The sequence below is a fragment of the Ammospiza caudacuta genome, chromosome 1 (assembly GCF_027887145.1).
Source record: "Ammospiza caudacuta isolate bAmmCau1 chromosome 1, bAmmCau1.pri, whole genome shotgun sequence".
NCBI lineage: Eukaryota > Metazoa > Chordata > Aves > Passeriformes > Passerellidae > Ammospiza > Ammospiza caudacuta.
In genome coordinates, this window is record NC_080593.1 from 142,806,213 (window position 1) to 142,948,603 (window position 142,391).

Genomic DNA, 142,391 nt, shown 5'->3' on the forward strand with positions numbered 1-142,391 from the left:
CTTGAACTGTCACAAAGGATGTGCGCTGTGATTTCACAGCAGATGGGCTGTGAGGGAGGAAGCCCTCATTTAAATTTTAAAAATTGCTTTAGTAATTAGCAAGAGCAATAGAAAAAAATTAAAAAACATTGAAAAGAGAAGAAAAATCCCCGAACTGTCACTCTCAGCTAAGGTTATAGCACTCACGTGAGATCTGCAAGCCATCCACAAGAAAGGCCAAGCTGCTGCTCCAAGTTCACTGAGCTTGTCAGGTCACTGATAAGTCCAAAAAAGTCTAGAGCCTGCTTGGCTACAGGAGGCCCAGAGCAGCGGTGGCTGAGCAAAGCCCCCCTGGTGCATCAGTGCATTTCAAAGCCAGCCACCCCTCACAGGGACCTGACAGGAATGGCAGAGGGCAGGCAGAGGCTGCCAAAGGCTCCATTAAAACACTGACTGCCCAACACAAGTCAGTGCAGTGACAGCCTGACTTCAGAAGTTTTTAGCAAGGAGCTGCCTCTGTTATTTCTATGGACTTTCTTATTGAAGCACAAAGAGCACACAGATGTGCTTGCATCCTTTCAGGGACAAGGTGGAGTTTTACTCCTCAAAGATAAGAGTGAAACACCTTGGCTCCCTAGGTTTCACAGCCCAGCAGCACTGACCCTCAGCAGCCTATGCTGGCCTGGTCCTGCATCCTCACAACTGTCCCAGAACAATAACCCATCCCCACTCTTGCCCTGGCACTTGGGAACTGAGATCAACAGTGAGCACGGGAGGCAGAGCAGACGGTGTCAAGCTTTCCAGACAGCCATGGTGCAGCCCTGCTCCCTCCTCGGGCTTCTCCATCCCTGGCAGAGGTGACCTTGAGGCAGCAAGGCCTCGGGTCCCATCCTCGTGGCCACCACAGCTCACTGCAGAGACGCCGACATCCCCAGCTCCCCACAGAAGCTCTCTAACACATGACAGCAGCCCAGCAACCTCAAGGCAGAATTAAATCTCTCTCCCTTCTGCCTGCAGCAGGCAAAGCACGTGGTGCTTCAGAGACCTTGGGCTGAGTCCTCATATTTAATGGGGAGAGCAGACTTCAATGCAGCTTGTTCCTTGTTCATTCAGTGACTAACTGTTGATCTCTGTAAGAATAAGCCAGATGGTTCCCGTGATAAGTGATCAGCTCTCCTGGAGTTTTTGAAACAGAAAAAGACAGATGCCTGCGTGCCTCTTGCCAGGACCCATCTTAAGCTCAGGCGATGAGTGCAAATGCTTGGGGAGGTTGTGTTCAGGGGATTCTCTCCATCCACGCTTAGCAACTAATCCTCCCCATCGGCCCTTCTTCCGAGAGGAGGTATCTTGCCTTGTGACAGCTTCCCCCAGCTTAAGGTCACTACAAATCATAGTATCAGCCCTTATAATTGGATCAGACCTTGATATTGTTTTCCTTTTCTGTGCATTCATATTAACATCTCATTTTGCAGACAGCACATCTGATCGGTGCTTACTACTTCAGCTTGCATTTGCACACGCCGGTGATTGAGAACACTGATAGGAGCGACAAAGCCTTTTAGCAAAGGAGAAAGCTTGCTTTGGGAAGCTGTTTTGCTGGGCTGGTGAAAAAACCCCATCAGGCTAAAGAGCTTTGTTTCTCAGCCATTGATGTGCACACCACCAGTCAAGCACCACTTCCTGCCCTCAGCAGGATCAACGTCTCCGCAAGAGAGGGAAAAACGGTAGCAGTGTTCGTCTGCTGACTTCTTTTTTGTTTTTACCTTAATTTCTCCTTCTGATTGTATAATAAGCCTGATTCCATTACTGAGATGGCATTAAAAACAGAGAGCCAGTAAATGTCTATGCCCATGCAGGGTTAGGAGAACTGGGTGGAAGAGGAGATGGGAGCAAGCTGTAAAATTAACAACAGAAGCTGAGTTTGGTTCTTCCCAAAACCAGCTCTAAGGCAGTAACTTGGTCCAGCAGCCAAGGGCTGGTTCACTGCCCTGGGAGAAGCAAACACATCCATTCCAAAGCTCACAGCCTCCCTGTTTGCTGCTACGTCCTGTAGGCAAAACTCCACTTATCTCAGAGAGTTAGGCCAGCATAAAAATGCATGTAGCCATGCACTCAACAGAAAAGACTTCTTTTATTTGCATGCCCGTTGTAGTGCTTAGAGGATGTACATTCCCTTTTATGATATGTATGCAGTACCTTCAGAGCAAAAGTCAGAGCTGTACCTCCAAGACAAGGAATTAGATCTGTAATGCTGACTCAGCCTGCAATTTCACAGGATTAAACAGTCAGAAAAAGAACATTAAACTGAAAAAGACTGAAATGTATGTGACAATACATATGTCAGACACTCATATCCACACTGTAAGAAAACTACCCATCAGTACGCAGTTCATTATGTCTGACCAAGGCATTATTTCACAGACAAGACTGCAACTTCATCTGAGGACTTTGTGGAGCAGATGTCACCTTAAACCCAGAGATGGTGCACGAAGGAACAGAGAGGGCACTAGATTTAAAGCAAGCAAGTACTCTGCCCTCACTTTGCTGGGAAATTGTGCATGCATGTTCACTGCGCTTTGTAATCAGTGTGGCTTTCATTGTGCTATTAATTAAAAGGAGAAGCCTTATGCAAAAGAAATTTAAAATTGCAAATTTCCTTTTGCATATTCTGCAAAAGCAATTTCCATTTTGCTATGTTACCCCGCGTCATGTTAATGTTAGGTTTTTATAAATGAATACTGAGACTTTGTAAGAGTATTCCAATTGCATTCATCACTGATACGTTTTGAATTGCATGACTTCCCAAGGAATCGAGGCTTTTGTAATTATAAACTCTAATCTTAAACACCGTTCTGCCATCTCTCAGTAAATCTTCGATCATTTCACTTAACTCCAAATAAATTTGACAGAATCAGAGCTAACCAACCAACTACAAGTCTCCTGAACGACAGCATCCAGGTAGAGATGCCACACAGCCTGCTTGTCCCACTGCCCAAGATTCAGAGGAGGAATGTGATGACCAGGTCAAAAAACATTCACAAAACCTATCTCTGTGCACTGTATTTTGTGCCTCCGTGTGGGAAATGCCAAGTCAGACACAAGCAGGTATTCTTGGAGTTAGATGACACCGTGTGAGCAGCTTGTCTACCAGAAACATCGAACACACACCTGCTCAAATAGTTGTCAGTAGTTTATTCATATAGGATAGTAATAACAATTGCTCCAATTTTAAACCCACATCCTCTTCATCTTAAATACAGTGAATTATGCCTCATTTTTAATGACCTTCCAGATCGTAATTTGTGTGGCACCATCCACAATTCTGGGGAAGGTGGGCTAAGCCTCACTGTGGGCCTTACTTGGTGCAGAGATCTCTTTGGCACAGGTTAAAACTGCCTTTGTTACAACCCGGGCTTAAGGTCTGAAATCCCACACCTGGCTCCCACCGACAGCCCTTTTTTGCACTTGAATCGCCTAATCAGTCAAAGAACCTTCTGCATTTGGAAATGCAAGAAAATCTAAACAGGCCTCAAAGTACGTGTCACTTAGGACAACAGCAAACAGATGATTTTTCACCTGCTTTTCTATTGATCTACCCTTTCAAGAACATTTTATACTCAAAAGTATAGTAGTCTTACTAAAACACTTAGGCTTGTCTCTTTTCTAGATTGTAGAAAAGGAATTTAAGACAGTAAAAAAAAATGTGTATCCTGGAAGAAAATCTTTGTGCTCTAAAATAACTTTTCTTTTTTTTGCACCCGAGTATTCAAAATTCAGAAACATTTTCAGGGGTGGACAGCTACTGAAGAGTTAAACACAATATATCCATAAATATTTAAAAGACAAAGAAATTTCCATTAAAAAATATCAAAACCACCAACAGCTTTCGGGACGAACACCAGAGTTTGATGAGTATCAGCAAGATTTAAGGGGCACCTTCCATGCCCCAAGTGCAGAGATTATACCCAAGCTTGTCCCTGCCTAACAGCCTCCCTCTGGAAAGCGAAGTTAACAGGAATCTCGGGGCTGGTGGCAGCAAGGAAGGAATCCATCCTGTTATCAAGTACTTACAGAGAGAGACTATACTCAGGCAGTCAGAAACACGCCTACTCAGATAAGGGTATCCCTGCAAAGAAATCTCTTGACACTGCTTTGACATATTTACGTTCTTCTGCGATTATTCAGTTGCAATAACTTAGAGTTCCTCGTCTGACACTCCAACACAAGCCAGTCCCCAGCCCGACACGGGGAAGGGAAACAAAACCATGCCCAGTGAAGTCCCTCAGCCGGGCTAAGGGCTGCAGCCCGGCCGAGCTGCTGGGTCATGGGGCAGGGTGACAGCCGAAGCAAGCCGAGAATTAAAGCCTGTAGAGCACAAAGACTAGAATTAAAAGATTAATCTAATGAGATCTAATCAAAGATACCACGTCTAGATAGCACATTCCTGAAGTTACAGTGAGATTATGCTACTCTAAAGTCTTATTAGCCACGACTTGTTGGAAGGTGTGCTATCTAGTAGCAAGATACAATCGGTAAATTATTTCTTTTAATTAATTCATTTAAGTAAACAGAAAATAGCCTGGATCCTATCTGTCTGCATCTCTTTGGAAGAAAGGCAAAGAGTTCAACTGCAGTTTTAAATTGGGGAAAGGATTCCTGCGTTGCAGCAGAGGAGCAGAGATTGCGGTAGCATCCCTTGGAAATACACACCACCTTCTTCAAAGCAACACAAAAAAAAACCACCGCCTGAAGCCCACCCGAAAGACTGTGGCTTGGAAAGCCTGTATCGCAAGCCGAAGATGAAGAAGTGCGTCCCACCTCCCCAGGTAACCTGTCCCGCTTCCGAGGGGCAGTCCCACGGCAATGGCACAGCCTCATCAGACCCTGGGGCTGCCGTCGCCGTGCCCACCGCGGGGTCAGCCCCCGCCGCCTCTACAGCAGGGATGCGATGCAGAGATGCTGGTCCCGTCCCCACGTCCTGGCACGAGGGTCCAGCCGCTGCCCTCCCTACACGGGGAGCTCCAGCCCACGGGATGCTGGTCCGAGGCTCCTCACTCCCTGCCCCTCTACCATGGGTCCATATCCCCCTCGGCGCCGCCACCGCTCGAACCGCCCGGGGCCAGGGTCCCCCGCTGCGCCCCCGGCTCCACCTGAACGATCGGGAGGGTCCGCGCGGTTGCGTCCGCGGAGCGGGCAGGGGAGCGCGGCGGGGACCGGCGATGTCACGGGCCGGGCCGGGCACGGGCCGGCGGTGTCACCGCAGGGAGCGGAGCGCCCGGCGGAGCCCCCGCTCGGGGCAGGGGGTGCGTGCCGGGAGGGTTTGAGGGGCTGAGCCGCGGGAGGCGCGCCCGGACCGGGCGGGCCATGGGGGGGCGCGGCCCCGCGCGCAACTTTCCGCCGCGCCGAGGGACCCCGGCGGCCGCGCCGGCGGTGGTATCGTATGCAAATACGCAGGCTGACGTCAGAGATCATGTGGGGTTTGGCGTAGATCCCCGCCGATCGAGGGCTCTTTTTTTTTTTTCTCCTTTTTTTTTCCTTTTTTTTTTTTCTCCCCCTCTTTTTTTTTTTTTTTTTTTTTTTCCGCGGCGGGGCAGAGCCGGTGCGTGCGCGCGTGGTGGGGCGCGCGTGTTCCCCGCGGGCCGGCGCGGCGGGGGCGGGGGGCGCGGGGTCCCGCGGCCGCGGGCGGCGCACGGAGCGGAGCGGCGCGGAGCGGAGCCCCGGTGCCGCTCCGCCCGGGACAGTCGGTGCCGCCGCCCTGGGCGCAGGTAGGAAACTTCCCAGGCGGGGCCCCCTCCCCCGGTGCGCGGCGCTCCCCAGCCGCCCCCTCCCTGCGCACGGACGCTCGCCGGCGCTCCCGCCCCGACCGCTCGCACCCAACTTTTCCTCCTGCAGAAACTGTCCGGTTCCCTGGACTTCGGCGGGGGCCGGGAGGTGGGGGGGGAGGGCGGGGGAGACCGCCGGGGGTGGAAGCCGGGAGGGCTGTTCGGGTGGGCTGGTAATTATTTTGGCTACGTTTTTCATTTTTGGCCGTGCAGCCTCCCTCCCCTCGCCCTTTTTCCGCTCCCCGCCGCCTCCCGATCGCAAGTTTGGGCGAAGGGGGAAAAGCAGGAGTGGGGGGGAAACATGTCTACGTTTGTCTATGTCGACATCAGCAACACAAAATATGGCGTCCGCTTTCGACAGGGCGTTACGTAGAGGCGAGCAGGGGATTTTGTCAGCGCAGTCCCTGACGAGGAGCCGCGGGCTCCCGGGCCGGGGGGGCAGAGCCGCCCCGGGGCGCGGGAGGGGCCCGGCGCCGCCGCCGCGCGTGGCTCCGCGCCCGCGGCCGCACTTGGCAGCGGTTTCTTCTGGTTTAATTTTTGATGTTTTTTCCTTCTTCCTGCCCTCCCTCCCCTCTTTGGCAGCCCCCCTCCCACCCGTGACGCCGCGGTCGTGGCGCGGGTCTCGCTGCCGGTAACTGCGGGGAGCGGCGGCACCGAGCCGGGACCGCGGCGGGGCAGAGCCGGGCGCCCCGCTCCATCCCTCCTCCACCCAGCGAAAGGCTCTGCCTTCCCGTGGCATTTTATTTTCTCCGGAATGGGGAGGTTTGGGGAAATGCAGGCTTTGGCACCTTATATCCACTCTTTTTTTTTTTTTTTTTTTTTTTTTTTTTTTTTTTTTTTTTTTTTTTTTTTTTTTTTTTTTTAATGAGAGGTGACTTTCCCGTTTGTTTTAGCCGGTTTCCAAAGACATCATAGACCCGTCTTCTTTTTTTTTTTTTTTTTCCCTTCTCTCCTTCTGCGATGAAGGCGACAGGAAAGGATACTGATTTCCCCCCCCTCTTTGCTAGGACTATAACTTGGAAATGACGCAGGGAAGTATCTGTCTGACTTTGGGGGATCCCTGTACCCAGCTCTTCCCTCAGCACTCCGGTTAGTTCTGAGCCTGGGAATCCCTCCGGAGGGAGACGGCCGGGAGGCGGGGCATGGCTCTGATTTCCTCCCCCTTGGCTGCCCGAGCACCTCTCTCCGCTGGCGGCTCCCCATCCTTTCTTGGGGCAGGTGCTCCTTGGAAACCCTGCGAACTTGCGAACGTCCTGCCGCGCAGGGGGAACACAGCAAAAGTTTTGGATTGGAAGGTGGAGAGCACAAGGGGAGAAAACATCCGCAGAAGTAGGAATGGGAGGGAAGAATAGGACTCCTGGCTGGGTGGGAAGGGTGATGAGGATCGCTGGGCATCGGCCGCTCCTGCCTGCCGGGTCCCGCAGCGCGGGGAGCAGCTGTGCCACAGTGTGCATTGCCTTGGGAAGCTGCACGTCTGACAGCTCAGGGTCACCGCACAAGGCTTGCAGCGAGGTGCCTTTTATTTTTAAACTACTGGTGAAACTTTGTGAGCGGTGTTTCCCTCCTGGCCGCGGCTGGTTCGTGGAGGCACAGATGTAACTAGAGGAGGTCTGATGTCTCTAGCAGAAAGCTCATTCAGGCAGCCTTACTGGGAAATGGCGTGTGTGTTAGAAGTGGTGTGTGCTGCCGTGGTTTTATTAGAGCAGTAGATGAGCAATATTATTGTTTAAGAGGTATCTGTGTCCAGAGTGCTTTGCCAGGGTAATACATTTCTGTAGCGGTGAAGCCTTTCTAATGTAGATGTGGCTTCAGTATGTTGTATGAACTCAGCAGCTCTTTGAAACAGAATTGCAGATTGATTTCTGGATGAGGAAAAGCAAGGTACTGGCCAGCAATTGGGAAGAATATAAATGCTAAGAATTGGCTGGTCATTATTTTACTTTTCTCTCATATGCATGTTTATCCCCCCAGGCTTCTACAGAAAGCAATGGCCAAGAGCTGTCCCATGTTTGTCCTCTCTTCTTGTATCCGTGATAAACTCAGTGCCAAAAAGTGGATAGGTGTTTATAGCTCAGTCATCAGCCCAAAGACCTTGTGATTGCTCACCTCTGTAAAATGACATTTTTCCTGCCTGTCCACCCAAGAGTTCAGCTGTCAGAGTTTTGTCACACAGGACATCTCCCGCTGTCAGTGTCTGAAAGTAGCACGCTCCTTCCAGTCACTTTCTCTCAAAATTCCACTTGCTCTTTCCTTTTTATTCTAGTTACAATCAGAAATTTCTTGTCAATATCTGTAAAATGAGTAACCCATTATATGAATTAGCCCAAGTTTGTAGTGTTTTTTCTTGTGGGGAGGGGAAAGTTTTATTGTGTTTTTATTAAAAGTCGAAAAAAGCCAACATTACATACTGTAAAGTTACTGGCTTCTTTTTGCATTTTCAAACCAGTTTCAAACTGCTCCAGGCTGGAATGAGAACACAGCAGGTTTTGCTGATCCTCATAAAAGACAAAGATTTTAATGCCAGACGTGACATCACTGTATTTGCATGTGTGACATCTTCAGGTTTTGTTTCTTTTTGTTTTACCCTAACTTGGATGGTTCTCAGAAATGCTATTTGGAGTGTCTTCTGGTTGGGATGTTTTGATCTATGTCTAAATTAGTTTTCTTTGTGTCCCCTTAAGGAATGGAAACATCCTCTGAAAAGAATAGAAAAAGTATTTTAATTAGAATTTGTTCAGAAACATGCAGTGTCACAGCTGAATTCCCTGAGATTTCAGAATGGCTGTCAGGTAAATCTGCATTTACATTTTGCATGGAGTGTAATTGTAGTTTGACTTTCTTTCAGGTGTGAGGGTAATTCAGCAAGTATGTTCTTTCCCTAAAGGTTACTGCACATCTACATGATGCTATTTGTTCATACTGAAAGTAAGTAATAAACTTTGGCATTAAAATAATCTATAAAGCTTTAAGTTAAAGCCATTGTGATTATTGCTGGTCTTCTGTCAGGGTGTGTTTACATGTGTCACATCAGCTAGAACTAATATTTGTGGTTAGTTTATTTTATCAACCCTTCAAAAATGGATCTGAAGTTTACGCGATGTAATGATACAGTTCAGTCCCAGGGTAGCAGTAAGTTGTTTTTTTTTCTGAAAAGCTGAAAGATCTGTTGATTTCCAGAATGATTCAAATACTTTTCATATGGAGTAATATTTGAGAGTTTGGTTTGTGAAGGTGTAGAAAAATGGAAATAAAATTAGTTGGGTGCTTGGAAGATGAAGGGAGCAGTGTTCAATTCCAGCTTTGCCTTCCAGAAACAGTTCAGAAATCACCAAGCCAGCCCTCTCCCCAAAACCACCATGCCTTGAGCAAGGCAGAAGGGTTGTTTGGTTGGTTGTTTTGGTTTTAAAAAGTAGCACTGGGGGTTGTCGTAGAAATGTTGTGAGTTGGAAAATAAGACAGTGCATTTGGCAAGATCTTTTCGGAATCGTGGGACCCCAGACCAGTTCCTACAGTGAAAACTGAATGTCCATAAGCTCAGTTTATGTAGAATGACTGGTATTGTGAGTCTGCTGGTGAAACTGAGGGAGAGGTGTGAAATGATTTTTGTATTTAGCACTGCAGAAGGCTCAGATGGCCTGGTTTTGTTAGTGAGCAGAGAGAGAACACACAGGCAAGGAGGGAAGGTTTAGGTGTTGGCAGCGAGGAGGGGACTTCAAAAAAGTCATCCTGGGAGATTCTGCTAGCTGAGGAGGTGGATTATGGTGCAACATCTCCTTGAATTCTTGGATGAGACTGCAGGTGGCCTGCAGTGGGCAGTGCCCCAGTGGGGCTCTGGTGGGAAGGCTCTGTCAGTGCTGGACAGAGGGGAGCATTTGCCATCCCGAGGGGAGACAGGGGAGGAAGGGTTGGGAAGCAAATGGGGAAGAAGGGGATCTAGAACACCTGAATGGTTAGAAGTCACACGTCAGGAGTGGAGGGGGTGAGCTTGCAGTGAGTTTTGACAACCTTTGGCAAATTGGCTGGAGGCAAGGGCACATGCTGGGTGCTGAAAGCAGGGCAGGGGTAGGGAATTAAGCTTTGTTCTGAGAACAAGCCTCCCCAGCACCAGCTGCAGTTTGTGTCTTCTCCACACTGTTGTCCAGTGGGGACCTGATGCAGCAAACTGGAGCGTGCTCACCACTTGCCTACCTCTCAAACTATTACAGGTTTATTGGGAGGAATTTACAGATCTCCACAGCTCCCACCCACACAGACTGCAGGGTGAACAGTACCATGCAGTCCAGGCTCAGCCTTGGATGCAGTTTCCATCTGCATGGTTCAAAAGCTCTGAAAGCCTGTAGGCCTCTGCCTTTGTCTGGGATTGCCCAGCCTGAGGGTTGAGAGGGATCTTTAAATTGTTTCCTGATGTCAAATCTAGGCCTACACTCTTGCAGTTTAAAACCATTGCCCCTTGTCCCATCTCTACAGGCTTTGGTACAAAGTGAGGCTGTATATGTTTAATACCTCATTAGGCAGGGTACTAGGTGCTTGGGTCTGGTCAGCATCCCACAAGCACATCAAGGACTTGCTCCTTGTGTGAGTGTGCTGATAATGGGTTTATCATCCCAGTCCTGTGTCAGTAGGTGACACTGGCAGTAATGTCCCTTTGCTGGTGTAACAGCCCTTTCACGCCTGGGTTTGCCAGCACAGCTGCTTCAGTGCATGTCCCGCCCTGGGCTGGTGCAATGCATGGCAAGTGTTGGTGGTCCAGGCCTGGTGTGAGATGTGCCCATGCAGACATGCCTGCTCTCATGGGCTTGTTCAGCTCTTGTGTCTGCACATCCACCCTGTGCTCTGGGAAACCTCCAGCCTCACTGCTGGAGTGCAGCCCCTGTTCAGTGCAACCCCTCTGCAGCTGCAGGCAGGGGAGGCTCTCGATCACAGGGATGGGCACATCCTGGCAAATGCAAATTGTTCTGTGCAAGTCACAGAGTTTCCTCAAGAGCAATATTACCTGCCCACCGTGGCTTTCAGTTCACTTGGTAAATTCTTCCACATCTTGAAATTCATCTTCTTTCCTGGATAAATGTTGCAAGATGAAAAGCAAAGCTGCTTGCCTTGCCACTTAGAAAACTCGTAACTTTGGCTTTGCAGAGAAACAGCCCTCTACTTCTCTCCCTCCTTTATGAAGTGACATTTAGAGACATAAATCTTCAGTGTTAGCTTTTAATCTGTAGCATTTTGATGCTGTGATTTGCAGTGTGGTCTCAGTTGGCACTGATGGAGGGGACAATTAATTTGGTGTGAGCAGTGGGTTGGGTAGGATGGGAATGTCTTGCACTGCTTTTCATTTATTTATTGAGCCTATGAGAAGTCTGAAATCTTGGATTTTCCTTCTTTCCCCCCCCTTCTTCCTGTCCTGACCTTATTTCCCCTCCTAAATACTAAATATTTTTTTTAACTTGCAACCTCAAATTACCTGTTTATTTTGGCTTCTCTTTTGTAGTTGATTGTATGTTGTTCCCACAATTTTTAATAAGTGTTAAAACTGCTTATATCATTCACTGGAACGTAAAACAAACAAAAAACCCTCCATCAACAAACAAATAGAGAGAGATTTTCTTGCTCCTTTTGAGTCAGTGGCCATAACTAAGAAAGCTTCAGATTCAGTGTTACTTAACCTCTTGTCCAGTTTGATGGAGGAAGTGGAGGAAGAAGCCCTTTGAGCAAAACTGTATAGGGAAGAATGTGATTCCTTTCATTTTAAGCAGAATCTTGTTATTTGTGGTTTGTTTGGGTTGTTTTTTTTTTTGAATACCACCCAAAAAAAGCAGGTTATGAGATGCTGTTGAAGGCACTCTCAGAGAAATTTAATAAAATATCAGTATGTCTCAAGATCTCTGTATCCCTCCTGCTGCCTTTCTTGTGTGTGTTCACTTTTCTCACTCTAAGTTTTGGACATTTATTTTTTACATTTCTCAACCTAATTTCATGCTTATTAGTTTCAGTTACTTTATGTTGCACTTTACTTAGATAGCAGAAGTGGGAAAATACTTGTTCTTCTTCTTAAATCCTACTAGCAGGACAAAAATCCAAGAGGATACACCAGTTGGAAGCCATTAAGTTTTGTAGGGTTTCGGAGTGTGCTGGGTGGTGGCCTGGGAATTGGTGCAGGGAGGTTTTTGCCTCCTCTCATGCCAGTGAGAGCCAGTATGAAGCAGACAGCAGCAGCATCTCCAGGCTTTGCTGCCGGGCTGGCAGAGCACTGCTGATTGACTTTCACACAAAATGAAGGAAAGTCCTGATGGTTCTGGCCTGGAGTGTTTCTGGGGATATTCCTTCCCCTCCCCTCCTCCTACCACCCACCTCAAAAGCAAATATGTCTTGTTGTGGGGTTTTTTTTTTCAGCATCCTCTTGAGCACAAACTGTCAGGCACCACAGGGAGTTTTTCCTTGTCTTTTGTCTCTCCAGAAACTGATTTATTTAAATGATATGCTGGGAGCACACTGCTGTTAAAGGCTTTGGTGCTTGTTGTCTTCCAGGCTTTGGTACAGCTTTCTTGAAAATTGTGGAAGATGGGGTTATCCCAAACAATCCTAGTTTCCCCTGAAGCTGTTTTTTTCTGCATTTTTCCAAATAGATTCCCCTTCCTGGCCTTCTGTGAGGAGTGTTGTTCATTTCCATGTGATTGAAAGGCGAGGAAGTTGTTTGAGTGCTCAGCTCCCTCCCAGGGAGAGCACTTGGCTGCCTGGCTGGGAGTCCACATGACTGTCACTGCTCCCACCCCTGGGACCAGTACACCAGTGCCCTCCTTTTGCTCAGCCAAAGGTGGTTACAGAGTCCTTTATCACTCATGTATTTACTATCTATTTACTATCTGGCATCCCTACATCATGTCTTGCAGCCTGTCACCATTATGATGCTGCTTTTCATAACCATCAAGTAATATTCAGTACCAGCAGTCATGACCTTGCAGTTGCAGATTTTTGGGATCTGTTTTTCTTGTCTTAGGGCTTTACATCCTTTTTTTTTCTTTTTTTTTTTTTTTTTTTTTTTTTTTTTTTTTTTTTGAGAGACAGTAGCCCTTTTACCTGAGCTTTAACCTAAGGCACAGGTCCTTCCAACCTGTGCTCAGGTAAAGTATTTTGCCAGGAAGCTGCCAGCTCCACTGTGGGACTTTTTTGAGAGCTAGGTTTAGTTTTCTTTGAGAAACCAGCTGAAAAAGCTGGCTGATGATGTTGAAAATCTTCACGTGGGGTTTTCAAACCAGAGAAAGTGCCAGGGGTTGGAGGAGAAAGTGCCAGTGCTGTGTGGAAGAGTTGGCAAATGCATTGTGCCCATGCCAGGGTGCCAAGGACAGGGGCTGGTGGCCTCTAAGGACCTGCAGGATTTTGCCCAACTACAGCAGGTAGGAAGCTTCCAGGTGTACATGGTGATGAAAAATTCAAAGTGCTGTCTAAAGAAGCCTCTACTTCTCTCTGCCTGTCTAGGATTCTTCAGCATAAGAGAGGAGTTGGCTCTACACGTGTTTTAAAACAATTGGAGTGACAAGAAAGAATGATGTGTTTGGAGTGAACTGTTTTCTTTACTACTTTTAAATTGGCATCTCTTGAGAGCATCCTTACAATTTCACTATTGCTAAAATAGTTTTCTCAGGATATCCCTCCTCTGTGTATCTGTTGGCATCTTGTCTGTGTGCCTTGGTGATGTCGAGGGGGTGATGTGGTTTGGGAAATGCTGCTCAAGGCAAACACAAGTTTCAAGATCCACACTTAATCAGATAAAGGAAAAAAAATCTTAGCTCTCCGAAGGATTTTGCTTTCAACCATAAATATACTTGAGTGCCTTAGATTCTGTTTGTTTGTCCTGTTATCCTGGATCTTAGCCTTATCAACTTATTTTTATGTGTTTACCCTCTGTGTGATGGTCCAGGAGAGCGTGCGAACACTCCATACATGTCCAAGTCAGGAGAGGTGTGTCACAATATATTATTTATACTGAAAAGAGCTTGTACATAGGAATGATCTTAGCTCCAGCCCCATCTCTTCTCCAGCAGCAAATCAGAGCACTGAGTTGGTGGATTTAGTTAATCTCCTGAAACCTGAACTGCTTTTTCCTTGCTCTGTTCTTGCCTCTTGGTGAGTAGTGAATGGTCTTGTTCTCACCACAAAGTGCTCAAGGGTGTGTGCTTTCAACTTCATAGTTTACTGCCCTAGGGTGCAAGAGGTGAGCAGGCACCAGACAGCCTTTACCAGCTGGCTCCAGTTCTGTGCTGAGCCCTCTGCTGCTTACTCTCCCACAAAAATTCTGGGGGACTTAAATATAAGGTTCTTCTAAATTAAAGAAAGTGTACACACACAAAAAAAATGTACAAATCCCTGTCTGTGCCCCATGCTCAGTTCAGAAGGAAGATCATTGTTGAGCACATGATTTGTATTTTTAATTTCTTTGTGGTACTCTCTTCCTTCACCTCTCCCCCTACCAGTCTATTCCCACCGTGACATTTTTTTGGGGGGCTCAATTTGCATCCCAACAAGGAGCTTGCTGGGGCAGGGTGCTCACAGGACAAGGAGAGCACCTTTCCATCTGTGGGCAAAGCCTATTGTGGTGCTTGATGGAGACAGGGATCTGCTTTGAACTGTGCTCTTGAATGGGAAAAGTGTGTGAGGAGATTCTGGGTATTTAACACAAGCTGCATCCCAAAAGTTGTGGTGGTGTAAATGGTATGCAGTACTGTGTGGCAAAGGATTTGTGGCTGCTTTACTTACAGATGGTAGCAGACAGCAAGAGGGATGGGAATTATCACCTGGGCTCTGCCACAATTTTGGCTTTGAGGTATGTTGTGTGGAGTGGTGTGAGTTGTAGCTTGATGCATTTTGAATGGTGTATTTGCACAGGAAACCTGAATTCATACCTGAGTTTCCTCTCTGTGTTGGTTTCTGTGGCCAAGGTGGGAATTTGATTGTATTTTTCAGTTATCTGCCTTGCAGTCAAGGCATCCTTTCCTATTTGCCTTTCCCTGGCACAAGCAGTAGGACCGCTTAGACTGGTTCATGTTTTCATCTAACATGCTTTAGTTATTTTTTTTTTAATCTGCCTGTATTTTGTTCATTCATGTGTAGATAGGGGTTTTATTTGTTGCTTCTCTCTTGTCCTGATCCTTTTACTGAGTCTCAGGGTGGAGGCTGCTCTGTGTGTTGCAAGGTCACTGCTTGGTTTGTGCATCTGGGCCCTGCTTCAGCATCTCCCAAATGTGTTCCATGCTGAGCTTCTGGCACAGGTTGGCTGAGACACCCTTCTCCTGCTCAAATTCCTGACTGCTGCTCTGCACAGCAGTGGAAAAGGACTGTGATTTGCAACCCTTTAGTATTGTTCTTTGCAGCTGACAGATACTCATTGTGGAACATTCAGCTTCTTCTGTGGCCCCTTGGCTTGTTTGGGGTTGCAGCTTGATAATTTTTGGCTAGTGCATGAATGGCTCATGTCCCTTTGCTGTCTTGTAAAATCAGTAAAAAATAAGTTCTCAAAGGGTTGGAAACAAAAATGTAACACACACTTAGCATCACAGTTTTGCTGGAGGAGAAGATAAAATGTCAACTTTTTTTTCCTTCTTTTTTAAATGAAACAGGCAGATAATAGGAAGTTGATTAAGAAACGTGTGAGGTTGGGTAGGTTGTTCTGATCATTAAAGATTTTTTTTCACTTGTCTGCTGTTTTAAAATATTTGTTCTTAAATTATGCAAAATAGAGTGTGTGAGTGAGGAACAGCCCAACACACATCTGAATCTGGCAGGGTTCTTCCTATGTAACATTTCATCCTTAGTGTGATTTAAATTAGTTTAAGGTATTAAAGTCTTTAAACCAATGTTTATGATCACTTTAAAACACCCCCCACTCAAAGCATGAAGGAACATTACATACTATGGATTTTTAAAAGAGGCAGTATACATTCATTGCTAATTATGTACTTTATTATTAAGTCTGAGTAGTAATTATTTTCCAGAGCATGTTTGGCAAATGATAGCTTTTAATAAAATTACAGAATAACATAATTACTTGAAATTTAACTTAATAAATTTATGTCTTAGCACAGTAAGGATCGACTAAGGTCACCTTTGATCTGCATTGAGAGCAGCAGGCAGAATCATGTTTGAAGGTGAGAAAAGTCAAGGAGCAGTTTTGTTAAAAACTAGAGGATTATCGAGGAGGTGCTGTAGGAAGCTCATTGCTTGGGTGAGAGTGGGGTGTTGATGGGGATGGTTTTTGTCTCTTCAGTGAGAACCTGGGATGGATGGATTAGGCAAATCGTAGTTAATTATTTAACAAAGGGCCCAGTGCTGCCGTTGTCTTTGACTCCTGCACTACTAAAACATCTCTGGTTTGCAGGGTGGAATTAAGACTGTAACTTTGAGATTAAGCTTTTCTTTTCCTTTTTCTATTCCCTTTGAATGCAAAGCTCTTGACTGCCAGTCCTGAACGGCTGGAACAGATGAACTTTTGCACTCTGTGCTAAGGACACTTACATAAAAGGGAGATACTCAGATTGCATCCAAGCCCAGCTTAGCTTGCTGTTGAAGGAGGTGGGTCTGGCTGTCCCTATCCATCTGGGGGTCTTCAGGGAGCCTCTCTGCTATCAATCCTTGCTTTCTCTGCAGACCCCTAGTAGAAAACCACAGAAAAGGCTTAAACTGACAAACCATATGTGATGTGAGCTGAAATCCAGGAGGCTGATTATTCCCGGGGCCAAGGACTGACGCAAACCGCTTTTAGTGTGTTTGATTTGTGGTGCTGAATTCCTGCATGCACTGGGTCACACTGGCCACCCTCCAGAGCACAGGTGGTGGAGGGTCTCTCCACAACTTCCCTGTTTTCATTAGACCAGTAGGAAGTTACTGTGCTGGGATTGATGGACCCACATACACATGAATGTGGAGGAAGATGGAAACAAACCTCACGAATCCTTTAAAAATCAGTGATACTGGCAGTGATAAAATGAAGGAAATTTGAGTTTGGCATTGTCCAAACTTTTACCCAATTCTCAAAACAAAGGGGCTGCAGGACTGCAGTTGCGCCAACAGCCTGGCCAGTGATGCCCTTCCTTGGTAAAGCTCCTGGCAAGCAGAGTTGCCAGAAGGTGACTTCTTGTCTGCAAGGTGCTTTCCTGTCTGCAGAGATACAGCCAGGGGATGTCAGTTCAGATATACAAAAAGAGTAAGTACAGCAAGAATACCTTTTCACCAAAGTCCTCGCTGCATCTGAGGCTGAAATCACAGAAGTTGTTCTTTGAAATTGGCTGCCCAGTTGTATTGTGAGTTTGGTTTTCAAAGTGCAGCTTTGAACAAACAGTTGAGACTTTTAAAAGGCGTAAACACCCACTCTTTTTATTGGCATTTTTACATATGTGTGGCTATGGGGTGCACACACACCTGCACATAGGCATTGCATGGTCCTGCCTGATTGTTTGGAGCATTAGTCTTGTGTTTAAGACACAGCACTGAAGCCTTTGCAGTCCCTCAGATGTGCACAGAGCATCAGGGCACTTGGTTCAGACCACTTCCAGCAGCCTCCATCCGTGCTGGGTGACAGCAGTGGGGCAAGGGGTTGTGTGGTTCTGCTGGAAGTCCTGTGATCAGCTTCTGGGTCTTGCTGTGATGGGGAGAATTTGATAGAAGGATCAAGCCATTCCTTCACATTATCACATTGTAGTAATGGGCAAATGCTACTGTTCTCATCTTGCCTTTACCTCTGAGATCACCAGCAGCTGCTTCATTAACTATTAATGGTCTGCTCATTAATGCTGTAAAAGGCTAGGACCAGTCTTGCAAATTTTCTGGACTCTTCCCCTGAAATATTTATGACTTGCTCGCTGTGCAAAAGGGCAAGAGCAACAGCAGAGAACATGCCTCCAAGTTTTGTGGAGCTTTATTAAAAAGCTCATGAATAGGAAGAACCTGGCAACTTCTTACTGTGTTTTGGCTTTCTGAGCTAGTGCTGCACATCTGGCTGTACTGCTCACATCTGGCCCACTCCTAGAGGTCGAGTGGGCTGGTGGTTTGCTGAAGCATCAGTGGCAGTGTTGGATGCTTTATTGATGATCTCGGGTTCTTGTAGTGCTTTCCTTTGCATCCTCCTCCTATACAAGCACCAAGGTGGAATTGATACCTCCAGGAGGTTTTATTACTCTTGTTTAAGTGGTGGGGAAACTGAGGCACAAAAGTTGAACATTTTGCCAGGAGCCAAGCAATAGAAAGCCAGCAGAGGATGGAAATGTTTTGCCCAAAACTATAATGATACTTTTAATTGAAGTCTGGTTAGTGTGAAAGAAGGGGACACTCACTGAGCCTCATCTGAAGCCACTGCTACAAGTAATTCCTGTCCCTTCCAGACAGAGCTCCTGCATCATCACAGAGATGAGCAGTGAGTAGTGAATTCCCTGGGAAGGAGCCAGTTGTTTTAGTTCTCTCTGGTACCAAGAAACAGCAGGGAAGCTATTTTACCCCTCCATCCAGATTTTGGAGATAAAACTGTGTTCATCTCATCGTTTAAGTCTACCAGCAATAAGGAGTCTGTCCACTGAATCCCAACTGCAGCTCAGCTGGTGGTGCACCAGGCAGGTTAAAATCTCTGTTTCTTTCCCACAGCCATCTGCAGAGTGAGCAGTGGTGTAAATACATGTGGGAGGCATTTTTTGGTAAAGCAGGCAGATATGCTTTAAAGAGAGCAGGTATGACTCCAGGAATGAGGACCAGTTTGTACAGTGTTTAAGATCTTTCCCACATCCAGCTGGCCTTCAGAGTGAAAAAGGTCCTCTGTGTCTGGAAGATGCAGGGTGTGTCAGGAATGGCCAGCCTTCAATACTCTTTGACCTTCTGGGGTTGCAGGTAGTGCAGAAGTGGAACCGGGTGGCAAAATAAATCCATATCAGAAACATTCTCTGGTACAACTTTCTTGTTATTTTTTACAGTGAATATTTAATCCCACATCATATTAAGTTGCAACAGATGCTTGGTATGTCTCCTGGAGCCATTCCTTTCAATTGCTGGAGCAAAGTTAAGGCAGACCCAGGGTGGAGATTCAAAGCTCTTCACTGAAACAATGTTTAAGTTAATGTTTATTTCACACAGCTCTGGCAAGGTGAATGTGGTGACACAACTCGGTGGTCCTGCTGCATCCTGTATGATTTCAGTAGGTGCTGGTGGGACTCCCTTGTCATGCTGATCTCCTGGAATATTCCAGCAGCATACTGAATGCCATCTGCTTTTGCCCCCAAAAGTAGCATAAGTGTCTTTGGGGAAGATTTCTGGGATTCTCCTGCTACAAGAATAACACCCAGATCTTAAGCTTCTTTTGTGACTCTTTACTGAGGTAATTCCTCCAAAATCTGGAAAATGGGTAGATGCAAGAATTGAGTCTCTGGCTGTTGGCTGGTGCAGCTTTTCTGGAAAAAGCTGCAGTGGAGACTGCAGAGCAGATCATTGTTGGTTTTTAGTTACCATTGAGTGCCATTACCTCTCCTTTTGTAGAGCTGCTCCCTTCCTCAACAAAGGTATGCCTCTCAGCGTGGGCACAAGGGTTAAAGGTTTTATTAAAACCTGAGCTTTGGGAGCCTTTTCCTCACCTTTTCCTTGGTAATTAGGAGGAGTCTGCCATCCAAAACAGGCATGATTCCTTCAGCTCTGAGGCTGAAGCACAGGTGAGAGATGTAAAATCTCTTTTCTTGAGGAGAGAAAAGATCAGTGTAATTCAGAATGTTAGGGGCCATGTCTTACCACTGCCAAAGGGATTGGTTATCAGGTATCAATTATGTGGGAAAACACAGTGATAATTAACACTTCCATTAACATAGGAACTCACTCTATCCTATGAAACAATTGGAAGAAGGAGGGGTTCTCAGCAGAAACAACTTTCAGTTCTTGGTATCATAACATGAACTAAACCAGTGGCTGGCAGCAGAGGAATTCCAGATGTATCCTCTGCCTGTGAGCTATGTCTCCAAGGAGAAAGCATGTATTTGTAGAGTTGGTCAAATTCCTCATTTCAGCACTTTCAGACTGAGAACTGGACTGTGCTTTAGAAAATGCTACAAATCATAATTCCTATTCTGCTTCTGGCAATGTAGTCATGTCAAGATAAAAATGATTGTACAGATTTATGAAAAGTGGTTTCTAAAGTCTAGCCTTTGAAGTGATATCTTGGCATCTAAGTGGTCCATGGGGTACTGGGAGTTCATTGGGACTTGCAGGTCTCTAGCATTTTTAGCAGAAACCAGCTGTTGATTAGCTATAACTGTGTTTGCCTGTGTCCTCAGGGGTGATACTCAGGGTTGGAAGTGTTACTTCAAGTTTTCATGTGTGTTTAGATTGGTGCCTACTCCAGCCACTAGCTGCTTTGGGTCACAGTAAATTCTGACACAAGAAAATGTTATCCAGGCCTAAAATAAAGAGACAAAAGGGCAGAACCAGAACCTGGGCAGAAATAGGGGAACAGGTCAACCAGCCAAATAAAATGGCTCTGGTTGAGTCTGCTATCAGGCTGTCATGGGACACCTGCTGCACCTGGCCTTTTCAGAAGAGTTTAATCTCCTTGGAGATGTTTTAGTTCCACATTTTTTCTAGTGATGCAGTTTATGCATTGTGCTTGCCTGGGCTTAAGAACTCTAAATTGGCCTTTTGAGTGCCCTGCTTGTACAGGTGTGTCCTTCTGCACTGACCTGATGTGATGGAGCTTACAACAGTGCTCATCTACAGTTTGTGTATCAATGAAAACTGTCCTGTTGGGGGTTTTATAAAACCATTTACTTCATGGCATCAGCATCTTGGCTCTTACTTGACAGCAACTGATGGTCCCCACCTGCAGTGCACGGAGCAGCTCTGTGTGGCAAGCACAGAGGCTGGATTTTGTATTGTGACACAGGCTGTGCTGTATACTGGGAAGTTAGCTTGCATCCCATCCCACCTCCTGCTGAAAATAGCTCGGGGTTAAGCCGTGCCTACACTACAGACTCCTGCCAGCAGAGCTGTCCTGGCCAAGCCTGCAGAGGTGTGATTCCTGAGCGAGGCAGGCGTGCCTGTGCTGGGGAAGCCGCCCTCTCTGCAGCCAGCCAGGGACTGGTGCTGGGCTCTGCACCACTGCCCTGCCCATTGCACAGCCTCTGGGTCACACAGGGGCTCCTCTGCTACTGCAGCACTTCTGGGAAGTCAGTTCCTGTAAGTTCCTAAAGGTGTGTTTTCAAATCCTCCTAAGTAAAACAGAGGTGAGAGATGCATTTGAATGTTCCATGTTCTCTCTTACCTTCCTTCTTTGCAGGGTGGTCCCAGTGTTGCTGCTGTGCTCTGGAGCAGGGCACCGTGGCTGTTATTCCAGCTATGTGCCATCTAGTGCTGGATAGTGTTGCGAGATCCAAAAATAAAAGGTGGAAAAATATGCAGACAGAGGAAACAAGGCACAACTTCACCTCTTGGGCAGAGCAACTCCCTTCCCGCTTCCTGGCACCCTCTTTCAAGACCCCTTGAGTTTTGAAAGATGGATACTGTTGTATTTTTACTATCTACTGTGTCTTTCCACACCAACTTTTAATCCTTGGCTCCCTTCAAGAGATTATGTTGCTAGACTGCTACTGTTAGTACAGGTCCTTTGATGAAATACTGCTCTTCCTCCCCAGCATTTTAGTTACACATTTCTTTGCTCAAGAAGAACAGGGTTATTCAGGCCTTCAGGGTTATTCCAAGCCTCACTGGAGAAGCAGATGAGTGAGTGGCTTATTGGTGCTTATTTGATCTCATATTTTTAAAATACAAGCACCTTGTATCCTCTTGGGTATTTACCATACCAGTATTTGTGATACAGAAAAGTTTTGTTGCAAGAATTAAGTGAAGAAGCTCTGGAGAGTAAAAATGGTTTATACAAGGTCAGGCAGGGAATTAAAATCTCTCCCGCAGCCTGGCTGGAGTTATACCCTCCTGCCCTCTCCTTTTCCTTTGGTGCACCCATGTCCCTGGGTAATGAGTTGCTGCCTGAGTGGCTCAGCTTCTCAGTACAGTATGGGACCACTGATTTCCAAACAATTCCCTAAGGATGTGCCAGCTGGGGCCACATCAGACCTGCAAGTCTCTTATTTATCTGTTTGCTTGTATGTTGCAAGTCACTTAGTGCTTTTGACAGAACTAGTGCAATCATTCAATCTGTTGAAATTGCCTGATTAAGTCATTAGATAAGGAAAAAGTCTACTGAGATTATCAACAAGAAATTGTCAAGATGGCAAACTTGGTCTCTTTTAGGTATTTGGGCTCTGTCTTAGAACCAGTACATGGTAAGGCTGTGGTTTTGGCTTGGTTTTCTCCCAAAATAAGTCGGGGGGTGTCTCATCCTTTGTAACAGTCTTGACCCCTCCTCCCTCTTCAGTGAAACTTGCCACTTTTTCTTCTTGAAAAGGAGACCCAGAAAATTATTTTGCTGAAGCAGGTACTCCATTAAAGATGGAGATGTGCTGTGGAGAAGCAGAACTTGCAGTGTTAACTGCTCTCCAGCAAGTTTCATATACGTATACACACACACACACACACACACACATATGTGTATATATATGTGTGCACCAGTTCTCTTAATAGCCATGGAAAGCAGGGATGTCCAATTTCCAGGAGCATAAAGCTCTCATATTTAGACTGTTCCAACAGATAACAGGAGGTGCAACCTCAGTACCATTTCCTTAATTACAGCAGCATTTCTTGTTCTCCTCTTCCACACACTCCCTGCAGCCATGAAATCACAGTTACTGTAGGAATTCACACTGGTGTCCCAATGTTCAAAACCAACACTTGCTATTTCTATATGTTTCTTGGAGGTTTTTTGGGTTTTTTGGAAGCAAGATGCTAAAGACAAATAAACACATCTATAAGCAAAGTATTCGAATGACTGTACAGTCATTATAACTGATATCAGGACATAGGAATGCAAACTGGCCAGTCTGTGGCTTCATGCCTTTAGCTCCTGTCCTTCTGTTTTGCTTTTCATTTTGAGCACAGGAAGGGGCCAGTATGTGACCATATGCTTACAAAATGCTGGTTACACATCTTCCAAACACTGTTGTCATAGTAATGCTATGACATGGATATGTCACATTTTGTCACGCTGTGAATGTACCTGTGTAACTCCAAACCTTACTGTGCTTCCTTCTCCTTCTTCATCACCAGTAATAACAATTGTTTCCAAGGAACTTGATGCATCTGTTCCAAATAAATTGGAAATGTGATTTCATTTCTGTCAGTGCCAGTGGGAATTTCATACCCTGGGAAATGTGTGAGGCTATTGCAGACAAAATGTTAAGCATGTACTTAAACATCATTGATGTTAATCAAGTTAAGTCTGCTTTAAAACCTTAGGAGCTATTGCCTCTTTCCAAGCATTGTATTGCTGGGTGGTTCTGAATGAAGCAGAATTGCTCTTCCCTTGCAAGGCCCTAAAGATGGAAATTGAACCTGGAGGGAAGAAGTAGCAGAAGTTGCAGCTGATACTGCTGTGAAGATTACCTTGGTCATACCTTTACATTTTACAAAGATAAGATTCTTTCAGTATGATCTAAAGATTGCTTCGATTTTCAAATGTTGGGAGTGGGTGTTTTTTCTCTTGTGATTTGTTTTCCTTTATTTTTCTTGGCTTGTAATCATCTTTGCAAGTTAAACAAGGTTTTGAAGTTAACACTACTTTGAGGCAGTGATATCTAGGCCAGAGAGGTTCACACCTCTCTGGTGTGAGTTCTTGTGATTTTTGTGAAGGGGAAGTCTTGTGATGAGAATGTGGAGGAGCACAGCCAAGGTCCAGATTTGATCTCTGTGGCTTTTCCCCTGGGAGACTTTGGCAAATGAGAGATGAATGCAGGCTCCATATAACCATCTTTAAAATAGATATCCCTTGAGGAGAGTATGGATTAATTAACATTTCAGAGATGCTTTGAGTTTCTTTGGTAGGTGTTGCAGAAAGGGTTTTTTCTGGCTAGACACAGGCTGTCTAAAGGACAAATTATAAGGTTGTTGGTTTACCTCCTCAGTGCTCTTTTTTCAAATTGAAGACTATTTAACTTCTTTCGTATGCATCAGTATGGTGTTTTACTGTCAGTTTAGGCCAAATAAAATATACAGTGTCTGGACCAAGATTGGATTTCATACCTTCACATCATGAGAGCTCATGCTGATAATTTGCCAGTAGCCTCAGGTCTTTGATAGTAATTTGTCAGATGCTATGCTGAACCTGATTTGCATCTGTATTTACATAAATGCTTTAATTAAAATTATATGCACCAACCTGAGATATATGAACAGCACTGCCTGTTACTTGTTTACATTCCCTGACAATAAAACCCTGCCCTGGCTGCTTTTTGCTGACTGTGTGACTTGACAAGGCTCTTTGAGGTGGGGACTAGAAACTTGACAGGTCTCTAGTTAAACTGTGCTGCAAACTGAGGAGCACCAGGAATCTTTCAGGACAAAATTCTGCCTTTATTTTAGCAGCAGAGAAGATCTGAGCAATTTGATTCAAGGGGTCAAATTCAGTCTGTATCCAATGCTGAAGTTCTAGCTTTAGGGTAGTTTTGTGCAGTCAGAATTTATATTTCTTTGCACACTATGTCTGCTTTGTCACACATCCAAAATGTGTAACTCCAGTGAGGACAGTAGAAAATCTTTTTAAATGCAGCCTCCATGAAGTATAAAATTTTTGAGTACTGTTCATCTTTCAACAGAGCACTACAGAGCTTCCTGAAGGGCAGAGTGCTCTAAGGGATTTTGGGGTACCAGGTGGGGCCCTGGGTGTTTCAGTGGGACATGTGAGAGCGCGTGGCTGAGTTTGGATGAAGGCAGTGAAGACTCTGGGTGTGTTTTTTGCTCAGACCACACATTTCATCTGGAAAACACAGCCATATAAATAGAAATTAAATCAAAACAGTGCAGTTTGCCTTGGGACAGTGGAGGATGTTCCAGTTGAGGAAGCTGTGATGCTTCGCAGTTATTCAGAAGTTGTCATAATGTTGCAAAGGACAAATGGGAAAATTATGACTGATTCCACAGACTGCTGTGAAGATCCATGAAGTACAGGCTAAAGAGCTGTAACTACCTTGCCTGGATTTGGAGGGTTGTTGAGGTTGTTTAAAGGTGTTTACTTAATTTGCTTTATAGGAGATCCTTTAGAGCCAATGTTTCCTTCACTGAGAGGTGTATATGCAGAGGACTGGAATAAAATCTATTTTAATTGTAATGAATACATAATTAAAGGTCCTTTTCAACCCAAACTATTCTATGATTCTGTATAAATTTGAATTTGCATTACCAGTAGGTTTCTCTGGTGACCTCTGACCATATTTTCTGTAGTTATTTCTGAATCTCATTTGAGAGAGTCCATTTAGGTTCAGCATATTTGTACATTAACATTCATCCATTAACCTGTGTGCCTGATAGCTCTGTTCAAGATGCTGAACTGTCCCCTGTGACAGTTCACAGGTGGCCAAAAGCTGTTTAGTGAAGTCCACGTGAAAGAGCAGAGGAACAAAAGCACCTGCATTTGTGGCAAAGTGCCCTAAATATTTAAATGACAAGGTGTTAGTAAGCTGAGCTGGCTGGATTGCAGGGTTGAGGTTGTGGGGTGAGTGTCAGTGCAGGGTGATGGTGCTGAGGGAAGCTGGAGCCCTCCTCCTCCCATGGCATTGGAGTGCCACAGCCTGAGCCTGGCACAGAAAGGGCAGCCAGCAGTGATGGCCAGGGTGACACCTGCCAGGGCACCTTCTGCCACTGCTGGGGTCTGCACTTGGCGCTGCTGGGGTGTGCTGGGCTCAGACTTGCAACCTTGCCTGAATTCAAACTGACATAAGTAAATCCAAACTATTAGTATTGCTTTGCTTCATCCATAGAGGCAGGATGACAGCACCATATTAAATTCATTTTGGCATGGGGGTGCTCTGATACGTGAGAGGAAGGTGGGGCAGGCAGTGGAAGGGCAGCAGTCCTTGTTCCCCTGTTGTGAGGGGATGGGATGTTGCTGTTGCTCAGTCTGGATTTCTCCATCCCTGAGGCGAGCACAGGGCAGGGCCCGGCAGCGCTCGGCCCCTCTCCGCTCATGAAGCCTTTGCAGTGTGAGGCCCTCACATGAATGAGAGGGCCTGGGGTGTGACACACAGGGGAAAACCTTTCCCCCAGGGAAAGGGGCCTGTTGGGAAGGGATATTTGATTTAAAGTCTGCTCTGCAGCTGTCTCCTGTGACATTTTGGAGATCCATTGGCCCGCTGTCCCAGCTCAGCCCTCTGCTTTCCCCTCAGACATCTGCACTGCATCTTCCAGCAAGGGATGGAGCAGGATGGAGGCTGGTTGTCAGGAGCCCTGGAAAAGTGTGGATTACAACCCAACTTTAACACTGAAGCAGCTGCTGGTTTGAATGTGGACTGACATCTGAGGTGTGGGTACCTCTGCTCATGCCCACTTCGGTACCTCAGGCTTTCCCAAGGGGAGCTTTAGGTGTGTTGTGAGGTGGGAGAGCAAGTAAGGAGGTCCAGGAAACAGTCCTGCATTTGGAGAAGGTTTCTTTCATAAATTGTCCTGTCTATTTGATTTTAAAAGTCTGCACTAATGCTGCAGGTCTGGTGAGTGCTGCAAGCCAGCCTTTAATCAGCCTGTGCGTATTTTAAGAATTGTGCCGACTGTTGCTGCCTCAGAGATACCTGGAGATTTGGTGGAGAGAAGCCTGTCCTAGTTTCTCAGGGTAGCCAGCAAGGCGTGCTCATTTCCCAATTTAACGTGAGCCTCCTCAGTCTTATTTTTCAAAGCATTTTCTTTGAAGGATTGCAAAGCTCCAAGCAACCAGTTAATGCATGGGGGAAGAGAGAAGACATAGTGTAACAGAGCAATAATTCCTGCAATTAGAAGTATATTAATAACTGCACTTGGGCCATGGATGGAGTACAGCAGGGTGGGGTTCTGGAAGCAGGGCCATCCTTGGGCAAAGGCACCTCCAGCCCTGCTGCAGAGAGGGCAGCTCACTGGTCTGCAGCTCTTTGATTATTGGTGTGCAATGCTGGAGGCAGCATCCAGCAGCCTCATGCAGGACTGGCAAGGTTTCTAATGAGGACAAGGCTTAATGGGGTAAAATCATGGCTACAAAGTGTTGGAGTTTCATAATTTGTGTGTCAGAAATCAGTTAGGCTGGGGGTTTTGTATGGGTCACACAGTGGGTGTGATGGAAATGATTACTCATCTTTCCATCTGAACTCTCCAGACTGGGAAAAGTGAGTATAAATGGTTGATGGGTCTGTGCAGACAATCCTCTGGATCTTGAGCATGCCAGCCAAGTGTCTCAGAGCCAGGGAATAAATGCTTATCTTAGTTAGACCCCTCTAGAGCTCTGACTTGGAAGTGCACAGGCTCTCTTCCCATGTGCCCAGATCCCTGTGAAACAAGATTTTGTCAAAGCAGGCACTCAGCTTCCAGCAGAAGCGTATTTGATAATGAGGCTCTTGGACAATGTGGTGGAGTTCCCAGCATCACACCACCATGGAAATATGCAAAAAGTATCTTAGAAGTAAAAACATTCCATTCTGGAAAAGCACTCGAGAGACAGTTCATTAGCTCTTTATTTTCACCAACCTAATTGAAATTCCCCACTACTTTATTTATTATATTCTGCTGTCATCTGAAATTGTAAGCAAATTTTCTGAGTTATCCATACTAGGAACTGTCACCCATTGGTAGGAGTCCTCTGGGAGGGGTCGTTCCTCCATCTGCCATGTGTGTGTACAGATGAAGTTTATTCAGATCTTCAGGATATCTGCAATAAGTCATCTCTTCCTAATACAGAATATCACCTGAGGCCAATTCTTACTTATTATTTCTATTTCAGAGCACCTCAAGACACACATTGGTTGATGAAACAACACAAAGCAAAGCTGGAGGCTGTGCCAAATAGTTCATAACCATGGAGGAAAACTTGGCAGAGGAGCAGAGAAAGGAAGGGAGGAATTAATGCTAAAACATGTGTCTGAGTGGTTTTGATGTGTTTGTTTCATGTTAGCTTTCTTAGATGTTGTCAGCTGTTGCTAAGTTTTGTACACCTAACAGCAAAGATGGTATTAGTGGTATTAATGAAAATAGACCCAGTATGGGAAGAGGGCATTTACTGAATTTAGAAATCAATCCAGATCCCTTTCACCGTTAGATGGATTTTATTATTAAAAAATGATTTGGAGTCACCCAACAAAACCAGTCCTTGGCTGAGATGGATGTTTGACTTGAGTTCTGATGTTCTCTTTTTCTTCTTTTTAAACTAAAAAATCCCTTAACTTTAAAAAATGATACAGTATTTGCAGAATCAATAGAAAAGCTGACCCAGATAAAAGTGTGCAAAAATTGGTTTCATGCCCTAGAACTTTTCCTGCATGCTTTTTGATGCAATGTATCTGATCCTTCAAAAAGGAGGTAACATACAGTGATCTCAGTACCTTTGAAGAATTGTTCTGGAAGAATAACAAGGAGTACTGGAGAAGGGGGAGTGCACTTGTCTGGTTTTCTCCCCCTCATTAAATATATCATGAGACAGAAGAAATTTAATGTCATGTTGCTGGTTATGTGGAAGGATAAGATACATTTTGTATTAAATCTGATTTTGTCTGATTTTTAAAAGATGAAAGTGCATTTTTCCTGAACAGCAGGATGTGAATTGCACTTTACCTTCTTGATTCATACCTGCTTCTGCTGGAGTGGGAAAATTGTATCCAAGTAGTAGCAGGGTTCTCTCTCAGAAATGTGAATATATCCTCAATCCTGAGTGGGGTAGAAAGCTGTAAGAAATATCTGGTGCTCCAGATGTATTTCAGTAGAATCACAGAAGGGTTTGGGTTGGAAAGGACCTTAAAGATTGTCTCATTCCAGCTCCTCTGCCATGGGCAGGGTCAGCTCCCATTAGAGCAGGGTGCTCACAGCCCTGTGCAGCCTGACCTTGAATGCTTCCCAGACAAGGCAACCACAGCTTCTCTGAGCAACCTGTGGCAGTATCTCACCACCCTCACAGTAAAGAATTTCTTCATAATATACCTATTCTCCTTCAATTTGAACCCATTATCCCTTGTCGTGGCATTGCATGCCCTTGTAAATATTCTTGACCCATCTTTCCTGTAAGTTCTCTTCAGGCACTGGAAGGCTGCAATTAGGCCACCCTGAAGCCTTCTCTTCTCCAGGCTGAACAATCCCAATTCGCTCATCCTTTCCTCATAGAGGAGGTGCTCCATCCTTCTAATCATCCTTGTGGCATCCTCTGGACTTGCTCCAACAGGTTAATGTCCTTCCTATGTTGAGGGCCCCAGAGCTGGGCACAGCCCTGCAGGTCAGGTCTCACCAGAGCAGAGCAGAGAGGCAGAATCCCTCCCCTCAACCTGCTGCCCACGAGGTTTTGATGCAACCCAGCGTGTTTGTCTTTCTGGGCTGCATTGCTGGGTCATGCCCAGCTCTCATCCACAGCAGCCCCAGGTCTCAGCGCGGCTGCTCTGGGTCTGGTCCTCCCCAGCCTGGATTGGTACCAGGGGTCACCCTGACCCAGATGCAGCATCTTGCACTTGGTCTGGTTAAACCTCATGAGATTCCCATGGGCCCACTTCTCAAACTAAGGCAGATCCAAACCTTCATTTTATTCCAATTCAGCACAGATCTGGAGGAATCACACATTCAGTGAACCTCTTGCTTTGGTTTCCAGAAACATCCCAGGCTGTTCAGGGCTGTGTACCCAGACACAAAACAAATTTATGTTCAATACAGTCATCAGAGCAGTGAAGGTGATAAATTGATAGGATAAATTTGTGGGACAGCAAGACTGACAGGCTGTAGGAGACTTTCATTCCATCCCTTTGTATTCTTAGCCTTAAAAGTTAAAGTCTAGCTGGAGGGGAAGGATGGGCCTAGAGTTACTGATTCTTAACAGAATAAGCAGACACATTGCCCGGGCTGTGTTGCCTATCCCCAGGATAGGGAGAAAAGGCCACAAAGGCAGCTGCTTTGTGGGGATTTCCACAAGATCAGTCACTTTTTTTAACGTGTCAGTGTCTGCAGACTTTCCCCTTGTGGCTCCGTTTACTGGAGCATGGGGATACTGAAGAGACAGGGCTGGGGCTGAGCAGCTGGGAGAAGTGCAGCGGGCAGGAATATGCCCTGGGAGATGCTCCCATCAAACAGGACCTCCAGGAGTTTGCAGTGAGGAGAGCAGCTGAAGCTCAGGACCTAGCAGGAACCTATATTCCTAGAAGGAGTATAAGGGACCCTGGGCAACCTTTCCTGTGGTCTGTTTGTGGCTCTGTGATTACTTGTAGCTGACCCAGGTACCTCTCGCTGAACTTTGCAGGTAGAGAGACATGGACGCTCTTACTGAAAACAAGAGACTCAATAACACCTAACAGTGCTGGTCTTCATGAGCAAATGAAGCCCAAACACAATTATTTGAGAGGAGCAAAGTGATCTTTTGCTTTATGCTTATATCCTGTGCTCATGTCATTTCTTGCGCCACTTTTGCACCAATGGCTGCTGTGTTTGGCAGGAATTTACAAATACATTGGTGCTTTACAGCCAAAAGTAGGAATGGTCTAAACAGCTGGAAAAAGGAAACCCCTTCCTCTTGTATTTATTTTTATGGCAACAAAATCTAGTCACTGTCTGGTCTTGATCAGTCTTGGTTTTTTCCCTTTTTTTTTCTTTTCAGCTGGAGGGTTGAGGGAAACAAAAGAGGGAATGAATAAAGAGCAAGGGAAAAGAGTGATTGCTGCTGGGCTCTGTCATGTGGTGAGGAAATCAGGCTGAAACTGGAGAGACCGGGCCAGACCTGACAGTCATACTGGGAGGCCTTGAATTGTGTCGCTGTGACAGTGGATCTGAGCAGTGACAATAGCTGGTGAAGTTTCTGGCTGCAGTCTGGCATTATCCACATGGGAAGTTGTGCTGATGGGTTGCTGCTCACAACACTTTCCCCACCTGTCTGCTCTTCCAGGCAACCTCAAATGATGACCCCTGTCCTTCCCAAGTTGGCACATGCATTTAGACCATGGGGACTGATGTGGGGTAGCATGTTTTCTGTTGTGTTTGCTTCAGTTCTCTCTTTCAGAGAGGGCTTCAGGGCAGGTTTTTCCTGCTCTGAACACTGCTGTTGTTATGAGCTTGGGTATTTGGTGGGTAGTGGAAGGAGTCAGTGATTTTTGGCTCTGTCCCCAGTATACAACTTACACCATGTATCTCCATCAAATGGAAATATCTCCATGTGTGGCACCTGGATGGATCTGAACACAGGGACTGCAACACTGCAAGAAGAGTGGCTGGAAGGTTGCCCAGAGGAAAAGGACCTGGAGGTGCTGATAGACAGTGGCTGAACATGAGCCAGTGTGTGCCCAGGTGGCCAAAAAGGCCAGTGGCATCCTGGCCTGGATCACAAACAGTGTGGCCAGCAGGGCCAGGGCAGGGATTGTCCCCTGTACTCAGCACTGGTGAGGCCACACCTTGAGTGCTGTGTCCAGTTCTGTGCCCCTCAGTTTGACAGACAGTGAGGTGCTGGAGATTGTCCAGAGAAGGGCAATGGAGCTGAGGAAGGGTCTGAAGTACACATCAGATGAGGAGCAGCTGAGGGAGCTGGGGGTGTTCAGCCTGGAGAAAAGGAGGCTCAGGGGAGACCTTGTCATTCCCTACAGCTCCCTGAAAGGAGGCTGCAGCCAGGTGGGGTTGGTCTCTTCTCCCAGGGAACAGCGACAGGATGAGAGGAAGTGGCCTCAAGTTGCACCAGGGGAGATTTGGATTGGATATTAGCAAACCGTTTTTGCACAGAAAGGGTGATCAGGCACTGGTTCAGGTTGTCCAGGGAAGTCACCATGCCTGGAGGTATTTAAAAGACATGCAGATGTGGTACTTAGGGAAATGGATTAGTGGTTGACTTGGTATAAAGGTTCTTTCCAACATAAATTATTCTGTGACTGTATAAGGGGACATCCCATAGTGTTGAAAATTAATTAGCAGGTTAACAGCCCACAGATTTGTTGTTTAAAAGTAAAAAGTTACTGCTGTACATATGTTGGGCAGAAAAAGTGTCCGACAGCAGAGCAGCAACCACTGTGTTGGAAAACAGTTCTCAGTCATGGCCCTGGCAGAAGAGGAGTCTGAGAGTGTTTTCCAACACCTTCATTACTATGGGCCTGCAGGTAACTAACCAGAGGGTGACAGTCTGAAATGCAAGGTTAAGAGGAATAATGTGAAATAGTTTAATCTCACTAAAAGCCAAATGTAGTAATAATTAACTTTTTTGTAGCCAGAACCCTACAGGACATCACTTTCTCTATCTGGCTGAATTGTCTTATGCAATCAAACATTCTTCTCCTTGCTCTAAACCCCTTGCTGCCAATTTAAAATAGTATGAGACTGTGATTTCTCACCCTTCAAGAAAACACTTTGATTTGTTGAAGGAAGTTAGGAACAGTTAAGGAGAGAGGAAAGAAAGCCTTTCTATCTACCTTTCTCTGTGCTGACATCTGCAACTGGGGGATGTGTTGAAAAGCAAATACAATCTGCTTTGAGCAGTGCTTCCCCATTCTCTTTCATTCTGGTTCAGGGCTCTGGTTCTCCATGAACCAGACTTAGCATTGGACAGGGAGGTACAGAAAGGCTGTAGGAGCTCAGGGACAAAATGGGTGGTCACCTCCCCATGCTGGGCTGTGGGGTTAATGTTCTTGTTCATGTGCATATTTTTCAGGGTGCTGAGATGAGAAGTGGCAGGATCACTGTCTATCTGTCTGTCTGTCTGTCCATTCAGTGCCAGGGAAGCCAGGCCAGGACCCTTGCCAGCCCCTGTCTCACCTTGTAGCCAAGGCCAGCTGCAGCTGGTGCCAGCAGCCACAGCACTTCCCACCGGCTTCAGCAGAACTGGGGATGGGCACAGCCTGGCCCTGAGCAGTCCCTGGGGTGGCAGCCAGGCAAAGGTGGCCTCCATGGCTGCCCAGGCTGCCTGGCTCGGCCATCTGCTTCTCCCCAGAGGAATGTGAGATCAGTTTCAAGCTGGCAGAGAAGAACATGTTTTCTGAAATCTACTAAATCTGTCAGAGGGGAGGAATAGTTTCTGGGACAGTGCTGCACAGTGGAAATGTGCCTAAAACGATGAAATTTTTTCTTCTTTTTTTTTTTTTTTAAGACAGCTAATTTGGGTTTTGATCTTATTTACTCTTTATTTTGCTGTTGTTTTCTCTTTCCTTATTTTTATGCTTTCTAATATTTTCAAAAGCAGCTGATAATATCAGAAGGCATTGCAAAGAGGGGTTTGGTCTATTCCTGTAGTTTATAGAAATTGTCCTGGAGGAAGCTAAGGCTGGAGAGCTGCAGCGTGGTGCAGCCTTGGATTGACTGGCTGGGAGAGCTTCTGCTCACAGATCCCTGAAAATTGTGCAGTGTGGATAAGGACCTTGTGTGAGTGGTCATCACACTGATGAGGTGGAGAAGATGACTCTTGGGAGGGGCCTCCTGCTCTGTGTGTTCCAGGTCAGCACTGGTGGTTTTCCAGGGGAGCTCAGGGGCTGCCAGCAGCAGCTGATGTGGGTTGGAAATACTCCCCTCTTCTTAAACTTTGTTCAAAAGGCTGGAGAAGGACAGCTGAGTGCCAAGTAGGACAGGAACAAGACCTCTGGGGATGGAGTGCTGTGGGAGGTACTCTGTGGTTTGTCCAAGCATCACTGTCTGCACTGTGTGTGCACTTACTCAGAGACCTCAGAGCACTTTGGGGCTTTTTTAGTGGCTTTTTCACTGCATATTTAGGGTTTTGATGTAGACTTTCAGTTGTATTTTGTCTGTTGTAGGGATGGGGGCAGGGATGGGTTAATTTTAATAGCTTTAGGAAGAGGTTTTGAAGGCAAGGAGGCTCATGAGCATGTTAGTCCATGGTGCTGTGCTCTGCCAGGTTTGGTGAATGCTTAACAAGGACTGAACCAGCAGCCAGGAGCTGTTGGGGCTCTTGGGATCTGCTGGGATAACTGTGATTTTCAGTGTGTGAGAGAGATGACTTTCAGGAACATTTGTATCTGCTAATCATGCTGTAATAACAGTCTGCTGTCGAGAGGCTGCAAACCCCCCATTTCCAGCACAGCTGTGCATGTTTAATTCCATAGCAGCATTGCTAGGCTGCTGTTAGGAGTAATTCACATTGCTAAGGTGGTAATTTTGATCATGGTGTTTTTTAGGGAAATAGAGGTGTAAGCTACGCTAAAAAGTTAATAAATGCCTAGTGTGGTGCAAACACCAGGGATGAGGAGCAGGGACATGGTGGGTGGCTGCCAGTGCCCCACCCTGCATCCTGGGAATGCATCCTTGCTGTATTCCTGCCTGGCTGAGCCAGCAGCAAAGGAAAGCAGCATCCTGGGCACATTAGCTTAGTGAAGGAGGTTTTTCCTGACCTATTGCCTGTACCACCAGTTGGGGGCTTTGAGGCAGTCAGGCCATTTGATGGATCAGCAGTGCTGTGGGGAGAACACCAGAGCTGGTGGACCTGTGCAGAGTTGGCACGCCTGCTCCATGGGCATGCTTTGGGCTGACCCCAGGATTTAAACCACCCAACTGCATCTTCAGGAAGAGAAACTGAGAGGAGTGTGGGGTTTATTTCCCTTCATCTCAAGCTTGGGAAAGCAAGTGCTTACAGGGCTTCCAATTCAGTTTCTCTCTGTAAAATACGCTTTTGCAAAATTGATAATTTCTGTAGGCTGAGAGAGTCTCAAAGGAACTTTTCTGTCAAGCATCTAAAAAGTACCATTATGTCTCTTCCCTGTCTAACAGCAGCTCAAGATTTGCCTTTTAGCTCTCTGAAGATATCTCGACAATCTCTTTTTTATAAAAAACTCCATGGTGAATAAAGCAAAATAATCCCATTTTCAGGTGGTTTGTGCTCTAGTGTTTGGGTTGCAGAAACCATGTGGAGTGCTGCTGTTTATAAAGTATGTAAAAGCTGTTTTGTTTATTTTCTTTTGTTTTGCCATGAGGTGTTTTTTTGGAAAGAATGTAGAATGATGAAGCAGCTGGTGGCTGAGTCTCCTGCTCAGTGTGCAGAGAATGAAGATTGGCTGGGATAGCTGGAGTTACTCACTGCATGCTGTGGGCCACGTAAACACACAAACAGGCAATTCCTGTCAACCAGGAGTGTGTGGTAACTCAGAAAGCACCATTTACTGTTCTGTACATGTACTCACCATGACAACACAGGGAGCCAGCAGATACAGATCTCCCCAGCTCTTGTCCATTGCTCTGTGGGTGTTGGTGTGGCACAGTTCATGTGGGTGAAATGGTGATGGCTGTGTGAATGCCTCCTGTGCAGAGGGGAGGTCTGGTCTGAATCTGCCTGATCCCAGCATTGTGATGCATTCCAGGAAAGTGGTGTTTTCATGGCAAGGAAAGCTGCTTCTCCTGCCTTGTGCTGCCTTGGAGTAAGCACATCCCCAAGGGAGGCTGCTCAAGAGCTGCCCACAGCAGGGATGCTCAAGACAAGCAAACTCAGGCAAGAGTTTTCAATAGTAATTACCTACCTGTTGAAAAAGTTGGTGTTTCTATATCAAACATGTTTGTGACTCCTTCATTTCACTGTTGCCTGACTCCAAGCGTTCAAAAGCAGTAGCAGATCTTCCAGAAGTGTGAAATACTTTGAAAGATCTGAAATATGTATGTGTGTATATATATACACACATATATTACCAACTTGTTTCTGGGCTGTTACATTAAACCCAAATCATATTCTCATAGCCATGAGGGGCAGAAACTTTTTGTATACTTTCTGAAGAGGATTGTGCAGGATGATTACAACAGCAAGGGATTGGATGGAATAACCCTGAAGATTTCTTTCTGCTTTATTTTTCCAAAAGTGAAGAAGATCCTTGGAGAAGCTTCACTAGCTGGGTCTTTAGGAGCAGTACCAAAAATTGTGAGGGTCAATATACAGTCCCAACAAGCAACAGCACCATACACATACATATTTATTTTATTTAACATTCTAAGCAGAGGTTTGAGATCAAGGAAAGACAGGACTGTGTTGGACTGTAGGTGTTTTCCTTGTTATTTAGAAGTGTTTTATTCATGGGTTTGGATTTAGTTCTGTTGGCAAGCTGTAGGGTCACTTTTGTGTGTTGGACACAGCACTGAAAAAGCAGGATTTCAGATAGCAGTTTTAGTAAAATATGACTGGACTAAACCCATTAAATACAGAAACAGCTTCATCCTAAGCTTACCATGTGAGAATGGAGAATTTGACCCAAAAGAGGGAGGAAGAGCAGCAGAAGGTGGCCTGCTGGGTCCCAAAGTGTTGGAGGTATAAATAGCACAAAATCTGCAGCTATCCCATGTGTTTTATTTCTCTTTTACAATTCAGTGAAACTAGCAGGTTTTGCCTTACTCTTAGATGGAGCAGAGCGGGAAGCAGTTTCCCTTTTATCTGTGAATAAACATGCAGCTTTTTCTAGCCTAAGCTCCTAAAATATGGTGATGGTTGTGTAATAGCTTCTGGCTCCCCAGCTCCTCCAGTAGCCAGTGTGCTCTTTCAGGAAATCAAAAGATCCAAAAAATACCAAACTAACCTGCTGGGAAGCAGCAAAGGACTCCAAGTGGTTTCTTTTGGGTTTGTCAGCCAAGCTTCCTCAGGCCAGATAACAGGAGGCTGGAGTTTCAAACCCAAATATTTCAGCTTGAGCTGAAAGTGCAGCTTGTGCTCACAGTCCTACTGAGGCAATCAATAAGCTGCTGCCTCTTTTCCCAGGGGGCTTGTGAGGTGGTTTTCTGTTTGTATTTCTTTTACTCAGAGCAGTCCCTTGGCTGTTTATTATGTCTTTAGCCATTCTTGCAGACCTGCAGGCACTGTGTTTCTTAGGTATGTATACAAGGCACTGCCAAAGGGGAATATTTTTCTGTTCAGTTCTGCTCTTGCAGCTGCTGAAGCAAAACCTTCCTGTCCTGTTTTCTTAGGGGTAAAAAAAATAAAGCAAAAATGAGGAAAGCCTACTTTAGCTTTGGGATTCAGCAGGTTCAGCAGATTCTCCCTTTAATGAGGAGAAGGACAATTTTGATGGCATTTTGTAGAAGTTCCCAATAGCCAAAGAGTTTGTTCTGGAGCATGGCAGCTGCAGCAGATGTTTTGTGGGTATTTCCAGTGCAAACCACAGTGGTGGCATCCCAGGATATCAGTGTGAGCGCTCTGCACTGTCTGCTTGGCCTAAGAAATGTGGATTTTTTTCCTCCTGACAGGGTCCCAAGGTTCATTATGTTACTGTAGAAGGGCTGGAGAACCAAATCTTTCAAATTGCTTGTCAGTGGTGGTCAGTGGAAAAGGGAATTGCTGGAATTCCTGGTGCTGGTGAAAAAACTAAATCACCAGTTGTAAAGGAGAGGGGATGGCTGCTATGCTCTTTTATTTTTCTTCATGACTTACATGATTTTTTCCACTTTTGTAAATATCAGAAGTACTGTTCATCTTCAGAGAGAGTCCCAGGATGTAAGAAATCAAGTGCTGTGAGTGAGTAGCTTTTTCTTTCCATTTTCCTTTACATGAGAAATCCAAACTTGCCCAAACAGAAGGAGAATCTTCTACTTTTTTTTCTTTTAAGGACATTTCAAGAAATGTTTACAGCAAGCAAATCCAGTCTGTTGGAACTAGTTGAGTGCCTTTGGCACCTCTTTGCAGCCCACAAAATAAAGTCAGCATTGTATTACCACATAGGCTGAATAATTATCTCACTACAGATACAAACCACATGAATGCATTTAACTCAGAATATGGTTAGCAGAATGAACCATTAGCACCATCTGAAGCTTGTTTGTTCTTTTCAAGCTTTAGCAGCTATGGAAAGACAGAATCTTGCTGAAGAGTTGAGGCATTCCTTGGGAAGTGAGCTTGCATCTTTTGCAATGGAAAAAGAGCCCAGATTGGCTGTGATGTTGTTTTTGTGTGTATGGACAGCACCACAGCCTTGTCATCACAATAGGAAACTTATTTGTGTCTTCCCTTGTGTGATAAAATAGCTTTGAAGGAAATTCTATATCACAAGAGACACCTGCACACTTGCTTCAAAGCACCTTAGCCAGGAGCTTCTGTATATATTTAAAAAAAACCAAAAAAAACCTGAAAATATGTATTTGAAGAGCAGCTGCCCTACAGCCTTTCCCTGTGCATTGCTGGAGGGTGTGGGTTGGGATTTCCCAGCAGCTGTGGCTCCTCTGCAGCTCTCCAGGTGGGCCAGCCCATGCTGGTCTAAAGGAACCTCAGGAAATCCTGGTTGGAGCCTTTGGCTGTGTGCCTGGCACAGTGTGGGCTCCTGGGGCAGCTACTCTGAGCTTTGATAGCAGGGCTGAAATTTGGATGCTGTTGTTCTGGGCTTCATTGCTTTCTGTAAGTAAATTTTATTAGCATAGGGGGAGAATAAGGGGGTTTTTGAGGCTTTTATAATCAGCTCAACTCCTGTTTTTAGCCTGTTCTATGATGATGGCAATCTGTGGTTACTTGGACATCAGCAGACTTTTGATTTTATTTTCATTTCAGTGGCTTAAGCCTGTTTTCTGTTACAACAACAAAAATCTATTTGGGCTAGAGCAGAATAAAACCCCAAATTCAGATCAGTTTGAAAAAGAAAGGGCTGGTTTGGTTAAAGGAGAAAAACTGAGTCCATCCATGTTTGGTAAAGGTTTGGTGAAAATTCCCTAATAAACACCTATCAGGCATTCAGAAACTGGTAAGCAAAAAAAATTGAATCCTTCTTTCAGCCCTTTATGAAGGTTACTGGCAATGAGTGCAGTAACTGGAGAAAAAAGGGATGTGAAATGATGACAGTGTTTTGTATTGATCTCCCTCAGGAAGGTTCATGGTTCATATTCTTCCTTTGAATCACAAATGTTTTCTTCTAACTCCTTGGTGTTTAGACTGCCACACAAAACCTGCTAATTGAGCTGTGGGGCTTATTTTTTGTGAGTCACTTACAAAGCATTGCACAGGGTGGGCTCTGGCCTCTGTTTTTTACAGCTGTGTTGGCTTCAGAGTGATGAATAGATACCAATCTAAGTGAAAAAAAATCGGAAGTGTGCATTGTATATATATACTCTCAAAGTATATCCACATCTTAGAAAAGCTCTTTGCTCATCTCAGAACCAAAACTTTAGGTAGGCAGTGTTGAAATCTGGGAATCATTTTCTCAGTTCCTAATGAATCTACATCCCAATGCACCCCTGTGGTGGTTGGTTCCACAAAGGGGTTGAGCATGGGGACCTGCTTCTGCTCCTGAAAAAAGGACTTGCTGGTCCCACATAGATGCTGTCTGTGTCATTAAATCAAAGCAAAACAGTAGTGCTGATACAGGCATGTAATCCACAGGTGCCTCTGATACATTATAGCTGTGTTAAGAGGAAGAGAGAGAAAGCCAAGAGTGGCCTCCTTGGAAGCTCCCCAGGCAGCTGGTGTAGGGTCTCAGATGGCTCTGAAGTTACTGCAGCAAGGCACAGTCACAGCTCAGCAGTGAAAGGAGACTGGAAGTTCCCACTTGCCTGTCTTCTGTTCTGGCTGCATGACAGGACCTGGGGAGCCTGAGGTGGCTGCAGTGGCACAATGCTGACTGAGAAACTTCCCTCTTGCTTAGAAGCTCAGGAAACCCAGAGCTAGAAGAACTTGGCTCCTCTGTGTCTGCTCTCTCTGTCCTCTTGCAGTATTGCCCTGCAAAATGTTTCAGTTGCTCTATGAGGGAACTGATGGAGAGAAGGAAAAAGAGGCTTTCTTGTCATTTCCCTTTCTCTGTTTTGCTGCCAGCAGCTGGAGGTGGATCTTGCCAGAGGCTGCTCCCAGAGGTGCCTGTCCCCTGTGAGGGGTGGCAGTGTGGGTGTCAACAGAGGTTTGGGGTGGCTCTGACTGACATCCTTGCAGAGAGGCCTTGACCTAGAGCTGTGTTATGAGCTGTTAGGGAAGGTTTGGGAAGCTCCTGCCACTTCCAGTGGGTCTGGGGACAGTTATGAACAAGCTGTGAGTGGTGGTTGCTTCACCCATGAGGTTTTAATTCACCATCCCTTTGTGAGGCAGCATCTCTGTCCTGCTGTTTAAAAGCAATACCCACTTTATTATGGGCAGAATTCAGCTGATGGAGTTTGGTTCTCTGCAGAGATGGCAGAGTCATCCCTTGGTGGAGAGCCAAGCCCTGGGAGGATGCAGCGGAGGGTTCCTCCAGGCTGTGGGTGCTTGGGGGAAGCATCCTCAGGTGGTTGTGTGGCTGCTCTCCCTCCCCAGGATGCCCTGTGTCAGGACAGGTTGGTGAGGTGGCTGCAGATCACAGAATGCCCAGGGCAGGCTGCAGTATTGGACTACAAAGGCACAGCAGGTCTGGTGGGGGAGCAGGAGGACAGAGAAAGTGTCCTTTGGGCAGTAGTAGCTTGGAGAAATTAAGTCACTTATGTTGAGACTTCTGGATGTATAACTTCGAAAAAATACATACTTGTTGCAGTAAACTGTTCTCGTATCAGATGAGGTTTAGATGAATTTGGGGTTATTTTTGTTTCTTGGAGCTTGAGCAGTGAATTTGGAAGTATTTTCTGCAGATAAAATGACAACAGTGTGTTAGAGGTGCCAGAATTGTGTACAGAAACTGCTTTGCCAAATGCAACAGTGGTGTTACCTCTTTGCTCTTACATGGGGCAAGAGATGGGGCTCTAGCTGTGGCAGCCCTGAAATTGTCACTTGTACTTGTCACCAGCAAAGCCACCTCTCCAAGCAGTGCCCTCCTCACAAAACCAGCCCTCATTCTCCAGTGCTTGATCAGGCAACTGTCTGGAAATTTTGGACAGACTGTTTTATTTTTTAAAAGGAAGGGAATACTGTTGTAACTGAAGGATAAAGACTTGGGGGAGAAGTTGGTTGGAGAGCAGGAGAAATTTAGTCAGGGGAGATGAGGCTTAGCCAAAAGCCTCCATTACAGCTCCAAGATGAGAAGGGGTGAGAGGATTTCATTCAAGTAACTGCAAATCGGCAGTTCCTATCACAGCCCAGGGCAGGTTTTCCCCAGAGCTGAGTGCTGCCTGGGCTTTGGTAAGGTTGGCATTGCTTCTCCCCGGCTCTCCAAGCAGCCCCAGTGTGGTGGTCCTTTGGGATCTTGCTCCATTCTTCTTATTTTTGATACTGTCTCTTCTTCCTTTTCTTTTCCATTAAGTATGATGTCACAAATGACATCAGTCCAATAACGGCTTGTGGTTGTCATAGCCACAGTCTGTGACACCCAAACAAAGCAGCAGGAAACCAAAGCTGGCATACAGATGCTGTAATATTCATTACATTCCCTTTGGTTAATAACTGCGTGGTTAGGTATTTCTTTTCCATTGGAAAGAAAGGAGGAAGGGGGCTTAAAAGCAAAAACTTGAGTCACTGAGGAGGAGGAACGTGGTTTCCAACTCCATCTGACCAGTGTAGCTGCACTCCTCCATCCCAGTACCTCTTATATTACCTCTTCTATTACCTCTTCCCCTGAGGTAATATTGCTCTGGCCTCAACTGCTCAACTCCCTTTGCAGTTGTTGCCATCCCTTCAGACCATGAGGTGATGCTCCTATGGACAAGGCAATGGGAGACTCTGCACTGCTCTAACACAAGCTGTGTCCTGGGGCAAAGCCTCCCAAAGGCTGGCAGGGAGGGAGGGCCAGGTCAGGCAGCTTTGCCTGCTGGATGGCTGAGGCTGCCATTGTTGTGCTGCATGCATAGAGTACAGAAGGGTTTTTTCATCTTTTGGGGGCATCAGATGTGAGGGGGGAGTGGTTGTTTGCTGTTCTTTGTTTTGTTTTGTTTCTTGAATCTGTGAAATAAGCTTTTCTGGTTGAGCAGCAGAGCTTGCTTGTCCCTGCAAGATTTAATCACTTACTCAGTTTTGCACAGTTGGCCTAATAGTAGGAAGGTGTTTGCTACAAAAAATAATGCAAATAATGTAAAAAACATTTAAATAAATGACAGAAATAGATGTGGTATGAGCACTGCATTTGCAAGACAAGCACTGGAGGTGGGTGGTTGGGGCTTGCTGGGGAGGAGCCCCCTCAGCCCCTCACTGCTGCAGGCCTGTGGGGAGCCACTGTCTGTGTGACCATCACCAGAGCTTCCCCTTGCCCAGTGCCACCCCCTGTGTGCCCCACAGGAACATACTGACCCTGGGGACTCCAGCATGGCTTCCCCAGAATGTCTGGGTATGTGATTGCTGGGCTGAGCCCAGGTAACCCCCAGGTCTGTGCTGGGAGCAGGCAGCAAACACAGAACAGAGTCCGGCTCTGCATTCAGGCACTCGCTGCCGTGGCTCCTGCTGGTGCTTGCAGGGAGGTGCTCATTATATAATAGCTGCTGGTTGATTAATATGCTGTGAGTCAGAAGCACCAGGGTATTTTAGCTTTCTCTAGTTGCTATGGAAACGTTATTTTAACAAATAGCTTTTTAATATTTAATTAAAACAGCTTTTGGCAAGCTGGAGTAAGAACTATTACAATTACTACTACAAAGGGTTAGCAGAGAAGTGTATTTCAGAGCCATGGGGTTTTTTTGGTTGAGCCTGTGTCATGTGTCCCCCACCCTGATCTGTCAGCTTCAAAAAATTAAAAAAATAAAAACACCCAAGTAAAAAATCACTAATTTATTGGTTGTGAGAGATGTATTCTTGTTCCTAAGACACAAAGCAAATGTAATGCAAATCTGCAGTTACTCTTCACAATTGAAGGTTGTCACTTCTTTCAATGTGCAGTGCCAAGGCAGCTCTGTAAGGACGAAGCAGTGTGATAGCATTTATTAATCACTGCTGTATCACTGGTGTTCCTTCTTCTACCTCTGCCTCCCCAATGAGCTCATTCCTGTTTTGTTTGCTTCGTGTTCCCTCTGTGTCAGGTTGGATGCTTTTCCTTGCCAGCTTGTGGAGGAGGCTGGTGCTGTGTCCGGATCAGGCTCTGGACAGATTCCTAGTCTTTTTTTAGGTGAGCTCCTCTGCTCCCTGATACCAAATGATTCTGCAGCAGAGACAAATGAACAGAGAACTCAGTCTCCAGAGAAAAATAAATATTTAACAGCTCTTTGTAAATAACCTTTATTTATAGAACAGTTACAGGTTCTATCATACTTGGTAAATGGGGATGCTTTTTATGCAAGAATTCTGCCTTGAGGGACTCAGTGGATGCTTTGTCGTCTGTGATATAATAATGAAATAAATGTGTCGCTCTCGTGGGATTCCCTTCCAGCCCCTATTTCCTGTGATTAACTTCAGTATTGCATTGCACACTTAGTCTCTATTCACATCACATTCCTTAATATTGTACTGAAACCTTATTTGGAAGGTAACACCTCTATTTCCTGAGGGCAGGGGAGGGTGTTGAGGGTTGTGACTTGTGCAGGTGGGTGAGGCTATGTGTACCTCCATCATGTACCATTTGTGGTGGCTGGCCCAGGCCTGGGCATCCATGAGCTCAGCCTCTCACTCTGAGAGTCTGGGATGGTGCTGTTACCCCATTTTATAAATGAGTGAAAGTAAACCTGGAGAGATGGATTAGGATGTGTTTCACCCCAGCTGCCTACAAGTTAAGCAGTTATTCTATAGTAGCTGTCTAACCACTTCCAGCATCAGTTGGAAGACTGCACCATTTGCAGAGATGTTTCACCTGCTTTAGGACAGATGTTTGAGGCAGGTCACAGGCATAGCCCTCACACTTGTCTATCTCTCCCCATTCAACTCTGAGCCATAAACTAGATGGGGAAAAAGAAACCAAGAGGAATGCCACCCTGACCAAAGCAATGCCACCCTGACCAAAGATGACCTATCCAGTTTCTGTAGTGGTCCATAACAGTGTTCCAGGCTGCAGGATGTCTTTGCTCTTCACTCTGCTCTGGTCACACGGTGTCAGGTGGCCTTTCCAAGGCAGCACAGCTGATCTCTGCTACTCATTGCTCACAGCTGGGCATCTGGGATTTAACAGCTCAGAAGGATATGCAAAACCAGTCCCCAGGCATGTAAACTAAGGTGCTAAAGATTTGTCTAAACTGTTCCAGCAAGTCAGGAAGAGAATTAAGCTTTCCTTCCTGTTTACACTGGAGGTGTGTTGTCATGACCAAAACAAGAGTGAGAATATTACTGCTGCAGTAATACAGCAAGTACTATGGGTATGTTAGGCAGTTCTTTAAAAAAAACCTTCTGAGTTGCATCCCATACTTCTTGCTAAGTTCTTTGATGTCTTTTTAAATCCCTCTACTAGCTGATAGCAAACTCATCTAATCCAAAGGTGATCCCAGGATATGGCCGGAGCTGTGATGGAGGCAGGGTCTCTGGATGGTGACAGCCACAGAGCAGCACATGCTTGCAGCCACCTGTCTCAGCTGCTGCTTCCTGAGAGGTCTGGGAAGGAATCCTTTTCATTTTCTACCACCAAGCACCTGACACACTGCAAAACCCAAATTTTCATGCTTTCAGAGCAAATGTCGGTCTCCATTGGGCTTGCAAGGCAGCAGCCAGGACAGGCTTTGCAGTGGGAAGGTGGGAGCTCCTGCCATGCTGGAGGGGCAGCATGGGGTGGGGACAGTCAGGGGCTGTTGTGGGGGAAGCTGACAAGCAGATGGATGAAGCTGGCATTGCCAGGGGAGTGGAGGAGGTGAGTACTGCTCTGTTAGCAGATGTGATCAGGCTGCCTCAGGGGACAAGGGGGACTGAGAGCTTTGAACCAAATGCCCTGACCAAAGGGAACTTGTGGAACTGTTCCTTGGGGGGAGCTGGGAAGGCTTTGGTTGAGGGTGACTGGCAAGGGTAGAGGTCTGAGCAGTGATGCTTTTGAGTATTAAAAGGCAGTGGGTTAAGTACCTGAAATAGGACTTGTTGCAAGAAGGTACAGAAATAACATTTCTACCTGAAATTTTCATCAAATGGCCCAATTTTGCAAAGGATACAGAGACAAGTGCTCCAGAATAGCAGTCCTGCTTGAGCTCCATGCTAAGAGAAATGGTTATGGGTGGCTGATAGTGAAAATACTGACAGGGCAGCAGATGGGGGAGCCAGGAAGGTCAGGCCGGCTCTGCTGTCCCTGTCCCTGAGCAGAGGGGACCAGTGGGCTGTTGGGGAGGGATGGCTCTGCCAGGAGTCAGTGTGGTGGAGCAGGCCTGGTGCTGAGAGATTTGGGGGAGTCCTTGATGGTCAATGCTCCTGGGTGCTGGGATGGGTGGCAGGTCTGGAAAGATGTTCCCCAGGAGGGAAATCAGGATTGTTCATCAGGAGGGGGAAAAAGAAGGTGGGAGCCTGTATTTCTGTTTGGGTAGATGTGCAAAGGAATTGTATGGAAAAGCTGAAATGTGATTTATGAGGGGAAATAAATGCTCTGCAGTGAACACAGACTGCTGTGAGAGAGTTTGCCTGTCAGGTCCTCAGCTCAGCATCAACTACTCAGCCTTCCTGTATGGGTGCAATGTGCTGCACAGATTTTCAATTTACAGTAATTTGGGACTTGCATGTAGTCTGGAGAGGTGTGACAGGCACTCAGGCAGGTCTGACTTTCCCTCCCCTGAGGATAAGGGTGGATCCAAGGTGCAGAAAGCCCTGTGTGGGAGCAAAGGGCACGTCTTGCCCAAGTGAGTGCTCATAGATACAGCAGTAAAAAGGACTCCACCAAAATAAGCCCAAGGCTTGTGGAGTTTTATTTTGGGGTTTTTTTCATGTGATTTGGGATCCATGTACACACCTTGCATTGCAAGTCTGTGGTCTGTCACAAATCCCTGTGTAACCAAGCCTGGGATCTTCTCCCCTCACTTAAACCCTCATCCCCTCCCCTTAAAGCTAAACCAGGCTTTGCCAGCTTTCCTCTTCACTGCTCCCAGTGGATTTCAAAGGTGCACTGCTGCTTCCACGTCTGCCTGATAAGCAAGAACATCAAGGGATAGAATAGAGGGATAGAATAGAGTTCAGTGAATTGAAGGAGAGAGATTGGAAGTGACAAAAATGGCAATGAACTTTCCTGAAGCTTTCCATCTCCCCCTGTTTCAGATGTTTCCTTCTTTTTGCTACCATCAGTAGTTTTTGGTAGTGTTTTTTTCTCAGTGGCTGCTCACTCATGGAGATGTCTCTTGGAAATCAGGAGCCCAAGGTCTTGATAGCAGGAGCACCTGGACGTGTGAATCTGCTGTGTGAATGTGCTTCTGTCTCCTAAGGCAGCAAATACAATGGGGGTATCACATCACCAACAGTTTCACAGAAACAACTGTGATGTTTTTGTATGGGTCATTTGTGCCAATTTCCCTGTTAGTGGCATTAGGCTGGAGCATCCCATAGGCACTGAGCACAGTGGTGGTCTCTGAGTTGACTCAGTTTTCATTGTCAGCATTAGTTATGACTCAGGTATAAACAATCTGGCACGTTTTCCTGTCTGCATTCTCCAAGCCCACTCTTCTTGCGTGCCTCAAACCAGATATCTCTGTGTTTGCCATGCTCTGAAACCCAGGCAGGCTTGCAGCAGTGAATCAAACCCTGCTGTGCTTGGAGCAGCTGCATTTCAGATGCTGCTCTGAGTGTGTGTAGGAAAGGACAAGGGGGATGCAATGCTTGGAAAGAGCACCTGCTACAGGAGGAGACTGGAGCTCTAGCAGGACAGGGAATGGCCTTGCATTTATTGTCTTTGTTATTAATATTGGATTAAAATGTGGTTTATGTTACTTACAGTATACATGTAATTTTTCCTAGTGAGTGTGTATTAACTATTATATATGTGAATGCAAAGAGAAACTGGTTGGGGGTTTTTTAGCTCTTCCATAAAGCATTCAGTAGATTCCCAACTTGATGTGACATTGCTGTCCTGTTGAGGAAGTTATCCTGTCTGACCATGCAGGATTTGCTTTGGCAGCTGCACCTACAGCACCAAAGCCCTTTCACCACAGGTGGTTCCAGTGGCAGAGGGATGCTCCCCTTGCCTCCCCACACTCAGACAGTCACTCCAGGCTTCCTTACCAGCTCAACCCTGGCTTTCCCACAGCAGAGTCTCAGATGTCTGGATCCTTAAAATAATCATGGTGCAATAACAGAGTAACAGCTTGAACTGGTGCCTCTGGAGGTGGGACATCAAACAAAGGAATCCTTGGGCTTTTACATCCCCACAGTCTTATGTGTGCATGAAAGTCTGGGCTCTTCCTGCTGAGTTTTTGGCTCCTGCACAGGGGTCCTCTGTGCCTTGTGTTGTGCAAAGGGTCACTGCCAGCTCTTGCCTCGGGCTCCCTCCACTGATTGTATTCCTCAACATCTCCAATGGTTTTACCTTCATTAAAAGAACCCTCTGAGTGGCCATGGACAGGCCATCCTTCTGATACTGGAGGAGTGCAGAGGAGAAGCAGCTTTCTTCTTTGATCTTGCTACTGCTGGAGTCAGTAGCAAAATTTCAGAGGACTTCAATGAGCCAGGATCAGCCCTCTAAAAATACTCCCAAGGCACTGGGGAAAGCCCTTGTGAGTAGGTGAGAAGCAGCCCTTATGTGCCTATGGGGTGGAAGGGAGCACACCCTTATTAGTAAGTGTTGCTTCTTTATGAATATGTTTCATAAAGAAATCTCTGCATTGGTAGTGTAACATGTAGGGCTGTCTGTGGCAGCAGTAAGTCTTGATCTGTTACTATAGAAATTCTGCCTGTTTTTTGTAATAGAAGATCCAAAAGCACCTTCCTTTGCTGTGTGTGAAAATCTGAAGGGTGCATTTTGTGCATTCATGAGGATCTCTGAGCATCTCTTTCCAGCTGAGTCTGGATGAGTAATTGTGTCATTTGGACAAACTCCTGATGCATACATCAGCCTTGTGCTAGCCCTGACTGCCAGAGGTGGCAGTGAAATCAGAGGTACACCCTGTGTGTTAGAAGTAGTGTAAAGCTTCCAGAGCCTGCCATAACCTTTGGGGATTCCTAAGAGTGGTTTCAAGCATAGGAAGGAGATGGGGTAGGCTGGGGGTCAGGTGTGCATCCCCTGGCATGTGCTATGATGTTTCACCCTGGTGGTGGCATTGGCAAGCACGAGGGGATGGTGGTGCTCATCTCCTTTCCCAGCAGAGCACAGCTCCAGTGTGTTCTTTAAGCCTGAAGCTAACCAGGAAAAAGAAAACAACCCTGTGCTCAGCCCCTGAGATGGCCCCAGCAGCACTGTGCAGTTGTGATAGATCTGGTACACACCAAACTGTGCAATCAGGGACAGGATAAATGGAGAGAAGGGAGATGGTGACCTCCAAAAAGCTGCAGTGGTGGCAGAGGGGAAGGAAGCAGTGATTTAGCTCTTCTTGGTAGAGGGGTGAGTGACTTCAGAGAACATTTAAATAGCAAAACAAGTAGAAGGTATTTTGAGGGTTTCATAAACTGGTTGCAAAAGTAATAAACTTGAAAAAATCTAATTTATAAGGGCAGAGAGTTTCAAGGCTGCATCTCTCAGCAGCATCCCAGGGTTAGGAGAGCCATGTGATCATTCCAGTATCTTAGTTTGCTTCAGGCCCATGCAGGCTTGGTTTCATACCTGTCTCACCTCCCTCTTCTTGTGCATCCCTGCTCTCCTTGCTCAAAAGTGCTGGGTCTTTGAGAGGAGCCTTATTGTGCCACTGCCAGTGACTGGGGCTTCCCACTTGGCAGATATGAAATAAAAAATCAAAAAAACATGCAACAAAGCAACTGGAAGGTATAGCTGTGAATTACCCCTGCAAATCACAGTCCCTGCTTCTGCCACACACCACTTGCCTGCCAGCAAACACAGAGTTGTGCCCATCAGGTGTCTGAGGCTGCTCATGGGTAGATCCCTGTTAACTGTGGCTTCTCCTCCTCACTCTGTGCTGTGCGTTGGGATGTGTCAGGGGAATGGAGCACTGGGCTCAGGTGTTGTGTGCTCTGCCTTGGCTGCTGAAACACACCAGTAAATTTGGTGGTGGCAACATCATCATAATGAGCACCAACAGCACAACTCTGCAATTTTCCACAAGTTTTTCCTTACAGGACCCCTTCTCAACACCCTGAGCACCAAGGTGATACTACAAACCTGGCTGCTGACTGAACCTCTCCTTTAACATGTGCTGTTTTGTATTGCTTTCAAATGCTATGAATTCTGCAAGAAATGAAATTTCAAATGCATCAGCTCTTTCCCCATGCAGTGCAGGTTTGTGTCCTCAGCTGGTCCTGGTGTAATGTCTGCTCAGGTGGAGGCTCCTGGGCTGTTCATTGACTTGCTCACATTTTGTGTCATCTCCACAACTGTGGGGCACCAGGTCTTTTTCCAGAAGGAGCCACCCTCTTCTGTGCAGCCTCCCAGGTTGCTGTTGGTTTGCTTTCCAGAGAACTCTAGCAGGATTAACCTTGGCAGCAGTCTGTGCCTCTGCTCTTCCTCAAACACTCAGCCTTGAGAGCTCTGAAAGGCAGGACAGCCCTGGGTCACCTCACAGGAAACCAAGATATTCAAAGAGTTCATGTAATTAGCTGCACTTTCCTTCTTAGACTCCCAAATCTGCTTGAGCCAAGGAGCCAGCTGTCCTGTTTGCTGGCCAGAGCATTCTGTAAAGATCTCATTGTGTGTCTTGGGGCTTTCCCTGTCTTCCTGCTGGTGGGAGCCTCAGCTGGGATGGCAGCACAGACCCAGAACATTGGAGATTTGAGTACAGAAGACAAAGGAAATTAGGTTGTGTCTACTTTACAAAGGCTGGATTTTTTTCCAGACAGTTGGAAGCTGGGGGTGGGAGGGCTTTGTATTCCTGTGGGTGAATTTGGCAAGTTGGTTTTTTGTTGGCTTGTTGGTTTTTTTACTTGATCAAAAAGGTGGCTGACAGCATGGCTAGATCCATGCATGCTGCCAGTCTGTGCATCCTTCCCTGGGTGGGTTACTGCAGGTGCCTGGTGCTCCTCTGCTGCTCCTTATCCCTTTCTCCAAGACCCTCCTCATCAGAGGGTGGTGCCACATTGCTCTGTGCTCCTTCAGCACAGCAACCATTGACCCCAGGTGAGCCTTGTTTCACTGGAGGTCCAGGAGGGTGCTCCTCCCTTTGCAAGGTTGGTGTCATTTTGGTGGATCCCACTTGCTCCTTGCCCTCTGCAGGGTACAAGCACACCCAGCTCATTGCCTGAAGGGTTTGAGCAAAATCTGTCTGTCTGCATGAGCTGAAATTTGTTCAATTTATCCCTAAAACAAATTTGACTGTGTGGGGCTGTTGTCAGAGACAGTAATGCTTGGTTTTGCTTGTTACTCCTGAGCCACCAATTGTAGAACATGTAGCTTGTTGCTCAAAATTGCTCTTTTTATCATAGTGTTAGCAGAGAGTTTTGAAGTATATTGACTGGTGAAGAGAGCAATATTTTAACACCATTTTTGTTTTACCTTCAAAGCAAATTACATCTAATAGTCCTCCTGACTCCCACATTAGCAGGGACATAGTGTGGAAACTCTTTGGGACAAGGAGTGGGGCTTGTTTGGGTTTGTAGCAGTGACATTGTGATTGGAGAAAAACTGTTGATCTGGGTAAACCTTCTTGCCACAGAAATCCTGCTTAGGAATCATACAGAGAAATGGCTTTACATGAATAACTCAAAAATGCTGGAGAAGGTATTAGGATTGAGATGATTTAGTGCAGTCAAACTGTATGTTGTTTTTCTCTAATTTATGTAAAGCAGTTTTATCTGTCTTGGGGGGTGTGTGTTCTTTTCTCGTTTAAAGTTCCAGAAATCTACATGGGAGATCTTAAAATTGGATGAGTATTGTGTGAAGGCATTTTTGAGTTAAGCTGTAACCTGAAGCATAAGAAAAAGGTTTTCTTAACTTGCTGTAGTAAATTATATTTTTAGCAAACTATATTTGAACCAGTGTTGCATGCCATTAAATATATGGTGAATCTCATCTGACAGATGTGCCCAAAAGGAGTCTGAGATAATGTGACCAAAATGTCATGCAGTAACCATGGTCATATAAGAGAGTAATTTCCTGGAATATAATCCTCAGGGATTGTAAAATTAAATTTGAAAATGTATCCCTATTTCTGTCTTGCCCCTTGTAAAGTAAAACCACTGGAAACTGTTAACTCCTTGGTGGTTCTTACAGCAGCTTGTGAAGATTAAACTTCTTGTTGGGTCTCTTTTTCCTACTCCAGCTTCACATGCCAAGGAGAAAATGAATCCTTGCACCATCCATGGTAGCAACACTTGTAGTGCACGTGATTGAGGTTCCATATAGAGATGTGGATGTTTTCTGCTTTGTTCTTCAGGTCTAACAGATGTTTTTCAAGTCTTCAGGTTTCCAGAAACGGTGACCATTCATGGTAGCACCACTGCTGCCTATCAATGGGCAGAAAAAGAGTCTAGGCCTGTTTTGGGTTTATTTAGGATATGTGCAACTAGAAGGCATTGCATGTAGTTAAGTATGTAAGGATCTGGTGCTGGCACTGATGGTGATGTTCTCCAGGGATCTTTTACACCTTTAGAGAATGTATGATCTAATTATGGCAACCTATCCTAAAACTGTGGTAATTAAAATGAAGAGATTACTGAGGTTGTAGGGTATTGTTTTCTGAGTTAACTTCCAAACCTGTCTCTAATCTGTGTTTTAAACATTGACTTCAGCTTCTAACTAATCTTCCTTAACTTGCACTGTGTTAGTCAAGCAGCTATCTGGGAACTCTTGCAGGCTCCAGTTAGTTTGCATAGTCCTTATTGAATTAGATTGGAAAAGCACTGTGGAATTTGAAAGAAAAGCAGATTGTGGAATGGTGATCTTTCCTTTTAATGTAGACTTTGTGAAGGAGGAAGACTGTGATCTCTTTATCCATGTGAATCATCAGATGACTAACAAAAATATAGGAAAAATGTATTTTATCATTGCTGCCTTGACCAGGATTCTGAGCTGAGATGGGCAGGCCTGGAGGTTGGGCTAGAACTGGGCAGGAGTGAGGTTCAGGGCAGCTCCTGTGCATTTGGCAGGGGAGCAGAGCCTGGAGTCCTGAGCAGGGCCCTGCTGGTAAAGGGGAGCTGCCCCTGCCCAGGGGGATTCCAGAGCAGCAGGGCTGCCCTTTGCCATTTGAGCTAAACCCAGAAGGACTGCGGGAGGCTGAGGGCAAAGTTGTTTCTTCTTCATTCTCCTCTTCCCTTCCTCTCCAAGTCCTCATAGCCCTTTGTTGCTGATGAGTTATTTCTCTCTCCCTTCCAAGCAACCCCAGAATCAGTAGAAGTGCAACCCAAAATCTGTTGTTTTCATCATCTGCTTACAAATTGCCCTGCCCCTCAGGAGAGCCCATCAAAATACCCATGTGCACACACACACAGAACAAACTTACAGTCCCACCAGGATAAATGTTGTATTAAAATCACACATGTAACATCATCAAGCTCTGGTTTAAGCAGGGCAGATGGAAAATGCCCTGCTGACCTAATGCCTATTAAAAAAATATATAGGTACCTAGTGTCAATGGGCTGCTTTCTTCTTTGCTTTTCTTTCCTTTTCTTATCATTACTGTGCTTTCTCTTCAGAAGAAGTTCAGTGCTGCATTAAAGGGATTACAGGTTCTTTTCATCTTACCTCTTTTTCCCCCCAATTTTACTTCTTCCCAGCAAGCCTCAGGGGTTTTTTGGTTTGGTTTTTTTGTTTTTTTTTTCCTTGTCTTTTTTTTAGTTTTAAAGCAATTGATTTATAGCTTTCCTACCTGCTGGGAAAGATTGACCTGCTACTGAGCATCTTCAGACAGCCCTTCGTACAAGTCACTTTTGGGACTGAAAGCTAGCAGAGGGACAGGTTGAAAGGTGTTTTTTTCCTGATGCTATTTACACTCTAAGGAAACAGAGATGGTATGTGCTGGTTTTATATAGCTAGATACACATTGTGTGAATGTGTACCTGCATCTTGAAATGGGGCTGTCCAAGGAAAAAAGACTTTTTATTTTTTCTCCACCAACACCCTCTTGATTTCTCCAAATCTGAATTAAATCTGAGTGCACTTTTTGTCTTCACTCTTCCTCTCCTACTGTGCTTTTGGTGAATTTTTGCTGTGCAGTTTTGTTTTCACAAGTTTCAGGCTATGCTTTGTTTCCTGTGAAATCCTGAGGTGTGGATTCCATCTGGAAACATTTCAGTGGGTCATATAATTGTGTTTCTCTTCCTTTGCTGCCCTGTGTCTGTGTGCATGTCTGTGGCAGGGGACATGAGGAGGGCAGCAGTGCTCAGCCACCATGCAAGAAGTGAACGAGGAAGGATGCCCTTCACCTCACTTGTGTTCAGTGCAAACTTGATGGACCATGGAGGCTCTTTTATTGTTCAGCACCTAAAGCCTGAAAAGATATTTCAGGGCAGTCTGGATAGGGTTGCCTTTTTTTTCCCCCTCCAGTTCCTGCCATCTTGATACCACCACTGAATTGTTTCAACTTCAAAGGAACAAACTTGATGTGCCAGGATGGTTGTTCTTCATCCTTTCTAAAGGATGAATCAGCCAGCACTGAATTTCCTCAGACACATCTTCTGCATTCATGTGTTGGTCTGAAAACACTGACCTCAGCAGCTGGGCTGATTTATTCCACAAAAGGAGGAGAATCTGTCTATTCTTGTTTGAATTCAGTTTTAAAAGAATAAAATCTAGAATTAAAAGCAAATTATGAGAAAAAAACAAGAGGCCCTTTTTAAATTTGCTTTCTTATACCTAATATTAAGGCTATTTTATCACTTGCTCATGCAAGAGCTAAGGCCAAGTTCCATGGACATTGCCCTTGAAGTCTGTCAGTGTCACCTTTCATCATTAGGGGACAGCCAGAGATGCCACATCTGAACCTTGGCGAGTGACAAAAGAGACCAGTAAAGATTTACACGCTGACCCTGCTCTGAAGATGAATCAAATGTGGGGTTGACCCATCCTGTCTCATTTCTCCTTCCTGTCCCTTCTTGGCTGGGGGTGCTTTGGATGGAATTAGCTGATGTGAACTGGCAGGGTTGGGAGAGGAGGGGTTCCAGAGCTGATTTCAGCAGCCGGATCCAATTTCTCAGCAGTCTTGTGTACAACTGGGCTGTGTTTCATCATATTCACTTTATTAAAATAAGTGTTACAGGAGAACTGCTTGGTGACAGAGTGAGGATTTTCCATTGCAGGCTCTGCAGTCTTTTCCTGCGTCCTGGCTCTCTTTCCTCCTCTTGCAGTACCACACATGGGACAACTTTGCTTTAGAAATTATATTTTTTTCAAAAAGGCAGCAGAGGCCTATGGTCTGCATGAGCAGGGTGGGATTTTAAGGATTTCTTGTTTGTTCCCTTTCTCTCCCCTCTGATTTTATCCTTTAATTTAGTGTTGTGAGTCCACAGGACATACCAGGGAAGCAGAATGAACTGGATCACATACAGCCCAATTCCCCTGCAAGCCCAAAGCAGCCCTGCTCTGCAGGGACTGCCTCTCTGGAGCATTTCAGGAGACCACACAAGCCAGGAACTGTGTGAACAGTTTGTCTGCTTTCTTCTGCCTAAGCTTCCTTCACTCTGTGAATTATTTGATGGGGGTAGAGAAGACAAAAGGTGTTGGAGGAGAAGTAGATCTCTTCCACAAGGGAAAGAAATCATGAAGAGAAGAGGAACTTTGGGGAGAAAAGACAAAAGTAATTCAGTATTTTTTTTTCCTCAGGCTCCTCTTTCAGGTGAGAAGCCTGCAGTAAGTCTTGACCTAGTTCCCTGAATATCACAGAAGTGTTGAGGTAGGAATTGCTTCAGGAAATGTTCATGGGTGAGTGTTTCCCTGGCAGAAGGCAGCTGATCTGCTGGAAATGAGCTCCCACATAAGTGTCTGTTTTGTCAATGCTTTTGTGGGAAAGATGTCTAAAATCCACAGTAGATGTGAGAGGTCATGGCTGATGAATGCTCCTCTGAGATCTGGTTTCAAGTCTCTGCCATCTCCAGCCTTACTGATGGCACTATTGTTTGTCCCCTTCCCTGCTTCTTATTTGGATTTTGGGGTCAGGTCACTTCAAATAATAGCATCAGCTCTTGGTGTGGAATGTGGTTTTTTTTAAACTTCAGAAACTGCTGTGTAATTAAATCTCATAAAGCTTCAGGAGAAATAACCCAGGACCACTCCAGTGTGGGCTGTCACAGTGCTTGAGGCATCCTTGCAGGTGATGAGACAGGGAGGGAGGGAGTGCTTCGGAGAGGAGGAGGAGGGGAGGAAGTCTGGGGAGCTTGTGGCTCAGTTTTGGGTTGCCTGTAGTGACACAAGAGGTTTGGCTGCATGGCTGCCTTCAGGACTAGCCAAAGACAAGATCTTAGCTCCCCTGTGTGTGAGGGTGCTGAATTGGGCAGGGGCTGTGTTTAGAAGGGAAATGTGTAGTGGCAGAGACAAGCTTGGGAGCCTTGCTGTTTTCCAGTTGGTCCCAGCAGAACATCAGGGAGCTCATGGGTGTCCTGCCTGCCCTCCACACTGGCCAGGCTGCCCAGGGCAGTGGCAGGTCTGTCTGTCTGTCTGTTCTCCAGAAGGAGATGCCCTCAGTAAGCATCCTGCTGTTGCATGTGGAGACCATCTGAGAGCATGGCCTAGTTGCCTTAATTCCATTCCCTTCTGCTTGGAGAATGATTTGGGGACTACCAAGGTAATATTTCATGCTGTTTGGGAAACAAAATAGATTGATTGGGCTTTACAAAGCAAGCAAACCAAGCAACCTGCAAATGACCCAGCAGCTGGGGCTAAGCCACGTTTCAGCAGTGAGGCTGTGGAAGTGCTGCCTTTCCCCAAAGTTTTGGTTCCCGGGGGTGGCAGGATTGCCAGAGTGGCAGCAACAGCCAGAGCTTTGCAGCAGCTCTTTCCCTGCCCTCCTTTTCTGTGCAGCAAAGTCTGTGGAGAAAAGCAGGCTTGCTGCTGGTGGGTTGCCATGGAAAGAGCTGCCACGTTGCACAGAGTTCATACTGGAGTGTTAGGTGGCTGTTTCTTTTTGACAGAAGAATTTTCACAAACATTATAAAACCAGGTGACCATCTAAATTAACACAAGCTGGTCACAGAATCAATGTCTTTTGAAATTATATCATTAAGGGGGGTTTTTTGTTTGTTTTTGTTCCTTCCCTTGGAAGGAGCACACGTGTTTTGGCCAACAAATACTGAATATTAGTGTCACACTGGATTTTGGTGACTGGATGGTTGGAGCCTGTTTTGCAGCTCTGAGGAGAGAGCAGGAAGGAGGAGGGTTTGCTGCAGATTGTGGGGTGAGCATAAGCCCTGGGCATGCTGCTGCAGGCCTGGTCCTGGCATCCCAGAAACAGGAGGAGAAGAAACAGAGTTTTAAAAAATTCTTTAAAAAATATTTAAACAAACATGCTTCATTGAGAAACTGTTTTATGGAGCAGTTCTCCTCCTCTGCTGCATTTCTCAAGTATTGCTCAAGCATCATTGTTACAGTTTCTTCATCTGGAGGAGTATGAAGTAGCCCTCAGGGAAATCCCAGCACCAGGGAGACAGAGAGGCGATGCCAGAGCTGGGAACAGTGAGCACACTGGGATTAAAACCTGTGGGAGGAGATGGGAGGAGGCAACTGCCAAGTACTTGGTCACATTTAGGTGTTCTGATGGCAAATCCTTCACTGGTTAGAAATAAATGAATGGGAGATTTAGCCAGTTCTTCTCTCATTGTTTTCCTTGGCATTTTATTCTTCAATATAGGCGGAATTCCTCAATTTCTCTATGTGAAACATGATTCCTTTTGGGGTTTGGGATTATAAGGGGCATCTTGTGCCAAAGCATCTAGGATATGGATGGTCCAGATCAAGCTCGGTTATGAAAGTAGGAACTGGTTTGATCAGTATCCCTTGATGCTTGAAATGAGAAGTAGAAGAAACAAAACATGTCCTTTGTATCATGTACTGTGGAAGGTCTCCAAAGGCTTGGATTGTGCTAATCTCACTGTATTTACAACTGTGTCAATTCCTAATATTTTTTAATACATATCAGGTCTTCCAAAGATCCTTTTCACCCTCTTTCACTGTATATTTACAGAAGAATCCCTGGTTCTTTTGAATTGGGATATTAAGTAGTTTGTGAATGATTCAGCAATCATTTCCTCTTTGTATTTCTGGAGTGAAACAAAAATGCAGAGACATTTACATCCTGCTAAATCCCACTTTTTTCCAGCAGAATAGTGTAAGGGTGTGCTCATCCTCTGTCCCCCACATCCCATGTTGGCATCTTTTCCCAGAGCTCCAAGGTGCTGCAGCTCCTGTCTTGGCCTAGGGATCCCCATTTCAAGGGCCAGTTGAGGGAAAGGTGGGACAGGCTGAATTCAGAGCTGCTGCATTGACAAAAAAGTTTCATATATATGCACACACAGGCTGGGAGATCCAACACAAACAGAGGAATGTTGCACAAAGGAATCACATACTGTTAGGTGAGATGAGATGAGATCAGTCTGCCAGGTTTCTGGCCTCTTGAAGACAAGAATATACCTGGAAATTGGAGACCCTTATATTCAGGTGGTATTGTAGTATCTAGGTGGAAAAGTTGTATAGAGAGGCTGAGGGGCAGAGCTGTGGCACTCACTCAGACTCATCCTTGCAGCAGGTCTGGGTAGAATTCACCAGAATTAAAGGCTCCCAAAAGCAGTGGCTGCTCCCCACTGGCCTGCAGCCCTGGGTAGGGGCAGAAGGATTCCGTGCTGGGGAAGGGGACATGTTTGGGTTTGTGAGGTGCAGTCACTGGGGCAGTGTTTCCAGCCCAGGCAGGGAAGGCCAGCTCTGTGTGACAAGGGGGAAGGATTGCATTGTGCACTCAACTTCTGGCGCGGACAAAGGTCCTTTGTGGCCCTGCCAAATCCTCCCGGCAGCAGAGCTGTTACTGTGCACAGAGGGCACTGGCTCTGCCCTGTGACAAACTGCAGCAGCCAGGGTGTGCAGGGAGGAAGAGGAAGCTCATTTGGTCCCGTGACCTGCGGGGAAAATGGCGTTTGTGTGCCTGCCTGCCTGTAGGGACACGGAAATGTTCATAGCCACCCGAAACCTCAGCGTCCTGTGGGGCCAGACAGGCCTTTTCCCCATAAGTAAGCACAGTTTTGAAAGGCTTTCTAACTCTGGGGGTTTTGTTTGGCTTTTGGGGTGAGATAAATTAAAAGTTTTACTTATAATCAGCGATTTTCCTAAGGAAATTAAATATTTGATTGGGAGAGTGTTTGGATGAGTGGAGAAATTAGAAAGTGTCACTTGGTGAATAACTTCAAACAGCTTTTGATTTCACATTTCATAGGGTGTAGACATCTGGAACATCAGTGATGCTTCAGCTGGCTTCTGGTTTCTGATGGCAGACAGAAATTGGTGTCCTGGTCTTGTCTTAGATGCCTCAAATGCCCAGTAAGGAAAGTGTTATGTAATCTGCAGTGAAGAGAAATCATGCAAGTGTTTCAAAAGGATCTTACTGGACTCCTTATTTATTGTCTCTCAGCCTCTTCTGTGGAACATGTGGTAGGTTCTCTGTCACACAGTTACCCTAGGGTTACACTAAAACAAAGCGCTTTGTATGTGTATCAGGACTGGGTGCTTACTAAGAGAAGGAGAAATAATGAAATACACTTTGAAAACAAAGTACTGAGATAAAACTTGAAGGTAATGAGGGGGACATTATATGTAGGGGTGGTCTGAGTGGGAATTGCAAGAGATGTAGTAACACAACTTCAGCAAACACAAGCACAGCATGTGATTCAAATGACAGAAAGCAATGTAACTAAGCATCTTTTAGATGGTCACTTTTTCAGCATTTGACCTCAGAGCTGACTGAGGAACTGACCAAGGAATAATGTGATTCATGCTAGGAATGGTCAGCTTGTATCACCAACAAGCAGAAACAAATGTGTGCTCTTGACTGCAAATGGTGTGGGTCAGCTCATGCAGGGCCTCCAGAGAGAAGGGAACAAGTGTATTGATGGTGCCCACAGACTCTGTGTGAGATGGGATTGTCACAAGAAGATCTCTTTCACATGGGAACCCTCCCTAAAATACTTGTTTTTTCCAGAATTTTGGGAAGAAGTATAAAGGGGAAGAGTTCTTGAACTCAAGATTCAAGCAGAGGAAGAGCAGGAGGAGTTGGTGTGGTTTGCTTATGATCTGCTTTGCAGCAGCTGCAGAGGAAGGGAGCTTTTCTTTTGTGTAAGGACAGGGGGAGGTTTAGCAGCCTTGGCTGAGAAGCTTCTCTCTTGTGTATGTGCACCTGGCCCAATGAGTGATTTCTGAGAGAAAACAGAAAAGTTCAGACCTTTTATCTTTAGACTTTTGCTTCCTCCCATGAGCCTCCTGATGAAAGTTGTGGTGGTTTTGTGACTTAGGTCCCAGCAAAAAAGCACCAAATCTAAGAGTACCAGCTGCTTTTGCAGGAGCTGTTAAATGTTTTCCACTTGTGAGCTGGGAGAGTAACCTGAATTTACTGGAGATTGGAGCAGTAACCAAAAACCTTGATGCAGTTTCCAGCCCTGCTGAAGACCTTGGGTAAGGCATGATTTTTGCACTCTGATACCCAGTTTGGGTGGCAGCAAGCTGTAAATTGACTTGGCCATTTAGCAAAGCCTCTGCCATGTTCTCTTCATGCCTTAATTGCCCATTTGAGCAATGGGAATAACAGCAGTGCCTTAACTCACAATCCTGCTGTGAGGATGGGTATCTTAACAGCTGTAAAACCTCCAAATATTGGAGCAGTGGGATCCTCTGATCACCATGGGTCATTAACTATGTAAGGCAGGCTCCTACATGAGGGGATAGGACCTAAAAAATACTTGTTTTACATGGTGGGTAGAAGTCATGTCACTGCTTTTAGAGAAGAAAAGCCTCTAAATGTAGAACTTTTCACCAGGCCACTTTTAAAACAGCCTTTTCTTTAAGCAAGCAGAGCACAACAAAAGGTGATGTAAAATGCAGCAAGATGAGACTGAGTGAAAATTATTTACAGCAAGATATTTGCAGTGCCCTTCAGTTGAACCAAATCTGCTCATCACCAGGAAGCTGAGGAGATCAGACTGATACAAAGCACTGCCTATGGAATTCTTCCAAGCATCTCACTCTTAACCAGCAGCAGCAGCCAACTTTCCCATGTGCTGATTTTTGTCTCTGTCTTGGCTAGGAGCTTGGGGTCTGATTATAGTAGTGACAAAATTGAGTCAGGTTTGAGAAAGGAAATGTCTTCCTAGAAATATTGGGGTTCATCTGTACCATAGGTGTCTGTCTCCTAATAGAGCAGGTCACTGAACTGTGTGAGTTAGGCCAGCAGCTGACTCTCTGTGCTTAAAATTGGAGCTGCCCTGAAGTGCCTTGGACATCAGATTTGTTTGGTACCCCCTGGCTGAGTTTGGAGGTCACTGGGTGCTCAGTCCTGAGAAAAGGCGTGTGGCAGTTTCCAGGAGTGGTCCTGTTTTAAAAGAGGTGGAAGTGTTGAGGTGAAACATTTCCCTTTCATTGCTGTGCAAGTGCTCAGTGTGGTGGGCTTCAAGACACATCTTTGTACCCCAAACCCAGCTTTTGGGCTTCTTCCTTCAATGGCATCTGGTACTGTAGCTCAAGAGTTTCCATTCAGGAAATTGGTATTTTTGGTTGTTACAGTTTATCAGCCAGACTTGATGTTTTAAAAGGCAAAATTACCATGTACCAAAGCTTTTCCCAGTAGTGCAGAGGTTCAGACTGTGTAAGCAGTGTCAGTGAAGACAATTTGAAGCAATAGCTGTTAAGTTCACCAGTGTGTAGGTGAGTGGGTAGGGAAATGGGACAGGAGAGAGCAGCAGTGCTTGTGGGCCACAGGTAAAACCATCCTGTGGCAGGAGACGCTATGCTGCTCTGCTTGTGGTGTGTTATCCTCCAATCTGTAGGTCTCACTGGGGAATGGGAAGATACAGAGAGAAGCCACTGGGAGGGAGGAAAGAGGTGCAGTGATTCATCAGCTGCGCAAATCACAAACCATCTGCCTTTTCTAATACATGGTGAGTGAGTCAAACAGGGAGCTGTGCAGCTATAGACATGCAGGTTACTAATGTTTTCTGTTAATTACTGAGCTCCTTCTTGTCTCCTGGGAGTTCCATAGACTCTTTCAGTGCTGCAGTTGTGGTGCATGAGGGTGATGGAAAGGCTGCTTCCCATATTGGACAAAAAGAGTTGGCCCAAACCTCCCAGAGGTGCGTGTGCTGCTTGTCTTGCTGAGACATGACATGCTGGGGACACAAGTTTCTTCTCTTTTACCTTCAAATCTAAACACTTCTTAGGAGTGGTCACCAAAACAGTCTTGTGGCCTCAGCCTTCTCTCCTTCCCCTCCATCAGGTCCTCTGGGGGCTTTTTCCCATTTTCTGCTGTGGTGTGTGCCATGTATGTGTCAGAGCCAAGGCATGCGGGGCTCTAGGGGCTACTTCTTGAGAAGTGAGAGCTCTTGGGGTGTTTTTGGAGAAATTTAGAGCTCATTTCAATCTTGCAGCCTTGCAAGAAGGACACCTAGAATGTGCATGTGATTTTTATTTTGTTTTCCCCATTGCAATTTACCTGTTTGAGTAATTTTGCCTTGATAATTTTATTTTGGAAGAAGTTGACACTCATCTGACTAAAGGCAGGGTGCTGTGGTTCCCAGAGCAGAAGAATTTGAGAAGAGAGCCAAGTAGTGTAAGAACTACTAAAGCAGGAAAACTTTGCACTGTTGCTTAAGTTTTGTAAGCAAAGTAAAAAAACCGAATGTCTTGATTCTGTCACAGCTCGTGTTCTTTCTGCTTTGGAAGAATTTAACTTAGAGTGTCTCTATAGTAACAATAAAATCTGAGGAGAAAAAATATATGATAATATATAAAATATATAGTTAAATTGGAAATGTGTACAGCTGTTCCTTGTCTAGGTGGCAGTGTTATGGAATGACAGATGACATGAAGGAGAAAGTGGACCAGATGTTGCTGTTTAGATATTTGATCTAAACAAATAAGAAATTATTAATAAAAACTGTTTTAAGCAAAGAATACTTATTTTAACATATCCACCATTTCCTAGAAAAAATATTGCTCTTTAAAGTGTATCTGAAAATAAGTTTAGCTGAACATTCTAACAGGATAAATTATTTTTTTTCCTGCATAAAGTAAAAGACAGATACATTAACCCACTAAGCAGAACAGATAATTTTTACTTTGTGTCTGTGAGTCTCTTGTCCTCCTAGCACATCATGCTGGATGAAAACTCAGTAAGAAAAATTATTTATATCCAGTGACTTTAATTTAGTCCAATGATGAGAACTCAATGAGTTGCACAGACAAGTAATTAAACTTATTAGAATGAATGCTTTTATAGCTTTTCTGTTTTTCTTGTAAGAAGTCTGTTGGTTTTTATTTCTCTCTTCTGAACATGCAAGTACCCACTCTAGGAGTAACCACTGAACACACCACTGATTAAAGGAGATAATTTTGACAAGGTACATGATTGCTGTTTTGATGCTTGCTGCCCCTGGAAGCCACCAGTGGAGGGTGTTGGACGGAGGATCAGCCCCTCTGTGGGTGTTGAGAACATTTGCTGATGTGTCTGGCTGTATCTTGCATGGGTTGTTTGTTCATCATCTTGCTTGGAAGAGCTCAGTTTGTTTTCATCCTTCCCAAAGGAGAGAGCAAGGCCTCAGCAGGGCTTCCACCATCACCCTCTGGGTTTGGAGGGCACAGCCAGGTGCCGCTGGGATTTGGGCTTCTTTTGTGTCCCTGAGCATCTGTGACTCCAGAGCAGGGCAGCAGCCAAGCCAGGGGTCCAGCAGGTCTGGGTGCCTCTGGCAGGAGCTCACAGTGCAAGGAATAAAAGCTTTTCCCAGACTGCACCAACCTCACAAAGAAATGGGAGCTGCAGTGACCACAGTTACCTACATGTCCCTTTTTGTGTGCAAGCTGTGGGTTGCCAGCCCTTTTTCTGGAAGAGAAAGCAGTGGCTGGGAAGGAGGGAAATGTGGATTTTGTCCCCACTCCAGTGCTCTCCCTCCTGCTCTGGTGTGTGCCCTCCTGGAGAAGGACCATCTCCTGCCCTTCACTAAGATTATGACCATGTTTTAGGTGGAATAAGTGACTGTTGCTACAATATAAGTATTTTTTCAGGGCATGAATCAGTTTGTAAAGTGCAGTTTCTAATCATGAGTAGATTTTTTTCAGAAAGCAAAAAAGCTGGTCAGACCTAATCTAGTTTTTAGCAACTGAATTAAGCCTGCATTTAAAAAAAGGCAAAAAAAGTACAAGCCAGTGATTGCAGATTGGTACTTATATAGAAAATTCAAAGCATGCAATATTCAACTTCCCCTTTTCTGGGGAGGGGTTGGCCTCTTGTGTTCATACCACCATTTCCCCCACATCTTTGGCTTAACAGCAGCTTGAATGAGAACATTTTAGTTCAAAAGAACAGCCTATTAGCAGTGTACACTGAAATAAGCCTATTTCATGGTGCTGCCACACATCCTATTCTGGTGAAGCCTACAAAGACGTTTTTTCCCCCCAAAATACCTGTGTTTTTCAGAGTGAGTTTTTCTATCTCTACATAGTGGTCATGTCACAGCTGAGCTGTTAATGTTAAGAGGCAGCTTTTATGTAATTTCACCATGCAGTTCTCTGGGATTTTCTACAGCTGTTGGTGCCTTTCAAAAACCCTTTCATTCTACCCTCAGCCCACCAAAACTTTTTATTCTTGTTTTATCTTTGTGTTTTCGCAGAGTCTCTCAGTGACTGTGCTGTAGGGGGGTGCAGGGCAGAGGTGGGATGTGCACTCGGTTTGTTCCTGCTCCCATTCATGTGTTGACATCCAGTTTCACAGAACTTGTTGCTGGGGAAGTCAGGAATCCCAAAGGCACTTTGGTTTCCTGATCACCTTTGGAAGGTGTGAGTCTCTGATCCTTTAAAGAAACAAAAATTATCCATTGCTGCTTGCCTGTAGAAAAATATTCGTGGTCACAGCATTCCACAGATATCTATGTGGGATTTTTTTTATAATTAGAGATGTCTACACCAACATATGCAAACTTTCAATTTTATTTATTCATGTCTGCAAAAATTATTACTATAACAGTCTGCATACCTCCCCTTTAATGGGGATTTATTCAGCTTACAAAAACCTGTAGAGATGTTGGAGCTCTATCTGGCCTGACTTAAGTGCTGTTTTAAAAGCTCTGCCCTAATTCACAAACCCTGCCTTTCTTTCTGTGTGGGTTTGTTGGGTTTTTTTGTGAATCATTACAGTCACAATCATGCAGGAATTATTTGCCCTGGTTTGCTTCCACTTATTCTTCTGTATGTAATTAAGCAATGTTCTTAAGTGTTTTATCACAGAGGAGAGCAACAGCATGTTTTTTGCTGTGCTTGCTGATGTGCTTTTTGATATTACTGTAGCAGCTGCATGCTGAAAGCAGTTGTAAGGAAGGAGGAACATCACCCTAGGCATGTTTCTTTTTTTGCACTGTGAAATGTGAATCTCCCCTCTCATTCTTGTGCTTGTAGGAGAAAAACGTTACCACAGCTTTAATGAACGTGAGTTCAGCATCTCAGGGGGGGAGCAGGATGGCAGCTCTGCCCTGTGCTGCCTCTGTTTGCATTGCTGCAGCCCCTTCCTGGACAAAGAGCAGGTGGTCAAGGGGGATTCATGGTGCTGTCAGGTAATATCAGGTAGTTTCTGTTCTGCTCTGAACTTGAGTGTGAGTTCTGGGCAGCCACACAGTGTTAAAGTCTGAGGCACACAGAGGGACACACCATTTGCATCCAAGGACCCCCAGGTTTGGAAAGTTGTGAGAGGAGATGGCTGAAGGTATCCAGGAATGAGCAGAGTCACTGGGGTCCTTCATGGTGTGGTTGGTCACACGTCCTGGAAGGGGTGACAAATCCTTCAGCTCAGGAAAAAGGATGGTGCAGGTGGTGTGTGTGCCTTCAAAGCAGCCTGCAGTGTTTGCAAGGTGTCTGTGCCTTAAAAGCAGCCTGCAGTGTTTGCAAGGTGGGGAACAGCAGGTGGACACTGCCTGCTGTCCCAGGGCACAGCCTGGCATCTCTGTTGAGCTTTGCTCAGATCCACTTGCTGTGAAATGAAGTGGGGTGGTATTCCACAAGAAGCCAGGGACTGAACAGTTTGTGCCCAACAAGTCCTTGCTGGTGAGCTCTGTGCTCCTCCTCTCCTACTGCTGCTGTGTCCTCAAGCTGGGGAAGGGGTGTGGGAAAGCTCCAAGGAGGAGTTTTTACCTTTGTGATATAAAATGTCGTCTTCAGACAAGGGGGGTGTGGGTGTTAAATTACAAGGGTGTAATTTGCTATTGCTTGTCCTGTGTAGCAGAGAGGATGCTGATTGTGGAGACTGAGCTCCTGAGCAGTAAAATAAAATGTTTCCACCGTCTTCAAACATCAGCCAGCCCTTGCAAATGAGCTCTGCTATATATTTGTGTGCTTATTTGCAGTTATCCTCATGCTGGTGGTTTTCCCACTGTTCATTTTCAAATGAGGCCAGGTGCTGGGATCTCTCTGCCAGCACAGGGCAGAGCAAACAACACAGCAAGATGAAAAAACAAAGAAAGATTTTATTGGCAAATTACACAAGTGTCCCTAAAGTGTTTGGGTTTTTTCTCTTTGTTCTTAAAAGTGAGGTTTATCTGTGAAAAGTAAAGATCCATTTGCACTGCCTGGGAGGTTCAACCTCTTTCTTTACTCCAGCCCTTGGCTGAAAGCAAGGTGCAGCACAAAGCAGTGATAATTCTGATGTGCTTTTTCCTTTCTGCTAAAATTAAAGTTTTTCATGCTTTTGAATTAGACATACTTTCAAATCTGGTTCTCTTTAGACAGCCTTTTCCAGACTCATTCATGTTTTGTGGTGTAAGGGAAAACAAGCAGCATCTCTGCCTATCTCCCCCCTGCCCTACCACTTCTTGAGCTCACAGGGTTTTAAATGATGCTTTCTACAACTGAGCTGTGTCCAGGTGCCATGGAAAATTCCTGCTCTGCCACCACCTTGGAGGAGCCTGTGGGAGCAGCAGTGCAGATAAAGGAGTTCAGTTTCTACCCAAATATTTGCCTTTTGTTGTGGTGGAAGTCGGGTGTAAAATTTAGCTATGTGCACAAGGTAAAGATGTGAGAAAGTGAAAACATTTCAATATTCAGCAAGAGAAACCTTTTGGATTTGTTTTTATCATCCCTTTGCTTGCACTGTACAGTTCCCTTATGCTGATGGAAGGTGGCATTGCTACAGAGGCAAGCATTTTCCAGTGCCAGCCAGGCCTAAAAACCCTGTTTGTTTTTCCTGTGTGATTCTCTGCAGTTTCCCCAGTCTGGGGCCAGGATAGGAAATCTGGCATTTCCTCAGTCAAGGACAGAGTTGCCATTAAGATCTCACTTCATTCTCTTGTCAAATGCTCTGTAGCTGTTTTAACAGGAGTTCCATTGATCAGAGGACTCTGGCTGGATTATTTCATTATTTAAACAAATTTCAGAAATTAAAAGAAGACAGGTTAGGCCCTCAGTCATAAGTGCTGTGACACACTTTGTGGAGAGATAAGTTTAAAAGAAGGCATTGCTTCTAACTTGTGTGCTCCTGTCCTGGATGGCTTTGCTGAAGCAGAGCAGATTGAAAGGTTTTGTTCCTGCACACAGGTTCGCTGTGGTTTGGTTTAAACCTCATTCACAATGACAGATTCTACTTGGAGCCAAGCACTTTTGTTTTTTCACCTAGTTGCCTTCTGCTGCTTTGTGCATTTGTTAATTTAAAAAGAAAATTCAAAAAATGAGATTTTTTTTTTCTTCCAACACCCTTCAGTATGGGGAGACAAGAGATGTGGCAGGTGAGCTGGAGGGATGACGACTCTTCCCTCGCCATGCCCCCTGAGGACACAGTGAGCTCCCAAGGCAGCTGCTGACATCGCCCTGCACCTCACTGCTGCGGACTCTCCACAGTGGCAGCAGCCCAAAAATACAGGTTACTTGTCCACAGTCCTGTCCATAACAAAATATAAGGAGAACAGGGCCAGCTTTAGGGATGAGGTTGACCTGGCCATGGTGCAGCCCTGCACTGAATATCAGATGTGGGTTTGGCCCTGGGAGGATGCATTCCTGAGGACAGGGCTCGGGGTGGGGGGGAGCTGCAGCTCAGGTTGCCACCAGGCTGTGCCAGTGGCTGAGCCTTGCATTGGAGGAGCTGAGGTGGCATCCTTTATCAGTTTTGTCAGGAGCCACACTGCATATTTAAAGCTGTGTGCTGGGCCTTTGATTTTCTGGCAAGTGGCTCATGTTTGAAAGCTGTGAGATGCTCTTGCTGCTTTCTCTAACGTTCTGGGATGTGCTGTGGCAGTCCCTGCAAATGTACATGATGCATCTCCTAAGGACGTGGCTTTGGGTGTGGAGGTCCAGTCCTCTTTTGGAGCTTTCTCTTGCTTTATCCCAAATGACATCCTTACTGAGGTCCTGCAGGAGCTACTGCTTGGAGATCCCAATGAACTCTCCTTGCTCAGGAAAGGAGACCTGACCTGTTGATCTTCTCCTCCTCCCCATCATTCAGGGTGTGGGTCAAAGGGACAAAGACTGTAGCTAGTTATGAGTGCCCAAGACTACACATTGTAGACTAAAAGTCATTTGTTTCTTTTATTGACCTCTCAAAAGAAGCATTTGACTTGTGCTTGATTTCTGTGGTGCAGCATGATTCTCATGTGGCAGAAAAACCTACCCAAAGTGTAGGGTTAGAAAGCCAGCAATTAGACATGCAGAAAACCACTCTGTGGAAAGGAAGAAGGAAGAGAAGAAATAATCTGTGAAATTTTCTGGAAAAACTGTAGAAGACTGATTTTTTCATCTTTCCACGCACCTAGATATGTTTTGAAGGGACCTTGGCCCTTCCTCTGTATCAGAGCATCCTTGTTTGAGGACAGTTCTCCTGTCCTCATGAGAGATGAGAGCTTGGTGCAGCAGAGAGTTTGCTGAGCTTCCAGAGACTGAGGAATTCAAAACATTTAGTCTGACTTTTAAGAAACCTTTGATTGATTCAAAGCTGTAACCTAGATGTTTCTCCTTCTCCACTCTTTGTCTTCCATCACATTCCTTTATGTTCCTAGCTTTTTCTTCCTGTGGAGGTGGGGGGAGTTCAGTGAAATATAAATAAGCCTTGCTCTGTCTTTGATGTCCTTTGAATTTTCTTCCTTTTGCTGATGTTGCCACATGAATTTTGCACGAGGTCATGCATTAAATCAGGAGCAGACCATTAGGTGCAGCTGTGGCCTGGGAGGCAGAGCAAGACTCAGAGGAGCATCTCAGGAGCCATGCTCCATCTTCATTACCTTGGCCAGGACACTGCCTTGCACCTCCCTTCCCTCCTCTCAGAAAGTCAGTATCACAAGTGTGGGATCTACAGAGGAGAGTGAGATGACCTGATCACCTTCACCCTGTTCACAGCACCAGCTGGGCTTGCAGAGCCCATTCTGGCCCTGTCTCTCTCATCTTTTGGTCTGTTTCAGCCAAATTTGGTGTAAGGGAAGAAGCCTCAAAGCAAATTAATTTTCTGCAAGCACAGTTGAAAATAAGTGATCAGGAAGATGGGCACTGGACAGGCGTGTGTTTGTCTCTAGCTTGGGATCCCACCTGCAGTGGGACACAGCGAGTCACAGATCACAGCCAGAATAGCTGTGGAAGGACAGTTGTGAGGCGAAGTAGAAGGGGAATTTTGAAGGAATATGTGGAAATGATAGAGAATGTTCAGTGTGATCCAGTTCAAGGGTAAATAGGCACAAATGTACAGAAAACCAGGCATCATTGCTTTCACTGTTCTTCTGTTTGTTTATCATTCAAAGGCAGAAGGGAAAAAAAAAAGGAAGCAGAAAAGGAAATGTTAGCTCAGAGGCAAATGCTTTGAGGAATGGTGGTGACAATGTTGGTGGACCTAGGTTAGGGAGAGTGGCACTGGGTCACCCTGACCAAGGCAGAGCCATAAGCAAGCCTGTGGGCAGCCCCATGCCTGTTTCACAGAGCTCAGCAGATGTGCTCTGTTGCCCAGGGAAGCTCCTGGAGCTCAGATGCACCCTCGAAGGTCAGCCAGGTGCTCTGGTGCTTCCCCAGGTGTGCGGGAGCGTGCCTGGGTGTGGCAGGGCTGGGAGCTGCGGGGGGGGCAGTGGCTGTGAGCACAAGGCAGTGGGCAGCTATGCAGAGGCACCTGCACTGTAGGAAACATGCATGGGATCTTCTCCAGGGGGTGTGTGCTGTCTCGCAGCCTGAGTGTCACCAGAGCCTTACCCAAAGGCGCTGCGTGGTGAATCCAGACACTGAGCATTCCCTGTACGGGGAATTGCTTCCTGCTGGATTTTGAGTTTGTAGAGCTGGGAGCTGCCATCCCTGCTCTTATCCCCAGCTGGGGCTGCTTCCCCTGGCAGGGTATGGTTTGAGTTTCCATGTGTACAGGAATGGGGTGCTCTGTGACAGGCAGAGCAGCAGCACTGTGCTCTGGAGAGCTGCAGAGTTCCTGAGCTGCAAACACAAGCAAGGAGCTGTGGCTGCTTTCAGAGGTTCTGTCATGAAGCCAAGGCTCCAGTGAGAGGAGCAGCTACAGGAACAGCACTCAGCTGGTTATAAAGTCTCTGCTGATGTTGGCTGTGTCCAGATGTGACTGCAGTGATATTTTATTCTGTTAGATCTCCATGTCTTTGTTTCAGGATTCAGCTTATAATTTACAATATTCACAATAAGCAAATGTGCATTTGGTTAGACATGAGGTCATGGTTTGGTTTGGAAATTATCTTTAAAGATCATCCAGTCTGTCCCCCCTGCAAGGAGTAGGGATAGGGATACATTGGATCTCTAGTTCAAATTCTCGATTTAGAGCACTTCTGCAGAACTCAGTGCAGGCCTGACCCACTCTGCAAATCTCCCCTTTCCATCCTCCTCCAGTTTGTGAACACCAGTGTTGTCTCCCACTCAATTCCAAGAGCTTCTTGATTGTTAAATCTGAGTTTTCTGTCAATACTTTCTACATCTGTAGACATATTATGAAACCAGAGACCATCTGACCAGGAAGAATAACAAATTTGAATTGGTGATAAATTTTAAAAAGCATCTTGTCAAATAGGGAAGTGACCTTTTTTATCTTTTTTTTTAATTTATTAATTAAGTTCTTTTGACAAGTAAATTGTTCTTTTTACCTTCATCCAGTCCTGATGAGTGTGTGTAGATCCTAAAAAAGCTAGTGTAATTTTTTTTTGCTTGTTCTGACTGATGACTCTCCTATCCTTCAGAAAATACGTGTTACAGAATTGTGCGTTTGGGAACTTTCAGAAGTGCTTCAGCATTAAAAATAAAGCTTTAAAATGTTTTGTTTTGGTTTTTTTTTAATTCTGTAGGGAGTGACATGCACAAGTTGGGACATTATCTGGGGTCACAGAAAGGGACCCTGTTTAAAAGGAATCTGAGGGCTTCTGTGGCCTTTGATAGCTGTTTCTGTCAATGTTGAGTGAGAAATGGTGTTTTAAGGGAACTTCTCATCTGGAAAAGACTTGATAGGCCTCCACAAATCTGCTGTAGTTTCCTGCTGCAGTTTCTTTGAGCCCACCTTTTCTCAAAACACAGACCTTTGCAAGTTGTTGATTTACATTAACTCTTCTTTCTGCCACTACTTTTACAACCAAGGCAGATCCTATAGCTTTATTTAGAAATCACCCATCATTAGTAACCATAATCATTTAGTAGTCATATTTACAAGGTAAGTGACAGTGGGAAGTAATTAAGTTTAATATAAATCACACTCAATTTCAAATCTGCAGGCTTCAAAATAGTAATTAATAGAATTGCAGCTTCTATAAAAAGATGCAGTATTTATAGTACTATCTTCTTCTTTTCCTAAGTAAACACATTGAGTCTAGTGGAAATTAAAATTCTCTGTCTGTTCATCTTATTTGTTCCAGTCATTTTCCTCCTGTGGTGCACTTCATTGCAAATTACCCATGACTTTTCTCATTTTTGGGGAGATTGTTGACTCTTAAAATGATGATGTGGAGGAAGAAGAGTTTGACAATGTTGCACTCAATGTTGCATGTTGACGCAGATGCCTTGCAAATGCACACACCTTGAGCTGTGGCTTTCTGCTAAATCTGTGTTTTATTGATCAGTGGCTAACAACATGTGCTTTGTTTCACAGGTGTCATGCAGCTGACGGGTCTGCTGGCGAAGCTGAGGGTCACAGCCAGGATGGAAAGTCTTTAAACAAAACAGAGTCAAATAATCAGGGAAGTTTGGAGCTGTTTGCAAGATCTGCTGAGTTCGTTGCTCCCCCTGTCAAAAGAAGCCACCATCTGGGACAGCAGCACCCTGCCAGCAGCTGCCATGGCCAGCAAGAGAAAGTCCACAACTCCCTGTATGGTGCGAACCTCTGAGGTCGTGGAGCAGGAAGGTGCCGAGGGTGCAGAGGCTCCCAAAGACAAAGGGACCGGGGCAGCACAGCAGGACTCCAAAAAAACCTGGCCTTCAGAAAACTCAGTCAAAGACTGCGAGGTGGTGGAGGCGAAGCCCGCAGGTGAAAATCAGTCTAAGAAACCCCAGGGTGGTTATGAGTGTAAGTACTGCCCTTACTCGACACAAAACCTAAATGAATTCACAGAGCACGTTGACACCCAGCATCCAAATGTCATTCTCAACCCCCTGTATGTCTGTGCTGAATGCAACTTCACAACCAAAAAATACGATTCTTTATCTGACCACAACACAAAGTACCACCCGGGAGAGACCAACTTTAAACTGAAGTTAATTAAACGCAATAATCAGACTGTCCTGGAGCAGTCTATCGAGGCTGCCACTAGCGATGTCACTGTCACCAGCAGTGGGCTGGAGAACCCAGAGTGTGACGATTCACTTCATGGGGGAGTCAGTGCAAATAAAGCACCTGTGATGAAGCTGGGAAAGTCTAAAGGGGAAGCCAAGAAGGGATCTAAAAAGCCAGAGGAGGGAGTTACAGAAAACCACGTGGATGGCGCTCTGCCCCGCATCATCACTGAGGCCACTGAAGCGATTGCCTGTATAAATGGAGACCTGCTCCATGATGTGTTAGCCCATGTAATGCCCTCTGTACAGCTGCCACCAAATATCAACCTTGTCCCCAAGGTCCCAGTCCCTCTGAACAGTACCAAATACAACTCTGCACTGGACACTAATGCAACCATGATCAACTCCTTTAATAAGTTTCCTTACCCAACACAAGCAGAGCTGTCGTGGTTGACGGCAGCATCCAAACATCCTGAAGAACAAATCCGAATCTGGTTTGCTACGCAGCGCTTGAAGCACGGTATAAGTTGGTCTCCTGAAGAAGTGGAGGAAGCAAGGAAGAAGATGTTCAATGGCACTATCCAGGCAGTTCCCCAGACCATCACTGTCCTGCCAGCTCCTTTGGCAACTGCAAAAATGCCACAGCCCATCATCCAGACAGCTTTGCCTTGTCAGATACTGGGCCAGACTGGCCTGGTTTTGACTCCCGTGTCAAATGGTTCAACTGTTTCCTGTTCACCAATTACCCTTGCTGTTGCCCCAAACCAGGGCCAAAAGAGGACAATACAGACCTTATCAAGTGCCCCAGAGGCCAAGCGTCCTCATGTAGTCCAGGTGCCTGAGATTCCTGCCAAGGTGACTGCTGTTCCAGTGACCCCAGCCAGTGAGAGGAAAAAGACCAAGGAGCAGATAGCAGAGCTGAAGGCCAGTTTCATGGCAAGCCAGTTTCCTGATGATGCAGAAGTCTACCGGCTTATAGAGGCAACAGGGCTTTCCAGGAGTGAGATCAAGAAGTGGTTCAGTGACCACAGGTACAGAAGTCAGAGGGGCATTGTGCAAATTCCTGGTGATGCTTTAGGGAAAGATCAAATAGCACCTTCAGCTGGTCGACATGGCCGGTCATTTCACCCCTACACAGATCTTCCTCCCCAGAGATTCAAAGAGAAAACTCAAGAGCAGCTTAGGGCCCTTGAGGAGAGTTTCCTAAAATGCTCTTTTCCTACCCAGGGAGAATTGGACAGGCTTCGAGTGGAGACCAAGCTGAATAGGAGGGAGATAGATTCATGGTTCTCTGAGAGGAGAAAAATAAGGGACAGCATGGAGCAAGCTGTCCTGGACTCGATGGGATCATACAGAAAAATTAAGGATCAGGGAACTCCCAATGGTGCAATAAGTCAGGCAGAACTTCTGACCAGCTCTCAGCTCCCTGGTGCTTTATCTGGGTCTTCCACCACATTGAAGAAAACACAAGAGCAAATTCATCTGTTGAAAAGCACATTTGCAAGGACCCAGTGGCCATCACCCCAGGAGTATGACCAGCTGGCATCTCAGACTGGGCTCACGAGAACTGAAATAGTTCGCTGGTTCAAGGAAAACCGGTCTTCACTGAGAACAGGGTCACTTAAATGGATTGACCAGTATCAGCAGCAGTGTGCTGGTGATGGTCACAACAAGCAAAGCCAGAAAAAGAGCTCAAAACACATTGAGAGTCCAAAGAATGGTAATGAGGTGTCTCGGCAGCATTACCAGGAGCATAAAAAACTGAATGAAGAGAATGGGGGGAAACCGGTGGTGAGAGCAAAAAGAGACTGTGAGCCACTGAAGGACTCCTTGCTGGGGAATCAGGCAGAGGGGGTGGAGAGGCTGGAGTGCAGCAACAGCCACGAGGGTCCTGGCAGCGAGGAGAACGAGGAGCCAGCAGAGGTGAACTGGGTGGAGGTGACGGTGGGCGAGGACGACGCTGCCTCGGACTGTACGGACAGCTGGAGCCAAACAGCCCCCACAGAGGGCCACAAAGAGCTGCCAGACTTGGACTCTGAAAGTATATCTGGAGACAATTCCCACGTATAGACAGGTAATGCTGAGGGTGCCCTGGTGCTCTGAGCCTGCCTTTGGCAGGGTGTGCTTCCAGCATTCTGTAGCCCCCGTTCAGTGTAAATCCCTGGAGCCCATCCCTGCCGGATGCTTTTTTGCCTGCTGGATGCCTGAACAAAAGGGAGACCCATTCTGCTGTAAATTAAAGCCAACTGCATGATAGAGGAGGGGTTAGTGCCATTTGCCTTGTTATTTGTCTCCTTATGGGTCAAGTCCTGGATAAGGGAGGTTTTCAAAATTCTTTTTTATTTTTTCAATAAGTGATTAAAGCTTAAAACTTTGTCTTTAAACAACCTATATGTACTTTACATAATAAACATGCTAGCTGAGCCACACGAAGAAATAGTAGGTAACACTAGCTGCTAATACCCCCTTGCTGAGAGATCACTGACCAGAGGCTGTGCCTGTTTTTGCATCTCAGGTCCTTCCTTTGCAGCATCCTGCCATGCTGAAAACAAAAGGTCACTGGGGGAAGGGCCTAGGACACAGATGCCTCTTTATGCAAAAGTGAGCAAAAAAAAAAAAAGTGGGACTGAAGTGGCTCATGCAAATGTGTTTTATTCCTCTTGCAAGTGAGAACTCTCTTCAGTCTAGCTTTGTTCTGCTTGCTCTCACTAGAGGCTTAGGAAATGCCCCAGACTAAGCTGTGTGGGTGTTTAGCAGCTCTTCTTCACTGGATCTTGAATTTAAAAGCAAGCTGCAAGGCCTGGCTTTAAGGGGGGGATGGGGGGGTTATATGATCTTTCCCAATGCAAAAGGACTTGTCATTTGGAGAGCTGAAGCCTGTTTCTGATCACAGCTGCACAGGTGTAAATCTGGAACAAGCACTGTCAGTAATTCCTGCATATTGAATTGAGTTCACTGGAACCTGTAACATTTTGTGCTCAGTATACCTGAATCTGAAGTTCCCTTAAACCACAACTTTAGAGCTTATCCTACAGAAAACTCAGCATCCTGCATTAAAAACTGTAGTGAGAGAAACCTGTTTGAGAAAATTGATAATTATCTGGCATCTAATGAGTAAAATATACTTTAGCATTTCTTTAAAAAATAAGAATTTAAATAAATAAATAAATACAAAAGCCAGGACTGATAGAAGTGCCTGCACACTTGTCTTTAAGACTTCTGCTATTGTAGCTACCAGTACTTGGATTGAAGCACCTGTTGCAGAAGTGCAGTTTTTGGCAGTGAGCCCTGCTGGCTAGCACACCACTTTCTCCCTGTGCAGTATTGTCCCAAAGTCTCCTGGACATTCTCTGAGTTCAGGAAAAAAAAACAACCCTGCAGTGGTATTTTTTTACCTGTGAATTCTGTTAGCTAATCTTGAGAAATGTTATGACAGCACCTTTATAACAAAATCTTACAGATTCAGACTGCATTGCAAGGCACTGTCTTGCATTATCCTTGGAAAAGTTGGTAATTAGGGATGTGAGGAGCAGGTGTTACCTGTGTGTCAAAGGCAGGGATTAAAGGAAGAAGGATGTGGGAACATCAGCCAGAGGCACACTGGGGTGCCACTGTTGTGCAGCCACATAAGAGGGGAGAGCCAGGATCTGATCTGCCTTTTAAAGTCAAATGTGTGAGGAATAAATGCATTGTGGGATTCTTTTTCTCTGGGTTGTTATTCCAGAACTTTCCCCCCTTCCAGCTACAAATTTTGATTCTGAGGAGAGGGATCAGATCAGGGGCTTAGAGGGGCAGTAGAAAAGAAGGCAGGAGCAGGGGGAGTTGCCTGAAACCCCTGTTCCTTACAAACCTCTTGTACTATGAAACCAAGATCTGCACCAGCTCCTTGCAGCAGCCTGGGTTTTGTGCTTGTGAGCAGTGCCAGGGATGGAGTGACCCTCCTGCCTCTGTGCCCTGGTACAGGTGTTGACTATAAAACTTCAGGGCTCTGGAAGTGCTCAAGTGTTATCAGAGAGGAATTTTTATAAGAACTTTGATCTCAGTTAAATGGTTGCTGAGTGATCATTTTCATGAGGAGCTTTCAGGTTGTTGTGTGTTCAATACACCTGCTGAGAAAAGGTGCACTGGAGCAGGAGTTCTGCTGCAGAGTGTGCAGTAATGGTCAGAGGGCCCTTTTGTCCTCTGCTTCATGCCACTTTCTCAGTGTGCTGGTCTGGGGACTTAAAAAAGTCTTTAATTTTCCTGTATTCTGCCTGTAAGTCTCAGCTGAGGAATGCAAGTGCTGCTCTGTGGTGCACACATGGAGGCATTGCCACAGCCATTGTGACACAAAATTTGGAATCTTTATACCCCACACTGATGGGACTTGGGGAATAATCTCAACTACTTTTTCTAAGCTTTCATTGGGCAGCCAATCTTAGGAATTTTCAGCTAAAATTTTGGTGTTAAATTAACAAGGTGTTATCCCGAGTGACATCCAGGGTATGACTCAAAAGCAGAGACTTTTGTCTGACCTGACAGAGAGCTTGTTTCTGTCAGTTGTCATAAAAGCTTGATTTTTCCTAACAGGCTCCTCAGGTACCACGTGTAAGAGGTGGAATGAAGAGCTGACAGGGGGTTGCTCTTGTCTCTCACTCAGCTACACTTGCTGGGTGAGTCTCTCACTGCTGAGCCATGCACCAGGCAGGAGCTGCTCCTTGCATACTCCTGGGGTTGCTGCCAGCTTGATCTACGTGGTCTAAAATGAATGGTTTTTGACAATTGACCTCCATACCCTTCTTGACTGAATTCGTGTGTGGCTTTTGTAAAACCTCAGCTCTTCCAGACCATCTCAGTCACTCTTTTCCAGTGTGGAGCTTTAGGAGATTTTGGAACTGTTAGAGAGCATTTGTGTCACAGCCTACACAGACCTTATGCCTTAAAAAACTGAGATTTTCCCAAACTGATCCATGTTTGACAGATTCTGCTGCTGCTGCAGCTAGAGGGAATTTCACAAGGGACTGGGCCTTTGTGAGAGCAGGATGCATGCCAGGCTCTGCAATGCCATCCCAGGACTAAGGAGAGGCTCTGTTCCAAAGTCTGTATCTGAAGCTTTTGGCAGAATTGGATTTATTCCATGGAGCAGGTCAGCTTTCTTGAACAGTGAGGCTGGGAGACCTGTGCCCATAGGGTACCAGGCCTCCCAGATGCTGAGGGGCTGCTGCAGGGTGCACTAAAGCCATCTCTGGAAGTGTCCTGAGACTGTCTTGAAGCTTTGTGTCCCTCCTGTAGTGAGGCCCAGCTGCTCTGTCAAGAGAGAGCTGTAGCTCCCTTTCCATCAGCAGAGAGGTTCCTGCCTTCCCTTCCCACAGCACAGGTCAGAACTGGGTCCCTTGTCCTCCTGCTGTGCACAAACTGACAAACAGAAACTGTTCTGAGTTAAACACAGCAAACTACAGCTCAGACAGCAGAGCAGGACCAGAGAGGGCCAGTTCTGCTGGCTTTCTTTAGTGTTGTCTCCCTGTGGGGTTTTCCCAAGATCAGAGCTTTTGTTTTTTCTCAGAATGATCTGGTTTTTTTCCCCATCACCACCTTTCCACAGTAAACTTTTTTTGGAGTTATTTCATGACCTCCTTTTTTAAGCATGAGCCCTGCAAGATGTGGGCACCAGAGCCTGTAGCTCATGGTGGGAATGAGGTGGCTGAACACCCCAGATCTTGGTGGCTGTGACCACTGCTCTGTGGAGATTTGCCAAAGTCAAACCATGTGTGAAGGTTGCACAGTAGGAAAAAAGTCTGAAGGCAGTGATCCATTGCATCTGCTGAATGCGTGATCATCAATGATTGAGCATCAGAGCTGGTCTGGGTCCTCCTGGCATCTCCAGCCCCCTCTGCCCTGCTGCAGGAGCTCAGATGACCTGCTGGCCAGGGACCCAGTGCGTTCCTCAGTGTTCAAAACCACCAATAGTGAACATCACTGGGGTTTCTCACTTCCTGCCCAAGTTCTCACTTTTCTTGGGGTTTAGGGTTTCATTTAGAAAGCTCACAGTAGTGTCTGCCACTGGTGCTGGGCTCCAAGTCAGCATCCTGAAGTAACTCAGCAAGGGATTGACCTTGACCAGTGTTTTTTGCAGAATTCAGGTCACCCTAAAACTTGGAGGGAATGAGGCTGAAGTAGGGAGGACATGGTTTTTCCCCTGAAATGAGTGAGATGCATTAGAGACTCAAGCTCTAATATAATGAAGGATTTCAGAGGGAGAAGCAAAACCCAGTGCAGCAATTAAAATTTTCCAGTGAGTCAGGATGAACAGGGGCCTGTGTGGGAAGGTCTCAAGGGTGGGGAAAGGACTTTTCCCCTTGATGTTGGTGCAAGCCTGTGGCTGTCCCTGGGCTTGACTGCATTGCAGATGCCAGATAGAGAGAGCCCACTGCTTTTGTGGGAAATAACAGAGCAGGTAGCAACATCCCTGAGAGGTGTGAGATAACCAGTCAGCTCAGGTTTCAGTGAGCACTGCTTGCAGGGTGGCTGAAGAGGATGTTTGCACTTCTTGCACGTTCACACCTCAGTGTGGAAAAACTGAGCATAATCCCTGTCAGAGAGCCCTTGCTTTTTGCTAGGAACTGGCGATAGGTGTGAACTGGTGCCTGTTTGAAGGTTGGGTTTTGAGGGGTCATCTTTTAATCTCTGGTCCAGTTGTGCAGCCTTTATGTAGGTACAGGAGTGACAGCAGAACCAGGAAGCTGCTCTGCAGAGCACAGGCACATCCAACTTCTTCCATTGTCTTTTAGTTTGTATCATTTTCTAAAATCATGTAAAACATGGAGTGTTATGAGGGGATTTACTGGGGGAGAAAGAGCTGAAGTCTTCTTGGTTCACTGTCTGTCCTGTGGTTGCAAAGTGGTTGCTCCAAACACGTGCAGGCATCACTTGAGTCAGTGTGAGAATCTGCCTGAGCCAAGGCTGGACCATATATCCCTGTTGGAAGTCTCTAGGGGGTTGTTAGCTGGATGTTACATGCAGCAAAAATGCAGCACCCTACCAGGTGAGGCTGTGATAAGGCCTTGGGTGCAGTTAACACAAAACAGGGTTACCACATATGCCGGGATGTGAACCAGGTCTCATCATAGTTAACAGCTCAAACAGTTCATAGTGCTTTAAAAAATAATCTGCTGCTGTTGTGATTTTTGCAGGGGTACTCCTCAGCTGCACTGTCCTGATGTTGAAGGGGAAATGCTCTCTGAAAATAGAAGACAACTCTATTTTCCTGCCTGGGTGAGAGAGTGTGTTGTGACTCTGAGTCTCAAACCGCGCTTGTGGAGGCACAGTGGGAAGAAATATTCTCATGGAGCATCACCATGGAATTGTTGATAGTGCCAAAGTCCTACTACTGCATTACAAAAGAGAGGAAAGAAAGAGGAAAGGGTCCTTGTACATAGTTTTCTCTTAGTTTCTCTCCCACCCACTTTCCTGCCCAGCCTCTTCCTCTACTGGAACAGATTTGTACAACATAAAAATTTTGTTAATTTTTTTAATAGGTGCAAGTTATTCTTGCATATAATGCAATTGAGAAATTTTGTGTTGGTTGGGGGGAGGGAAGTGTCTTTTGTGGAGGAGGGAGATTTTTTTTCCTGAAGTGTTTTAAGAAAGAGTTGCAATCTTTTGGAGTTGTCTTGGTGCAGATCAACACCTGAGCCCAGATCCCCACTCCAGTTTACATTTCAGACCAGTTAAACATGTTCTGGAGCAGTGGGGTTTGTTGTTTTTGTTTTTTCTCTTGTTGTTTTGACTTTTTTGTTTTGTTCTATGGCCACCTGCTATTGATTGAAATATTTAAATCTCTGCTTTTCCATGCTCCTACAAGGCAAGTCTTCTCCAGCTCCTGTACTTCACTTTTCACCAGCCCCAGCTGTGGGTCTCTGAAGATTTGGCTAGAATGCCTTTTTTTGATCGTTGGTTTGGTTTTGGGGTTTTTTTAGCACTTTTTGTTTAAACATGCATTCCAACTCCCAGAGGGGTTGGAATGAGGAAATGAAGATGCTTCATAATCCAAATTTATTTGTGTTTCTTTGGCTGGTGCAGTGATGGACACCATAACCAGCAGCTGCCCTCCAGCTTTAGACGTTGTAGTGCACAACAGAACTTTCTTATTAACCCTTGCCACTAAATTTTTAGATCACTCTTAGGTTCCTGAGTGCACTTTTTTTCAAATACTGCTAATTTGGATTTGTGTGGGGATGTCTGTCTGTGCATGTGTGAGGAGGGAGCGGAGGGGAGCAGGAGCCTGGGTGCAAGAGCTGCCCAGTGAGTTCCTCTGAGGGGTTGGAGAACTTGCCCACCTTTCATTGTGCTGCACAAACAGGATGTAGGGAGTTTGAATAAATCCAACTTTTCTAACTTGTTGCTCATTTGTTGTAACTCAATAAAACAAAGGCTAAAAATTTTGGTAACTTTTTTCTCAACTCTTTTGTTTTACTCTAAAATAAATAAATAAAACCCAAGAAAACCAGACCCCACCCAACCTCAGCCCAAACTTTGTGCACAGGACTTTGTCTTTAGAGCTGCAATGAGGGTTTTACTGGGTTTGCAGAATTTGGCAAATACTAACTGTATTAAAGTGAACTCCATGAATACTAATGTGTATTCCCCCCTGTCAGTGAGCTGTTTCCTGCAGGAAGGATGCAGACAGTGCCTGGGAATGAGCCTTTGGGGAACACCTTTTATTTTGATTGCAGAGTCACAAACTGAACGAATGAATGAAGCCACCCCTGTGATTCACCCGTATGGAGTTATTTTTATTAATCATCAGCACAACATATAAGTGTAGAGGGCGGTTTGCAGTGGGTGGCAACAAGTGAATTAAAATTGTCTGGTTCATTGCTGAAGAGGAGGGACTGGATGGGGCAGCACTTTTTTTGCTGCACTTGTGTGCAAAAGGTGGGGAAGTGACAGCAGCAGCTCCCTGGGCACAGGCTGCAGACAGGGAGCATGCACATGTCCCATCACACAGAGCTCAGGTGCTCATCTGCAGGGTGGGGGCAGATGCCTGTGCAGTCATGGATGCACAGAGCAGGTGACCAAAACGAAAATGCATCTGAAGATGCTTGTCCAGAACTCCAAAGCTGTAACTGAAACTAATTGCCACTTTTCTTTCCACTGCTATATGAAAGGATGGTAATAGTTTAATTGCCCTTATAAAGTTTTTAACGACCACTTGATGGCTTAATGTTGCAGTTTGCATCTCTCCTGTCTGACTTGTGTTGTACATCTGTGTGTTTGAAGCACTGACCTACTTAACTAGCAGAGCTCCTGGGGAGCTTAGCAAGAGCAAGACCCACCTGGGGTTTCTGTATTTGTGCATCCCAGATACCCTGGATTAGGGCAGAGGACTGGGGCTCTTTGAGATCTCTGCAATTCAAATAAAACAATGGCAGTGGCCCTGCAGTCTCTCATCACACAGATAATACATCTGAGGCTGTCCCCAGCAAGCAGGCTGGCACATCTTGGCCAGAGTGGCAGCCTGGTGGCACCGAGGGGCTCTGTGCAGCAGGCCATGGTGTGGTACCAAACCTTCAGAGCCCCACAGAGCCAAGCCCAGGACCCCTTTAGGCTGAGCTTGAAGCAGCCCAGGTGCCCCAGAGGCTGCTGAGTGTGGCTGGCAGAGCTGGGCAGTGGGAGCAGGCTTTGTGTTTAATTAACACAGCACAGTGGCTGCGTTTCTAGGAGAGTGCCAGAGCAAGGGACAATGGGGACATTGTTTGTGCATGGCAGCCATTGGGGACAGGGCCCTGGGGTTTCACTGCACACCATGAAAACGCTGCTGACACAGAGTTTCCACCTTAATTCCTTCCTCCCACAGCCCTGCAGCCCAGAGCTGCTGCAGGAACACGGCCAGAGGGCCTGTCCTGGCAGAGCCTGTCCTGGCAGGGCCCTGCAGCGAGGGGACAGCCTTCCCTGGGCAGGGTCCCCCAGCAGCAGCAGCAGTCTCTGGTGCTCAGGTGTTGTTTGATGCCTTCCACAAGGCATTTTAACCTAAGCATTGAAGTTTCTAATCAGAAGAAATCTAGCTGGACACAAAATTAAAATAAATCGGATTTTTAAACTTGTACAAGATTAAAATTTGGCTTGTAGAAAAATCTGTCACTGGGAAGTCAGTAACACCTTGAATTAGGTGCCCTCTGCTTTTTTAGTTTTGTCTGATTTTTGCTGACGAGGATTTTCATTATTCTTGTGCTTGGTCCATAAGATGCTGGGAAGCTCTGTACTGGTGTTAGGGATCTGGGGGCTCCAAGTACATCATAACACACAATTTAGACTTGTCAGAAGCCTTCTTAAATTTGAATAGTGAGAGGCCACTGAGACAACACAGAAGGACATCACAGAATGGTTTGGATCACAAGGAACATGTAAAGATCATCTCATTCATCACCACTGCACTGGGCAGGGACATCTTTCAATAGATCAGGTGGCTCAAAGCCCCATTTAACCAAGCCTTTGGAACTTTGGGGCAGCAACTTAAGCACCTGCAAACTCCCTGCAGTCTAAATGTCTCAGTTTTCTCACATACTATTTTTTTAAGGAAGAAGGGGAAAAAAAAGCTCTTATCAATCATGATTGTGCAGTAGCATAATTTCTTACCTCAAATCTCCAATTCTGACCTTTGGGAATTTCATTTAAAGTGTCACTCTGAAATTCAGCCAGTGACTGGGGCAAGAAACCTGCACCTGCAGGGTGAAACTCAGCAGTTGCAGGCATCACTCTAGGAAGGAGGAGTGTCCCAGCACCATGTGGACTAGTAAAAACTGGAAGGAAGTGCTGGGTTATGCAAGAAATCTGAGTGATTATGAGCATAATGATAATTATGTGATGATAACTTAACCTAGAGAAATACACACACAGGTAAAATGGCAACCAAGATAAGTAATATTTATGCATTATATTTGCCAGCAGCAGAAATGTAACCGCTTAGATATTCATCTTGTAGCCCTCAGATATTCTTAGGTAGCAAAAAGATGCATCCTGAAATCTTAGTGGTTTACAGAAGGAGGAAAAGAATAAATTTCAGAAGCACATAAGACAACATTGTAGGAAGTCCATTTGGCATCTTGTTAGCAAGGAGAGAGCAAACCAGCAATGGAAAGGAACCTTTTTACTGTCTGCTGGGTAAAAAGAGAAACCTGAGCAGGAAATCTTCTGCTAGACTAATGGAAAGCAGCTATGAATGGGGCCTGTGGCTCTTGAGCATAACTCCAAAAATATTTGTAATGCAGCAGGAAAAGTGAATGCATTCAGTGAAAGCAAGAGAATGTGAGATACACAGTGAAGGAATGGAAAAGCAGCATAAGAAGCACCAGGCAGAGTTTCTGGGGTGTTATGCAGTGGAATTATCCCGATCAGATTATTGCAAGCTCTGGCTAGGACAGAGGTGAGAGCTGAGTGACCGGGTGATTGTCAGAGCAAATCACACAGCACGCCCTGAGCACAGCAAGCAAAAGCAGGGGGGTCTGTGGTTTTCTTATTTCCCTCCAACTGATGCACCAAAATGGTAGTTACAATTGTATTAAAATTCTCATCATTTACATGTACCTAACACATCCAGCAAGCTGGCTCAGGCACAGTAAATGGGTCCTCTTTGTAGTTTCCTCAGTACACAAACTCACCCTTACCTTCCTCTTCAAAATCTTTCTTAAAAGTCTGGATCATCCCAGTGCAATATATTGTGGAAAATTTAGTGTGCAGCAATTTTAATCTAAAAAATAATTAGTTTTACAAACATCTATAAGACAGCTAAAGGAATAAAAGCATTAACCCAAGTTTATGGACAGAGAAACTGAGATGTAAGACTGCTGAATAAATGTGTTAAAGGTAAGAGCTGAGTTCAGCTTGGCCTAGTCTTGGCTTCCCAACAAGGAAGCTTCATTTTATATTGTATCAAGTCATTGCTCTTGCATTGGCATTTCTAAGCCTTTCACTCTACAAGGGGCAAAGGCACAAGGGCAGAAATGAGCAGCCTGGGACTGGGGATTCTCAGAGACCCTCATCCCACACAATCCTGCCAGGACACGTGTCTTCTCCAGCCCAGGTCTCCAGGTGAAGCTTTCACCTTCCTGCCTTAATTCCTTCCACCTTAAATCTCTTCCCGAACATCCTCCATCCATCTGCCTTTCCCAGGGACCTGTTTTGGGCAGTGTTGTGGTTTAATCCCAGCTGCTCACTGACTCCCCCTCAGCTGGATGGGGAGGAGAATTGGGAGGGTAAAAGTGGGAAAACTCGTGGGTTGAGATAAAGCCAGTTTAATAGGTAAAGATAAAGCCATGTACACAAGCAATGCAAACAAGGAATTCATTCACATCCCGTGGCAGGCAGGTGCTCAGCCATCTCCAGGAGAACAGGGCCCCACCACACGTAACAGTGACTTGGGAAACAAACACCATTGCTCTGAACATCCCACTCCTTCCTTCTTCCCCAGCTGTTACTGCTGAGGATGACCAATGGTTTGGGATATTACAGAATCACAGAGTAGTTTGAGCTGGAAGGGACCTTGCCATATTCAACTCAATAGAGCACAAATCCAAAACACACCCCCAGACCAGCTACTGTAAAGAAAATTAACTCTACCACAACCAAAACCAGCACAGGGACCCCAGGGGGAGGTGCCAGGTGCTCCCTCAGCCTGGGTGGCATTTCTGGCCATTGCTGCAGCTGCTGGTTTATTCCCACACAGAGGGAATTTCCTTTTCCATTGCAGCAGGAGGTCACAGTGTGCCAAGGGATGCTTTACAAACACATCAGCACCTGCAATTGAACCCCTCATGGTTCAAGGAGCGTTGTTATCTCCTCAGACCAAGAAGCATGGAACCATTCAGCCACTTTGGCCTCCCTGAACCACTCACACCAAATCCTTAATACCAAAAGGCATTTTGCCACACAGACCTAAATGTTCCAATTTGACATACTTTGCTTTTTAAGTCCTCCCATAACCCCAGCAGTCCTTGTCATCTCTGTGCTGGGGCAGGAATTTAAATCAGCACTAATTTTGATTGATTGGTATATTTATTCATTATTGTTTGTGACACATTTGGAGACAGCCACTGCACATGCTAAAAGAAGGGGGACACAACTGGAGCATCTGCCACCAAAACAGGATGGCAGAAGTTTTGGCACTGTCAGTGCCATTATAGAGAGGGTGAGTAGAAATACCCCAGGTTGAGAAGCACAGCTCCACATCTCTTTTCCAGCCCAGACTCAGCTATCACCACACTTTAATCACAACTGAGCCAACAGCAGGCAAAGAACACTTGTGTTGGGGTGAGGGTCCAGAGGTTTGACCCAGCACAGCCCAGGTGAAGAGCCCAGAGCCAGGAGTGCAAGCCAAGACCAATCCCTGCATCTGATGGCTGGCATGCTCTAAGGCTCCCTTATTAAGGATTTAAACAAAAGGAATTTTAATCTTTTTTTTTTTTTTCTTTTTAATGCCAGCATTTGAATAGGGAGGGGGGGATGGAAGTTTTAGCACAAAACACAACCACTGAAGGCCATGGAAAGGCAAGGAAGACATTGTCTCCATTAATATTGAAAGGAAAACCAACCTGCTGTATCAGAGTAAAAAAATGAATACTTCTTTTGATTGGGAAGAAAGTTTCTCCATGCCTGGTTGCAGTGCAGCATTGCACATTGGAGACTGCTGGGGCTGAGAGCAAGGAGAATTAATTACTTTGCTTTTTGAAGCATGGACTGCTCTGCTCTGCTGTGCCAGCTTCAGGAATGATAAGCACGTATCCAAAGAGTGCAGTTTTGTCTTCCAGTGTGGGAGCTTTGCCCATCTAAATCACAGGAGGCCGCTGAGGCTTTGTTTTGTTTCCTTCATACTTGGCCTGCACTTGAACCTGGACACCACCACCCTCTTTTCAGACTCACATTGAGCAATTTTGTGCCATCCAAGGGAGGGACACTGGACTGAGCACTGCTGGCCACAAAGTGCCCTGGTGTCACCGTGCTCAGCACTGTCACTGTGCTGCCACCCTGGCACAGCACAGCCCCACAGCCCAGACAAGGCTTTGCCAAATATGAACTTACCTCCAGATCACCTCCTCTCAGAGGATTTTTGCTTTTGCATATGCTGAGTTGGAAGGGACCCATCAGCATCACTGAGTCCAATTCCTGGCCCTGCATGGGACACCAAGAATCACACTCTGTGCCTGAGTTTCAAGGGCTTTTCAACATCTGAACAAAAGCAAAGTACACATCTGTCTGAGTGAGCAAGGGTGGCACTGAACAATGTCTTCAGCACTTTGTCCCCAACCAGGCAGCAGCAGAATAGGCTTATTGATAATGTGCTTGGCCTTTTTGGCCTATTTTGTTGAGCCTCTTATACTTCCCACTCCTACTTATCCATTTAGAAGGTGATTTTTTTCTTTATACAAGTGACTTGGGAACAGAAGTCATACAGGTTGATGAAACTTTCCTGCTTTACCTTACAAATAACTTCCAGGTGGACCTTAACAGGAGAAAAATGTTTTTGCTCAGTAAAAGCACAACCCACTAATTCAGAGCATCTGCAGATGTTGCTGCACTGACCTTCATCAGGCAAAATTACAGTGTTTAAATTTTCACTGTAGTGTTGACACCCCTTCTGAAAAAGAGCAGTTCCCACCTCTCCCAAAGCCACTGCTCGTGGCCATCTGCAACTTCAGAGTCATAACTCCTAGTGCTCCTCCTCATCCCAGCTTTTTAGCAAAAAGCTGTTGAGTTACCTAAGCAGTTGCAAAAGAACTCCAGGACACAGACATGGGGCAGTTTTTAAATTAAGAGCTCCTGCTGGTCTGCTTTAAACAGATACTCAGCAATACTCAGTAAAACTCATCCCAGTTCTCTGTACCAAAACTGGTATCTTCTCTGCATCCTGCACACTGAAGTTTTTAACTCATCTTCACAGCCACAGCATTAATAATTTAAAAAAAGAATCCAACATGCCAAACATACATAAAAAACCTACTTGGAGCTTACCAGGTTTTATCATCCATTTCTTGATGCCAGCTAGAGCTGCCTGATTTCCATGCCTGGCATAACTTGTATTAATTTGATACTACTGAAACACAGTCACCAGCACCTGAGCAAGTCAAGGATCAAGCTGAGAGACAAAAATCAGCCCTTCTTTTCAATCATGTTCTCCCTGAATTATCTTATGCAGGTAGCCATTTCTTAATTGACACCCATGCTTGTTCAACAGCAGATCAGTCTTTCAGATATGACCCCAGGCTAAGAGCTTCTTAAACCCATCACCATTCAGGTTGCAAGACAGATGTAAAAGGCTAGGGGAAAAAACAGTTGCACACAAATGGTCTCTGTTGTAACTGCTATTCAAAAAGAGGGAGTGCAGGACTAAAGCACCAATATAATTTTTATTTGAAGTCCCTTCCCACCCTTATTCCTCAGCTCTTTACCAGGGCTGCAGTGCCAGTCAGTGGCTGTTTTTCTGGCAAACACATAGCAAAGCTGAAGCCTGACACACAGTGGCACAGTCAGAAAAAAAATGCAAGTCTACAAAATTGCCCTTGTTTCTTGGCTTTACAATTGCTCCCTGCCCAGAAGCACCTAAGAGCAAGCTCACCTGTTGGCATATACTTAACAAAGCTTGCAATTTTAAGATACTACTCTGAAAGGGAAAAAGATTAAATTTTCATAGTTCAGAGAGTGAGTGATTTGGCCCATAGACTAATTTACACCTCAGGTCAAAAAGAAAGCAAAGCAGGGATAAACCAAGGTACATATCCAGTGTAAATGATCTTGGCAGGGACAACAGTGCTGAGTCACAGAACACCAAATGTGAGGGAGATGCCATGTGCTCCCCTGGCTGCTGGGGACACACTGCCCTGCCCCAGTGTCCCACACCCTGCTGCCCAGCTGGCACTGCCAGGGCAGGGTGTGCCACCAAATCCCCTGAGAGCGAGCAGGAACGAGCCCTTCCCTGTGCATTAAAAACCAGCTCACCCCGTGGAGTGGGACTGAATTCCCTCTGCCTTTGCAGCCACGAGGGCATTAGGACTAAACTACTCTGAGACCGCCCTCCCCAGGGTCAGAGTGCTGCCTTCATGGTCACAGAGGAACAATCAATCACTTTCCTACTTCCTACTCTTTTCCCTCCTGCTTTCCCTCCCCTTCAGCACCATGCCCATGCACCCTCTTCAGCAGGGCTTTTCCTCTAAACAGTGCAGCCAGGGGTCAGGATTAATCAGTTTTCCATACTCCATTCCCCTGCTCATTGTCCCACTACTTGTTAGAAACCTTATCTTTATTAGCTGGTCTTATCATGACTTGATTGCACATTAACAGAAACTCCTTCCTCAGCAGGGTTTCCCTGTGGCTTCAGAGGGCAGGTCTGGAATGAGCCACCCCACTACAGCCAGCCTTGGAAGTCTCTGATCTCATCCAAGATGCACAAAGGGACACAGAAAGGTCCAGCAGAACTTGGAGGAACTGGCAGGAGCAGATTTGGAAGACAAACACTTTCTATAGGGGGGCAGACACATTAGCTTATGTTGTTTGTATTACATTATACAGTAAATATTTGTGCCCAGGGAGCTGTGCTCTAATAGCAGCTACAGAGCTGTCTGAGATCCTTCAGCACAGAAACTGCATCCAGCTAAAACATCCCCCTGCCCACTCAGCTACTTAACCAGACAATACTGCCCCAGGGCCTGTTGGTGTCTGCCTGCTTTCACGAAATTAGGCTGAGACAGTTCCTAGAGATTTACCAGACCTCCAAGGGGCAGTATCACCACACCTACACCTCCAATACAGGATTTTCTCCTCTAATTCTACTACCACCTTGCCCAGGAAGGTGAAATGACATCAACTTATACCAATGGCTCTTACTATTTCTTCTTTTCTTGAAAGACACATTACACAGAGGAATTTGCTATTTGAAAATGACAGAATGGCTGCAAGGTGGGGGAAATGCTTTGCTAGAGATAAGTAATTTCTTAATGGGTGGATCTGTGAACCCCACAAATCCATCTCTTGTGAAGAAAATGGTTCATCCAAGGACTCACAGCCTGGTGAGACCTCCCAGGGTCAGACAGTCCAGGAGAGAAGCAAGCAGAGCTCACCATTTGGTAATCACAGCCTCACTTCTGTTTGGGAATGGTGACATGTCTGCAGTGACACTGGAATGACTGCACACTCCCCTCTGCTCCCAAAACAGACCATGCACATCTCCATGGGGTGGCTCTGAACCACAGAAACAAAGAGAAGGTTTGGAGAAAGCATTGGATGCTCAGTTAAAACAGCTAGAAAAAGATTGGGTAAGACAGCACAAAAACTCTTCTTCTGAAGTAATAACTCCAAAAGCTTGAGTGGCATTTAAGGACAAGAATTCTTGAGTTAAACAAGTTACATTCATCAGATCATCTGAGAGAACAAGCAGCTGATATCTGGAAAACAGAGATGGATGTAAGCAAGGGAAGAGGTATTAGACTGGTTATCACCTAAAGGAGTGAAAAAAAAAAAGAGATTGGTAATTTCCTGCCTGCATGACAGACAGCATAAGAGGCAAGAAAGATTATAAATTGCTATAAACCCAGTATTGCTACTGGGCACGATTTTAAGTAGCAAGGCTCAACTTCTGAAAATGGTTTGGAGTTCTTCATGTATGATGGCAGTCACAGCAGGCAGTGGGTGAAGATCCCTGTTACAGCCTGCCCAGGCTCTCTAAACTAATGAGGATTTACATTCTGCAGGTGCATCTGGTGCTCCAGTGAGTCTTATCTGCCCCTGCAAAATGCAGGCAGTGGGTGTGGGTCCAGTGCAGTAGAGCTGAGAATACCCCTCCTCCTCCTCCTGTGCAATTGTGAAACATTAAAATTGGCCCTAATGCTTTGAGTGCAGGTTCAGATGAAAAAGAAGGAATGTAGACTTAAATGAAATAATACTGCTCTAACTAAAACATACAGGAAAACAAAAAAATCAGGTTGTAGCTATGCCAGTGAGAGCAACAGACATGCTAGGAAGCTTTCACCATGAATGCAGAAACTGCCCAGAAGCTCCAGGTTCTTAAACTCCTTCAGGTACTCCCTGCTCAGGGAGCAAAAGAGATAGAAACCCACTGACCCAATGGCTCAAGTGAGGCCTTTTTTCCAATATACAAGTCTCATCTCAGACAAGAGCCTTATTTTTTTTTTTTTTTTTTTTTATTGCAGTGAAAAGCCACCATCACCATAACAGTTTTGGAAACAAAGGCTGCAGAAATGTTTTGCCCCAGTCAGAAAAGTAGGCTCTGATTTCAGCTTTTAAGGGTTGACTTGAACCTCAAAAGCAAAACAGAAAACCCATTATACCTCCTAAGATAACTGAAATGTCATTTTAGAAATAAAAACCTGAAGCATTTCATTTTCATCAGTATCACCCAAATAAAATACACTCATGTTGCAACCCCACCTCCCCCAACAGGATTTCTTTGCACTCCTGTTCCAGTGAGGCCTGTACATGTTGCAGGCACACACAGGTCTGATCTCCAGCTAAGAACCTCCCTTCAGCACACACCAAGGCTCTGCCCCTTTGTTTTCACATTAGGAGCCTTCCCTTCCACAGCCTTCAGGAACAGCAGTTTTTATCTCAAGAGTCTTTCCTGACATACCCTGGGACAGGCTGTACCCAAGAGGTGCCAAACCAGGACTCCTCAAAATGATATGGCCATTCCCTGAGCCTTGTCTGTCCTATTCCCTCCTGGCTTGTACAGCCCCACCAGTTAAGGAAAGTCAAATAAATCAAGCTGCCAGCTCTCACACCTCCCACTCTTCCTCTTAGCCCCTGTGGATGTTTTTGGCACCCTGAGGAGTGCTGCTCTCCCTGGGGAGCCCCTGCCCTGGCTGTGCTCATCCTGTACTGCCAAAGCCAAAGCAGATGTCGATACAGCTAGAGAGGAATTGTCCCTGGGAATGAACAAGGGCTGCACTTCAGTTTGAATATTGCTAAGACAGAGGTGTTAGGTGAATATTGTTAAGACAGAGTAGGAAAAACCCCAAATATTGCTGTGCTGGATGAACCAGAGCACTTCTAATTACAGCAGAAGTTTGAACTTTTATAAAACTTTTGCACTCCTGCTTGTAGATCCCGACCAGGTTCTTCCCCAAAGATGTAGTCTGGTTTCCGAGTTTACACAACACAAAGGCCAAAAGAAAAATAAAAGCTCTTTATGCCATAAGCTGCATAAAGCTTTGGGGTCTTCAAGCTTCTTGAAGCTGCCTCAGAATCTTTGTTTTCCTCTTCCAACATTAATTAGATTTTGATCTTACATACCTTGGGGAAGAAAAACGAGACAGAACAGAAAACATGACAAGATTAACTTTCCTAGACATTTATACATTCAAAACCCCAAACCCTCAAGCAGCTGAGCTTTGAATCAGATTTTAACAAAATTATTCTGTGTGTAAAAGCTCCAGAGTGGAAATACCAAAACATTAACATTAGTTAAAGTTAACTCCTTAGCTTAAACCCCTAAAGCAAGTAAGGCCAATGCGCAAGGCACACACATGCCATTTTCTTTTTGCACTTGCTTAAATTCTCATAGCAGTAATCACAGGCAGTTCAGTCAATGGACAACTGCTTAAACAGACAGGTAAGGGGTGTAACAGGCACACAGTCAAGGATCCCTTCCAGCCAAAGGCACATCCCTGACACCAGCTGGGGGTGCCAATAAATACTGAGCAGGGTCTCCCTTTGCCCTCCTCCTTCTGTGGGGTTAAGGATTCAGCAGAGGAGGACAGAGACAGGTGTTGCTTTTCTTTGCAGTCTGAATGGAGACTGCACTTTCTGAGCCCATATGGCAGATAAAAAAGCACTTTGAAAAACATTCTTTGATCAATGAATACAATCCCTAATTAATGTTTTTCTTTACCATTTTCAAGTCCAGTTTAAAACACAACTTCTCAGCAACTTCATATCCCTACCTGATTAAAAATATTTTTTCACTTGAGAAACAGTACCTTAGGCTTCTCTACCTCATTCATACACCAACACCATACTGCTTTCCCAAAAAATAAAAAGAAGCCACCATGTGACCCAAGTTGCATTTCTCCATCACAGAACCTGTTCCCCACAGCCTGGGGCTATGAGCACACCTGCAGCAGCACCAGGAGCTGCAGCAGTTGGATTGCACTGATCCAAGAGCCTCTGTTCTATAGGAACCAGTGCAGGAGGGGCACTCCATGGACTGCAGCAGCCCTACCTTTCCTGTGCCCTCTCCACACCCCAGGGCCCAGGGCAGCTCTCACAGCAGCAGCACTGAGCAGAGCCAGGCCAGTCAGTCTTAAGGAAGACAAGTGCTTAAAAAGCCTTTCCAGATGGAGCAGGTGAGGGAGCTCTGATTCTAAAAGAGACTGAGGGGCCTCTTAGGGTTAACTACAAACTAGCCTGGGTTCATTAGGGAGGGCTAACTGATACACCAACTTGAAACCAAAGGGAAACAAACTGCAAAGAAACTTCCTCTATTTAACTCAATGCCACAAGGTGACCTGAACTCTGTAGTGTGAAGAGGCCAAGCAGCTTGACAAGCTCAAGGGCTGGCACAGCATCCTCACACCTCCAGGGGCAAAGACAAGTCAATGAAACCATTAACAGACAGATCCACTTGCTGTCCTTTAGTCAACACCCAGTCCAAGGACTAAATACACACATCCTCTTAAGAAATAATTGTAAATATTCAGATGCAAGAGGATAACTTCCAGTGGTTTTGATGTTGAACATTACCCCCAGTGGCCATGATCCTCATCACAAAGGGCTAGGATTAGTCTGGCAGTCAGAGAAACACGGCCTTAAAATCTGATTTGATTCTACTGGCATTTTGGAAGTGCTTTACTTTTTAGAGAGGGAGCAAAACAAAAAAAAAATGAAGCACCAGAATTAGGGTTTCATTATCACTTTCCTCCTCCCCCCCCACCCAACATCAACAAGATTCTGCACGGGCCTTGCCAGCATCCCACAGCTCTTTCATGCACTTGTGCTCCCAAGTAGTGCAATCCCTCCTAGATCCTGTTCCAGATGATGAAAGGGTGAGCCATGGCTGCAAATGGAATTCCTTTCATCACCTGAACAGTGTGCTTGAAAAACACAAGCAGCTGGAGTGTTCTCATCTTTTCAATTCTAGAGAACAGCACATCATCACCTTGTAGATGTAAGTACTTCTGCTTAATATGCACACATTACAGTATTTAGCTTAATTAATCAAATCATGACAACAGACTCAGTTTTGAACTTCACACTGTTACTATCATCCATGGCAAAATAAGTATCTAGGGATGCTTAGAACAAGAAAATCCATTTACTAGTGCAGGCAATAGCAATGCTAAGAACATCTTCACCAAAATCAGTGCTCTGTCATACTATACAAGTACAGATGGATCCATCATCCTAAGTCTAGCACAGAACAAGGGAGAGGATGAATCATCTTCATTTACGGATGCAGAACAGGATAACAAAGTCATTACAAAGTGACTTCCTGTATCAGAAGCTTCAAACTGTAAACTGGAGTGTATCTCTCCAGCTCACAACCTGAAGCACCAAGGCAAAGCAATCTTCCTCCCTGGTAAGGTACACAGGGATACATAAACACAGAAAGAATCTCATGCTGCAGTGCAAACAACATGCTCCCCTGAAAATGAAAGACTCAGTTTTCCTAGTGCAACCATTGGATGAGAACAGAGAATTTCTTATTAAGTCACAGGAACACCACATCACTGAGCTGTGCTGAGAGAGGAGCTGTTGCCAAGATGAAATGACAGGAATGACAGATGAAACATTTGATTTCATATTCTTGGCTCTTCTGCTGACTCTTTATGCAGCTGGAGCAAAATCAAAAAGGCACACACTTGTCATGCTCTTTACTTAGTATGGACCCAGCCTGTCCAGGACAAGGAGCACAACTAATTCATACAGTGCTTTATGTACCAAGTCCATGGTTTTCTTTGATGCCACTGTGGTAACAAACAGGAAAAGTGCAGTCAGATGACCGCTGAGGGTGAAGAGTCAGAGGATGCCCAGTGTGTCCATCACCAAATGAGCTACAGTAAGAGCCTCAGAAGGATTCTGGCAGCTGTGCACATCAGTCTGGACAGAGAGGGAACTGCAGAATTCCAAGCTTACCTCTGGAAAAGTAAGTGATCTGTATCAATCCCACAAAGTTTGAGGGTATGTAGAAGGATGCTTTCTCCCAGATGACAAAGAACTGATAATCAAGTACATAAAAAACAGCTGTAAAATGGTAATAGCCCAGAAGGACACAGTCTGTCAAACCTCATGGTGTAAACTGAGACAAAAAAAATCCCTTTATGATTTTGCAACTGATCAGAGAAGACAAGACTCCCACCTAAAAGCAGGTCCTTTTTGTGAGTACTTTTATCAACAGCAGGAGATGGTGTCACAGTGCAGCTCTCAGACAATACCCATGGATCTGCAGATCACAAGGCTTGTATTAAGCTGAAATATGATTTAGCAAAACAAAGACAGTAACAGAGATTAAAATTTTAATTTAAAACTTTGTCAACAAAAATTGATTACAAAAAGGGAAATTATCTGTACAAAATAAGAAAGGAGGTACTCATTTTAACAAGAGACTGCCATTATTAATGTGTGTGGGAGGACAAACAGCAGTTCAGGTCAAGTGACAAACTGAGAAACAAACAAACTGAGCTTGTAATATGGAATTCTGAAGTGAACTTTCCATAAACAAAAGAAATTGACCTGAATCAGCTCAGAAGCTAATCAAGGTTTATAAGAAGTCTATTTTCCTTGCAAACCTTTTCCTCTTAATTTAGAGAAGGAGGACATACTAGAAAGCAAGACCCCAGCAGTGCAGTGGGCCAGGACAATGCCTTTTGCTGAGCTTTCTCTCCCTGAAGCCTTCCTTTGGGCCCTCTGTACAGAGATATTCTGCAGTTTGAGTGCCAGGGGTTTAACTGAGTCACAAACTATTGCATCTTCACTTAAAAGTTGGGTCCTGACTCAAAATGAAGACAAATGCTTTGGAGATTGTGAAATTCCTATGACTAAAAAGACTCCTCTCAAAATGATGATTCTCAGACTAGTCCAGTCCACATCAAATAACAGCTGTTGGTCAAGGATAAATCTGTATTTACAACACTGCCCTCCTCTTTTCTACCTACCATTTTACACAAAGAAAGAGACCAGAGCATCTTTAAAACTCATCATCAAACAGACAAAAATGGCAGGTGATTTCTAAACTCCAAGTTCCTGTAAAACTTAAGCACACAGTATAATCCTTACCAGGTTTCTACATTTCTCCACGAGCCGAATCAACTTAACTGAGTTGCAGTGAAGACATGGAACATGCATTTCTTTTTAGTTTACAGTCTAACTGCTTATTTTCCACTCACCTTTGCATCACTTAGTATTTACAAGTTTTTACACCTTCAGAACCCAAATTTAGTGAAGAAACAAAGTAGTAATAAAAATGTATCAGCCCAGATTCACTTCACCTACTTAGAATTACCTGAGATACCCAAGTTGGGGCAGAACAGCTTTCTGTGCCCCACCTACCCAGTAAAAAAAAGAGACAAATGCTAAAGGACAATTCATCAGACTTGAAATTTATCCTAGTGACAATGCTCTTCCTCCTCTGACTACAGAACAAAAAGTGAGCAACTACATTCTGACTTAGTCTTGGTTAAGGTTAGAGTAACTGTGTTCCTAGCTAAGTGTTGGACTGATGTAAACATAAGCCTTACTTGCTCACTAGCAGCTCCCAGCTAGGGAGTCAGAGACAGCTGTCTGTAAGAATGCTGTGAGACATGCACGAGTCCTCCTTACAGCTGGGAAAACTGAGATAAGTAAGAAGTTTGCTCAAGAGCATGCAGTGAGTCAGTAACAAGCTGGCATTACAGCTTCCTGGATCTTAGCCACATGCTCTGCCCATGGGAACCCAGTGCAAGGAAAACTACTGTACAGAATCATTCCCTTTTCCATGTCAAACATTTTTACCAAAAATAGTACAGATGCTAATAAACAGTGTATGCAATTTCTTATTTGACAATGAAAGAGTCCTGCAGTAACCTGTTATATTGTATCTTCACCCTGCAAATTATTATTTCCAGCTTTTATTCTTAGACATCTTAAAGCTTTTAAGATAAAGCTGAAGATTCAGTTAAACAATGCTGCACTCAGTGCCCTTAACCACAACAATGTTACATTTTCTAGTTTAAGCAGTATTTATGCTACCCAATTTGGCAATCAAAAGAGAAACCTTGAAGCCAAGAATTCACAGATTTGGAGGGAAAAAAAACATACCAGACTTCAGTTTCACCAGGACAAGCCTTGTAACATGCCATGAAGAGCTCAGATATTTTGATTCTGTGAGTATCTGTTATTGCCATTTCAAACAAAAGCCCTCTAACCCTTAGCCTTGCCCAGCCCATGATGTAGCAGGTAGGACAAATGCTGCATGGCAAGAAACAGCTCTGCTCAAAACACAGCTTAATAACAGAAATGAAACATTTGCAATTTGCTTTATGAATGCATCAGAGAGATATCATTTAAATGTTTCCAAAGACCCTGGGACTTAAACACAGCTATGGAAAAAGTCAGCTTCCTAAACTTGGGGGCTTGTTTGAGACATCTGCCTCACACTAGATTCTTACTTTACTGTGGTCAACAAAGCTTTTAACATACCAGGCAAGATAGAATACCACTGGCTTGTTCCATCACATCATGGAATAGGACAGCCACTGGATCCTGTTGTGACAGACAATACTGTATAAAGAAGGCTTATTTTTAATGGCAGAATCACACTGGACACTACTGGCTAACCTGGAGCAAGATCTACATGTTTTCCTTCTGGAGTTTTTAATTTGCTCTTGAACCAGAAACATTCTTTCTAATCAGTTGAATCCAAGAGTACTGCAGAGAGCTCAGTTCTTAAGCACGCTCTGCACCAGGAGCGGTCGGTTCCACGTCCAATTGACACCGAAGAGTTGCTGATTTCCAAGGGCAGGAACTCCTCACTGGTCCCCCAGCCGGAAACCTTGGCCCCAGTTGTGTCTTCCACCACCCTGCTGATCCTCTGCAGCCCTTCTCATGCTGGCAGGAGGGACACCAAAGCCCGACACTCCTCCCCTCCTGTTTGGCAGCCAGCGGTAACTAGGACAGAGCAGAGCAGGAGGAGTCAGACAAACAGCAGGACCTTGCAGGGAAATGCCAAGGCTGTGCTTTCTACTTTTCCATGCACTTCCTCTTAGCTGACACACTTTGCAATAAAACTGGCTTTTCCCAGTAGAGTTTCAGAGAATTCTTTCCAAATCTAAACCCTCAGCACACTGACAAATGGAAATACTGGGAAACTTCCATCTCTGAAATGTGCATGGTAACAGGAGAATTGCACAGAACCAACAATATTGAGGGCACTTTCAGAGCTGTTACCACCTTTGAAGACATTTTTAAAAACAACCTTGTCTTCTAATCTTTATGGAAAATTAGGTTTACCAGATGGGCTTGCAAGCACAGAATCAGAATATAAAGCTCCCCTATTCATTGAAACTTGTACAGAAAGCATAACTGTAATTCAACACTTTATGCTACAAAAAGGGTTAACTGAGTTGCTGACTAAAGTTTGATAGAGGAGTATTTGCAGCCCAAAACTATGTGGACAAGGACAACTGAACTATAAACTTTGGCTTCTGATCATAATATTTCATTGCCAAAATGAACATACCTCAAGAAAAAGCACCTCAAAAACCAAGATTTGCAGTCCCAGTGAGGGTGACTGATACAGACTGCAAAGGAGAATCATTTATAGTCTTCCACAAGTCTACAACTGACTATTATTGTCAAACATTGCTGAACTGGTAGCTACTATAACAATACATGGGGATACAGAAACAGATAATTTACAGGATAAAATTTCTTTTTATATACCATCTGATAATTGTTAGGGAGTTCTCTTTACTGCAGCTCAATTCAACACAGAACTATGACATTTATTCTCACTCATAAGAGTGGGTAAAGGCATAAGCCAACCCAAGGGGCAACAAAGAACTCTCATATGGGCCATTTACAAGAAACTCAGTATTTTTTATGACTCACCAGCTCAGTCAGTATGAGAGTCTGTAGAAGGTTGACTTGGCAAAGTATTTTACACTTTATGATCCCACCATATATATGTCTGATGAGCCATACAAAAAATTAGACTAAACAAATAGTGATGTAAAGAATGAAGCCAGCTTACAGGAACTGAGGTGTGGACAGGAAATTCCTTCCTCCCAAATCCATTGGATATTTAAACATTAAGAAGAAATACAGGTGTCCAACCAGATTTCCTATCAGCTCATTGATGACTCTGTAAAGCAAAAGAAAGAATGGTTTCACATGCTGTCTTCTATGAAAATAAATGAGTGACAATCTTCTGTTCACCTGCCACCAGGCCTTGCCAGGGTTGTAACACACAAAAAACTTCCCCTCCCTCAGCATTTTGCAGCCACTTCTTTAGAAGGGCCAACCTCCTGTGCTAACACATCAATAGTCTGTCCCACCCTCCCTTCCCAGCCTTCTCTACATTCTGTATTGCAAACACAATTAAATACTTGTTTACATTGGGGAATTGGACCGTATAGCGATTAGTGCCCAAAATAATCATCTGCAGAGCCAGAGAAGTTACTGCTGCTTTCACTGGACAGCCTGTCTCCTGCTGTACTGAACTGTTTTGTACCCAGTTTTGTGAAAGCACTGCTGACTGGAGGCCCTTGAGTATCTTCTGTCATGCATAGAAACAGCAGGTAGCTAAGAGCAGGCAGTTTTCACAAGTGACAGATGAGTCAGTAGGAGGCACAGCCAGAAAAGGGAATTTGGTTTTGCTGTATTATCTCCTCCTTTTATAACTCAACCACAAACTTGTTGTTGTCATTAATTATGCTACAGCGGCACCAAGAGGCCCCAGTCAATGCAGAGCCCCAGTGAGGGAGCCCACACTGTGCACAGAGGGGATTTCTGCATCAAGGGGTTTAGTCAAAAAAACCCAAAAAACAAGAGAGAGCAAAAAATTCAACAACTGCTAATATGGCACACTGTGGGCTCATTGCCTTTTTCCCTTGTTTAACAAACTGAAAAAAAAAATCACGTTGGACAAGTCTGTGAGGGAAAGAAGTAACAGCACTATCAGACTCAAGCTAAACTTGTTTCTAAAACCAGTAATAATGGCTGGTTCCAGGGGATGACATCTTTCTTTAGTGTGTGTTACTTTCTTAGTATGGAGAAGGCCCAATGCATGGAGTTACCAGAAAATACCAAACTCCCATTGCTCTCCCCTCACCTCCATTCTATTCTCTAGCTCTCACATGCATATCTCCTCTGCTTTTATGTTAAATGACCACCATGTGACACTGAGCATTATCAGTCAGATTATACAGCTTGAACCTTCTTATTTTAATATCACTCCTAGATTCAGCAGCAAGTTAAATAGCTGTAAAAGCTTTTACAACTTCAAATTGGCCATAGAAGTAAATACATACGATCCACCAATGATGTAGTTGAATCCCAGAATAACCCATGGAAGGTAACAGGCCTGGAAAAGAATGCAGTGGAGAGAGTAAGTACAAGTTAAGGATGTAAACCTGCTCTCAACTTCCCACTGCACTAATAAGCATGATCATAATCTCAATGCTTTAGGCATTACACTGGTCCTGATCTATTAATTTAAGCAGATTCAACCTAAAAAGGTCAGTCCAAACTGAGCAACCACTAACATTTTTAGATAAAACATGCTCATTCAAATATTATAAGCAAACATGCCTTTTGAACTCTATGTTCCACAGCAAGTTTGCATCTGGAACAAAGTCCTAAAGTTTTTGATTTTGCAAAGGTGTAGAAATTATCAAAAGAGCCTTCTCTACAAGATCTGACAGAAACAGCCAAGGTCACACAGCAAAAAAAACCATTTAAAATACCAACATTTTGTCACTACATTCAGCTTTTATCCAGGCTAAATTCTTTTTCTTTTTTTCAGAACAATGAATTGGCAGGACATCTTTTCAGTAGAGATACACTGAGTGATACCACATGGAAGACTCTGAACTTTGTCTTTGCTGCATCTCAAGAAGTATTCTCTGTGACAGTACAAGATACTTTTTATAAGAGAAAATATTTCTATTTTGCCCCTCACCCAGAAATCTTTCCAATACACCGTCTGACATACCTTAAATCTTGTTCCAAACCAAAATGACACAATCATGTCTCTGTTCAGCTGGGCCCACACATAAAGTACTGACATGATGAGTGGAATCATCAGCAACTGCAATGTTTAAAAAAGACAAAGTTACCATTATTTTCACAGAAGCACATGAAAGTTGGGCAGAAGGAGCTGTGTTTCAGAAGTGGTTTGTAAGCATGGTACATCACTAAAGTCCTTTCAGATTGCCCCAGGATCTTATCCAATACATGCCCTGAATCTGTTCAAAAACTATTGAGGAAGTGAAGGGAGAGAACCTACTGTTCACTGTCCTTTGCAGGACCATGCCAAAGCAAAGGGCTCCAACCTGTGCCAAGGGAAAGAGCAGCTACAGGGAGCTCTGCTCTACCCACACCTCCAGCAGGGAGCCCTGTGCCACAATCCCTTCAGGGCACCAACCCAAACACCCCCAAATGTGCCAGATGCAGTGTTACCCATCCAGCTGCCACCTCTGTCCCCATCCTCCTGACAGCCCCACAAGGGAAGTGCTCCCCTCAATGCCCACTGCAGGGCATCACCTGCCTTGGGAGAGCTGGGAGTGACCTGTGCTCCACACCAGGAGCTGAGGGGTTGTTTCAAACACTTCTCTACATTGACTCTGCATTAGCTCATTGACTGCTTCTAGTGAAAAAACACAAAGCACTGCTTTAGCCATCTGTGATTTCTGAGCTGAGGGCAGGCTGCACCACCAACATTCCCAGGAACTGGCTGAATGCTGTACCCAGCTCCTGGGTTTGGAAAAGAGGTTGAAACTCATCCCTTCAGGGGTGCTGCTATTTCACAGATTCTACATTAAAGCTGGCATCCTAACATCAATCCAGTCTCTCACAAGCCCCACTGTGCACTCTGACTCCCCACACAACAACCTTATTTAAAGGTTTTATTAAAACCCTCTTTATTTTAATTAAAAGAAAGCAATATCTAATATCTGAACACATCTGACTTAGGAATAGAGGCCTAGCTATCCTACTCTGTCTTTTGAATTTCAACAAAGGCTACTCAAAACAAGTAAAAATCCTCTTATTTTTAAGAAAAATCACTTTTATATCAAAAAACTGATTCTTCTTTAATCAATACTTTGTATGCAGATAAAAAAATAAGTACCTCTTTAAAAATATACAAATCAACACAATCAGTATAAAATTTGTATAATGTGTGGGTAACTCCAGCATGCTTTTCAAAAATTTGTGGTATCTTCCCCACAGAAAAGTGCAATTATAAAGTTTTGGACAGCCCTTGACACAATTCACTCCAGACCAGAGATGCATGATCACTGGTTTTGTCTACCAGGGAGCCAGAGAAGTGATCTAATAAATGCTAATAATAATTCTGTATGTGTATGGAATCTGTACCACTATCTGTATGGAATACTACAGATACTGGGGCAGTCTTTGGGTGCTGGAGACAGATGAAAATGAGAACAGCAGAGGCAGACTGAAGAAAGGCAGTTATCTGACACTCTGTTGTGTCCAAAACACACTTCCCAATTTTCACCCTTAGTATTTGAGGAGAAAATAATTATTTCACTGAAACCAGTTCTTAAGACCACTATCTTAATCATTCCTGTGAGGATTTTGTACTTCACAGTTCTGGTCTCAAACTGAAGCTGTATTTTTTGCCAAAAAAATCTTCTGTTGGCAAGTAAAAGGCATACTGAACTAAATTAAAGGAGATTAATAAGCACAAGAATAATTTTTTAAAAAATTTAGAAAAATAAGAAAGCAGATCCACATTCATTAAAATAAATAGTGCATAGGTGACATCTTGTGTCCATTTTAGTAGAAGTATAAGCACTTCCTGACTGCACAAAGACACCATTTGTACTTCCTGGCCCCCTAACTAGGTTAGATCCAAGCTTATGCCTTCAGCTGAGGCTAACCCAATCTGAAAAATTAACAATACACACACAGCAGTCCATTCTGATATCATCTGAACAGCCTAGCTTAACTATGTTCTGCGGTTAAGTCAATAATGCTCTCTATAAAGTCATCAAGTAGTCATAAAGTTGTGTAAAATTATTATCTAAGAAACTGCACCACACTTACCTGCATGTCCATCACCAAGCCAGTTATCTGTCATTGCACCATGAAGGAAAATGCAGAAAAACCTGACAGACTACAACAATAAAAAGCTGCAGACACACAAAACACACATGCAAAGATTTTAATATTCAGAATTAATACTACACTGTTTTAGGTTAAAAATTCCAATGATCTAGAGATGTACAAACTTTGTTTCAATAACTGCTTTTTGGCAGCCTTTCAGGTGCCCACCTCAAGTCATTACCCCAAGGGCTGATGGGTGCACTGGCTTTTCCTCCCTGATGAAACTGGCCAGCTACAGACTCCATCAGTCCTTGCATAAAGGCACATTAAAGTTTAACAAATGGATTCCTTCATTAGTTTAACCCTGACATTTTGGTTTTCTAACTAAAGAAAGACCAGATCATTAAAAAATACCAATATATTGCCAATGAGTCATAGAAAAGAAGCAACTTCTTAAACAGCATCAGTGCAGGCTTTTAATACTCTTCTCCCACCTTGGAGCTCAAAGAAACTGCTGTAGTAACTTTTGAGTAGAAATAATCACTGAATGATTTTAATATGATCAGGATGCTTTTAACAGATCATAAATACATATAAAATGACACCCAGCATTTTCCCAGATCATGCATCCAGGCTGATCCTTACATCACACAGGGAACAAGCAACTAGAAGCTTTTAAATGACCAGTTTGAAAGTCAGGTCACAATTACGTTAATTAAATGCTCACAGCCAAGAGCCTGCAATCATAAAGGCAACCTTCATCTTCTTAACAATGTAACTAAATGCTCCTTGTTACAGCTGTGGCTCCACAGGACTGGCAGGACCAGCAATTCCCTCCACATAGTGGAATGCAACCAGAGATAATGCATTGATAAAGCATTCCTGCACACAGCTCCCCTGGAATCTGGTTCTCACTGATGTCACCCCTCCCTTTTTTCCACCTGCTGTGCCACTGCAAATTGCTACAAGGAGGCAGCAATAGCACAGACAGAAAGGGAGCACCCCAAGGATGGAGGTTCCACACCCTCTCCCGCCAATCTGCCTGTGCTTCACTGCCCTTACAGTGTGTCCTTCTCATATTTAAATGGAATTTCCTTGCTTCATTTTGTGGAACTCCGTGCTCAGCTCCAGCCCCCTCAGCACGGAAAAGACATGGAGCTGTTGGAGTGGGACCAGAGGAAGGCCACACAAGTTACTGGAGGAATGGAAGACCTCTCTTTTAGGGAAAGGCTGAAAGAGTTGAGGGACAGAAATGTTTAGTAGGGCCTTTTGCAATAGGACAAGTGGTAATGGTTTAAACTAAATGGCTCCTTGTACTTGGGAACCCAGAGCTGGGTGCAGCCCCCACACATCTCTCAAAGGCTGAGCAGAGAGGAGCAATCCCTGTCTCAACCTGCAGGCAATCTTCTGCCTAGGACAGCCCAGGGGGCTGGTGGCCACTTTGGCCAAAATGGCACATTGCTGGTTTGTGGTCAACTTCGTGTCCAGCAGGACACCCAGGGCCTTTTCTGGAAGATGCTTTGCTTTGTCAGTCCCTGGTCTGTCCTGGTGCCTGAGGCTGCTCCTTGCCAAGAGGAGCACTACCCCTCTGCACTACCCCCCTTTGCTGAGCTTCATTCCTTCTCAGCCCATTTATCCAGACTAAAGATCCCTCTGAATGGTGGCACAACCATTTGTTGTTTATCAACAACTCCTCCCACTTTTGTACGCAAGATCTAAAAGAAAATTCAGGTGGAACAGCTCAGCCCACAAAAATGTTTCCCAGCATTCCCAAACCAACAAGCCCAGCTTCTTCAGGAATTTGTCTCAGTGAAGATACCACAACACTGCTTTCACAGACTCAGATACTTGTACCCAGCAGGTAAAGGATCTCTCCATTTCAGGGCATGGCAGTGATCAGCCCCTTTTTGCACATGGCAGCTTGAACACACTGAATTCAGTGCCAGCCCACCCAAGAGAGCTCAGCAGAGCAGCCCAGGCAGCAGCAGGGACACTCACCCAGCACGGGCTCAGCTCAGTGGAGGCAGAGCTCAGGTCCCCATTGCACACTCGTGTGAGCACATGAAATGTTCTCCCTGCAAGCCACTCCCTACCTCTACAGGAAGGTTACACACTTACAAACTCTACAAACTCCAAGGGGAACATTTGCTACTTTTTTAAACTGTTCCTTGATAAAATAGGTCCTGGTTTTTGAGCATACTTCAGGTGGAAACAAAGAGAACCAAAATATTTCTTGAAATTTGATGATGAGAAGGATACAACAATGCAGATCCAGTTAAACAGGAGCATGAACATGTAATCTGCTGGCCTTCCATCAAAAGCCCCTGAAAACAAAAAGAATAATTTTGAATCATCAAAGGCACTACAATTTTGATTAAAAATTAGGACAACTTTTATTTTTCAGAGTCTAAGAAAGCTCAGTTAATAACAGCTGCTTTGCATGTACTCTGTGGTCTACGAGTATTTTTTAAATTTTAAAAAGCCTTAAAATAGAACAACCTACAGGCTGAAAAATAAGACATTCAGCCTACTGCTTTAGAGCACAAGCAGTGTCTATACTTTAAAAAGAACACACTGACTCTGGAGATAAGTAGTTTTAACTACATAAGACCTCAAAAATGGAGTTGGACCCCATTGTTCATATGAAACTGTGGGTTAGAAGCATAGAATTAGGAAATGCACGTGCACAGCAAAAGCAGAAATACCAAGTTTAATGAGTGAGTCATGTGAAAACCAGCCCTCACTTAGGCAAATTGCATCCTCTTTGCATCATCTCATCAGACTCAAGAGATACAATGGTTTTTATACTCCACAAAAAATCAGCACACATGACAAGGAGGGTACACATGTGCAGCACACTCTGTTCCTTCTAAGCTGTGCTGCTTGTCTAATTCACCATTCCAAATTTGTGTCAATTTTTTCAGGACACTGGAAACAAAAATAATAGAGTAACATTCCCTGCAGGTCATATAAAGTGAAATGATCTTTAGATGCTCAGTTGAGTTTGAGACCTGACAGAGACAAGTACTAAAAAATAACCCTGTAGCAATTCCTTGCAAACATGAAAAGCTGAGGCTCTCATTCCCACCAACTGTGGCAAAAGGCTGACAGAGACCTCAGCATCTATGCAAGAATTCCATCAACTTTCATATAAACCCAGGCAGGAAAGGAAAGCCTGAGAATACTGCTGAGAAAGACCCAGACCATTGGGGGTGAAACACAGTGACAGTGGGAATGACAGTGACACACACAGCACATCACAAACAACCTGAATTACATGCTCCTAATTAAATATCAAAATGCCTAGAAAGAATGCCACTGCTCAATGTGAGCACTGCTCAGTATTCTTAAAGGAAGAAAATCTACTTTTAAGCATTAGAATAGTCTATGCAAAACATAATTACTAAAATACCAGTTTTATTGTTTAAGGTCAGCCATGCAAATTGCACGACAGGAAAAAAAACGTACTTTGAAAAATATATCAGAAAGTTTTAATGTTGTAAAACTACTGAAACTGAAGGTTTTTTCCTCACTGTTGCTGTACAACAAATAGAAACAAATAAAGAGAAGAAGCTGACTAAGGCTGTAGAAAGGCCAGCTCAGGAATCCTTCCAAAACTGGAAGAAATCAAAGCTATTATTATTCTTCTTCTCAATTTTTTTCCTTCTCATTATCTAGGAGATTGCTAATGAGAGTATTAGACAAACCACTGAAGTTGACTTTTCCATGAACATCTAAGGGAATTGGATTACAAACTGCCAGAGAGCTCAGCACAGGTTTGGGGAGAGCTCTACCCCACAGGTCCTTCCATGGGGCCCAGGGTATAATGCAATCATCTGGAAGAGCTGCAGACCCTTAATTCACATAAATCATATATCATTCACACAACTGGGGAGGGAACTCTGCACATTCTGCTTACTCTGTTGATATTTGCTATGCTCTCCTCCAACCAAAGCAAAACAAAACCACAGCAATCTCCCTTTCCTTTGGAAGTCACAGGTCATGCTGTTAGGAAAGCACAAGCACAGCACAAACCACACAGATATTTCTGACAGCTAAATTTGAAGCTGGCAGGCAGCAGCAGTGTAGGCTCAAAACCCATGCACAATGCTGAAAATAGCAGTTTCACTTTCTCAGTTTCACAGACAAAAGGAGGCACAGACCAATGCAAACTTCCACCTGTAAACACTATCAGCAACTTATATATTTTCCAACTACAGAAGGATTCAGGCCTTTTTCAGAGAAAGCGCCAGCCTAACAAAGGACTTCATTTATAGGCAGAAAAAATGACTGGAATATAAAAGAAATGCATTGGTTCAAACAACACAGATGACTTCCCAGTTTCAAAATCCAGATCTGTTGTACAGCAGAAATTTACTCCCTTTCATGAGATCTGTGCCACAGCACAAACAACCAGAGCATTTTGTGAGTATATCTACAAGCAGTGAGGTCTCTTAATTTGCATAATTAACCAGGAACTCCTACTACACCTACCTCTGCCCAGTCAGAACTGTGAGCACTCTCATGTGCTCATAAACTACTTCAGACAGGCTCAAAAGGAAGTAGGAATCATTTCTAGCTATTAAACCAGTATTTAACTTTCACTAAGAAAACAACCAAATACAATCTGGCACCACTCCTGCCTTTCCCTTCCACTCTTCTTAAGACTTCAGTGTGATTCCACAATACTCTGGAGGGCAGGTGTTCCAGGAATCTCCTCTCTTGTGGGACTTCCCAACATCACTTCCCAATGCATTCCCCTTTACACCATCAGTTCTAGACTCCATTAGAATGACACTGAAATTCTTGTTCACAAAGGCTTTCAGGAGGAATGTGGCTTTGCAAATATTTTAAATATTTATGTCAATCGAACCAATTTTTGTCTAGGTTTAATGAACTGGGCAGTGCAAAAGGAAACCAGTTTTGAAGCTACCTTGTACCAACAAGCCCTTTGTTTGAGAGAAATGATCTATTATCTGATCTCCTTTTTTTCCACTTAATTTTCTCCCTTAACTGAAAATCCTTCTAGTCTCTTAACTTTTCCACATATCTGTTAGGCAGAGGGGTAGACTTCTTTTGAAGGTTTCTCTCAATTCAACACAGACAAAAGAATAACACAAATAAGCATCCCTATTAAAACAAGAACAAACTTTTGTTATTTTCTCCCAATGGATAAGCCCATTATTACATTATGCTCTATCATCCCTCTCTAATAAAAAACATCAGATACAAAAAAACAGAGGTAAACATCATCTTTTAATCTGTCTCACTTGCTTCCTTAAATCCAACAACTAAAAGCACCAGGTCCTCCTACTGAAGCTAATAAAAAGTTCAGATCCTAAATGGCCAAAGGGAAGGAGGCAGCCACAGAAAATCAGTTTTCAGAGCAGTTTCATGCTGACGAACATAAGCTGGCACAGAGATGAGCCATCTCTTATCAGCTCCAGGCAGGGTTCACCAGATACATACAATTTAATGGACAACATACCTGTTTCTAGTCGTGAGGAATATTGATACAAGAAATACAAATTCACCAAGTAGAGAAATCCCGTTCCAGGTCCCACTGGGAAGAAGAAAGTTGCCGTTATCGGCCGCCAGATCTGTGCAGATCAAAAGAGAAAGATCTGTTTATAAACTGCAGAATGAACTCATGTGCACAGGCTTTTTATTTACATTCATTACTTGATAATGAATGAAAACTTGGAACATCAAGAAGAAGATTAAAAATAGCCCAAGTATCGATTGTTCCTGCTTCAGCAGCTTTTCTAGTTGTGGTGTTTTCTTTCAATCTGGTAAGCAAACCAGAAATAACACACAACTTTGCAAACTGCTTTCCATCACATCTCTGCAGCAGTGAGCCTTTAATGCAGTGCAGAAGAGATTCACTGGCAAGGATGCTACCCTGTTTAAAAACCAGCCATACAAAACCCATTCTTCCCTGCTGAACAGAGGCCAAAGAATGCACAGCCTTTAGTGTACCATTCCAGCCAGCACGTGCTGCTCTGAGCACTGGGGATCTGCTCTGGGACAGTCTCCCAGCTAGGAACATGGGGCACACTGCATGGCAGCATGTAGCAAGGATGGAAAATATCTGGTCATTCATGAATGAGCTCTTTAAGCAGCAACATTTCCAAACTGAGTATCAGGATCCTGAACATCACAGTTCAATAAGGAATAAAGGACTAGAGGAAAAACCAGTCATTTATGCCACTAAGTTTTGTGAACAATACATGAATCAAGGTACAGAGAGAGTCATGGCTTTAAATTTATTTTTCTTTCTTCAGTGAAGATACAATGAGATGATATAACAGAAATTTTAAAATTGAAATCTTTTCTCTTTGTTTTGAGCTCCTCCAATGAGTGCGTTCCCCCAACACTGAACCTGTAACCTCACAGTGCAAGGAAAAATATGTCCAGTTTGAGACCACTTTTGATATTGCTATTGTACCCAGAAACACTGCATGTCTGACACCTGAAGGCATCAGCTGTTAGTTTACATGGAGCATATATAGGCACAGAAGTTGACAGTCCCAAACAGAAGTTTTTTCAAATTCCAAACAAGAAGGTGCAAATGCACTCCATTACAGAATCACAGAATATGTCACCTTAAAAGGGACCAGAGTGGGTGATCTGGGCACCTCCCTGCTCAAGCATTCTCAGTCATTCTAGAGCACGAGACCCAGGACTGCACTCAGACAGCTCTTGAATAACTCCAGCCAGGGAGATTGCACAGCCCCCCTGGCCAGTCTGTTCCAGTGCATGGACACCCAGGTCAGGTGGAGCCTCCCGTGCATCAGTTTCTGCCCGTTTGCATTTGTCCATCTTCTGGCACCTCCCTTGTGCTACTTATAGAAACTGCTGAGGTCCCCTCTCAGTCCTCTCCCCTCGAAGCTGAGCAGGCCCAGCTCCCTCAGCCATTCCTCATCAGAGCTGCTCCAGTTCCTTGATCCCCTCTGTCACCCCCGCTGTACCCAGCCCAGGAGCTCCACGTCTCCCCTGTAGCTCTGCCCCAAAGCCTCCCGGGCCAGCTGCAGCCTGGGGTGTTTGCACACCCTGTGAGCGCAGAGTTACAGCTCCCAAAGCCACGGCCACACGATGAGACAGAGCTGGCAAGTCACCTGTAACCACAGCCACAGCGCTTCTTGGCACAACAACCAGTGCCCACCAGAACAACTCCCACAAAAACTGTAGGAAAACCACACCAGGATGAGGCACAACACGAACTACAGAGCTGTCAGGGGCAGCAGCCCTGCTCCTGTCACCCTGGCAGGGACGCGCAGCCCGTCACCGCGGTGGGGGCCTGCGGGCTGGGCCCGGATTTACGCGGTGCCGTGCCCGCAGGCCCTGTACAAGTTGAGCGGGAAGGCGGCTCCACTCCCGCCGGAGGGCTCTGCTCCCCCCGGTCACCCCTGGGCGCTGTCTCGGTGCACGGCGCCTCCAGCGCGGCCGCGGAGCCGGGGGAGCGGCCGGCCCTGCGCGTAGCCCCAGCGAGGCCCCGCAGGGTTGCCGCGCACTACAACTCCCAGAAGGCCCCGCGCGCAGAGAGTCACAGTAAGCTACTGTGCGGGCGCCGCGGGGCACGCCGGGAGCGGTAGTGCGGCCCCTACCTGGAAGCGGTGGATGAAGGCGTCAGGCCAGAGGAAAAGGTTGACGGGGCTGACGAGGCCCAGCTTGCCCACGAGCGGAACCGCGATGGAGCCGGCGAACCAGTAGCGCGTGATCAGAGGGATGCTTCGGAACCAGTCCCCCAGGTCCGACATGGTGCAGCCGTGCCTGGCCGCCGCCCAGGCCTCGCTGCGAACCGGCCGCTGAAGAAGAGACGAGACGAGGGCTCAGCCACTCCCGCCGCCCGGTCACGCAGGGGGACCCGAGCCAGACGTGGCGCCACCGAATTCGGCCGAGCCGCCGCCGCTGCTTCCGGCCCCGCCCCGGCAGCCGGGAGTCCCGCCCCGGGGGCGGAGCGGGGAACGAGCCACCCCCTAGGGGCGACGGGGCGGTCGGGTCAGGTGGCGCTCCGTTCCTCGAGAGGGGCTTGTAATGCGGGCAACAGGACGGAACCGGCAGCAAGTCCTGTGCCTACGACAGGCTGTAAAAGCCACCTTCTGAGTGACCTATTGCACTGCGTTATAAACATACTTGCCTATAAAACGACGTTTTTACTTCATTGCCCGGCGCTGGCCGCGCTCCGCTCTCCGTCCCCACCCAGGTCGGCGCGCGACGCCCATGAGCAAAACTACAACTCCCAGCAGCCCACGAGGACGCAGTTGAAGCTGTTCCATTCCCCGATATCTGGGGGGGGGGACACGCTCGCCACCCTTCCGGCTCCTCCTCATTGGTGAAACGGGAGCGGGCTGTACCACGCGAACGGCGTCCCCCGGCGCGGAGCGTGGGCGGAGCCCTGAGGGCAGCGCGGGAGCGGCGGCGCCGGGCGGGGATGGAGCGCTGCGATCTGGGCGAGCGGCGGCGCGGGCCCATCTGGAGCCGCAGGGCGGGGGCGGCCGCACCGCGGGGGTAACGGGGCCGGGCCGGGGGTGGCGGCTGCCCGAGAGGAGCGGGCGGACGGGGCGGGGCCGGCCCGGGCCCACCTGAGCCTCTGCAGAGTGGTTGAAGGGGCAGCCCGGGGATAGCCGTTCAGATTACGAAAGGAGCGCGTTCCCCTCGGGTCACAGACTCGCTGCGGTTGGAAGGGGCCTCTGGAGATCATCCGGTCCAAGCCCTGCCACGACACGGCCACCTAGAGCAGGGTCCGGGTGGGCTTGGAATGTCTCCGGAGAGGGACACTCCACCACCTCCTGGGCAGCCTGTTTGGTGCCCTGCCATCCTCAACGTGAGGTTCTTCCTCCTGCTGAGGTGAAACTTTGGTGTTTTGGTTTAAGGCCGTTGCTCCTCTCCTGTCGCTGGGCAGCACCGAGAAGAGTCCGGCACGGATGCTCTTGGCACCCGCCCTTGAGATACTCACAGATATTAATGGAATGCGCTCCTGAAGGCGGAGCCGGTCCCCAAGGAGGCGCTGACAACCCCGCGCTCAGGCTGCTCAGCTCGGCCGGGCACTTACCCTGGTTTAGGTGTATTGAATAAAATGCCACGGAGAAATTCCAGGAGATTATTCGCAGTGTGGTGTGCTGTGTAAATACTGCCTGGTCTGAGCTGAAGAGCAGCAGCACAAACGCTGCTTTGGAGGCCTCTGTCCTGGGGGACTCTGGAGGCTGCCCCGTGAGCTCCCGACTCTGTTCTCCTGGCTTAGTTCAGTTGCAGGGAAACTTCTGAAAGGCAGAGAGTGACGTTGAAAAGGTCCGGGGTGGGGGCTGTAGCTGCAGTGATAGGTACTTGTGTTTCAGGGTGGTTTTAGAAGCAGAAGTCATACTTCATTTGTTAGGGCCTTTAATGTCATAATCCCACACAAACGTCACTAGATTTCAATTACACTTTAAAATATTTTATCTTTCTAATTTCATTTTTATGGCCCTTTTATTGAAGAAAAGAATGGGCTTAATAGTGAGGTGCAATTAGTTTTATTTCTAGTCTGCACCATAGCTGTATCTGTTCACTGAGAGTTTGTGACAAACCCCCCAGCCCCATGAAGGTGCTGGGTAGCATATTCTGTGTCTCAGAGCTATCAGCATCTCATATAACTATGGTCAGAGCATTCTGCAAGTGCTCTGCAGTCTTTAATCGGCCTGCCAGTATCTGGCACAGTTTTGGTGTTTAGCTTGGCTGTGAATTCACATCCAAGTGATAATACAAAATTATTGGCTTGTTAGGCAATAAATCCAGGAATAGCAGATCTTCCAAATCTCAATGTCCTGCTTCCTGGAAAACCCTTCCTCTTACAGCTTATTCTGCACATTTCTGCATCTAGCTCTGTTTTATGTGGGCGGCACCGTACAAGGATAGAAGTGGAAAATTGCAAACTTTTGTTCTACAATAGCTCAGATGAATAGTAATAAATCAGGCTTTCTTCATAGAATCATAGAATGGTTTGGAGGGGAAAGAGGCCTCAAAGATCACCTAGTCCCAACCCCCCAGACACCTTCCACTGGACCAGGCTGCTCAGGGCACCATCCAGCCTGGCCTTGAGCACTTCCAGGGATGGAGCATCCAGAACTTCTCTAGGGAGCCTGGTTGTCTCACCACCCTCACAGTAAAGAATTTTTTCCCAGTGTCTAATGTAAACCTACTCTCTTTCAGTTTGAAGCAATTCATCCTTGTCCTGTCATTCCAGGCCTTTGTAAAAAGTCTCTGTCCACCTTTCTTGTAGGCTCCTTTCAGGTGCTGGAAGGCCACAATTAGGTCACATCAGAGCCTTCTCTTTTCCAAGCTTAACAATCCCAATACTTTGGAAGACTGTGAAAAGAAGTGATATTAAAACTGATTTTCCCCACATCTAAACAGACTGGTTTCTTACAGTAATGCACAGTTTCTCAGTTCTCTAGAATGTTTCTTTGCAGTGGTAATGATGAGCCAGATTCCTTGCTCAGTGTTGAATTGGGCTTTCAGATACATCAGTATATATTAGTGTTATTCATTATTAATGGAGATCAGGTAACCAGGAACCACACAAAGGGATTGTGAATGGTGAATTTCCCCCTTCTGCTTTACATGCCTCCTACCCACCTTCCAACCCAGTGAATTACTGCCTTTGTAGTGTATTTTTATATTAGAAATACATGGGTTTCATGGGAGATTTTTCATAGAACATGGAAAATCAGAATTGGAAAATCATAAGATAGAAACATTTTAATCCTATGTCTTAGAGATATAAATGTTAATAAAATGATTCTAAGCATGGTTGTTTTGCTGGCTTTCTTCACAGAGTTATGGTGAACATAACCCACAGTGTCCAAGGGTACCATTCCAAGACAATACATTTTCTGAATGTGGCTTTTGACAGTTCTGGGGATTCCCTCCTCGCTGGAGACCGCCAGGGGAATATCTATGTTTTTGACTTGAATGGGAACAGGTAAGAATATTTCTATCAAGACTTTTTAATTGTCTGAGACATCTGTAGCATTCAGGGGTGTGGAACTTGCCTGGACAGGATCCCACAGGTCAGGTTTTAACTAGATAGTTTTAAATAGGTAATCATTTGCTCAGGGCTAAAAGTTCAACCCAGTGTCTCATGTAGGCTCCCTAAATGTTATTTCATTAGTTTAGCTGCTCAAAAAATCAGAGGCTTGCAACTGTAAAAAGAACAACAATGCCATAGAACTTAAGGGTACCACCAGAAGGTACTGTTGGGCCAGTACAGATCAGTGAGTGACCACAAATTACAGTAGACTAGACCTAGTGTTTTCATGTGCAGAAATACATCAACCAGTCTTTCAGCATTTTACGACTGAGTTTGGATATTATTTCCTTACTCCCTTCTTCTGAGTTTATTTTTTTCTCTCTGTGTAATGTATTGAAACCAATTAAATTATTACTTCACTTGACATTAAATGAACCAAAGCTTCCTAACACAATGAGAATGTGTATTTTTAAATAGGTTCAACCTTGTTCAGAGAACAATGCAGGCTTGCACTGCTTTGGCATTTAATCTTCGCAGAAAGACAGAGTTCCTCGTGGCTTTGGCAGATTATTCTGTTAAGTGCTTTGATACAGGTAAGGAGAGATTTCAAGGCTTAAATTTTATCTGTAATGGCATGAAAACTTACATAATTTTAGTTTTGAGCTTACATTTTTCAATAATTTGTTTTATGCAAATTATACTATGTATTTCGTGCCATCTGTCTGAAAAGTTTGGGCCTGTGTTGGTTGTAGTCCTTGGGTAAATGAACCTAAATGAACCCTTTGCTTTGCCAAAGTTCTTTATTCTCACTGAGTCACACAGGCATTTGTTTAACTGAAGTCCACCACAGGATTGTAGTTAGGTATGTTACCTTTTTTTTAAGCAGTTTTTAATATGTTTACTTTGAATGAGGTACTGTATTAAAATAAAGCCAAAGCCAGTTGACAGTATGTTAGTTTGCAACTGAACAAATTCTTGATTATATTTACAGTAAAATATTTGAACAAAGTTTTAGACAATGTACAAACATTTAGACAATGTACACTAAAAGAAATGTCAATACTTTTGAGTATTCAAGTAATTCTATATCCTTATTGAAAAGCAATATTAAAAATTAACATTACAGCTGTGTGTCTCTGTCTTGATTAGAAGTTAAATGGTGAAGGGCAGTGACAATTCATTCTTCATAAATTATTCTTTACCTATCAGAAAATGCATTTGTAATGTATCTCCATTATATCCAATTATTATCTGAATTTAAATATTTTTAAAAAGCTGTTGGAATCACTCATCTACAGTTTTAGGGCTTGAGATTATCTGTGAAGATTTTAATGTAGCACAATGTTCCTCAAAACAGAGGAAAAGTCAGAGTTAAGGTCTGAAATCCCCTGCACTCTTTCTTATCTTTTCAACAACAACAAGACCAAACTTAGATGTTTGGATGCACTTAGAAAAATCTTTATTACTCCAGAGAGTACTGCATGTTCATGTGGTGCTGTTTCCAGATACCAAGTCATACTGAAGAATGTTCTAAAATATGAAAGGTACTCACCCAAACCAGTGCAGTTCCTTAGGGTATTAGACACTTCTTAGCTGTTGGGCTCCATCCCCTTCTTTAGAGGACACTCTCTAATCCCGTGTCGCCTCTCAGGTGATGCCAGCTTTAAGCACTCCATTGTTTGTAAGCACAGCAGAAAGTTTGACTGTTGGTCTTTATGAGCTGCTTTATGGCCATTTCCTATCTTTGATGCCACAGCAGTAGCTGGAACCACTCCATGGGCTGCCAGGCAAACCACCCAGTGTAAACAGTGTAATTGCCACCAGTGCAGTTTGGTTGCTGAGGGAAGATTAGTGGTCATGCAGTCACAAGTGGGAGACATTGTAGTCAGAGGAGCCATTTCTTTAGAATGCAGTGCACAGCATAAAAATGTTTAAGGTTCTAAAAGAATTAATGAGCTGTTGCTTTCTGACTCTGCCGTCACAGCCTGTTGTCATTAAACCTTTTTTCTTTGCACCTGTAAATAGTTGTGTAATCATTCACACATTCTGTCCACAAGTAAAAACAAGTGCAGAATTCTCACTAGAACATTCAGTCTCAGCTTCTGTGGGTGTTCACATCAGATATTCTGTGAGGCATGCTGAACTTAACTGATCACATTGTTCATGGCTTTTTAAGATTGATTTTTAGGCTAAATGAATCAAGTCTGTGCAAGTTGGCTTTCTGTGCAGAACTGAGCATAATTTGTAAAATGTTATTTAGAGATGAGGAGAAGGTTGTGCCTCTAAAGTATAATACCTATATGAAGACTGATATCTTTGTTTCTTGTGTGTTGGGCTGTGATGGTAAATGGTTATGTACTAGTTATGCTTAAAAGTCTCTCACAACATAGTATTGACAATAAAGACTAAAGTAGTAGTTGTTTCACTTTGAATAGCTTTCATATCTTTTTCATCAACTTCTGCAGGAACCCAGGAGCTAGTTAGTTGGATGAGAGGCCATGAATCTTCTGTGTCTTCCATCTCTGTCCATGGCTCAGGCAAGTATGCCATCACCACTTCCACTGACACAGCTCAACTGTGGGACCTGGACACCTTCCAAAGGATAAGGAAGCTGAATGTTCGTCAGTCTGTGGGCATACAAAAGGTGAGTAAAGAGCAACTGCTAAAGGTGAACAAGCACACCACAGTAGGTACAACATCTCATATTAAAATCACATTACTTGTAAATAGTCTTCAAAATACAGGTTAATCTTTTTTATCATCTTTGGGCATCTCATCTTAACATTCTTCCCATCACATCACCCAGATCATTGAAATAATGACTCAGTAGTTGCAAAGATCTCCTGGGAACTTTTAAGGAACTTCCATCTTTAGAGATACTCAAAACTTGCTTGGACATGACCTTGACTGACCCAATTTAACTTGGAATTTGGGAACCATCTTCTAGGTTGACCTTGCATCAGCCTAGGGTGGGCTCAGAGGACCTGTGTAGATTGATTGCATCCTGAATGGTAGTAGGATTTAAGGGTGTTGTTAAAAAAACAGTTTTGGTGTCATAATGGTAACTTCAAACAGTCACCACCACTTGCCTCATTCGGCTTCGTATTCCAAAGCTCTTCTGTCTGTGCAGGCAAAGCTCTGAATGTGGGAACAAACGAGGCTGCAAAGGAACTCAGCAAAAAGAAATCACTGCTTCTCAGCCTGGTGGTTCCTTTGGTTCTGTTTGCTGCACAGACACACTGGAACAGCACGGGATGAGAAGGATGACATGTTTGTGTCAGGGAGTGGTTTAAGTAGGTCTCCCTTAGCATTACACTATTTTAAACAGGTCTGCCTGCGCCACCAAATGTCACACTTTGGTCTAGGTACTGCAGAAAGTCCTGACCCAGTGCCTGAGCATGGCTTGCACACGTGCTGCCCTGCAGTGAATAGTCTGACAAACACCACTTCAAACCAAGCCTCTCGTCAGGCTGGCCACTAAAAAGCCATGCTGCTTTTGCAGAGAACCAGGCTATTCATTTGTGTGTCCTCACCCACTTCTGGGTCAGGCAGAAATTCTGTCAGCTTAAAATAGTCACCTAGCAATTACTGGGAAAGATCATCCATCAATTTTTGTTTGTTTGTTTTATTAAAACTGTTGTGTAGCACATGTTGCTAAAATAATTATAACATCTTTCCTCCAAAGATGGATGCATTTCTCTAGTGAAGATTTTTCTAGTGCTCAGTATCTTTCTTTCTTTGTGTAGGCTATGTGTAGGGACTTCTTATTGCTAAGTGGCTCTTGGAATTTGGTAGGATGAGGATGTTGCAGTATGGAAACAACTTTAAAAGCCAAACAGTAGAGATTATGATTGAATTAATAGATCACATTTGGGAATCAGGAGCCTGCTCTGTGTGGTGCTACCATTTCTTACAGGACATTATGCAAATGATCTAGATTTCATTTTCCTGTCTTTAGAATAATGGTATTTATTCTCATTCCACAGTCTAAGACATACAGGTAAATATGTGCTTTACTGAAGTTCAGATTTATTATTAGACTGCAGGCCCGACACTCAGTATGCAAAGCTGGATTCTTGCTTGCTCTCTGAGCCACTGTAGCAGTGTCACTCATCTTGTGTGCTTTTTGGTGCCTCTTGAGCCCAGTTGCACTCCAACATACACCTTCTGTTAGGTTGGCATGGGGCAAAACTAATTTAAAAATACAGAGACTGAGGTGCAGAGTGAACAGACAGCAGGTGAGACAGATGAGAATACAACACATCTACAATGATCATTTCCAAAGCATCACTGTTTATTCAACAGCTGCTTGTGACCATCCTGTGGTATTTTTCTATGGCAAAGCAGAAAATTACCAACTATTTGGTACTCCAGTTTACCAAAATTCATTTGCTCTCAATTCTTTGTCTGGTCTTCCTCAGGGACCCTGAAGGAGGACAGATAGCTCAGTCTGTCTGAAGATAAATTACTCTGGTAGCTGAGATGACTCTTTTCCCCACAGGTTACTTTTGCTCACTGTCAAGTGACTCATTTGTTTCAGTTACTAAGATGAAACCCAGCCCACATATCCGTATTTCCAGATTTTCAAGGCCCCAAGAGATCATTCAGACCAAAATTATGAACTTTGTAGCACTGACTTAATCTCAGCCAGTGATGTCCCCAATGTTTATATTGCGTCCTTGCTGCACTCATTGGGAACAATAAAGTTTAACAGTCATAAAAACAAGACAGATAAAATTTAACAGTTATTTCAGTGAGTTAAACTGGCTTAGCAAAGGGTACAACACATTTTAAACAGTGCAAGGAGAGCAACCCTACTCTTCTCTAGGCTGTTACAGTAATAGCCACACCTGCCATGTTTTATTTTGCCATGCACTTTGGTAATTTAAAATGTACTTCCTTGACAACATCCCATTTTTTTTTCTTTTCCATATTCTTCCAGGTTTTTTTCCTTCCATTGAGTAACACCATTCTCAGCTGTTTCAAAGATAATTCTGTTTTTGCATGGGAATTCGATACTCTTCAATGTAAATACCAGTTGTCACCTCCTGTAGAAGGTTCTGTATTATTTTATAAGGTGTTTGCTGTTACCAGGTAAATTGCTATTTTAAACATTCTAAAGGCAGACTATAAAAAATATGGTTTTAAGCAGATTCTCTTTCTTTATTTGTAATACTTTGTGGAAGTATTGACCTATCTACTGTGATAAGCTTTTGAACTCTGCTGTGACTGATACTTTCAGCAAAGATCAGTAGCAGTTTTTATTATAGTCCCATAACAGTTGAAATAAATTAGGCTGATTTTTAATGATCACTAAAATAAGGTTTAAATTTTATTTTATAATATCCTTTAAGGATAATATCCTATCTTTTACTAAAGCAAATTTTATTTTAGGAGCTACTTTGTTCTTTCAGGAGAGTATCACAGGAATAATGGCCAACTCAAAAGTGATTTGAGGGCATAGAACAAACTGAACAATCTCTCTTTTTAGCTAACACCAATTTAAATTATAGTGTGCTGATGGAAGCTTTCCCTGTGATGCAGGGATGGTCGGACTTTGGTAGCTGGTGGGAAATCAAATCATCTTCACTTATGGTGTTTGGAATTAAAGCAGTTGATAAAAATAATCCAGATGCCGGAGAAGGTGCGAGCCGTCCGTCACCTGGAATTCCTCCCTGACAGTTTTGATGGGGGCTCCAATCAGGTCAGTTTTTTCATAAAGCTTAAGACAGGAGTGTTTGGGTAGTGGATTCAACACCTGTCCTTGGAGGGCTTTTGGGGGGCTCCAGGGATTTAGGGGTATATGATACAAAAGGAAAGTTATTGTGCTGAATCTTTGCTCAGCTGCTCCTTTAACTTAATGAAATGTCATTGCTGAATTGGGTATTCCAGGTATTCCACTTTGTTTTACATTGGCAGTATTAATGGATGAATCCTTTTAACTTGTAGGTCCTTGGAGTGTTAAGTCAAGATAATATTTTGAGATTTATCAATATAGAAACATCCCAAATTCTTTTTGACATTGGGAGTCCTGAAGAGGGAATTAGTACAGCTGTGATTAGTCCAAATGGACGGTATATTGCTTCAGTAATGGAAAATGGGAGCCTTAACTTATACAGTGTCCAAGCTTTGACTCAAGAAGGAAATAAGGTAGAGTATTTTACATTTCTTAAAACAGTAGTAAGTCCTCTTAAAGATGATCTTTGTCTGCATAAGCAGACTGCATCAGCAGTAGTTTGCAGAGGTGCCTATTTAACAATACAAATAAAGAAAAAGTGATTTGTACAGTTTCCTTCATAGTTCCTCCAGCCTGTCAGATAACTTGGTGTTTTTAACGTATAGTGTTGGAAGGGGGAGATGGTATTTCTTTCTATAGCAATTTGTGTGCATCAATTTCTTTTTGTAATGGTGTTTTGGAGGAGATGGAAACAGAATAATTGGGCCTCTTCTGTTCTATTTCCTACAGGAAATACTTTGCAGGTAATGCTCTCTTAAACTGTGGGCACAAATGGTGTTTTTGTTACTGTGATTTTATTCTTCTTACTGTGTTATTGGATACCAGCACCCATCATTTATGGCACAATGATACACTCCTAATCCTCCCTAAATAACAAACATTCTAAATACCAGTTCTTATTTTATTACATTAATTTATTAATGGGAGTCAGGTTTCTAAATACAGAATTCCATGTATCTTTAATCACCGTGTCTTTGATGTAAACAGTAAGCAGCTGTGGATAATGATGGAGCTGGAGCTGAGGAAGGATGTGTAAAGATGTCACAGCATTCCATTTGCACTTTTGCTGACAATTTGACATGAACTGGGATATCCACTTTGTCACTTGCTTTCACAATCTCCAGCATTGAATTAATTAATACCTGCCTGACACTGCAGACTAATTAAAGTTTGTAAAGGTGTTCTGTGTTCTTTTAACTGGTGCTATAGAAATGCAAAATATTTTAATGACATTGAGAAACACACTAAAGTAAATAACCTTAACAGTGCATGATACACATCTATAGTATCCCAATTATATTTTTACTGTTTGCTAAGCAAGGGAATAACATGATGTTTGAGTTAGCTTGGAAGCTACATAAACCTTCCCATAGTTAGAGCAATTTTATTTGTGGACGTCCTTTTCCAGGAGTATACAATCTATATCTGTTTGTTTATAGTATAAATGTGGTTCTAGTCTTCTTTTTATGGCCATCATACTCAAAAATGTAGCATATAAAATAAACAACAAATTATATTTCTGTGTAATCTGTCTTACAAGATTTTAACCAAGCTATTTTCACTTAATACTAGCTTCCACCATTCATGTTCAAAGTTGTAGAAGATGGGCCCAAGTACACATCAGAGGCAAATAAACTGATCACAAAAGTGACTTCAGAAAGGTCAAAGGGGCCATGGAAATCCAAACAAAGCAAAATTCAAAGCAGGTTGCTGAAACTGCAAGCAAATACATCACTTGAAAATAAAGAGGTAGGAAGAAATTGCAAATATTTTGTCCTTCAGTCTGCAGCGTTTATATTTCATTGCCATTTGCTTTAAAAAATAAATTCAGGCACTGAAGTGCTTGGGTATTTGAGCAGAGCAGGGATTAAAGAAATTTTAGTACCATTTTCTCTCTCTATTTAGCCCATACTCCTACAGTATGTGACACAGCCACAGCTGCCTCCAGTCTGGGGTACCTCTGCAGTTGTTCAAGCAACTTGTGACACATTTGGTATTTGCTAGATCTGATCTGCTTCCCTGCAGAAAGCCAACTGGCACATCTAAAATGTCTGCCTAGAATCCATGTCCTTTTTTTCTTAATTATTTAGAAGATTAATTACTGTTACATTTATTCCCCTCTGTCATCACAGTGCCATTTTTTCTCTCTGTCTTTACCTTGTGCCTTTTTTGTGTGTATATATACATTATATATATATTCCTGTTTATGTGTCACCATATGATCTATTTCTTATGTTAGTAATGATCTATTTCTTATGTTAGTATTCTTTATGGTTTGCTATATGCATCATTTATTTGTACACAGTTCAGCCAGTTTGGGTCTGATCTGCTTCTGACTGAAATCAATGGCAGCTGTTCTCTGAGTTCAGGAGACAATAAATGATGATGGAATTACCTTTTTGTTTTTGTTGAAGTTCCTGGGACTATGTAGCAGACAGCAATACATGTTTGATTTTTTCTTTGACATTATGTGATAAACTTCAATATTTTGCCACTCTCATTGATTAAAGTGCAAAGAAAGAGAAAATAGTTACATTTACTGTTGATCTCCTGTTTTGTAGAATGAATTACCAGGTGGATTAAACAAGAAACGTCTGCAGGCCTTACTGAAAGGATTTGGAGAATATCCAGCTAAGTACAGGTGTTTTTTATGTGCATGTTCATGCTTGCACAAAATAAAATTGCTTGTGTTTACTGGCCTGTGAAAAAGAATTTCCTTGACTAAGGCTGCATTTTAATTGCAGGATGTTTGTTTGGCGTTCCTTATTACAACTTCCTGAAAACCACTTGGCATTCAGTAGCCTGATAGATAGGGGAATCCACAGTGCATTTGTAAATATTCAGAAAGAGTATCCTATCAAAAGTGGGAAACTGCTGAGAGTTCTACAGAGGTAAAATATGTATTTGTATTTATTTAAAATAGTACTGATTCTTATTTTCAAACAGTCACCTGAAATGTATCCAGTAGCTGGAAACAGCTGTAAGAAAAATTCTAAAATGACATAGTAGTGCCCTCATGCAGTTTTGTTTTGGTAACTCCTACAATCCTGCATCTGTCTTGAAGTTCACAATTTTTCTATGTTGTGGTTGTAAAATACATGCTATATTTTTATTTGATTTTGGATCAATGTTTCCTACACAACATTTTTTTGTTTGCCCCTGTGTACAGGACCTTGTCAGCTCTAGCTCACTGGTCTGCTATCTTTGCCGAGACACCTTACATGCCTTTGCTAGCATTCCCATTTGTAAAATTATTCCAGAACAACCAGCTGATCTGCTTTGAGGTTGTTGCTACAGTAGTAGGTAAGCAATGATTTTAAAAACTCAGATATGCTTCAACATGTTTAAGCTTTCCAAAGCAAAAGAGCTTTTCCTGCTGAAATGAATAAATTATTTCCTTATTTATAGGTCACCATGGTGTTACCAGGAATTAATATGGAGCTTAAAACAAAAACCTCAAAATATGAGACTTCCTTTTGCAGTGTTTCTAGCAAAAAGTTAGCAGTTTTAACAGTGTTTGTAAAGTCTAATTGAAATGTATCTAGCATTTGCAAACTCATATGTATCTAGTGTAATTATATCATAATAATTAAGTCTCTGAGACATGGGAAAAGTAGTCACAGCCACCCAGCCTACCTGTCACCTGCTCCCAGCCAACAGGGAATGATCTCTTTCAAGGTTTGAATGATCTCTCAACTAAACTCTGTTTAGTTGTCTTCAGCATCACATTTGTCTGAACACTGGCTGTGGCAGTCTTCTGGAGAAACATTCTAAATTAAAGTGCTTTACACTTAAATTAGTTGTTGCAGCTGCTGCTAAATCTACAGAAGATATGTGCTGCCAAGCATACATACCCACTTTGAAATCACATGCTGTTGGTGAATAAGTATCCAAGTTTACAGAAATTATTCTTAGTATGTTAAAAATTACTTGATCCAGGCTGTAGTTTTGTGAGACAGAAACACTGATTTAAGTATTCCCATCTGCCTCCCATGCCTTAGTCCCACAGCTCACAGATTTTTTTTCACTTTGTATTTGAGCCAGATCAGTTCTTCAGGCTGGTTCACAGTGTACTGACACAAAACCCATGCCAGTGCAGCTGGAGGAGCAGTGTACTGTGGGAATGGTTTAGGAACACTCAGAAAGAGAAGAGATGGGAGTATCTTAAATAGGTTTTGCTGCCTGAAACATCTCCTTAAATGCATCAGCTTGGTTACCCAACTTCAAAGTTGTCATGAGTCTTTTGCTCTGGATTACAGTGGATTGTGTTCAGCTTCTTGTTCTCTTTCAGTTAATTTTTGCCAACACTGGTTTGAGTACTTTCCCAATCCTCCAATTAATGTCCTTGGTATGATGGAAAATGTTTTGGCACATCATGACAAAGAACTGCTTCAGCATTTAATAAAATACAATGTGACTTCACAGGTAATAGTCTGGACAGCTTTTGTATCCAAAAATACACTGCAGCGAATAATAGTGCACTGTTATTTTATTTCAATGAATTTCTAGTTTGGGGGAGTTTTCATTAAATAGCAGTGAATTATGTGGGAGTGTAAAGAATATATCATTGATTTCCTGTTGTTTTTCCTTGTCCATGATCATATGTATGCTACTTTAGTTCCTTAGAAGTTCTTTGCTTTCAAGTCCACATTGCTGAAAAATCTACTCATCAAATTATAAATGTACTTTTTTTTAACATGGACATAAGTGTGATGAATTAATTTTCTAATCCCTGTTTATCATTAGGGATGATTTTAGCTTCACAAATCTAAACAGAACATTCAGACATCCAGTGAAATAAGAAATGTATTTGTAATCACCCCAGATTACTTTGAATGTTTAGAGTAGGTGGTGAAACTTATCTTGAAATGTTCTGTTATTTCCTTTTTCATAAATTAGTACACTCTTGGTATAAGGCAAGAAAAATCACATTGTTTCTTTAAAAGGAATGGTAAAATTGTACTAATGGATTATTTTGTCAATTTTCCCAAATAATTCAGGTTTATGCTTGGCCTCTCCTAGAAACACTATTATCTGAGGTTCTAACAAGAGAAGAATGGCTGAAAGCCTTTGACAATATTTTCTCCAACCATCCTTCATACTTTCTAATGATTGTCATTGCCTATGTTATATGTTCCAGAGCTTCCTTGCTCCACTGTAATCAAGCAGCAGATTTTGAGGTAAACATTTTCATATTTAAGTTAATCATGTGGAAAAGATGTATAAAACATTGTATCTGTTGTTAGGTTACAAGGAGATCCATTTCCAAATTAATATCTGGTACTTGACAAATGCACAATAAATGAGTAAAACACTGAGCAGTTTCCTGCAGTTTCATGCAAGGAGAACTTTAAAAGCTTTCAAAAGCTTTCTAATGTCCCCAAAGGCTATTTTTTAAATTTCAATAGTTCATCAAGCACAAAATAATTTTGTCTCTTTTTGGAGGATCTAGTATGGACTTCTGCCTCTGGAGACAATACACAATAATTCTGTAATGTTGTATCATTATCCTCTTGTCAGATTTTCAAAATTAGTCAGTATTATTGGATGTTCTCTGAAGCTGAATTAAAATGTTTCCTTATGTTTAATGTTCCATGGGAAGAGGATTCTTTTTCTGTGTAGGCAAACACAGGGTTTCACCTCTAGAATGTGCTTATGAGCAGTCAATTTGACTGACACCAAGCAGATAACATTATTGCTATGTTTAATAATGACCATTTAGAGATTTTCTTGGTAGATAAGATCTTTGACAGGAAGAATAGTCTTGCAAGAGGAGAAACTTCTGAGCTTCATGGCTGAACACTGAAAGTCAAGGCAGGTTTATCCAGTGGTAGGAGTCACTGTTGGACACTCTAAATTGACACCCAGCTTCCCAAATGCCTTACACAGCTGCCATTTGAGGAGAAGGAAAAGAACCACAGCATCCTTTCCCACCTTGAAGAAGTTTGGCTCAAGTCACTTGAGCTGGTGATGTTTTATGGATTGGTAGGGAAAACTTTAAAAACTTTTAAAATTAACTGTTGAAATATATATCTTGCTATTTTTCATGATAATTCCCAGATATGTGTATTAAAAATAAATATATATTTGTGTAAAAATACATAAAAGTGCATAATCTTGTGTAGAATGTAAATGGCAGCATGTCTCTTACAGTTTTTCTTTCATCACCGTAACAACGTGGACATTGATGTTGTGATTAAGGAAGCCTATCATCTTATGGAGGCTACACCTCTGGATATACATCCCCAGCAAATGCTTGAGGACTTCACACCACTTACAAAAGGACAGTACCCTGTGTTTAATAAATATCCCATGTTCATTGTGAATTATCAAGCTCAGAAATGGGAGAAGATCAGACAAGATGAAATTGAATACTTGAAAGAGAGGTATTAATGAGAAATTGAAGACAGTCTGAGTCTGGGAAGGACAGGTGGACATAATTGCCTTTGTATGTTATACTGTGTAGTCTTGAGAAGAGAAAGAAGAAAACTCAGGAAAAGGACTTGAAATAGCTGCTAAAGGTTGAGAGTCACTTAGTTTGACATGTTTTTACATTAAATCATTAGTCTTATCTTAAATAAAAATGTCTGCTAATTAGCAGAAGATATTGGGCTACAAGTCACTGAACTTGGAAGCTCATAGCCAGACCCTAAACTTCTGTTGACCTTGTGGGGCCCAGGTTTTGAAGGGCCAGGAGTTCTTAGCTTGCTTTTGAAATCAGTGGGTACCATGATGCCAAGGCACCCTTAGAAACCAGGTTTTGTTAAGAACGTGAGGAAGAGAGTACCTGCACTCATCTGTAATGCCCTGTTGTCTCTAACAGTCAGTGTGGTAGCTCTTCCTCATGTACCTTGTCACTATGAAGGGGATGCCAGATTCTTTCATGTCATCTCATTTCAGCAGCTCTTTGCTAGTGCTGTCATCAATTTCAAAGTAATCAAGTGATTTCTTGATATTTGGTTTGAATGATTAACATGTGACTTCCTTCCATGTAGACACTTAGCACATGAATCAGAAGCCAAAGCACAGGAACAGAAAGCAGAAGATGAAGCCTGGTATCAAAGGCAGAAATTATTTCAAGAAGCTGAAGAACAGAGACAAAAAATCCTACTGGAAGAAGAGAAGTTGGCAGAACAGAGGCAGAGGTATTAGAATATAGGAAGCATTAGGGGTCTGGCTACTGTAGCCTGCTATTACATTTTTAACCATGAGTAAAGGAGAAATAACCACTAATTTGTACAAATTGTAATGTGGGATAACTGTGGTCTGGTGGGTCATATTTTGGTTAGGAATTAAGTGATCTGGGTTGTATTACTACCTCACCTCTTACTCCCTGGAGGGAATACAGCAGATTAGAGGTCAAGTCACTTCATATTCTTGTCTCAGCTCCCAGCCATTTTTCTGGTTCCTTCAGATTGGGAAGTCTCTTAAACAGTCAGCTGCTGTGTGTCTGCACTCTGAGACTTCAGACTTGCATTGTGGGCACACCCACACTGCAGATACAAAAGTAACTTACAGGATCAGTGACTGTGCACAGTCTTGGACTTCTAGTGGATCTAGACAAACAACTGCTTTGTGTATCAGTTTATAAGCAAAGAGTTGTGATGGTAATGAAGCTGAACTGTAGGTCTGTACCTTTTGCAGTTGTGAAGGTTTAAGAGAATTTCAACATCTCTGTAATTTCTTAGATGAACTACAGGTAATCATGGAATCATTTAAGTTGGAAATTACCTTTAAGATCATCAAGTCTAACAGTTAGCCCAGCACTGCCAGGTTCACCACTAAACCATGTCCATAACCACCACATTTTTGAGCACATCTCCTAAATCTCTGTAACCTACAGAGTTGGGTTGGTTTTTTTTTCTTTTTTTAAGAGAACAGCAAGACTTTATTTACAAATTAATCCTTGAGTTTCTGGTTTTGTTTCTTGAAAGAGTTTGATATTTACCAAATAAACTTTTTTGGGACTAATTTTGTGCAGGAAGAGATACCAGGACACTGGCAGTTATTCTAAGGAGTAGTTTCCTGTTTTGGACCCTTACAACATTAAACTAGTACTTATTAAAGTGGAGCAGAAACAGGGCACAGGAGTATAAAGCTTAATTTAAGATATTGCCATTAGAAGATGTGTGTCTGTGAATTTCATTTTGTCTCATAAATGAAAACTGGACATTTTACAGGAAAGAAAGCAGCCATCCTAAGCTTTGTTAAGCTGGAGATGAGCTCATAGTAATTAATGGCTAACTGCATTGTGTGTTTGTGCTCTTTGGTACTGACCTTTTATGTATACAGTATTATTTCTGTTATTTGTTTATTTCTGTTTATTTTGGCCTTGAAGGCTTGCTGTGGTGAAAAGAGAACTGAAAGTAAAGGAACTGCAACTTTTAGATGGTTCAAGAAGGCGTTTTCTGAACTACCACCAAGATCAGCTTCAAATGGAACTGAAATGTCTCCATGATGAAATTGCAAGAAAGGTTGAGTATTGCTCAGTAGGGAAAATAAACAAGGAAAAAGGGCATAACTAAAATTTTAGTTGATATACTGTGATCTGTGAGCCCAGAGGTATATTTAGCATGAGGCAGACTGCTTCAAGTGGTAAATGCATTATTTATCAGTTAGTGGCAGTGTTGAAAAATGTAATGAGCTCCTTAAAGGACTAGTGAATTCTCAGCTGTCTGTGGGCTGTATGTCCAGATTGCAAATTAACTCTGCCATTGATTGAGAGGCTCCACAGTGGCCTCTGGCCAGGCCTGGCTCTGCCTCCCAATCACTAACCCAGGCACCATGGCATGCAGTTGTGCCATGGGAATGGTGCTGAGAATGGAAGGGTTTGCAGCTCATGGGCACTTTCTGAGCCTTTGCAGGGCTATTCCTTGTGTCTCAGTAACACACTTCACAGAGCACAGTGCAGCTGGGGGGCTGTTTCTGCAGTCAGGGCACTGTAACACTCCTCAGCTCCAGCTCAGCTCAGGTTCTGCCAGGTGCAAAGCAGCCCCTTCCCCTTCTGCCCACTGTCCTCCAGAGCATTCTGGCTTCAGGGACTCCTTCCTCGATTCAGAGCTGCCTGTGGCAGGTTTTCAACATTAGTTCAAGACTGGTATTTCCCTAACATAGCTTGGCTGGATGCAAAACTCTTCTGTGCCTCTTCTCCACCTTGCCCTGTGCTTTTGTTATGCAGTATTTTCCATTCTTCATATGACAGAAAACTAACCAGAACTTAGGAGCATGGGGTTTGGACATTCTTTTTGATAATGTTTTTTTAAAACAAAAGAACAAGGCATCTATGAGACAGCAGGAAACAAATGCTGTCCAAGATACAGAACCGGAATCACAGAAGCAGCTTTTTGAACAGGTAATTATTGGGGAACTGTCCAACATACAAATATTAAATGGTTGTTCATTTGAAGTTCTTGGATTTGATTGTGTTCATGCAACCATACCTTGTGAGGAGAAATGGGGGTGTGGTATTTTTCTCCTTTCTCTTTAATGATTTTTTTAGAGTAAATCCTCTGTTGATAATAGCATTAACACAATTCACTGTTGTCTTGGGGAGTTTTGGGTAAAAACAGTTATATCCTCCCCATTTCATTCTTTTCCTCTGCTGAGGTATCATTTGGTTGCTGCTAGGTTTAGTTATGGGCTCAGCTGCTTGAGGGAAGTGAGGAGCATGAAAATAAGAAATAAGTGTATAACAATGTGTTCCTCATCCAGAAACTCCCACCTTTTCATCTGTGATATCCAGACATATCTGCATTTTCTGGAGAGAACAGTATAGCAGATTGATGTAGGTGATGAAAAAATGTCTAGTTGCCAATAACATCATTAAGCAAAAAGGAGTGGATGGTTCATCAGGAATGTGCAGTTCCTTTCTGAAATGACTGATTTATTCAGAAATATGGCTATTCAGTAATAAATGGCTTTAATCAGTAATTCTGTTTAAAGTTAAATTTTAATTAATTATTATAAATAATTATTATAAATTACTGCAAAGCAAGGATGCCAATGCAAGGCTTTAGAAATGTTCATTTTGATTAAAAATACTCAGTTAAGTGTTTAGAAATCAAAGCTACATGTACCCATTTTGAGTATGTGTAGATCCAACAGAATAAAGGAGAAGTAGACATCCAGCTCTCTGACCCTCATTTTGAAACATGTCAGTTTATCTTTGGTTTTTTTAAAGCTTTTGGTCATAAACTTGTTATAATCCATACTGAGCACGACTGGGCTAAATTTCTGTTAGCATTTATTTATTCAATGCACAGCCAACTGTATTGTGGCTACATAACACAAACCAGGCTAAGCTCATTTGTATTCATGTAAAGTCAGCTCTCTAAGGAACTAATTCTGCAGTGATCATCCTCTCCAGGCTAGAAAGGTAGCAATTATTTAACTAGCTGAGGATCTCTGTTTGCCCACAAGAGTCTGTGCAGACAGGCTTTCCCTGCACTGTCTCCCTGCTGTCAGCAAGGGTCCCTGCTCCAGCTTCAAAGGATGTTGACTTTGCCTCAGCTGCTTAGTAGATTCTTACATGCCTGGGAAGGAGTTTTAACTTTTGCAGAAAATTGTGTAGATGTGCCCCGGTGAATGTGAAGAAAAGGTGGTAAGCTGAAATGCTGTTTCTAGGTCTGCTGTTGGTTGTACTTTGGAAATCATCTCTGCATTCAGGCTGCAGATGTGTTTATTACAAACCCCAGTGCCATGAAACACACTTTATAGTTATGAAACATTTTGGGGTTTTGGCTAAAATTTGCCATAAATTGCAGAATATTTTCATTATGAATCTAGTTCATTTAGGTTGGAATTCTGCTTTTATTCACCATAGTAATCTGGAGAATGGAATTACATCCCTTGTCATGACTCAGGCCACTGTTATGACTCATGCTTCATCTCGTTCCAAGTGGATAAAACAGCAGGGTCTATGACTTTCTTGGACAGTTATGAAATGTAGGGGGATGAGATGTGTGGATATATTCAAATACTAGTTTAATGAAATTTTAATAAATGTTAAAGAGATGGAATTACCAATGTGAGCTAGTAGCTTAGCAACAATAATTTTTGTTTTGTGTGCTTGGCAGCATCTAATCAAAGACCAAGAGGTAGTTACAAAGGAAATTAAAGAGGTGGAGGCCCATCGAAGAAGGGTGGATTTGGAAGATCAACGTGTTCAGAGATTGATAGAAATGGATAAAGAAGAAATACAGAAAGCTCAGACAGTAAGATGATTGGATCTTAACGTGTTGTGGGGAGTCAATATGCTAATTTATACAAGTAGTACTGGTTAATAGTATTTTGACTGTAATGAATTAGTTCAAGTCCATATGGAATATTTTCTAAAGAAATCTAATTTCTAGATACCTATATTAATAGATTAAGATTCTATGTTTAAAGTTTAGAGATTTCCAAAAAACTGAAGTGTCCAAACATCTCTATAATATTGAAATTCTCTGGACCTGCCAGAAATATTAGCTTTTATTTTTGTACTTCTCAAAACTTAGAAAGCATGTAAGACTCAAAAGTGCTTTTCAAAACAAGTCATCCTCCTGATAAGGAACATGTTTTGTTTGTAACCATAACAAAATAAAAGAAAGCCTCAAAGGAGATTTCAGTTGGTAGTACTTGGCAATTCAGCTGTAGAAGCTGTCTTCTAGATCACAGTAATGAATGTGTGTAGCTTGACATTAGGAATTGCTCAGATTTTCAAGCTCAGAACTTGTAACTGCACAGTTGGAGAAATAGTTGCAGCTATCCCACTGCCCATATGCTTGGCATCTGCATTTGTGTATTGTCTAGAAATAAACATATGGGTCTGAATTTTTGTAAACAGCATTTGATTTTTGGAAGCAGATGGATGTGGGTGAAAGTATTGGCATTCAGGTATCAATCTTATGTCAGCTGCACCTGTTAGTGCAGCTAGTGACTCTAGCAGGGACACCCGACAGGGATCCTGGAGACCACCTCAGTTTGTCCTGCCTGCTCTGTAGGTAGGGCTGTGCACTTGGAATAGACTGAATTTCTGGTAAGAAATGTGTTTTATTAGGTGGCTGAAGAAAATGTAGCCAGAGGTGAGCAGAAGTACACTGACAGTGACTGGAGACCCAGGTGGGATGAGCAGGACCAGGAGGAGTGCTACAGAGAGATTGCCAAGCTCCTGCATGACAACAGGGTGAGAGAAGCTGAACTGCTCAAGGCCATGAGGGAGGCAGAAGAAAAAAAGGTATTTGCATAATTTCTTTTTCTAAGTGGGCCTGGCAAATATGCAGAAAGCTGAAATGTATTAGAGAAACATTTTGTTAGAATTCTCCTTTTCTGTTTTGACTGGGAGTTTCTGGAAGCACAAGAGTGAATTGGTAAGGGTGGTTTAGCCTTAGGAAAGCATATTCCTATTTCTGTAAGTTCCTCTCATTTTTATTCTCTGACCCAAGACTTTTACCTTTCTCCAGATGTTTGAATGAGACATTTTTCAAAGTGAAACCTTCACACAGCTGACTATCACATTTTGATTTTAGGATGATGTGTAATCTGTAATAATCCAGATGGTTCTATTTGTTGCTTTTTCCTTGCAACACATCTGTTGAAGACATTTAATATCTCTGTTGCACAGCAGGAAGATGTTGTACAGAATAAAGCCCAACTGGAGGAAGAGCAGAAGGTGGCTGCTGCTGCAGATGGGCACAGGAAGCAGTTCTTAGATGACAGAATGAATGATGAGTTAGAACTGGCTGAGAAGCTGCAGAGGGAAGATGGCTGTTTTGGTGAGCACGTAGATAACACAGTTCTGTGTGGATGTTGGCATGAAGCATTCAACAACTGAACACAAATGAACTGTCCAATATTGGGGATAAACTTAAGCATAATTCCTTTACTAAGCACTCCATAACTGCTTATTGGCAATATTCTTTCATGAAACAGATGTATCTATTTTCCAAGGCCAGACTTAGAAAGAAATCTCAGTTTGACACCTATCAAATGCAGCAATATAAATGGCATATTTGGTCGGAGCACAGGTCTAGCTCATCTTAAAATAATTTTAAAATCGCATCCATTAGAAATTTTCTGTCAAATAATATTTTCCTATGACATACAGTATTATAGCAAGAAGTGGTATAATACTCACATACAGTATTATAGCAATAATACTTGTGCTTTTTCTAAGTGTTTGTTAAAAAAAAACAAAAAACCCCAACACATTTATGTGCTTCCTGAATTGGTCAGTACATGCTTCTCAAGTGCTGCATTTGTGTGTTTTTGCAGGTATTTCTCCTACCCCCACCATGCTACCAAGGCTTACATAAAATTAGTGATTAATATTAGGGTTAAGTGATTAGTATTGCTTTGGGCAAACTTTTTCAGCCTTTGTCCTTATTTACTTAATGTCTTAGTATGAAGTATTTTGCAACTGTGCATAATTAAAATGGGTGGCTCCTAAAACTACAAGCATAAGTAGCCATATTCCATATGATCTTAGTGGCCTGTTTGTCAGAAGATTAATTATATAGGAAGAAACAGCACATGTAATTTCTTAAAGAGCTGTAATTTCTTGAAGGGAATTTTAAGAAATTAATGAAATTACAGAGCTGTAATTCCTTAAAATGAAATGCTGTGATGCATAGCTTTGACCCAAAGAGTAGAAGCATTGACCTCTAATTCTGAGCAAATTGTACTTGCCATTAACTGGAGTGGATGATTGTTCTACCTTTGCTTCCTGGAGAAAAACTGTTTTACCTCCAGCTAGAAAAATTCACTAAAAACTTCAGTAATTTTAATTTACAAAGAACCCTTCTTTCCATTTCCCACAGAGAGACTGCATGATATAAAGGCCAGGTGTACAGAGAGAGGGGTGGAAGTCCAGCAGGTGCCAGGGTCTGGAAACATCTCTCCCAGTGATCTGTCTACATTAGCATCATCACTACGCAGTAAGTGTTTAAGTTAGGAGTGTTTTTCACATTTGGTTTCAGAGCATTGCTGGAACACCCAGCTGTGTGATTGAGCCATTAGCTGTGTAGGTGTTTAGTGGATAGTAAAACCAGTTTATTGTTGTGTTCTCTTTCACCTGCAGAAAATGTCTTTGCTCCCAGGGATGGCGTAGGTAAGAAGTGCCTGAAGTGTGTCACGTTATGAGAGTGGTCCTAGTAAACCTCAGCCTAATTTAGTTGCATTCTGACCTGATAATCTTGCCCATGCTTTTCCTGTCTTCATAGCTGTTTATGATTTGAGAATGTTGAGAGGCTGTAGAGCTGTCTTTCATCAAAATCTGACTGGGAGTTATAGTCAAGAATAAGTCTAATTTCTTCTGGTCTGTCTCTGTCCTAGTTACTCTAGGACAGAGACAGGCAGTGAAAGCAGTTTCAGTTCCAATGCACCTTACGTACAAAGGTCTGCAGGCAATGGGAACCTCTGGACCTGCTGTGGCCCCCATTAGCATCTGACCTGGTAGCCAACAGAGGCACTGCTCTCACAGAACTTGCTCTCACCAGTCTGAGGGCTGCCTCACATCCAGGGGTACTGAAAGCCAGCATTTCTCTGCCAGACATGTCTGTTTTGCAGCAGGTGTTTGTAGTGCTTATGGAAAAGCAGCAGTTGCAGTGCTAAGTTTGTTGCCCTGTTTGTCCTTAGGCAGGAGCCGGGCCGAGCTGGCGCGCCGGGAGCGGGAGCTGATGGCCGAGGTGCGGCGCCTCAGACGCAGGATCGCCTCACGGGCCCGGGCCGGGCTCCCTGCAGCCCCTTCCCCACCACAGCCTGCTCACCCTGAGGGGACTTGCACTGCACCTTTAGCTGCACCTTCAAATTATTCATCAGTGAAAAGCTAAATATGTATAGTGTGTATAGTGTGATTCAAGATGGATCATAGACTTATTAAAGGCTTTTGGAGATATTTTTATGTAAGAATAAAATCATAGCTAGAAAATATGTCTTTTGTTTGTAACCTTGCTGTTATTTTTTACTTCTAAAATAAACTAATTTTTTACCATTAAGTTACTGAATGTGCAGTATTTGTATATTTCTTTTTTTTTGGTGGCTGCCCTGACTTGAAGAAACAAACCACTGTTAAAATGTTGATTTTGTCAGTGATGTGAAAGTGGATTCTACAAGTTGCAGCAGGGAAATCTGCAATCAGAGAAAAGAATCCTTTCCAGCGAGAGCCAAACACTGAAACCAAGGCCCAGAGTGGATGTGGAGCACCTGCTGCTGGAGATGCATGTAGTTGTTACACATATTAGCAAGTTCATTCCATGAGAAAGAAAGGGATAGAGGATCTAAACAAATACCTTGTTTTTCGTAGTGCTTGTGGTTTTTGACCCAAGTCAAGAACATTATGTGGTGTTACAGTAAAAGGGAATAGGGCAAAGTAAATTAGAGTGAATCATCCATAATTGCTACACACCATGCTGATACAGGGGTAGACTTGGCCCTGTAAAAATATGAGGACTGGGATCTTAATTTGTTCTGCTTCCCCTGGGGTTTTGCTGATGCTCTTTGGGGCATCAGTATGGGAGCAGAATGCTCCTGCTGGCCCTGGGGCTGAGGCACTGGGCAGACCCAGGATGATACCCTGACCTGCAGCTTTTTGTCACCTGGGGCGGGGAACAGCCTCTCTGCTGCTCGTTAAATTACATGAAAACCTAAAAGCACAAAGCTCTACCTGGTTTTCCTTGCCTTAACATCCTCTGCATCTGGAAGTAGAAAGAGTCACATTAGCAGCATCCAGGATCCATAGAAATGTCACTGCAGAGTGACATTTCAGCAGAGTGTGGAGAAGAGGCATCATTCCTTTTCAAAGGGAGAAAAATGCAACAAGCCAGGATCATCTCGGAGGCAGAGGGAGTAGATGAGAAAAACTGGCGTTCTCTGATGATTGTCTTGGAGTTTACATATACTTATTTCTATATTTAAAGGGAAATATTAAATTCACTGAGGTTTTGACCTGCACCATGAGCTATGTCTGTGTCTGCCTGTGGTTTGTAAAAGGGTAAAGCTGTAAATGTGCATAAACTGGAGCGTGTCTCGCAGGCAGGGCCGGTGTCCGGCCGTGTCCCCACAGCAGCTTCTGGGCCCTGCCCACAGCCCGACCTCGAGCGTGCCCGCTGCCCACCGCAGGAGCCATTGCCCGTGCCCACAGCCCTGCAGGGCTCGCAGACAGCCCAGGGGCTGCCAAAAGCGAGAACAACCGCAGGAGTTACTCCCATGGCCCAGCACCGGCAGAGACAGGCCCTTGACCTGGAACCGCCGCTTCGGAAATCACGACGAGCACGGCTCGGGAGTCACGGACCGGCTCGGGGCGCGGTGTCGGGCGAGTTTGTCACCGCTAAAAGCGCGGGGGACGCTGCCGAAAGCAAAAGAGCTGCCCGCCCTTGCCCCGTGTGAGGATCGAACTCACGACCTTCAGATTATGAGACTGACGCGCTACCTACTGCGCTAACGAGGCGGCTGACTAGCTCGCCTCCGTGAGGACTCTTAGTCCTACCGGCGGCCTCGCTCCTCGGTGGGGCCACAGGAGGACACGGCCCGGCCCGGCCCCTCCTCCGCCCACAGCGGGCGGGGTCCTGTGCTGCCCGTGCGGGGGCTCGCAGTGATCATGTGGGACCGCAGCGTGACAGCGGGGCTGCGCTAGAGTGACACTGTGAGGCCCCATAGTATAACCTGTGAGGAGTTATACTCCCCCATGTGGGGGACCAGGCTGACCCTGAGGGACACCGGGGTGACCATGAGAAATCGTGGCCGAGGAGGGGAGGGCCGTCCCTGGCCCCGATCGGCGTTGGCAGGGCACAGTCCTGCCTGTCAGGGTAATTAGATGGCATCATTTTCGCCCTAATTGCGCAGAACAGGTCAGGAGATAATTAGTGACTTTCGGCCGCGTCTGGCAGCTGCGGGCGGATGTTGGGGGCGGAGGGAGGATCGGGGTAGTTTTTAAAATCACCCCAGAAGCTCCGGCCGGCCCCGCCACCGCCCCTCCTCGGCCCCACGTGGTCGCTCCGGGATTAATATCCGAGCCTTTTCATACTCTTCTGTGTTTCGTACATCTTTGTCTCATCTTTACGTGTGATTTTTTTTTTTTCCCCACCCCATAGGGCACCTGACATAGCCCCAGAATCTGTGCAGCTGCCCTGAAAAGCTGTCCCTGAAGACGCCCGTGCTGCCGAGGCCAGGGCGGCGGGACCCTCTCCCTGTCCCGCACGGCCCCAGCCGCCCTCACACGAGCCCGGGCCGGCACTCCCAGGACCCCGCATCCCTCTGGAGCCGTGGCACGGACACGGGGCAGCCCCAGGGGCCAGGCCAGCCCACCCGGGCGCGGGAAGTGTGTCACGCGTGGCGCTGCAGCCAGGCACGCACGCAGGTATGGACGGACACCCGGGGCAGCTGCGGCCGCCCCGCCTCCCTCGGCCAGACCGGCCGGCCCGGCTGCCCCCGGGCTGTCACCCGCGCTCCATCCCCCTAATGACACAGCACGGAGCTGCCACGGGGGCAACGTGACTCCAGAAGCTGCAGCCTGGGAAAAAAAAAAAAAAAAAAAAAAAAAAAAAAGCCTTAAATGTGCACAATCAAGTGATGAGTGTTTGTATTTCTGATGCTTTGAGGCCAGCTCACAACCCTCCCTCCACGTAATATTCAGGATGTTTGGGAAGGGGTATTTTGCTTTTAATAGGGTGGCGTAGTCACAAAGCTTTAAAGAAATAAGTGAGTGAATCGTCTGTGGTAATAGCACCATACTCCGGACGGGGCACAGTGACGAAGTTCACATCTATTTTTAAGCCTGCCTGGCATCATGTAGGTGCAGAACAGAGCCCACGACCCTGTTTGCTGTTCTGCAGCCATGGACATGGCTGCTGTCTCTGTTCCAGTTCATCATCGGAGCTGTTTTTTCTGCCTAACGAATACTATGGGAAGACAGAGAAGCCTCAAGCTGTTTTGAAGATTGTGCAATGATGCTTGGGAGCCTACCTGCTTTTGCTTGAGTGCTTTCCTCACTCATATTTCACAGGATGCGACAGGAAGGGAAATACAATCGAATCCGACGGCCGTGGTAAATTTGACTCGAATTCTTCGTATGCCCTGGGGCTGAGGTGGGTGCCTCTCAGATAAGCAATCTAATCAGCTTTGCATTTGTGTCCCATCTGGAAACAGATTGCTGCCGGAGTACACCAGCACCTGAGAAGCAAGCTTCAGGTTCATTTTGAAGATAATTGTAGAGACAAATTCAGGGAGTGTGAATTTGCCTGTGGTAATAAGATCTCTTTATTTTTATTCATAGTTAATTCGTTCAGCCGAGGCGATTTCATGCCAGAATGCAATCCTCAAACAAGAAGGACGATTGCCCTGCCTATGGCACGCATATGCATGGTGCCTGCCCGGCAGATCGGCTGCTGCGACAGAGAGCCATGAACCACCCCAGACACATGGGCAAGATAAAGAAGAGGCTGGAGGATATCAAGAACCAGTCCCTGAAGTTGACAAAAGTGGACTTCAGCCACAACGAAAGCATCAGATTGGCCACCGACGCCTTTTTGGATGGTGGGACAGACTCTTACCTGGAAACTCTAAGCAAAGAGGGTGAGGTAGATTTCCTCTCCTCGGTGGAGGCTCAGTACATCAAGGATAACGCCCGCGAGTCTTACTATGCACAGGAGTCCCCGGGTGCCGACGGGGCAGCCGCGCCGAAGCAGAACGACGCCGGCTCGCTGCCGTCGGGGACCTACTTCCCCACCATTTCTGACAGCAGCGAGCCGGCTCTGCTCCACACATGGATTACTGCAGAGAAACCCTATTTGAAGGAAAAATCCACGGCCACTGTGTATTTCCAAACAGAGAAGAACAGCAACATTAGAGACATCATACGCCGCTACATCCACAAGACCACTCAGGTATGAGGAGAGAATTGTCCTTCCCTCTGCACTCAGTTCTTTCTTGCTCTTACAAACTTAGGTGAACATGGTGTTTAATCCAAGGCAGCCCTGTGCATTGCAGTGTAGCTTTGCTCTAGAAAGTGCCTGTGAGAGCTTGTTGTTGGACACAGGCAGTGCTTTTAATTATTTTTTTTTAACTGACACCAAGATTTTTTAATGTTGGCGGCTTAAGTAAAAGCATTCCCTCTTCTCTCTTGTAACCTTCCATTCACCCAGTGGGTTAAATGTGCTGCAGAAAGGGCAGCTTGGCTTTGTCCCTTCTCATGCACCACCCCAGCAGGATGGTTTTATCTGCTCACACCACTGCACCATTAATGAGAATTAAGCCTAAGTGAGCTCTCAGCCATTAGGAATTGCTGAGAGGATCTGTGGGAGATGTGGGTGAAGGGGAGGCCAAAGAAAGGCAAGTATGTCTGGTATGTCAGCAGCCATCCCCAGAGGAAGGAAATGATCCAGAAAATAAACCTTTCATCCCTAAAATGTTGCCTATATCAGTTAAAACATGATGTGGGCTCCATACAGAGACTCTGCAGCATAACCTGGCATGTGGGAAAGGTGCAGGTGCCTCTGACTACACACAGGTGGTGGAGGCCACAGAGGTGCCAGCCACAAGCCACAGCCAGGCTGCCCACACTCTGGGAAACCAGGAACTGAGCAGCTGGAGTGGGACAGAAAACTGATGTCATGTGTGTTCTAGCAGCTCCCTTGTTTCCCTAGGAAAAAAAAAAAAAAGATACTTCAGGGCTGTGTTTACCATCATCCAGGAGTTTTGCCCTTATATAAATTCAAAAGAGCAGCAGCAGTTTTCACCCAGGAATGGTCAGGAGCCAAGCCAGGATGCAGTGGTGCTGCCCAGCACAGACTTCCCTGTTCTTTGGATTCTTCCACTTTGTTTTCCCCTGCAAGGGCAGGTGCTGGCCCTGATAACACAGACTGTAAGGGCAGAGGAGAAGGATCCCTGTTGGCAACTGCTCTCAAAGCCTACAAGTGCTTACCACACCAGCAGAATTAAATGTCATGTACTTTTAAGTTGGAGGCATCAGAAAGATGCAGAAACAGAAGAAATGTCTCTGGAATAATAAAGTAGGCATCAGGTAAAATATCACCCAGACCAATTTTCTGTCTCAAGAAGAGAAAACTTGTAGGTGAAAATTTGGGAAATGTCATATAAACCCATGATTCACCTGATCTTTTTAATAATCTAATTTACATTAGGAGAGTGTGCTGAAGTGACACTAACAGTACAAATTTGTGAACTGCTTTTTGAGCAGTTTTCCAATGGCACCAGTTATTAATTATCATCTGGTAAGAGTCCATCCTGGATAGCCTGGTATTTGATATATGCATTACACAATTAAATAGCAGAATAAAGACTGTGTTTATGGATGATCTCAAACTGCAGAGGATTGCCAAAGGATGGTACAGTTTTAACACATTTGTGGAATTGGTGCAAATCACAAAATGAAATTCGAGCATAAGAAATGAAGAGTACTGCAAGTAAGAGAGGAAAGTCAGGTACAGAAATATAAATTGGGAACAGGTGGTAAAGAGCAGAACCAGAAAGAATAGTCTGGAGCTGGGACATTAACAGGAAGTGTGGGTGTGAGATATTTGACATAATTGTGCTCACCTAGCCATGGCAAAGCTCTTTCTGAAGCACCAGGCTTTGGCAGCAGGAGGAAGGTGTGGGATCCTCACTGCTCCTCAGAGAGTTTGGCTGCCTGAAGAGGATGATGGCTGCACAGGATGTGCCTGGTCTTGTAGCATATCCTCATGGTGGCAGGGGGAATGAGCTTGCTGTTAGGTGTGGGCTTAGGCTTTGGAGTGAGATTCAGAGCAAGCTGGAAGCAGTTAATAAGAGACATCTACAGAGATGCTGGAAAGTTTGTTTTGATTGAGGTGATATCCCATGAGCAGTTATCAAAGGCTCCTCTCCAGTCAGTGGAGAAACAAGAACCTCCTGAAGATAAGTCAGGTGATTTCTGGGCTGAATTGACCCTTTCCATGGGCAAGAGCAGACATCAGACAAGACCAGCACTTTCTAGTATGGAACTAGTTTTATATAACATTTGCAGTTCCCTTGATCCACACTGGCTGCAGGCTGTGCATTTAAATAGTTGTCAGGGCTTTTATGCCCAGTCCCGAGACTTTTACAATATTCTGCCAGTTGTGAACTGGGGAGCATGGATGTGTGGTCAAATTCTAACAGTGAGTTTATAAATCAGTATTTAAAAAAACAGGGAGCTGTTGGAGTCTACCCACCACCAACAACAACAGGGTGAGGCTTTTTAAAGCCAGGGCTGTCCAGGTGTAAATCATAAAAGAGAAAGCATCATCCAGGGATTCTTGCAGAATGTGTGTGGTTTATGACACCTAGGGAGCCTTGTGGAAAGGGCCATGGTCTTCTATTTAGCCACATCCTTATCATTCTCTGATAAGTATTTGAATATATTTCCTAGTGCTGAAATCTCACCTACAAATTCATGTGTCATCTTGTCATATGTTGTGTGTTATACTGGCTTTATATGAGGAATAAAACAATGAGACAATATGTTTAATCAATTTAATGATTCAGGCACTTATAGGGAGAAAAACAGAAAAAATATCCACATATAACTAAATATTTGTGTTTATTGGAATGTTTTTAAACAAATAAACTACATCACAGTGTCCTCATAGCAACCTTAAGTGATGTAAATGGACTCTGCTAATGCCTCTGCTCTTTCTCTGAAGGTGTTGGCCATTGTGATGGATGTGTTCACAGACACGGAGATTCTCTGTGACCTGCTGGAGGCAGCTAACAAGCGCATGGTCTTTGTTTACCTGCTGCTCGACCACAGCAGCGTAGATCTCTTCTCGGAGATGTGCGACAAGCTGCAGATTTCTGAGGATCTCTTCAAGGTACTGTGGCTCTGTGGAGCTCCTGGGCTGAGAGCTGTCTGCCTAACTGCAGGCACTCTGAGCTGCAAGCATGGTTATGCTGGGGTCAATCCACCTTCTAATTAAAAGGGTGCAAGAGATTTCCTGGGGTAGTGTTAGCACACCCAATTCCTCTTTGAAGATGCCTACGTTTTCCCATGGATATTATAGAAAGGTAAGGCATTTCCATTAGGTCCCCAGATGAAAGTGATCTTGGCCCTGAAGTCTTAAAACAGGACTTAGATTTCCCTAGTAGAGTTATCTAACATAGGCATTAGAGCTGCTTCTGTTTAATAAGCTCTGCAGCAGCTGTGGTTTGGCAGCCACAGGGACAAGGTGCACAAAACTCTTTTGCATAGCCATAGCTTGGTTGCACTGTGTGGTTTCTGATAAAATGTGTTAAAGCTCTTTTAAAATTTTAACATATTTCTGATAAAATATGTTAAAAGTTCTCAAATTCAGGTGGCTGTTAGTTTAATCTGCCTTCATCTCTGTCAGGAGCTGGCTTTAAAAGAATCCCTCCTAGGGATTATTTCAGTTGTTGCTTGAGATGCTGTAGAGCTGCTATGGCATCTGCCTGGGGATGGGGGATACTGCAAGGCCACAGACCTCTGGAATGGCAGCTGTGGGCACACAGGAGACCTGAGGGCATCTTACACATACACCAGACACCTGGTTTTCAACAGCTGAATTCCATCCCAAATATATAAAGAAGCTGAAATGAATAATGTGTGTTCATAGGTGTTTGCATGCCTGTAAACCCTCGGTCCTAAGGAGAGTGTGTCCTTGCACGTGTGTCCTTGCAGGCCCAGGTGGGTTGGAGGAGCAGAGGTTTTGCCCTGCTGTGCCATGGCACAGGCAGTGTAAATCAGAGTATACAGCTACAGCAGATTGTGCCTGGGTGTCAGTGGATGGCTGCTCCCAGCTATGGACACGTCTGTGCTCGTTGGCTGGGGTAGGGTCACTTACTGTCACACGGCTCAGCTCCACCTGTGTGAGCTTCCGGCAGGTTTATCCCCAGTGCAACAAGTAACCCCTGGCGAGTGAGAGACCTTGGCTACATTTCTTCTGGACACAAACCTCCAAATATCACATCAGAGAGTCCATAAAGAAATTTGACTGTGGGGCAGTGAAGAGCTAAAGGCAGTGGGGGAAGGGGGTCCTCCCTGTCTGATTTTTAATTAAAAAGACATGTAATTCACTCAATTTTGTTTTTATTTACAGAATATTTCAGTCCGCAGTGTTACTGGAGAGGTTTACTGTGCCAAGTCAGGCAGGAAATTTTCAGGAAAAATTCAAGAAAAATTTCTTATCTCTGACTGGAGATATGTGCTTTCTGGATCTTACAGGTGAGATAAGCCATTGCACTTCATCTCTAGGTACTCTTCTATGATTTTTACTACTTCTTCCCAAAAAAAGTGCCATGGAAATCTTTGTAAGGTAAGAAGCTTTTGTTTAACAAAAAACACCTCATGTTTTCAAATATGTGCCCTTTTTCAAAAATCTATTTAACTTGCTTTAAAGCTGCTCTTAGTTCTTTATGGAGCATGGGTTTTAATTTAAATGCTCAGAAACTAATGTAAACAACTTTGCCAGTGCAGCCCTGGGGCAAAGCTAGAAATGTGTACAGCTTAATATTATGCTTTCCTCATTGTTAGGGTTCTCAAGTGTTGTGATCATGACATGATACATTTCTGTCTCCCTCGGGATCCCTTAATTAGCATATGTCACTCAGCTTATCTGAGGATTTGTTCTTCATATGACAAATGTAGTGATTAAAGGTACAACAGAAATACTTCAGAGACTGTTTCTCCATGTGTTTCATTAACAGGTAGGCAGTATATACCTACATAATTGCTGTACCTTTGTTTTTTCCCTTTTAAAATTTTTTTTTCTTTGTTTGTTTTGTTTGTGCTGCTATAATTATTTCAGGTAGTGGATATAGCATCTCAACAACTGGATTTTTAATTAAGATCCTAGATCCTCTGGTCAGGGAATTTCAGGAGACTGAGCTTGCATCAAATAAATGAAGTTTCTGAGCATCATGGCTACATAGATATGTTTCAGAAATGACCAAGTGTATCCTAGAAATCCAGGTACAAAAATACAAGAGGTGATTATTTA

The 142,391-nt window shown here is 44.4% G+C and overlaps 4 protein-coding genes and 1 non-coding gene across 5 annotated transcripts in view; 3 read left to right on the forward strand and 2 right to left on the reverse strand.

Moving 5' to 3' along the window:
• The first annotated feature begins 8,385 nt into the window (after positions 1-8,385).
• Positions 8,386-79,843, forward strand: ZHX2 (zinc fingers and homeoboxes 2). The gene is made up of 4 exons (XM_058807999.1): positions 8,386-8,590; positions 8,686-8,726; positions 70,839-73,532; positions 78,628-79,843. Exon 3 carries the CDS (start codon positions 71,024-71,026, stop codon positions 73,526-73,528), a length of 2,505 nt encoding a protein of 834 aa, XP_058663982.1. The 5' UTR covers positions 8,386-8,590; positions 8,686-8,726; positions 70,839-71,023; the 3' UTR covers positions 73,529-73,532; positions 78,628-79,843.
• A 14,091-nt stretch (positions 79,844-93,934) lies between these two features.
• Positions 93,935-109,616, reverse strand: DERL1 (derlin 1). Its single transcript, XM_058805807.1, has 8 exons — positions 109,312-109,616; positions 107,193-107,304; positions 103,964-104,028; positions 101,705-101,731; positions 99,627-99,722; positions 98,944-98,996; positions 97,665-97,775; positions 93,935-96,580 (listed from the first exon to the last, which is right to left on the reverse strand). The coding sequence occupies exons 1-8, from the start codon at positions 109,462-109,464 to the stop codon at positions 96,442-96,444; spliced, it is 756 nt and encodes a 251-aa protein (XP_058661790.1). The 5' UTR covers positions 109,465-109,616; the 3' UTR covers positions 93,935-96,441.
• A 734-nt stretch (positions 109,617-110,350) lies between these two features.
• TBC1D31 (TBC1 domain family member 31) lies at positions 110,351-133,304 on the forward strand. Its single transcript, XM_058806062.1, has 22 exons — positions 110,351-110,554; positions 112,518-112,664; positions 113,190-113,305; positions 115,178-115,356; positions 117,655-117,806; positions 118,257-118,416; positions 118,662-118,862; positions 120,022-120,198; positions 121,011-121,090; positions 121,194-121,340; positions 121,619-121,752; positions 122,741-122,874; positions 123,450-123,629; positions 124,603-124,835; positions 125,445-125,594; positions 126,788-126,923; positions 127,715-127,801; positions 129,525-129,662; positions 130,487-130,663; positions 131,051-131,201; positions 132,246-132,362; positions 133,063-133,304. Exons 1-22 carry the CDS (start codon positions 110,466-110,468, stop codon positions 133,254-133,256), a joined length of 3,279 nt encoding a protein of 1,092 aa, XP_058662045.1. The 5' UTR covers positions 110,351-110,465; the 3' UTR covers positions 133,257-133,304.
• A 1,495-nt stretch (positions 133,305-134,799) lies between these two features.
• On the reverse strand, positions 134,800-134,872 carry TRNAM-CAU (transfer RNA methionine (anticodon CAU)). The gene has a single exon. It is a non-coding gene; the product is annotated as a tRNA-Met (tRNA).
• Positions 134,873-136,808: 1,936 nt separating this feature from the next.
• Positions 136,809-142,391, forward strand: part of FAM83A (family with sequence similarity 83 member A) — a 10,691-nt gene continuing 5,108 nt past the window's right edge. Inside the window, exons 1-3 of the mRNA XM_058817445.1 lie at positions 136,809-137,306; positions 140,082-140,249; positions 141,492-141,616. Of these exons, the coding sequence (XP_058673428.1) occupies positions 136,824-137,306; positions 140,082-140,249; positions 141,492-141,616 (776 nt within the window). The 5' untranslated portion in view covers positions 136,809-136,823. The remainder of the gene's footprint in view (positions 137,307-140,081; positions 140,250-141,491; positions 141,617-142,391) is intronic.

Bases quoted from the DNA above. Each gene is read 5' to 3' on its own strand.
- TBC1D31 (XM_058806062.1), top strand. From the start codon at position 110,466: ATGTCTCCGGAGAGGGACACTCCACCACCTCCTGGGCAGCCTGTTTGG. The intron at 129,663-130,486 runs GTAAGATGATTG...GTGTTTTATTAG, and splicing joins AAATACAGAAAGCTCAGACA to GTGGCTGAAGAAAATGTAGC. The intron at 132,363-133,062 runs GTAAGTGTTTAA...GTTTGTCCTTAG, and splicing joins ATTAGCATCATCACTACGCA to GCAGGAGCCGGGCCGAGCTG.
- ZHX2 (XM_058807999.1), top strand. From the start codon at position 71,024: ATGGCCAGCAAGAGAAAGTCCACAACTCCCTGTATGGTGCGAACCTCT.
- DERL1 (XM_058805807.1), bottom strand. From the start codon at position 109,464: ATGTCGGACCTGGGGGACTGGTTCCGAAGCATCCCTCTGATCACGCGC. The intron at 97,776-98,943 runs GTATGTATTTAC...TTTGCTTTACAG, and splicing joins AACTACATCATTGGTGGATC to AGTCATCAATGAGCTGATAG. The intron at 96,581-97,664 runs GTAAGCTGGCTT...GCTCTGTCCTAG, and splicing joins CTGTCCACACCTCAGTTCCT to TTACCGCTGGCTGCCAAACA.